Source organism: Miniopterus natalensis, chromosome 19 (genome assembly GCF_054644295.1).
Source record: "Miniopterus natalensis isolate mMinNat1 chromosome 19, mMinNat1.hap1, whole genome shotgun sequence".
Lineage (NCBI taxonomy): Eukaryota > Metazoa > Chordata > Mammalia > Chiroptera > Miniopteridae > Miniopterus > Miniopterus natalensis.
The window spans coordinates 21,715,670-21,837,565 of record NC_142099.1 but is presented as its reverse complement, the minus strand read 5'-3'; the positions used below and the strand labels follow the sequence as shown (position 1 = coordinate 21,837,565).

Here is a 121,896-nt window from a genome sequence, read left to right as displayed (position 1 = left end):
TGGATGCTGACTGCACAGCTGTGTGTGGTGTGTGCAGTGCCATTTGGTGGAAGACAGCAATTGGTTTTCCTGATCTTCCTGCAAATCCCTGTGTAGATGGGTGCGTTGAGGGAGCAGAATGCTGTTGGAAGGAGGCAAGAGAGGACACTGAGAAGTGTCCCTACACCTCTCTCTCTGCTCACAGCAGGGAAAAGTAACAATAGGAAAAAGGGCAGATGAGGAAAGTTGGTTACCTTCATTTAGACAACCTGAGGACGTGAGCATGAATGACAGACCTGGGTCTTGGCGAGTGGGAGGGAGGTAGAGGTGGGTGAGACACCTGATCAATAAATGGTTGTCCAAGGGTCATGCTAGAAGCCAGTATGAGGCTGGGAGGGGTAGTGGACACAGGGAAGAACCGGCTGGGTTCGACAGACGAGGTAACTTTCCTGCTTTGGGGAGGGGAAAGGACATTTTAGGCAGAGAGACGAGTTAAAGGAAAGACATGGAGGTTTCATAACAACACTAGAAATGTTGGATTTTCTCCCATTTGAATTGCAAATTGGACTTTCAAGCTTTTCTTTGGACGTCTGCTAAATATTTATTTCCCTTTCTTAAGCATGCATTTAGAATTTCATTTATTCATGAAGAGCAGATCTCGTCCTTCTAGGACACTCAGTACAAATATAAGACCCTCTAGTTGATGGCTCCTGAACCAATGGGGCCTCTGAGGTACATCACTAACTAGAAAGTTTATCTTCTCACGCCAACTATTAATACTCACTTCATTTGAACCTGCTTAGTGCAAATGGGCAAAATCACCTACCACTGACAATTTCTCCTTTGTTCCCGTAAGCTATGGGCTACAGAGATTTGATGTTTCCTTCGGCTGGGTCTTTCCTCGCCTTAGGAAGGTGCCACCTGCTTTTCTACCTCATGGCTCTCCTTGGTCCTAGGGGTCTTACTCCACTTTGAGTTTAATGGGATGGAGTTGGGGAATCCAGATTCATTGGTTATGATGCTTGTTTAAGGAGTAAGCCCCTGTAATCACATTATGCTGGTACCAACTTCTGAGCTACTGCTGAAACAAAAGGAATAGGAGCAAGCATTTGAAACCCCCTCACCACTGGGACAGTCACTGGAAAGGATGTATTTGCATTTGAGTCAGACCCTACAAATGGACTAAGACAGGGTGTGTAAGAAAGCTAGTGACTGGTGCCCTCTAAAGCTCTCTGAGGAAGCCGACAGGGAAGCGCTCAGGTTTTTCTTTACAGATTACACAGCTACAGTGTGTAAGAGTGGAAGGCGGCACGTCACTCACAAGGATGCAGGGCTATCAACAGCACTGAGGAGTGAACCGAGGAGTGAACCGCCGTAGTTCCAACACTGCTCACCCGGCCTCAGGCTGCCCCAGCTGGCTTAGCGCCCCCGATGGGCGGGGGTACAACCAGCTACTTCGGGCCTGCTGGTCCAGCACATTACTTACTCGCCTTTTCTCTTTATTCCAGTATATGTTTGAGTGTTTCTCATCATCTGAAGAAACTATCTTTAGCTAAAGACGTGTGTATTTAAAAGGTGAAACAGCTCAGCCAGGCGTGGCTCAGCGGGGGAGCGTCAACCTAGGGTCCAGGAGATCTCGGTTCGATTCCCGGTCAGGGCACATGCCCGGGTTGTGGGTTTGATCTCCAGTCGGGGGTGTGCAGGAGGCAGTTGATCAATGACTCTCATCATTGACATTTTTCTCTCTCTCCCTCTCCCTTCCTCTCTCTGAAACCAATAAAGATATATTTAAAAAATAAATAAATGGCAAAACAACTTTTTACATACAGCTGCTAATTTAGGAGGCCCAAATTATTCTAAAATACTCCTCAGTAGTCATTCATCAAGTTTTGATACACACCAGGGGGTAAACCATAGCCGGCAGGCCCATGGCCTGTGTTTGTAAACAGTTTTATTGGGACACAGCATCATTCATTTGTTCACATGCTGTCCACGGTTGCTTTTCTCCTACAATAGCGGAGTGGTTGTAACAGATACTGTCTGACCTGCAAAGCTTGACAACCTCTGGGCTATACCAAAAGATCCCAATCTGAGAAGGCTAAAAAAAAAAAAAAAATTTACACACACACACACACACACACACACACACACACACACACACAAACTGTTCTCAGGAAAATAAGCAACCTAAAGAACATGTCCCCCAGTACTCAAGCCACACCAAATATGAAGGGTTACAAATATTCAGATTTTATTATAAATAAAATACTGGTTTTTTTAAACATACAAAATGCCAAGTGTTGCATTTTATTCACCACCCTGGAGAGCAAGACTGTAGAAATGAAGGCAAATGAAGACTGTAAAGTGAAGGCACATGTAAAAGGGCCACAGTTGGAACTAAAAACAAAATCCCAGGGACCAGCTGTCCATGCCCCTGATACCCAGCATTCCGCAGCAGCCACCCTGTCAGTTGTATTATGTAAAATACAGGTAACTGGAACTATACAATAAAATAATGGCTATATTGCAGGAGTGTAATCAAGGTATTGTCTTATAAAGAACCTTTATTTTAAAAATAAAATTCTGTTTAAAAATATACCACACAAATGGAGGAGAAAAGGGAAAAAAAAAAAAAAAAAAAGCCAACAAAATCGAAAAATTTCACTGTGGCCTAAGATGTACTAGACCCAGAGGCTAGATGGAAAGCTACCCTGGCAGTCCATCTCAGGCTTTTTCCTGCGACCTTGACCACAGCTTCTGGTAGGAAATGGCCACTCTGCAAGAGGAACTAGCTAGGAAACACTGATGTGACAACTTGGCAAGAAACAGCCATGCGTCCTGGGATAGCAGAGGAGACCTGAGAGAAGCAAGAGTGAAGGCTTAGGGGTATGCCAAGCGAAGGCATATGGAGTCAGCTGTATGCGCAAGGGGAGATGGGAAGGCGCAGAGCTGAGCTACACGGCTCTCCTGCTCTATCCCTGCTGCTGTGCACTCTCCCTGACGCTGGGTGCTCTCAGGAATCATGCAATCTCTTATCAGACTGACCGATCCGGCTCCAACCACTGCAACGGGCAGTTCTAGCTCATTCCTGGCTACAGCCACATTGATGCTGAAGGTATCGTTCTGCAGAGTTTCCTCGCCCCACCATACCCTGGCAGCCTGGCGTCCCTGCTCTGGAGCAGGCGTTAAGAGCACCACCGTGCTGCGGCCCAGGGTCACCAGGGCTGCAATGGAACCGGCGGCGGGGCACCTCTTGACACTGGCTGTGTGTGGAGGAAAGCGGGCTGATGTTAATGTTAGGGAATGGGCGTGCTGCAAACACAAGGCGAAGAGCAAAGGGCCGGGGAACAGGTACAATCCGAAGAACTGCAGATGGCAGGGGAGGAGGTAATCAGACACGGTGTGCCGGGGCGGGGAAAAGTGGAGTGAGGGAGTGGACACAGTGCCATTCTAGAAAGAGGACCGGGTATATTTACATAAACTCCTTACTCTATGATCATGATAAACAAAAAAACATTCACACAAAAATATAAATTTGAAATAATTAATAGCACCAGTGTGTCAGATAATAGTTTCTTTCCCCCGCTACGCAAAGTACAAAGTTGCATAGTGTTAAAGGCTATATATGAGTCTCAAAGGCAGGTTGGTAGGAAGAAGGGGTCGTGTGGCAGGGAACTGTCACATGGTGATCTTAAAAGAAAACCACAGAGCTGAAGATCAAAAGTTGAGAAGCCCACTAGGAAACTCCACGGAAGGGTCTTCCCTCGACACTCAGAGGGAAGGGTCAGAGTGGGTTTGAATCACAACGTGCAGGAACCAGATGGTGCTGGCAGCTGTGTCAACTATTGAGTGCAAGTATTTGCCACCTGGATTCGGCAAACCACGTGTTTTGAGAGATTCTAGAAGATGGGAACGTCAGAAGAAAATTGAGGCGATGGGTCAAATGCTTTGTCTCTTCCCAATGGGAAAAAAAATGGACATATGGGATCCTGACAATAAAAATGGACCTAAGTTTTATCCCTTTGCTAGAAAAGACGAGGGCTTGTTTTTCTTTTGTTTTATCTGTCAAGATCTTAGGGACCAACTGTTCTCTGCCAGATAACACTAGTTCCCATACTAACATACTAACAAAGCTCTAGGAATTAGATTTGGGAAAAAAACAACTTTAGTGGTTATCATATCCCTATTTCTTCTGCATAAATTCCATTTGTAGGAATATCAAAAGATGTCTAGTGGCGAGCCCATCCAGATTTAAGTTATCAGCTGCCCAAAGATCTGAAGAAAGTTTATCTTCCTAGTCAATTATGAACATAGGAGATGTTCGGCCTACTTTCTGCAGTCTCACATTCTCCTGGAGACTGTCATAAATAATTGCATCCTTACCCGTGGATGGCTCAGTGTCCTATACTCAGAGTAGCTAAAACAACTGGTGATGGCTCTTGACATTCTAAAGGACCAATACCTTTGGCACAGGATGTTTAGTTACTTTTGCTTAAGAGGAGGAGGGGCAGGAGATGTAGATGCATTTTCTTTAGCTATAGACCGGATATACTGGCCATCACAACGCTACTATGAGCAGCCAAACTTTTCCTTCATAGAAACAAGAGTACTGAGACTGAGGAGGTTCTGCTGGCACCAGAGAGAGAGGGAGGGCTACTTGCTCAGCCTCGGCATACAATGGTTCCCACGGAGAGCATATGCCACTGTAGGAGGCCACGTCCTTGCCCAGCTCAGAAGGGAAAGTGGGTAAGGGAGCGCCGTAAGTGGAAGAGAGACTTTATTAGATAAAACCCTTTGTTCCCGATTCACGATGTTTAATTTGCTTCTCTTTAAAACTTTGTGACTTTTCTTGGTTCAAAAGGACAGTGGTGGAGAGCAGCAGAGAAGTGGGGGTCTGAAAATGTCATCTTTGTGTTAAGGCACCTATGGCCTCACAGCGGCTCCCCGGCGGGAGTACTGCCTTCCAGCCCTAAAAGAAGGCACTAGGGCTTTTCGATGGACGGGGTGTTGAAGCAGCCAGTTGGTAAGGTCTTCCTGATGTCCTCCAGGTTGCGGATGTCCTTCATGATCTCCTCGATATCTCGGTTATAGTCCATGATGGCGGCCTCCTGCTTCCTGGCTTCATTCTCCAGGCTGGACACTTTCCTGTCCAGATCGCTGACTTTCATTTCTTCTTTGGCTTTGTTCAGGGTGCCTTCGATCTCATTGAGCTTGTTCAAGTCCACTGTTTCCAGCTGCCCTGTAGAGTCAGAGAGGACACAGAAGAGAACAGGTACATTCTGTAAGGACTGTAACTTCTCCACAAGTACCCACTAGCCCCTTTACAAAGCCCCGCAGCTGCCACCATGAAAGGCGACCTGTGAACGTGATTTGTTCCTGTCGTACAAGGGCATCAGCAATGCCAGCCAAGCACCGACACTGACCTAACCTGGCAGGAATGGGGAGAACATATAATGAATACTGGGCTGGATGTTTTTTTCCTGAGAAAATGGTTTCAAAGTACACAGCTACCATGTTCTAGACCTTAAACCTCACTTGTGGTTTTGAAGGTCATCTGGTGACATTTAATACCTTTTTCATGTTTACATATGTAATCTGTGTGCCATTTTAGTGCGATCTAATGTACACAAATGTACACAAAAACCTTTGAGCTACAAGCCTAAGCCCTTAGCACAGAGATTCCAGGGAAGCCGGGCTGGTTCTGGGAGTCATGTGCTGCTCTCAGGAGTCAGACACTATGAGGAGCCCTCCCCTGGAAAACGGCCAGGGCTGAAATGCTGAAATCAAAGCTTCACTTTAAAATTAGCAAGAAAAAGAGGTTCTTCCACAAGGAACCGCTTCTGCAACAATGAAAGCAGACATCCGTAGAAATCAGCACTTTATGCCTGCTGTACTTGATTCATTTCTCACAAGGCCATTTGACATCAGCAATTCTCAGATGTTTAGTAATTTGCCCAAGTTTGCACAGCTTCTGGGCAACAAAGCAAAGATTCCAACCCAAGGCCGACGAACTTTAAAATCCAGCTCTTTCTTCCACAAAAATCTACCTCTTTAAGCTTACTTTCATTTTCAAACCCATCTGCTAGCACACAACTTATTTTTCTTGACATTTGAGACAGATAAAAAGTATACGCCCCCCCCCCCCCCCCCAATCCCACAAAAACACTGACCAAACTTTAAAGGCCAGGACATGAATGGCATGCCTTGGGCAGAGCTGTGCTACTAGAGCACCTCACTTTACGATGAAGCTGATGACAAAGGAGATCCGACGTATAGCAAAGCCTGCTCTCTATCAAATTGGATTAAAAGAGGGATCCAATGTGCTTATATTGCCTTGAAAATCAAGCCTTTTCTTGCTTTTGGCATAAGTGTCACCTTGTCAGATTATCCTTCGATTGGCAAATGAAGAGAATTCCAGGCAGTGATGTCATGACCAGCTGAAAGTGTCCTTTTATCTTATCACTGAAATCCTTTAAAGACACTGCCAGCAGGATAAGCTAAGGATAATCACTGTTCAATTGTATCATAAACCTCAACCTTAAATGAGCCATCCCTGCTGGCAGCAGGTCTCCAAACTTCTGTGAGTCCTCCAACCAAGGTCAGACTCAGGACTGAGGTCAGATTCCATGCAAGGACCTCGTAAGTATTTATTGAATGAACACAACCTAAAGTCAGATTCAGTTCATACAATATTCACATCATAATATAATATCTGTTTTCGAATCAACTACATCAGATCCCAAGAACACTACAAAAAATTCAGTGGTTGCCTAAAATGACACTATGGCTACTCACCCAGCTGCTCCAAGAGGTCATTAATAAGTTTGAGGAGGCTGGAGGCGGAGTTCTTGGCCTTTCTGGCATTGAGCTCGGCTTCCTGAGCAGCCTGAGAGGCCTGTGGGGGAAAAGCATAAATGATACAAATAGTCCTGGCTGTATGTTTTCATCTTCTTGAAGTATTTCTTCCCCAGTGAGCCAACAAATCTAATTTTCAGATGCTTTCCCCTTTCCCAACTCATAAAACCACACTCTCTCACTGTAGGATTTTTTTGAGGGTGGGGTGTGATACCTTCATGTTGAGGATGTTGCTATTTTTAATTCATGTCACAGTCATGAATAGGAGCGCAGTATGCCTACATAATGGTATAGTTGTATTTCAAAGAGCAACATCATCTCCTTTTCTCACTCTCTCACTCAGGAATACCTGGAGGTGTACTCATAATAAAATCCATCAAGCAGAAACGAGTTATTTTTAAAGAATGAACATAAAAGCTACATTTTTAGACCCAAAACAGGACACTCTGAGGGACTTGGTTATTAGAAACGTCCTATTCTCAGAAAATGTTCATAATCAAGTGACGTTCTTCTATAATTGTCTCCCTGACCTGCAAATACACACACACACGCACACACACACAGGACCAAAACAATTTACATTTTAAAAATCAACCAAAGGTAAATATATTTGGGAAAATTCCAGGGAACCTGAATAAATACACTTGTGCATGAGTCACAGGACATGGCCAGGGAAGAGGAAGTGTCCAAATATCAGAACAGATGCTCTCAGAAATAAATCTCTCAGGATCCAAAGAGTGGCTTTGAGTTCCCTGCCACAAAATTGTTTTTTCTAGTTTTGGGATCAAGACAAAGAAAATTTTTGGATATAACCAGTGTCAAAATTTTAAAAAGTAAAAGAAAGCAAGGGATAAGAACCTTCACGAATCAATGATTAATCTCTGTTCAAACCACAGCCAGCCATTCCTCCTGAGCGTTCAGAGGCTGTTCTGTGCACATAAGGGCTGAGCTGAGGCTGCTGAGAGCAATACTGCTGCACTGACCCTGCTGCCCCTCTTTCAGGAACCCTGCATAATTTTGGTTAAAAAAATAAAAAACATGTTACGGACTCAAACAATACTGGCCCAGTGCTGGCCTTGCAGGACTGATAAAAATATATAGATGGGATAGTGTATGTGATGGTGATCTGTGCTCCTTAGAAGTTATTTACCAAAAGGAACAAAAAATGGATCTTCTTTCCGCCCTCTGAATTGAGTCCATACCCTTTTTTGAAGCTTATAAAGAATACAGCCTTGCCCTAGCTGGTTTGGCTCCATGGTTACAGCGTCGGCCCGCGGACTGAAGGGTCCTGGGTTCGTTTTGGGCCAAGGGCATGGACCTCAGTTGCAGACCTGATTTCCGGCCTCAGTCAGGGCGCATGCAGGAGTTAACCCTCTCTCCCTCTCTCTCCCTCTCTCTCCTGCTCTTCCCTGCCCCTTCCACTCTGAAAAGCAATGGAAAAAATATCCTTGGGTGAAGATTAAAAAAAAAATACAGCCTTCTCCTTCTTCCAACAGGCTCTAAACTAATGTTCCTACAATCAGATTACAGATGAAATCCAGAGACCCTCAACACACATGAGAGAGACCTATTTTTGCTATATGGGAATTTCCACTTGAGCCACACCTTGCTACGGAAAATGAGGACAACTCAAAATAAAAAACTAAGAAAAGCATAATAAAATAGGGTGTTTGCACAGGGATGCTTCCTGTTATCATTTCCTTAAGGTATTCTTTACCTAGATAAACTGGCTAGTATTTCTCCTTTCCATCCCAAGGTGGAAATGGCCCACAGTGAAGAGCCCATTTTTTAGCAGGAGTGCACGAAGGGTCCCTTCCTCTCACTGAAAGTGCACATTAAACAAATTCATGTCTATCATTTCTGTGATTGTAATCAGGTGGAATCGGGAAGGAGTATTTCCACTGTGACTTCATTAAAGTCTTTCAAAAGCAAAATACAGCATAAACAGAAAAATGGACCTGAGTTCTTGGTTGGGCTCTGCATTCACAAGTCAACTTTGTTACAAACAGTCACACAAAAGGCAAAAAATCATTGACTGGGATGTAAGTTTGGTGTTTTGCCAGGTTCAAAAATGTCCTTTTATACAAGAAACTGGTCTTTGCCTGTAGGGAGCAAGTGGCTGGGAGAACAAGAGTAGGAAGGAAATGAACTTTTCATTGCATCCTTCTTTGTTCCTTTTTGATTTTAAACCCTCTATGAATTACCCATTCAAAAATATAAGCACATATACTTTGAAATATCCTAAAACCTCAGATGTGCAAAAGAATGTTTCGATTTTAACTGAGAGCAGATTTGGGACAGGACAGTTGTGCAATGACCTGGCAGAAAAAGCTGAATTCTTTGTCTTCTATGTAAGTTACTAACCCAATTATTGGCTAGAAAACACAATGAAAAACGGAAGTCCATACGAAAGAGACCCTTTTTTATGAAATGCCCCTCACTTTCTGCCCATGAGCAAGTATGTCAGCGTCGCTTACCATCCCCGCCATCATCATATCCTGGTCGGCATCATCTTGTTTTCTCTTCAGCTCCTTTTCCGCTTCCTGCAGTTGTTTCAACATATTGTTCACCTCGTTGTCCAGGTCTGTCACTTCTGCAAAAGTCCGTTCAGCTTCTGCCTTGGTGCTGGTAGCATTCTAGGCACAAAATAAATGGTTTTTAAAAAAAATAGCTTTCCCACTCCTTCACCTGTCAAATGGCTCAAAAATACAATCCAGAAAGAACACAGCAGGAATTTACACTGTATATTGACTTATGATATCATTTATTCTTGTCTCCTCTTAATTAATCCTTAAAACTTCAGGTTCTATCACTACTGTTTTTAGCTGAGGTCAGTTTAGTATAGAGCTGTTTAATGCTGAACATTTAAATGGGGTGCACTTTCCACCACATCGTATCGATTAGATTCTTTCACTTGGATAAATTTTAAACTCAAAGCTGGCCTTGTTCTACTTGGCAGTTCATCATAATGTACGAAAAGGCAGCAATCCTGAAACAGGAGTATTTTATACAATACAGTTAAGCTGAAACTGACTATTCTAAAGAGACTAAAAAAATGTGTGTGATTCTCCAATATGTAATTTTAGAATCAGCACCAATCCTCCTTTCAATAAAACAAATAGATTGACCTGTAGGTAGGAAAAAAGTCAGCCTAAAGAAATCTTTCTTTACAGTGAGTAGAAGACTCCAGTAACAGCAGCTACAGAAATTCTAAATAGATGGGGCTTATATACGGCAACATACTTGAATGAGCAGCTTCAAAGGTGTACTGACTTGGCACTCTATATAAGATTGAAAAAAAAGGTCAACTGTCCAGGTCAAAGAACTGTGCTTATTTAGGAAGTCTAATTTTTTTGTAGGAGGGGACTCTATGGGTCCCCAAAGCCACCTATATACCTACTCACAACTCAGACCCTGCCACTGAGACAAGTAGACATTTTAGAGTCAAAGACCCTTTCAATGGTTCTCCCTCCTCAATCAGTGTGGTTACCTACTCTGATGCCTAGTAAAAAAATAAACGACAAGGTTAGTTTAAGATCATTTTACTGGAGTGGAAGGAAAAATTTACGAGGGCTCTTGGGGGTATGGAAAGAAAAGAAAAATGACCAGAGAAACGCACAAGCAAAGACTTTGTTCGAGAAGAGGCAAGTGCACACCTTCTGGATGGCGCTGGCGATCCTCTCCGCCTCGTGGGCCTTGCTCTTAGCCTCGGTTGCGTCCGCGGCTGCGTTGCCCAGGGCCAGCTGTGCCTCCCTCGTCTTTTCATTGGCTTCAATTATGGTCTGGTTGATGGCAGGGATCCTCCTTAGTGCCTCCTCTGCAGCAGTCTTGTTATCATTCACTCGCTTATCAAAGTCTAAAATAAGTTCAAAGAATGCATGTGAACTAAACTTTCAACAAGCCAAAGGGAAGCTTTCCGGGAGCTGCGACTGAATTTTATGTTATGAACAATGAAAGTCAGGGGAGGAAAATGAAAGCAGCGTGGATCGAGATCTCAGAACAAAGCCCACAGCTCTACATGGGAGAGTCACAGGAATGAACATCTGTTTCTGACTGAGGGTCTTGGAACGGATCCCTCACAGATGGGGGGGGAGGTGACTGTATTATGTTTCATACTGTGCATGATCAGAGATTCTCATGGTAAAAATTAAGAAAGAAAAAGGATCTCGCCCTTGTGGAGGAAGCATACAAACTGACCCTGCTATTTGACCCTTTCATACCTTTCAGGTTGTTGAGAATGTCGTTGGCTTCTTGTAAGGTATTTCGCCCCCTTTTAGCAGCTTCCTCTGCAAGAGCCTTGGCAGCATCAGCTCGGGCTAGGAGTTGGTCGGCGGTCTGCAAACACATGGCTGATCAGAGGCCAAACTGGCCACAGTGAACACCCTGTCTCCTAACAGCTCAGGCACCTCCAGGCAGCCGCCCTGAGACTTGCCAGCACCCAGCCGGCTGGGCCTGGGCATCCCGCATAAATAAGGCCCTCCTCTGGAAACTTCATGGTTTGTGCCTCTGCAACTGTGGTGACATTACACACGCAGCTTACACTTGGACGGTTCTAAATTTTGCCCCAAGGAATGAAGCGATCCACAAATCAAACCGACCTGCTGTTCGACCTTGCCGCTCTCCAGAAGTTTCTTCACTTCGAATTCCTTCTCTCTCATGTCATCTCTGAGGTCCTCATAATCTTTTAACTTCTGATCAATCAGACGGTCGAGATCCTCAGCTTCCTTCTTTATCTTATTTGCCTCCTTCTGTGAAAAGCAAGTAAGATCATGCCATTTTAGATCAAACAAACCGATGAAAAGGTAGGCGGAGTAACGCTATAATACTTAATACTCAATAGGTATTTTTAACAGAAGACATGGACCTTTTTTTAAAAACTGAAGTATACTTTCCACATGGTGAAATGTATAGCGCTTAGTTCGATGAATCTAGACAAATATATTTACCTGTAACCAACACCCCAATGAAAATGCAGAATAATTCCACCCCAGGAAATTCCCTTGTATCTCTTTCCAGTCAGTTTCCACACCCGCCTTTCCAATAATACAGCTGCTACTGGTCTGGTTTTTATCATCATCGTTGAGTTTGCCTACTGTCAAATTTCACATATGTGGAATCATACAGTATGTACATGTCTGAAGAGACCTAAACCTTTACGGTAAAGATCAAGTCAATGCCTCTGGTGTAAGAAGTGTAATGCAATGAATTTCAACTTTAATGTAAAAATTACATATATATATAATTTATCCAGAGTGTGGTATGAGGACTCATGATTAGAGTACAGATGAAATAAAATAATACTACCAATTCCAAAATATTTTACCTGGCCCAGAGCATCCTGATATATTTATTTTTGTTTTTTCATTTAAACCATTCTCTTTTATATCTCTCTCGTTCTCAACCGGGCAATGCCTGGGGGTGATGGTCTAGGCGTACTCTGCTTTAATTAATCCAAATATATTATAATCTGGATTTATATTAAAGATTTAGGAGTGACTACTCATATCACTAAAGTAGTCTTTGCTATTTAATGTGTATAATCACAGGATTCTTTACCTCAATCAGTTCTATTATAAAATAGAACTAAAACAGAACTCCACTTTACCAGTGAGTCCGTGGGCCGACAGTGAAGGTAGGTACCAGTGACAGGTGTAGGACAGTCAGAATAGCTCTTACCCCGACTCTGTGTGTGTTTGGGGGTGACGGTGGGGGCTGTGGGTGGGTGACAGCAGTGACAACCAAAGCCCCATGCATACAGGCTGTCAATCCCGTACCTCCAGGGCTTCTGAGTCCACGGGCGACAGCTGGGACACGCTGGCATAGATCTCCACAGCTTTCTCACCAGCCCTTTTGGCCTCCTCATGCACTCGTGCAGCTTGCCTCTCCAGATCCTGCGAGATGTTCTTTGCTTGTTCATACCTAAGGAACAAGAGAGGCGGCTTCATGAAAAATTCAGTTGCTTTTCGCACCTTTGTATTAACCAGATTCATTTTGGTTTAAAACCAAGGAAGGTAGAAGTAAGACAAAATTTCAGTACTTTATTTTATTGTGTTTAAACAGATATAGGGCTTTCCGTATGTAAAAGGAACTGTAGAGGTTTTGTAAGTTATTAAGTATGTCTATTCTTGGAAATAAAAAATAACCATGGGGAAAAAAAATCACTATGATAGTATTTCCAAAACCTCAAAGAAAATGCCACCTGAAAATGCTATTGTTTAATACCAACATAGGTGAAATTTATATTTCATCTCATCAATCCTTTTCATAACATACAGTTTACCTTATACTTTCTCACATCAGACATTTTTAAAATATTTGTAACTTAAGTGTATTTTCTGTTATAATGCTTTCCTTTTCTGTTTTCATTTATGCAAAATTTTAAGTATCATGGCTAGTCTTGTTACCATTTTCTGCAGTTACAGTAATTGGATCAAATCAAATCTCCACGGCCCTACATTCCCTCCTCTCATCACGGCACCATTTGAAAAGCATGATAGACAAAAGAAATCTTACTGAACGCATGCCCTGAATCCGCCGGCATCTGCTCTTTCATCAAACTGGTGTTACTTACAAGAACAACTGAATGCCTATAAGCCACTTTTAAATTTCACTCACTTTCTATTAAGCTCTTCAATCTCAAATGCTGTTTGGTTTTCTCCTGCCAGTGTCTTCAAAAGTAGATTATACGCCTCAGTTGATGTGTCATTGGCTGTCTTTGCCACTCGGACAATGTCATCAGCTTCTTGTTTATGGCTGTATAACATATAAGAAAAAAATAAACCATGAAACAGAACCATCTAATGGGGAAAGAAGTAGAACTTAGGTAATGCTTACCTTATTACCTATACTAGTTATATATACATCTACAAATATTGGAAAATCTTATAAATTTGAAATTTTGCAACCATTTCAGTGGGTACAAATAGCATTCGATAATCTGGGGACATGATATTTTCCAAGAAAATGAACGGCAGAAAATTTATAGGGGCAAATGTTTATATTTCTTCAAAAACTTACTTATAATTAGTTAGGAGCGATTTACATATAAAACCATGTATGCTAGCAAGAACTCATGTATCTCTCATAAACACAAATCCCACACTTAATCTGTGTAATCATTACTCTGGTTCAGTTGCTACACAGTCATGAAAGAGCTTTGACTACTCAGATTTCTCCCATGCAACCCAGTTACTGGCCAGGAAGCAACTCGACATGAAATGGCAAGGAGCCCACCAACAGGCTCTCCAGCCGAATACTGCATTTCAGCTGGGCAACCGCTAAGGTTTTTCCTTTACCTCGGAAATTTCATATTACACTGTCACACTGTAATAGGTAGCCATTCTTTTGGGTATGATAAATTTTCCTTCAAATTCACGAAGTACACTGGAATTTAACAGATATCCCAGACCTAATTTTCTTGGGAGCTTTCCATAATGTTTTCAGCTGTCTTCTTTCCATCAGAAAATCCATCTATGAAACCATGAATGTGCTATGAACTAAATGACACAGCTCACACATTCACATTCACAAATAACAAAGAGAGCACTTGTTTAAGCAAGATGCCAGTGTAAGTGCTCTGGACACTGAGGCTAAAATTCCACCACCAGCTTACTTAAGCACCCATGAGGTCAACAGCTGTTCTGCAACACATTCAACGAACGTTCACTGAGTGCTTACTATATGCCACACGTTGTTTTAGGCTCTGGGGTTTTAGCAGTGAGTAAGACACAAAAACATCTGCCTTCACAGAGCATCCATTCCAGCAATTTAATTAAAAAAATTTTTAAATTTGATGCCCTCTATCATTTAAAGTCCTCTTAAGAAATTACATTACATTTAATTTTTTAAAAATTAAGAATGAAATGGTGTATTTTCTTTGGCTGACTTCCAAATGTTTTCAAATTAGCAAATGTTTTCTACTGAAACTTGAAAATATAACATTTAAAAAATTTTTTTTAAATAACTAAATTCTACTGAACTTCTTAGTTATCTATTAACTTTCAGGTTTTGAAATCAAATTTCTAAAAATATTATGGTTTTTTTTCAGATGTGCAAATATAATTTCACTTCAAGCCGTCATACTCTAATATTCAAAGCAAATACTCTAATTTCAAGCTAAAGGGAAGAAAAGAGTACACGCAGCTGATAACATTTCAGAAAAGAGAGTACAGCTTGCAAGAGTGGGTTATGTGGAAAGTGTTTGAGGCGCAAGATGGAAGAGCATGCCCACACCACTAGGGAAGCCATAGCTTCACCATTAAATAGGGATCTGGAGGTTACCGTTCAGCAAGCTTTCGGGCCTCTTCTGCCAAAAGAGTCATGTTGTTCGGGTCCCCCGTGGACTCTGGCTGAGTGATTGACTGAAGAGGAAACAAACAAAGCACAAATTTTAAAGGACTGAGTTATTTAATTTTAATAAAGCAAGTGTCAAAACTAAATTTTTATTAGTGTCATTTAGGAAAAGGAACACCTCTTCTTAATTTCAGAGATCTTTAACAGCAGCATCTTGATTGTAGTTTATTGCTTCTATTTTCAGGAAAAGATAAAATCTAAAATTGCCTAGTGCTATAGAAAGAACAAAGCTAGAGAAAGGAGCCAGAGGTCCTTTGGTTTTTATCCAGTTCCTGATAACTGTTTCATGACTCCTATGAGCAACGGGGCTTTCTTACTCCATGTTTAGAGACAAATGAAAAAACACAAGGAATCAATTTAACTGAAGGAGCAAGCACTCCCCGGATTGTAACAGACCTGCTACAAATTACCGAGGGACACCCCCACCCCCACCGCCACCTCAGGGCATCGCACTCACTCACCACGTTGGCAACGGCCACCTTTGCTTTCTCAAGCTCCCTGGATGCGATTTCTATCAACTGCTCTGTGCTTTCCACTCGGGCACGTGCTTGCTCAGCCAAGTTTCCAGTCTCTTCAATGGTGTTCCGGATATTCTGTAAACGGCTGATTTGGCTAGATAAGGAGTTATTCACTCTCTGGAGGCGATCCATCAAATTTTGGTCCACATCTGCAATGCATTATAGAAGAAGGTGTGTGAATTATCTGAAGTGGGGCAACACATCGCCTCACATGGGATCGGAGGCACTCCTGATCCTTACTCTTCTAGACGTAGCATCTTTCCAGTAAGTTTCCCCTAAGCCCATCAGCAGAGCCGTCAATCATTACTGTGCTGCTACATTCATCACAGTGTCTGTCTGTCCCACTAGACTATGAGCTCCTCTTTGTCACTCATCACTCTATCCCAGATCTTAATGTATGTTTAAGACTTAAAATGCTACAATCAAGAGAAAAAACAAACACCTAAGATGGACTTAAGCTACTCACCTCTCATTTTATTCTTTAATTTTAAAAAATTTACCCCATAGAATGAATTCTGGATTCTCATTAAAATTAAACTGGCCAAAAGAAGATGCATCCAATTATTTCCTTCTCTACATCAATAATTTTATAAAGTCAAAATTCTAGACATTAAGAGATACTGACAACAAGAAATGAGCAATCTGTTTCGTTTTTGTTGACCTGTATTCTAACTCCAAGAGGATACAAATTCATACACTCCATAGGGAAGTCCAGCACTGTGGTCCCGAGTGGACTAATGTTAATGCACAATTACTGTGTCTGTGAACACAGTATCTCAGAGATGGAGCACCCCAAGCAGAAGCAACCTCAGCCAGATGGTGAGCACCTTGATAGAAGGAGCGGTGTCTTATTTATCTTTTCATTATTATTTTTAAGCAAAATGCCTGGCATATTATAGACATTCAATAACTGTACAAAAAGACTTGCCCAAATTTAGGAAAAAGCTTAATTCAGAGGAAGAAATAAAGAAATCTAATGTGATTTAAAAAGCAAATTATTTAAAAGAACATCTTTTACTTCTGAAGTTTCTAAAACTGTTTCTTGTAAAGTCAATAAAGTATTTTAAAATAGAGTGTTTTTTAAATCTAAGTCAACCCCTTTTCTGCCTGTCACCAGTCTCATCAGGTAATGTACAGAGGACTGGTCTACCAAACTGCAAATGATACTAAAGATGTACATAATATGTAAAATATATATTTGTATATATACTAGCACATGTGCTTGCTAATTAAACAGAAAATTTCATAAGAAGGCACTAATTTCTAATCTTTACTCTCATAAATAGTAAGTGTATATATTCAGTAGCTGTTCAGTCAGTACTTGAAGATCACAACTTTTCCTTATGAGTCCTTTTTCTAAGGAAATAAAGCAGTGCTTAAAATAAACTTATTTACTAGGATGATAGAAAATCACTGTTAAAATTTCCTACTTAAAATAATGCACACATTTAATGATTTTTGAAAAACTATTTGGAACACTTTGTTAAAAAAAAAAAAAATGCCAAGTATAAAACAGAATTTTAACATCTAATCCTTTTTGGTGTGTTGGGAGAATTTTTTGTTTACTGTATTTTAAACCATTAAGTTGACAGGTTCTTGTATTTTTACATGCTGTTTAAAAAATAATTCAGTCTACAGATAGTTTAAAAATTGAGGCAGAATTTTATAAAACCATACTAATTCACTTTGACTTAGGAGCCACCTCTAAAGACTGGCTTGCGTCATGGAAGTTACCCACTGTTGGATCCTGCGTACCTTTGACATCCTGAGCCTCACGAAGGAGGTCCATCACCTCTCTCTCTGCTTCCTTCAGTCGATCCTCAAAGGCTTGATCTGTCACCACCTCACCCTCAGTGCCAAGGTTTGCCATGAGGGTCTCTAATTCCTGAAGTTTCAATCGGTGCTCAGCAACCTAAATATAATGAAGGGAGATGAAGAAAAGATAGGACATATAGGCATTCCTGAAGAACTGAGCTGTACTTCCTGCAGGAATACTACTCATGCTGTAACATGCAGGTCCAGGCACTCCATGCATGCCCATTCTATTGACTTCATTTTTACTTGTATTTTTAAATTTTATTTTTTAATTACAGTTTACATTTAATATTATTTTACATATATTAGTTTCAGTGTACGGCACAGTGGTTAGACAATCATATAGTTTAGAAAGCGTTCCCCCTGGTATTTCCAGGACCCACTTGGCACCACCCATGGCTATTACAATATCATCAACACTATTCCCTGTGCTGTACTTCGTTCCTTTGACTTTAAACACTACACCTGCTGATGATTCTCCAGTTCTGACCTCTCCCTTGCATTTCAGGTACCTCCCTGATATTTACACTTGGCTCCTCTGATAGGTATCTCAACTTAACATCCAAAATTATACTCTTGATTTTTTTCCTCTTAAATCTGTTCTCCGAATCACCTCAATAAATAATGCCTCCAGCTACCTTAAGCAAAAAATCCAACATCCATCCTGATTCTTCTCTTTCCCTATGTTTGCCCCCTCTACTGCCCTACCCCACAAACATATTCCTCCAGTCCAATCTAGGCTCCCCTTTGCCCCACGCCTAGCCACCATTCTTCACAGAGTGTCAGAGTGTTCTTCTTAAAAGATGAGTTGGATTTTCTAGCTTAAAACTCTTCAGTGCATTCCCACTGGATTGGGAATAGAACCTAAATTCCTTACTATGGTCAACATGTGTGACGTTTCCACCTACCTCTCCAGTCTTATCACAAACTGCTCCCTCCTTGTTCAGCAGGCTCCAGATACCTCCCAGCTTGGAGGCCTCTGTGCCCACCTTCGCTCTGCCTGGAACAGCCTACCCACCCTCTGCCTGCTCCTATCGTCCTTCAGATCTCACCTCAAGTGAATTTCCTTAAAGCAGCCTTGGATAAAGCAGTTCCCCCCAGTTATTTTCTGTTTCTATTCTTTCTAGCACTTATCTCAGTTAGGACTTCTTTATTTAATGTTTATTACTTATCTCCCAACTGGATCATGAGTCTTTGAGAACAAGGACTGTGTCTACCTTGTCCACCACTTTTGCTCTAGAGCTCAGTGCACAGGGAGTGGCCATTCAATGCCTGCGCTATGAATGAATGAATGAATGAATGAGTGTGTGCACTGTTGACAGCTACCTTATCCTTTACCAGCCGGTAACATGCTGGACATTCCTGGCAGCCAGGCCAAGACCGATTGTAGAAATAGTTCTCTTCACACTGGTCACAGCGATTTCCCACGAAGCCTTCTCTGCATTCACAGCGACCGTCGTCTTTGCACTGGAGTGAGAGAGACCCCTCAGGGTGACAGTCACAGGCTGCAGAATAAAGGCAAAAGGGGACATAATAAGGAAAAGAAAGAAGAGTGCATGTTCTTTTACCTCAGACTCCCAATAAGCTGACCGTACCATCATTATAAGTAGAAGTTTTCTTTTTTCGAACAGGCTGATTTAGGAGAATTTAAATGGTTAAGTCTGCTTAGCTGAGAACACAGAAATTTTTCTAGTTTATGTTGTATTATCTTATAGACTGTTTATCCACTTTGATCTCTGAACTGAGTCAATGACGTATGCTACATTCCACAGGAGAAATGAAGGAATTCAGAAAGCAAAAACCCAAACTGTTCTGAGGCCGAATTCCAGGCAAGTGTTTATGCCAAGGAGCAGCAGCTGTTTACGTGTAACTGCACCAAAAGCGCCCCAAGGGTGGGAAGCAACTGCAGCCAGTAAGTCAACAAACATTCTGAGCAGACTCCCTCACTGTCCCATCATCTGCACTAAGAATGTGATCAATAAAAAGTTTTACTAAGTACAGTGGGAATGCTCGGTAATCAAAGGGAGACTTTTCTTTGAAAAACTGGAAGACTGGCAGAAGGAGGAATCAGAAACAATATAAAAGAAGACATAAAGAAGGTGGTTACAAAGAAACCAGGGAAGCTCTCAGTCCCCAGAGTTTAAGGGGATAATTCTCATGGAATAAAGCATCGACAATGACCTACGGGAGGCCCTGGCTGTGAGCCGTCGGCGAGACTGGGGCTGCCAGAGTCCTTTCTGGACTTGTGGTTCTAACTGGAATGAGGGGAGATTAGAGCTCTATGCCATCCACACCCCTTACGTTTGCAGCCTTTGGGTCCAAAGCCGAAGTGGTTAACCTCACAGCGCTCGCAGTGCTGACCGGTGATGCCAGGCTGGCACTCACACTGGCCAGTGCGGATGTCACACTGTCCGTTGGTGGAACCCAAAGCATGGCAGTCACATCTGAAATGAACACAGGGCATTTCTCAAGTAGGAAAAACAGACTTGAAGCAAACTTCACTTTTTTCCCTTTTCAGCACAGGACTGATGTTAATTTATAACAAAAAAAACAGAATGTTAAGGGCCAATGAGCCCCTGAGGTTCAATAACTTTTAGGGGTTCTATTTGGAACCTCTTTTTCTAGGCAAACACACCAACACTGTAATTCCACCACTAAACCCACTGCCTGTGGCTCTCCAACCTGGCGCCACATACCACCAACCAGGAGCTTTGAAAACAAGAATTTCCGAATTGCCACTCTGGAAGGTCTGATGTTAAGCATCTCAGAAAGGACCTTGAAATTTATGTATTTTTTAAAAAATGTTGCTCAGGTGCAGGTGACACTGACGCAGCTGGGACCACTGCATTCCACTCTTTTCTCCCATTCACTTAATTACAGCTCTACAGTACTGCCTCCAAGGGAGCCTTGCCCATATCAGGCACTCAAACAACTCCTGAACGAAGTCAAGCCAGCAACAACTCATAAAAGTTCATCTTACAATAAAAAAAGTAAAGGTTATTTCTACCAAAGGCACCTGACACCTCACCTCTCGCAGCCTTGCCCACTGTGCAGGTTGTAGAATCCGGGGTCACAAGCTCCACAGTCCCGGCCGGTGACATGAGGCAGACATTCACACTGGCCGGTCACAGGGCTGCAGCCGCTCTGCTGCCGCGAGGACCCGTAGGGGTTGCAATCGCAGGCTAAGGCAGGAAGACAGATACAGCAAAACAGGCAACTCACCCAAGAGAAACACGAAAATATAAACTATACAAATAGGTTCTAGACTTGTGCTGTCCAGTGCAGTAGCCACGGGTCACCTGTGGCTATCAAGCACTTGAAATGTAGCTGCTCTTAACTGAGATGTGCTGGAAATGTGAAATACACACTGGATTCTGAATACTTGGTGTGGGGAAACAATATACATGCATATCAATAATGTATTATTACTGGTGACTTGTTGAAATGTTAATATGTTAGATATGTTAGGTTAAATAAACTATATTAATAAAATTTCACCTGTTTCTCTTTATTTGAATGTCTCTACTAGAAAAATTTAAATTACATAAGTGATTCGCACATATTTCTATTGAGTGGTGCTGCTTTGGAACAAATAATTGTAAATATTTAAAGAGAACGACCGCATAGTGAGTTCTCAGAATATGTACAAGTGGGACAGCATCTGGCCTGGCCGGTGGCTGATCACCTTTGCATTTATCTGCCGGATTGGGAGCCAGCGGATTTCCAAAAAATCCATCTTTGCACCGGTCGCAGTAGAAGCCAGCGGTGTTATAGATGCACTTCAGGCATTCTCCCGTCAGGCGATTGCAATTGCCAACTGCGTTGGGATCGATGTTGTCATTGCACTGGCACAGCCGGCAAAGCCTCACAGGCCCATGTTTCCCCTGAGGATCTCCAAAGTAGCCATCGTCACAGAGCTCACATCTTTTACCTGGGTAAGAGATAACCAGATGTTACCAAAAAAAGGACTGAGATATTTCCAGTGCTACTGGTTTCAAAGCCTGCTTACAAATTACCACTGGTTACAAAGTCTAGTGTAACCGTCTGTTGGGAAGTGACACGGTGCGGTGGACGTGGCACCAGCCTAGGAGAGCAGACAGAGCTGGGCTGCAGTCCTGGCATTGTGCCGAACCAGTGGAGCGACCTTGGGTGCATCTCCATTTCCTCATTAGAAAGTAGCACCTGGCTTGCCTACTTCACCTCAAACGTTCTGAGGATTACCTGAAATCACACACGGAAGGTGCTTTGTAAATGAGCTGGGCTCAGGGTTTATTAACCTTTCCATTCCCAAGGGATGGCACATTCATATGTTTGTTCTTGTTGATGGCATTAAGAAAGATGAAAGGTCACTCTTGATACCACAAATCTCTTATACAACAGAGTAGAATCATTCTCTTAAAAAATAAAAGGTGTTCGCTAATCCTTGTTAGAGCAGCATCAACTAGTACAGAATCTGAGCATTTCAGAAGGTAACTTGGAGATCGTCACCTGCCACCCACTTCTATCATAGCTAAGGGAACAGTGAGAGTTTAAATAACTTGCCCACAACCAAACAGCTGATCAAATGAGAGGGACAGAGCCAGAATTCAGGGCTTCTCCCGCATACAAAACTCATGACTCTGTGAAGCAGGGACAGATGACAGTAGTATGGACCAGGGTGGTGACGGCGGAAGAAGTGAAAAGTGGTCGATTTGAGACAGAGCCAGTAACAGCTGCTGGCTGATGGCTTTGGGAAATGAAAGAAGAATCGAGGATATGCCTACGAATTTAGCTTGAGCAACTAGGTGGATGGTAGTATTTTTACTGAGATGAACAGATTGGCGAGGGAACAGGGTTGGAATAGGAAAAAGAAGAAATCAAAGATTTAGCTTGGATTTGCTTAAATCTGAGGCTCCTTTAGAGACCTGAATCAAGGTAACAGCAGGAAAGAATTGGCAGATTCAGATCAGCAAGACTTGAAGAGAGTTTAGTAAAGATACCATGTATGGAATTACGGGCAGAGTGTAGGGAAACCACAGGAGAGTAGTACCTGGACAGTAACCATGGGGTTGACGGGCTCCATAACCTGGGCCTCAGGGGGTGGGTGCAGGGAGCAATTATCAGAACCTAAAAGTGTCTAAATTTACTAGAAAGAGCTGTTTGGAGAAAGCCACCTGCCAGGAGCTGAGAACTTTGATTAAGATCACCAAACCATGAGGATCCTACAGAGAGCGAGCCTTGGAATAAATACTTTGCATTCACCAGGGAGGCTGCTATTCTAGGTGGTGCATGCAGTTCTTGTCAGGGTGGAGACAGATGAAGAATGGAGGAGTAGGGATAACCAGAAGGCTTCCAGCCCAGCACCCAAATGGAGATGGCAAGGAGGCAGCCGGTGCTCAGGATAGCGAGGTCAGCGCTGAAGATTCAGATGTCGCCACTATAGCACAGAGAGGCTCTGAAGCCTAAAGATGGGTCTGCTCACCTAAGGGGAGACTGAAAAGTTGACATGAAAGCCCGAAGTGGAGAATCAAATGATCAAAGGAGACCCAAGAGAAGAGAAGTAGGAGGGAACCAAGGAGAGGGAAGGGTCGAAAAAGGCAAGAGGAGGAAATGTTTGGAGCAAAGTGAGCAGTCAGCAGCGTCCAGTGTTGCTGAGACGGGGTCAGCTGAGGACTAGACACTGACTGCTGCAGGTGGCTAATCAAGACCACTGACAAGGCCAAAGGAAATGTGGCTGGGCTGGGGCAGGAGAGGGAGAAACAGGATGCTGAGGGGAGAGGAAGCTGGGGGCCTTCTGGTCTCTGCTGTAAATAGTTACCAGGCCCTCAGCGAGATCCATGTTCAGATTAGCATGAAGACAGCAGTTCAGTTCTGCTTTTTCATTAGATAACTTAGCTATTCTAGATAGGATCCACATTTAAAATGTCTTGAAACCTGTTCTGAATAAAACTTAATTTAAAAAATCTGGTGAAAAACCTAAAACAGAGCTACATGGTGGCCCAAGGAAAGCTCTCGCTCCAAAACACCCTCTGGTAGCTACAGCTCATCGACCCTTTTGTCTGAGAGTCTATGATGGAGGTTCAAGTTCTGACTGTACTATTTATATGGTGTTGGGCAGGTTATATGCCTTTTTAGCCTTGGTATTCCTTATCATCCTTCCTGGCAATGGGAGAGGTGTTCTAATATCTTTAGCATGCTGTGTAATCCCTCTATCTGAACTAACCACCCCGTATGAAAGTTATCTCTGCTTCTTCCATACTTCTCGCCCCTGAAGAGTAGGGGCCATCCTTAATCATTTTTATATTCCCAATGCCATGTACTCAAAAATTGGTTGAAAAAGACTGTTATTAGTAATTTACCTCAAAAGATTGTTTTAAAGATTAAGTGTGAATGCGAACCACATTTTAGGATCTCAATGATTATCAAGAGTTATTTTTATTTTTCAGTAGTCTTCTAATGAAGAGCATCTTACTTGTATCTGCAATCTCTGCTCATTTATTCAATAAATATTTGCATTCATTCAACAAATACAAATGCTGAATACTATTCTGGGTGTCAGGGGTACAAAAGTGAATAAAACAGATGAAAGTCCCTGCTCTCATGGGGCTTAAACTGGGGGGGAGAGAAGGAGAGGGGAAGACAGGCAATAAACAAAGGAATAAACATAGAAATCTCGAATAGTTAGAGAGCAATGAAAGCAAAGCAAAGCACGATGCAGGATTGACGAGTGCGGATGTTTTACAGGGGCTATGTTGTTTTTCAGAGACAGCTACACCCGGATTAACATCCGCAGGAACCGCTATAGATCATTCCCTTCCAGCCAGGTGATAACTAATGAAACAAATCTATTTTGCAAGCTTTGTGTGAGAAACACCTGATCAGTGACCAACATGTTTATAACATTTCCCAAGATCTCTTATTTTATGCTTCATCTCTTCATTAGAGCATCCCAAACAGTCTCAATCCACCATTGGTAATGTTTAGTATAGACGTGAGAGTGGGCCCACTATGCTTAACTGTTTTGTCTTTGCAACTGCCAGCTACCCAATGAAACAACAAGATGAGTAACAGGATCTACCATCAAACATTATATTAAGTACATCCAGGAACAGATACTATAAATGGGATACTTACTAGATGCTATGACAGCAAAGTAAAGGGCACTAAGAGCCTGGGGTGGGAGGGCAGGGAGGGTCCATTGGAAAGCCTTCCTGGGAAAGTGATGTTCGACCCCATCCCACGAGGAGACAGGAGGTGGCCAAGGAAAGGGAGGTCTGCGTGAGAGTGAGTGGCGTAAGCACTCTGAAGGAGAGCATGTGGCAGGTCGAAGAGTCTGGCACATCTGAGTGATGACAAGAAGCCCAGCAGGACAGGGCCGAGTGATGGGGAATGAAGCTGAAGAAGTCTGTCTGCGTGAGGCTCTGTTAGGCCACAGGAAGGAGTCAAAAATATAAAATTCTACACTAGTTTCCACTCCTTATTTTCTCAACTATCTTAAGCAAATGACCGCACCTCTGTGTTGCATGCCCTTGCGCTCGGGGAGGGGTCAGTGGAACAGGAAGAAAGATGAGGTGTTTGGCTGTTTCCCAATGATTAAAGAATGTTTTGATGAAACACAAGAGATACAGATCATTAGCTCAGTGTTTTGGTTTCTCACTTGTTTTCATGCTCTGTAGCAATATCTTTGGAACAAAAGGCTTGTAATGGAGTCAAAGGCTGTATCAGAAGCCTGGCCAGAAGCTCTCCATTACGTGGAGGCTGAAGTCAATGCTAGAAGAAAAACGGTCACCAGTGAGCCTTGCTCTCCTCGGTCAGCCAGCCTGGGCAGGCAGTTCCTTGAGTAGCTAGGAAAGATCTAGTTTTATGTTTTTATAAAAAAGAAAGAAACTCAGAGAATGGGAACACTGGCCAATCCAAAATTATTAAAAAATGAACACATTTTCCCAACTAAATGGAATGGGCTCTGATATACTGAAAGAAGAGTTTAGAGAAAGAATGTAGAAAAAAATTAATTACCACTTTATATCAAGAAGCCCAGGATAACAGCCCCACAAACTAAAAACCAAGTTTTGGTTCTCATCTTATGAGGGGGAGTATACTGTAGTGGTCATCATTTTGGGGAGCCAGAATGCCTGGGTTGAAAGTCTAGCTCCTCCAATGACAAGCTGCAGGCTTGGTCATGAAACCTAGTGTCTCCGTGTCTCAGTTTTCTTAGCTGGAACATGGAGATGGTAGCAGAACCTACCTCACAGGCTCGTGAGGCTTAATGAGGCAGGAAAGGAGCCAGTCATAAATATATTAGCTAGTATTAGTATTTGATATGCATTTAGTAAATCTATAATAAATCTGTTTCCTCTAAAATGCTGCCTACTAGGAAAATTGTAATGATTACGCCAAACTAAAAAAAAAAAAAAAAAATCCAGACAGTCCCAAAGCCCTTTTCTCATGGTGTTTCTAAAGGATGGACACTGCAAGCAGGTAGAAAGAGCAGGCTCACCAGTGGTGCCCGTAGGGCAGTTGGTGCACACCACCTCCTGCGTCATAGGGACAACAGCACAACTTGAGCCCCCCGGACATGGGCAGGGCTGGCAATCAGAGGAAGTGCCCGAGGATGAATCTCCATAGAACCCGTCACTGCACTTCTCACAGTGGGGGCCAGCTGTATTGTCTCTGCAGTCGCAAACACCTATTTGGAGGGCGGGTGTGAGAAAACAGGCAAGTAAGACAATGAGCATTCATTTCCTACCCATCTGCTGAAGAGACCTTAGGTCTAGCAGTCCCCAAAGATCATCTGCTCACCTGTCTCAGGGTCACAGGTCTCACTGTGTCCATTGCAGGTACAAAGCACACATGGACTGTATGGCCCAAGACTCGGAGTTTCTCTTCTGTACCCTGAGAGGCACATCTCACAAAACTGCCCTCCGTATCCCACAGGACAGGTGCAGGTCTCCACCCAAGTTGCAGGGACCCCAGGCCCAGGTCGAGCACTAGCCAGGGTGACATCATCCAAATATCCAGCACCTGCGTGGAGTGTGGGAAAGAGAATCACTGAACTAGCTTCTGTTTTCCGAAAGCTCATGAAAAGTCAATAACATTAAAGGGTAACCAGACCCAAAATTCCAGAGATAAGCAACCATTAGTTTTATTAATTTATTGGAGAAGATAAGTAGAAAATAGCATTTAGAACAATCATGTGGTAGCTGGTGCTGTGTCTGGAATAACAGTATAGCAATCGTGTATTTTAAACACAGACACACACACCCGAGATTGGTGGATTTTATAGTTCTCCCAATCACCAATAAAGAAAATGAAAGGCATTGGACCATAATCTTGGACAAGAAGAGAGAAGAGCAAGACTATGCAGGACAAGAAGAGTTTAGGTCTGGAATCATTAAGCAGTGTTTTTGTTCTTTTGTGACAAAAGTGGGCATGCAGGCACTGATTGTAAAGTTCAAGGATAAGAAAGCACCTGTCAACAAGTACCACTCAATTATATACTTTTTACTTTGCACAAAACAGCAAAAATAAGCACACAAGTTCTAATACTCTGGGCTACTTCAACAAGTGTGCAATTACTACAAAGCCATTGTGCCATATATCACAATGCTGTCCCCTTTCCAGAAGAAAATAAAAACAGAGGAAGCCTTACACTGGCTTAGACCAATGATTCATCCAACCCCACAGTGCCTGTCATGGTCTTAGCTGGAACATCCCATGGAAGAGGAAGGTGTTGATTATGTCATACTTCCCTTAATTTCCATCCTACTCCTGGCTCTGGCAGTCTATCTTTCAAGTGTATTTCCCCATGTTATGAAATATCATTGGCTGCTCATATAATTCTTAGAAACTGACAACCTGAGGCTGAAGGATATCTCTTCTATGACTGCCTTGAACTTAGTTAACTTTTAATATGTTTATGGGGTTTTTCCACAATTAGATCATGAGATACTTTTCCATTGGCTAATGTGCTTCCAACTCTAAACATTCTTAAGTCTCCCTTTCTCCCTCTCATCTTGTCCCTACTCCCAAATTATAGTCCATCTCTTTCCTTCCCTTATAGCTAAACTTCTTTAAAAAATAACCTTTATTTTACTTCTTGGCCTTCAAATTATTATCAAAGCACTCACTCTAATTTCAGTTTCAACAATTCTTAAAAAACACACCAAAAACCTCACCAGCGATTCCTTAGTCACCCAATCCAAAATCCAATGGCATTATCTTCTTAAACTTGTTAATTGTTTCCCCTCCTCAAAATTATTTTTCCCTCTTGAGGCTCAGGGCATGGTCCTTAAATAACTATGTTTCCAGAATTGCATGTTCTTTTCTTTTTTCCAAGTTTCCAAATTTAAAAATTATTGCCCATACACTGACAACCAACTCTAGATATCCAGTCCTAGCTTCTTCCTAAGTCCCGCATCCGTATTTCTAACTACTACTTATAAGACGTTTTCATCTGGAGATTCATACAGGCATCTCCAAAATCAACTCATCCAAGAACTTGAAGGCATTATGCTAAGTGAAATAAGTCAGAGAGAGAAAGCAAATATCGCATGATCTCACACATGAAACCTTTAAAAACAGAAAGAGAAAGGAGAAAACAACAAAAACATTTAACTCATCGCTACAGAGAACAAAGACTGGTGATTTACAAAGTTCCAGTTATAAAATAAATAAATAGTGGGGATGTAATGCACAGCATGGCAACTATGGTTAATAACACTGTATTGCATATTTTAAAGTTAATAAGACAGTAAATGATAAAATTTCCCATCACAAGGGAAAAAAATTAAGTAACTGTGTGGTGATAGACATTAAGTATACTTATTGTGTCAATCATTTCACAGTATGTACAAATATAAAATCATTATGTCATGACCTGAAACTAATATAAGGTTGTACGTCAATTATACTTCAATTAAAAAAAAAATCAACACATCCAAGCTGCTGATGCCAGTCTCTCCACTGCCCTGAGTTCTACCTTTCTACAGAAAGGTCTTCATTAAAATAAAAAATTTTATAAGGAAAAAAAAATTGAAAGGCATACTTAAAACAGCTTTGTTTATCTAAAATTATAACAAATGTTCATTCAGTAATTTATAATTTTTCATAATTTAGCCAATGGTTAAAGGCTTGAGAATTACAGAGCAGTAAATAAAAAGAAATAAAGGTTAAGTCATATGAGCGAGTAAAATTATATTTAGAAACTTTAGAAGAATCTATTTATATATAATGTAATCACAATAGGCTTATCCATTACAAAACTACAGTATTTACTAATTTTAGCAAATTTTCTCCAGGTTCTTAAAAGTGATTTAAAAATACATTATTTTTATACATAATTCATGTATAATGAGGTAGTTTATATCACTTCTTTAGGATCAGTGTTACAGTATTAGGACTTTAGAGATACCCTTTTGCATAGTACAGATCTTTCAACCTAATCATCTTGTTAAATAGCTCTCCTGAATTTTATCATAACTTACTTCTCTCACTGTATGTCCCACGGATCTTGATAGAGGTCAAGTTGTTAAGGAGCTTCTGAAATTCAAAAGGGGTAAGAGTAGGCCTCCAAGGATAATCTGTTGCTTCATGGAGTCTGGAGAGAAAGAAGCGGCTCCGTTAACTTCTGTAAGGACAATTCTGAGGTCCGAAAATGCATTTCTTATTCATTTAGGCCACCACCAACACAATGCTCCGACAATATAACCAAGTCAGAGGTCGGTCTGCTCGTCGGACAGTAGAGGTGGCAAGGGTACATACAGGTGAACACAGGGAAGGCTTCCTTTGACAAAGGCCCCCAGACAACCCCTAAGTTTTCCTTCAACCTTCGCCTTGAGGCCTGATAAGCTCAGTTAAAGAAACCACTTCTACAATTCGGGTCAAGTCAGATTTTACAACGAAGAGGGACTTACCTGAAGACATATTTCACAGTGGTCTCACTTGGATAGGAATTGCCCTGTGCGATCAAGGGCACAGACACTCTCAGGCCAGCTCCCTCGAGCACCACGTCTTCGGCAGAGAGGCGAGTGTCTCGCCTGTCCACTCGAAAGGAGAAGGAGAGGTTCTGACCATAACTCATCACCTGCTTGCCCAAGAACTTGGCTGGAATGCAGACACATGGGGCAAGGATGTGAGAATGAGGCCACAGAGGAGCGCATCTCAGCCACACTGCCTTCCAGCCTCACTTACCAGGAGCAATGAAGTACCTAGGAAAGTAGCTGTCTGAGATGACGGCGATGTCTTGCCTCTCACTGGACCACTCCAGGGATGCATCGGAGCCGTCCCTCTGCTCTGCATGCCACCCATCCTCATCTACAAGCACAGGACGAAACACACAAGCGCCATTACATTGTAAATGCCCTGAATTTACCTCCTCTGTGGGCCACAACAACAAACGGAAAGTATAGGGAGAGACAGCAATGAAAGTTTTGGAATAAATGAATCCTACAACAGAACCTATATATGCTATACCCCTCAAGTTATGTTTTGCTTTATTTTATGTAACACGTAACTATGGTAAATTCTAAGCCCATGTGTATGTTTTCATAAAGTACAGCACAGGGAATATAGTCAGTCATATTGTAATAACTATGTATGGTGTCAGAGGGGTATTAGATTTACCGAGGTGGTCACTTTGTAAGTTATATGAATGTCTAACCACTATGCTGTACACCTGAAACTAATATAATATTGCATGTCAACTAGAAAAAAGAACTTAAAAAAAATTACTAAGCACAGAAAAAAATATATAGGATGACAAAAACAAACAAAAAACCCCAAAAAACCAAAAAAGCCAAATTAAAAAAAATCACGTTCATTAAAAAACATGAAGTGTTACCACCATCAAAAAATCCTCTGAGAGTTACTGATTTTTAAAAATACTGTAAGTCTAGTCGCACGTTTCTAGGGGATGGAAGAAAAGTCTAAATTACCGAACTGAAAGGTCGAGGTTATGGGGTAAACACTGTAGCCGACAGCATTTGTGCAGACAGAAGAATGACCGAAGCAGAAGCAGGGTGTGCAGCCCCTGGGATTAGATGGTTCCAGATTGAAAAATCCAGGTTTGCATCTGAAAAAGATTAAGATACAATCAGGCTTTTTTTTTTTTGTACTTGAAATATGGTAACAAAGACAAGACAACACAGCTCGAGACAGAATGAGCTACCTCTCACAGTTGAAGCCTTCGACGTTCTCTTTGCAAACACATCGTCCTGTTTCGACATTACATTCATCAGTGCTGCCAGAGGGATTACACGCACATGGCCTGTTGGGTGGAAAAATGAGTAAAACAATGAGAGAAGAGACGGGAGCAAAGAAATTCCACTCTTAAAGTCAATCTTTTGCTTTGCATGTTAATAATTTTTTAAAAAGCCACCCAATAGAGCCAAATGAATACTAATGTCACTTTTGTATTTGGGTCTGGTTTCAATCGAGGTTACCTGTCACATTTAATATGAAAAACTCTGCTTAACCTCTGTACACACTAATCCTTGGTCATCATTACAGCCATAAGTCTTTTTTTTTGTTTTTTGTTTTTACTATATCTTTATTGATTTCAGAGAGAGGAAGGGAGAGGGAGAGAGAGACAGAAACATCAATGATGAGCGAGTCACTGATCGGCTGCCTCCTGCACACCCCTGACTGGGAATCGAACAGCAATCTCCTGGATCCTAGATTGATGCTCAACCACTGAGCCACGCCCGGCCGGGCTACAGCCAGAAGTCTTGAATCTTGCTGACAATTATTTTGGGGGAAAATGTTTATATTGCTATGGATAAGCCACAAGATCTATTATTATGAATCAGCTACATTCAGGCTCTGCCCCTTGTTTTGGTTTTAAAAGGTCTCACCTGCATCCTGCCTCCGTGAGAGAATGGAATCCAGGCTGGCAACGATCACACTTGTCACCCATCACTCCCGGCTTGCAGCTACAACGGCCATAGCTGTCACACTGCGTGCTGAGGGAACCTAAAATTTATAAAGCTTGTCAACCACCAAGTGTGTCAGCAGCACTAATATGTCAAAGAAAGAAAACTGGTAACTAAGAACAACGACTAAAAACCAATATATAATCTCTGGATGGTTATGGAGAGAAAACATCAAGTTTTAAATCAGAATTCTCTCAGAATCAGACCCCTTTAAGCCATCACATTTTAACTTTCCAGACATCCCCCCTAGTCATCAATGTTGAAAACACTAACAAGTCACTCTGTACCCGGTGGTACAGTGGAGACAAGGCTAGTCACTCCTCTGTGAGAAAGCACAGACGCCTGCAGGTCATGCTTAGAATTTAAGGATATACCAGCACGAACAACAAATACAAATGTCAACCTCTTGAGAGAAGAGAATGCACTAAGAGCCTACCACATCTAGGAACACACACTAACATGAAACAGTTCAGCTCTCTAAGGATTTTAGACTAAACAATATCATTCACAAGGAAGAACTCACAGAGAAGCTAACCTTTTACAGTCAAGTTCAAACGGTCCTTAGGATCTTGCTGCTAATTATTTAAAAAACCATTACTCAGGCCAAGCCCAGTTTGATACGCACCAGAAAATCACCTGAAAGTCCAATGTGGTTAAAGAGAGTAGAGGTGGGAGGACAAGCAGATCCTGAATCACTCACGTTACAGTAATGCCACATTTCCATACTGAACCTGTGCAAACGCCTAAGCTTTATTTTCTGGGGAAACGGAATGCTTATTTTGTGTGTGTCTTTCAACCCGTCAGGCTGAAGCAGACACTGCCTGTCACTCACCAACAGGACTACAGTGGCATGGAGAGCAGGCTTCCGTGTTCCCGAGGCGGAAGAAATTCTCCCGGCACCTCTCACAGTGGGCGCCGTCAGTGTTATCCTGGCAGTTGGTACAGTGGCCACCGTGGCCAGTGGAACGGTATAGTTCAGGGTCAAAGTAGCATTCTTGTGATCGACCATTGCAGTCACAGGCTGTCGGCCAAACACAGGAGTTAAGTGAGATCCATGCTCCTTATGAATAGCGTTTTTACAAAATTCAAAAAAAAACCAACAAAAACCCAAACCATAATTTCCCACATCTCTGTAACAGGTGGTGGTAGAATAAAAATGACCACTAGATGCACTGTTCATTAAGGAAAAGAAAAACTATGTCAGTAAAGGCTTTACAGACCTAGGTTATCAGCTTATTAGGAAATGCTCATCCTTATCAAAAACAACCCCATCATAAAAGTCAAGGAATTCCTGTACTTAGGAAGGAATCGCCAGGTAATTGTTCATATACAAGTAAAAGCCAAGTCCAATCACAGTTTTTCTGAATCTTTATCATTTATCCTAATCCCAACTCTAAGAACAAGCTGCCAGCCTATAGGCAGGCTTCAATTCGCCTTTGAGTTTCAGGCCTCAGGTGATTCAAATACATTAAGATTCTAACATGCAAAGTGCCAGATTACCTGCATGTCCGGACTGGGCTAACCTGAGACACATGGGTTAAAATTAGTGATTCTGCAGATGGAAGCAGAATTAAAGAGAAATCTGGATCTAGTAGATACATCCAATCCACTGGGGAGTCACAGTGCCAACTGGGTCATCTGTGAAGTAATTAACGATATCACCTCCGACAGGGCACAACCATAGTTTAAGAACAAGTACCTGTAGTCACAGAAGTTCTTGCATTTATATTCAGATGGTTTTCTCAGAATTATTGATTCTGCCCAAAATACAGGCAGTACCTTGTGTACTACATAAAGGTTTTTTTAATTTCAGATAGATCAGGAGGTTGTTGTTTTAAAATATTTGAATATACACATTTTCTTTTCTTCCTTTATTTACAATCAATTCTTTTATGTTATCCTTGAAAATTTTTTAGAAACTCTAATCACTGGCACCAAAATTAGAGTTGTGTTAAATAACTTTTATAGCTCCCTTTCCCTTCTTCAGTAGCTGTTTCTTTTCCCTCAAGATCCCCTAGATTATCCCACCTAAACAGTCTGGTGCTCGGAGACCGGGAGCCAGAACAATTCCCGGGTCGCCACTGGTGTAACCCAGTGATTTCCAGCCTTTTTCATCTCATGGCGCACAAAAACTAATTACTAAAATTCTGCAGTACACCAAAAAATATATTTTTTGCCAATCTGAAAAAGAAAATAGGTATAATTTTGATTTACTTACACTGGACAGCTATTGTTGTATTGGCTGCTGTCATTTTTTTATTTGACAACATAAGGGAAAGACTCAGTGCCTATGACTAAATAGATGTTGTATGTTTTAAAAATTCTTGCGGCACACTGGTTGAAAATCTGTTTTATCCCACAGCTCAAGCAGAGGCTGTGGCTCCCTCATCAGCAGCTGGTAAGAGAGAAGGTAGCTGTCATATTCTCTTCCGTAGCTCGAGCACCCGGACAATAATGGACTACTGTCACAACCTCCAAAAACTTTGTTCTTTGAGGGGTGACAGTGCCAAAGGGACCAAAGAGGAAAACAAATTAACTCAGCTCCCCATCAAAGTCATTTTGCTAAAGTACTTAGCTCATCTGCTAGTGGCAAGCTGGCAATCTAGTGTATTTGTTGTTCTCATAATGTTCCTGGGCGGCCTCTAAATATGACTACATCATTAAACAGAACACTTTCTAAACACATGTTGATATTTATTTAGGTGGCACATCTTAGGAATATTTCATTCTTTCTTTTGCCAGCCTTTGTCATGTAGCTTCCAACACTGGATACTACAGAGTTCAGTCAAAGAACTAAAGAGGCTCAAGCAATTGTTTAGGAATGCTGGAGGCGGCTATAAAATCAATCTGCAAATCTGGGATTTGTTGAGGGAAAGAAAAGATGAGTAAGAAAATCTGCTCTGGGCAGCTAATAAAATTAATCATAAGTTAAGATATCAATTCTTTCTCAAGGCTTCTGCCAACAATTCCTCCAAGTTCACAGTGTCTTCTTTCTTATTCAATTTATTCCCAAGAGAGTATGATAAGGAATATTTGTAAGGACATAAGAAAATTACAGCTGCTTTAAAAATTTCCTAAGTCCTTGGCGAGTCACAATTACATGGTTTCATAGTTCCTTTCTCCTGCGATTCCTTTCCCTATCTGTGCGCAATAAACCGAGACGGTGTAAAGGAATAAACAATGTGCTACCTTCTTCAGTCCCTGTTTCCTAGGAGCACTGTCCCAGTATCTACTCTTCCTCCCAGAGCTACCTGCCTCTGCATGAGGGGAGTAAGAAAATTCTCCCCACGGAGCCCTTCCGTGAGATCAAGGAAAAATAATTTGGATAAATAAGCTTTCGAATGGCAGTCTTAGTCTAGAACTCACTGTAACTGACACATTAATCAATAACCTTTGGCTCTTGAGTAAATGAGCATTAGTTGGAAGACTATTTTAAAGAACAAAGAAGAAAACTAGAGAATCCATATGTTAGAACAGGCTACCCTGGCCCAGAACTTGGATCTAAGCAAAGTGCCCAGCCTTGAGGATGCTGCTCCCATTCTGGGGTGTGTGTTCAGGAAGGAAACACACAACCAGCACAGTTTATGTTTACAGCCAATCGCCCTCATCTGTGATGTGCCTTTGATGTTGAATGCAGTTGATTGCCCTACGTTCTCAAATTATGGAAGAAGCACTGCCTTACATTGTTTTCCTTTCAAGGAGGCATAAATGCAAGTCACCCCCCATTCCTTCTTCCACCCCTGGAAGTTTCCAAGATAAGTGAACGGACTGGCGCCAAGGGGCACTCACGCAGGCATTCACTGGCACTCTCGGCAGTCGCCCTCCTCCACGGCCGGTCGTTGAAGAAAGGAAGACACTTTTCACAGTCTACTCCGAAGGTATTATGCTTGCAACTGCACACCAGCCTGTTATGTTCATTCTTCACACACTCGCTTGCGTGACCATTACATTTACACCTGGGGAGAGAAGAGGAAAAATCCAACAGGAAAAAAAAGGTAGCTTTATTTAATAGGGGATGGGGCATTAACCAGACACGAGAAGAAAGTCCCTAACAATATCTGAGGACATCTGTAGCACCACTTCCTGAAGTGTGTGCGTCAGGAGGCAGCCAAGTGCACTGGTTAAGAATAGCATGGATTCTGGAGCCAGGCTGCCTGGGTTCGAGCCCCACCCTGTGAATTACCTGCAAAATAGGGACAATGATGATGTCTATTTCACAGGGTTGCTGGGAGGATCAATAAGTTGCTTTATTCATGTGCCTAGGATTATGTGGGCACAAAACAAGTCAATAATTATGTCAGCAATTATCTGCCATAATGATATTAAAGCTTTTCTGATCTGAAGAGACATTGGATACCTCACCACCAGATGGGTCTCTCCCTGGGGGCCTGCTATTCCAACAGGTTGTTTGGGGTAAGAAACCTTGAAGGACTCCCAGATGCAGGTAAAACCATGAACTACTACGAACTCATGGAAATCCCCATGAATACTAACGTGCGCTCTGGTGCGCTGATGTTTCCCTCACTTGCTTCCTTGAAGATAGCAATCAGTTCCGTAGCTCCAACTACCACTTAAAAATGCACCCAAACACTTCTGAAACATCTACAGCATAAGCAGATGAGTCACAAATTTATGTCTCCAGCTCTCATGTTTCTTCCAAACTCCTTGACTGCTGCACAAATTAGATGTCCTCCATGACTTACAGTCTTACATGTCTACAACCAAACTCATGATCTCCCCTAATTAGCTCATGTTCATTTACTTTGTTAATGGTACCACCATTCTCCTGATCACTAAACCTTACAATCATCTTTGACTATATCCTGATAATTCTTCCTTCAGAATAAAATGCAGCTAAATGTTGCTTTCCATTCTACTGTTACCACCCTAATGTCGGGTATTTGTGAGCTATCACCTAGCTCGCACAGCATCACAACAAGAATAGAGATTCTCTCGAGCATACTCTACTCATACATACATGCCCACAACTAATCTTCCCAATCCTGGTATCACAGCCCTACCGCAAAAAAAACTACATGATTTCTCACTGGTGACAGTTTCCATCAACTTTCACTGAGCATGAATCCATACCAGGAACACTGCATGCAAAAATACTGTTTCTGCTCATAGTTTAATACAGGGGATGTAAGTTCAAGATTCTTTCCTGCTGTGTGGCCTGTAGATAGGTCTCTGGCCACCAATCTAACTCTCTGGTTTACGACTCTACAAATTCATATAAGAGATTTTCCTGAAGTCAAGTAGGTTTATACTCTCCCAGCTCTAAACTTTTGTTCATGACATGTCTATCCCTCCTGTACCTAACCCAGACATCCTCCCCACTCATCCAAATCCTACCTATTCTTCAAGACCCAGCTTAGAGCCCATCTGCTTCTCTAGCCTGACATTTCTAGCTTTCTCTGGCATATGGCATCTTTTTATCTAAAACACGGGACTATACTAGTATTTAATTTTTCACGTATTTTTACATTGCCTGCCCCATTCATTTGTAGGGTCCTAGAAGGTCAAGTTCTTCTCAGTAGGTGCAGGTCAGTCTTACACTTCCTCAGTAGCTTCAGAGTGCCCATTATAGAGCTTTGCACTTAAATTCTCAGTAAGAATTCACGAAGTGTGCTGATCTGACAAGGTTGTAGAAGACCTAACTACTGTGTTTCCACGATAATGAGGTCTAACATTATTCATATAGTTGTAAGCAGTTGCTGCATTCACTTCTAAACCAAAGCTTGAATCCCTGTCAAAGTTTTTAATAGTTTACTTACCTGCCACCTACGGCAAAATCAGAGATTGCATAATAATAGGACTTGAGAACTTTGGGGTCATTAAACACCTCGTCTCCGAAAGTGTTCAGGCGATTGAGAGTCACTCGGATGTCCGTGGCTGTTACCCACTCCTGTGAGAAAACAAAAACAGAAAAAATAGGCAATGGGACTGAAGATAAGAGACACAAATGTGACAAAATTTTCTAAACAGTGAATGTATCATTTAACTCATGTCCTCTTCCAGCATTAACTCGATTGTAATACTCAAAGTTCCTTTAGTTTCCTGATATTTTTCTCTTTCTTGATTCTTCCTTTCTTTGATCTAAGTTGTTACTGTACCACTCCGAATCCCTAGAAGCAGGAATAATACTAGTTTCTTCACAGGCTATTGAGAGAGTTAAATGAAATATACTTCTAAATGCTTGACGTATATGAGATCCTCAATACACATGTCCCTTCTCTCCAGCCTGTATCCGCACCCCAAATCTGCCAGAGATACGAGCACAGAGCTCATGTGACTCCACACTTGTACAAGACATGCTGGCCACTGTCTCCTCCACCCACAGCCAACCCACTGCAACAGATCTAGGAGAGGCTCCAAGTACAAGCAATAAATCATTATACTGGCCTCAGCCAATCAGAGTCAGTCTCTGTACTGACCGTCCCCACAATTTCACTTCTCTGTGAGGCCTTCCCGGGCCACCCTATCTAAAATTGCTACCACCCTCAAACTCCCTATTTCCCTTCGCTATTTTATTTACATTGTCTGTTTCTGCCACCATCACCACCAAACGGTAAGCCCCACACAGGCAGGAATTTTTTGTTTTGTTCACTGCAGTTCCCCTAGCACAGGAGGTGCTCAAATAACATTTGCTGAGCAAATGAATAAATGTGAAGAAACCACAGCTGATTGACTTGGTATATGTACCACGATGGCCGAGGGTTGTAGTTTTCTCCCAGGTTTTATGATATCGAAGCCCTTGTAATAAATATCCTTTCATTGAGTTACTGTTAGTCTGTTTACATTATAACAGGTAGACTGTTATACTAATAATGCCAACATATTGTCCCCACCCTGAGGAGCCCCTTTCCACAGTGATTCTGGGTTTGGGCATGTGATTTGCTTTAGCTGAGAGGACATCAGCAAATGTGACACAAGCTGAGGCTTAATAAGCACGTGTGCACTGGGATATGTCCTCTTGGAGTAATTCCACCATCACGTGAAGAAGCCCAGACTGGCCTCCTTGAGAGTGAAACACCACAGGGAGAGAGAAACCCAGCTCACCTGCCAGCGAGCGAGCCCAGGGCAACACAGACTCAATGAGAAATGACAGGTCATGGTTGTTTAAAACCATTAAGTATGGAGCGGTGCATTACATATAACCACCCAAAGACACCATCTGCACTTCAAGTCCTCTCCCGGGCTGCATCTCGAATCACTGATGGAGACTTAACGAGCGAGTGCAGGGCTGTGGGCGTCTGTGCTTTCCGAAGGCTCCACACGAGACTGGGAGGCACACCCCTGATTAAGAAGCACTGCCAAACACCTGGCAGATAGAACAACACAGCTCGGAAAAGCTAATCTCCACGAAGCCTCCAAGTATAATTAGAAAGGAGAAGACATGATGATTTCACCGCATCCAAACTTGGAACTCCAATAACAACTCCCACACATGGCCACAATGCTAGGAATCTTTCAGTCGTCTGTAATGTCAATAGCTAAACATATCTGTGTTTAATGCTTGTTATATCTTCTGCAGCCTTCACCTTTACCACAGCTCTCCTGAATAAAAGCTTCTCAAGGGCTGAATCTAAGCCTTTTTTTTGTTTTTTTTTCATAGTGGGAACCTTCAAAAGAGCAGACCTTGGCACAAGACTTTCTGGGTTTTGAATGCCAGTTTGGCTACTTAAAGCTGTTTGACTGGAGGCAAGTGATTTTATTCTTTCTGGGCCTCTGATTCCTCATCTGTAAAATGGAGATAATAAAAGCATCTACCTTATAGTTATCATGAGGGTTAACTGAATTAATGTATCTAATATATCTAAAGGCCTTAGAACAATGCTTGTCACATTGGGGCACATTATAGTAAGTGCTGTAACAAATGCTAATTATTATTCTAAATCAATGCATGCTTAGTAATATCCAGATACAGTGAAACCAAGAAGGGTCTCCTTTCTTTGTCAGGAGATCACAGCTTCTGGAGAGTGGCATAGGGAGTGATGAGGAAAGGGCGCACGGCCTCTCTCCTCTTTGTCAGATCAGCTGGAAGTTAAACCCCCTTGGCAACTGGGTCTCAGAGCCAGAGCTCTTACATCCAGAGACACATAATTAATGTCTCTGCATCATGATGCCAACTGACCAAATCTAGTACAGACGCTTATAGCATTTTTTCCACATTAAGTCTCGTGAGTTCCTGTGGAACAAGAGGAGCAAACACCAGAATTCCTATAGCTGGGGAAACGGCTTCAGGACAGGCTGACAAGGCACATAGTTAGCAAAGGTGCCAGAAAACCAGCCACAACATTACATCACTGCTTTTTCCTACTGGCTATACCGCTGCTTCTCCAGGAGAGTAAAACACAGTAATTTGTGTGGGAAGAAACAAAGCTAGCACATGTTTGCCAGGTCAACTTGAAGAGTCTTTGTAGATTGCTCCTCTCCTAGGCATGCAGTCTCCTGCTCTTTCATCTATCAAAGTCAGCTATTCTTCCTGCCATTTACTCTGAACACCTCTTATTGCAAATGCAAGGAAAACTTTTCTAAAGGACCACTGCAAACATATTCATTGCTCGCTATAGTCTCAGAGTTTACCAAAATCAAGATTTATAATCTCCTAGCCAGCGGCATACAGAAATACAATGGAAGGAAAGACCTGGACTCGCAGAGAAATATACTGTCATCTTTTGCCACTGTCCAAAACCATACAACCAAATTAGAGAAAGAGTCTTGAACATCATAAATTCCAGAGAGAAAGAATGAGACACAAAAGCATAAAGCAGCCCCCCAAAATGGGGGATTCCCTACTGAGAAATCACAATAGCTTTTCATGAAACAAACATAGCATTTGCAAACCCACATCCAGTATCTCTCTTCTCAGTCAATTAATACAGGCTGCCCCCATTTAGATGTTAGCTTCAGCCACAAGACAGACGTATCGCCAATTCCGTGTTAACGTGCTGAGTATGGCATGAGGCTCATTGGTCTCTCCATGATCGAACAGCCAGAACAGTAAAAAAAATTCACAGAAATCCAAGCAATACAGAAAGATTCCATATTATGGTGTATGAGGAATACGTACACAGCATTCATGAGGGGAAAAAAAAGAAATCTTTAATTCTTTCTATTGCTAAACAGGGAGAAGTTTCTATAACAATGCCTGAGCACGATACCAGCGGAACCTACACACTGTCACAAACACAAGTGCCACAGGCGATATGGGGTTTTCGCGACTGGCAACGGTACCAGACAAACCCCATCAGAATTCCCTGGCACAATAATGAATGAAGGTGGCATTCTTAACTATCCTGCCTCAGTTGTTCCCTGTTGCTAATAAAATATTGTTTATTTTGTCCAATCAAAGAAAAGGTAAGAAAGGATGCAAGAAAACTGAGTAGATGAATTCAAATACCCTCTTCACAAGGTCAGAAGCAAAGTGCTTCCACTTCCAGTACAAACACTGGAGTTAAAACGGTCCAACTTTTTAAAAGTTTTGTAAAGTTTACATATCCCAGGATACACTTGCAAGTGCATGAGAACATAAGAACAAACATCATCTGGGGAACAGGAACGAAACGGCTTTCCTTTACTTAGTGAGAGTATGCAGGGGAGCCGAAGAAAAGCCAGCTGTCCGTCTTGCTGGAGGACCAGAGGCCCCCGCTACCACCATCTCCCTGCATCCTGTACAGGAAAGAACCAGCTGGCTCAAAGCCTCCCTCCGGACGCCTACCTGCAGCACAGGGCTATTGTCAAAGTTGTAGGCGCTGGGTCTTCCCTCCAGGGTGGAGAAGGCCACGTTGCCCCCCGTGAGCGGGGAGATGTCGCTGAACTCATCGGTGCACAAGGCCTGCTGCTCGTCCCCGCCCGTCCTGATGAAGCCGCGGTTGGCCTTGAAGTAGGTGTTCTCGCAGGAGCCGCTGTAGTACTGGTAGGGCACCCAGGGCCCGTCCTCCCGCGTGCGCTTGTAAATGGCGAAGCTCTCCGGCCGGCTGGTGTGGAACTTGAGGCGCACATAGGTGATGTCGAAAGATTTCCCTGTGGGACAAACACATCGAAGTTCATATGTCCTGTGTGAAGCAACGACAGTCCCTCTATTCCCTGTCCGCTTTGGAAAGAGTATACCAACCACCCTGTGCACACCAGGCTAAGAAGGTTCCAGAACACACAACACATCAGCTGTGTCCGACAGGCCAGTCGACGCCTGCAGCAGAGCCCGTTCTCCCACAGAAATGTACATTATAGCTGGTTCATAAGTTAGCTCATAAAAGCCTATTTATGACACAGGTTGCTGAAATTTCGTTTGCCATGGAAATTGAAGCATATATTAGTACTGTGTTTACACTATTAAAAATTAAATTGAATGAAAAAGTACATTTATTCTTAATGCTGAGGCCTCAGCAAAAACTTAAATGAAAGACAGAAAAAAAGGTTTTTGAAAGTGAGTACTCGCCCAGCTGGGCATGGCTCAGCGGTTGAGCGTTGACCTAGGATCCAGGCGATCAGGGTTCGATTCCTGGTCGGGGCACATGCCCGGGTTGCGGGCTGCAGCCGATCAATGACTCTCTCATCACTGATGTTTCTATCTTTCTCTCTCCCTCTCCCTTCCTCTCTCTGAAATCAATAAAGATATATTTAAAAAAAAAAGAAAGTGAGTACTCTGGGCACTTTCAAAATTTTTACAAACTCATTCCGTATTAACCATAATATGACTTCCTGATGCAAGAAAAATATCATGAGCACTACGATGCTACTAATCTACCAGATTAAGAAAGAGAAACCTGAGGCAGTAAGGACAGTTGTTGAGATATGGGGCAGGGTGTAGAGCAGGCAAGAAGGAAAAAATTCCTCCAGTGGCTGAATAAACAGAAAAAGAGAAAGGTGGTTTAAAGAAGTTGTGTTTGAACATGTTCAAAAGAGAATAGGTGAGAGGCGAGCTCTGGTCAGCGAAGGGCAGCAAAGGGAGGAGTCAGTGGACTGTCATCCCTCCGGAAGAAGGGTCACTGGGTCAGACAGCTCCCTACAGCTGCTGGAGCACATCTGACAGCCAGGGTTGCCTGGCTGCCAGCCAGTGTGCCTTCAGGTGGGCAAAAGAGGCCGTGTGCAACTGTTTTGCATCACCATTCATTTGGAAATTAGTTCTGACACTCTCTTTTCTTTGCTGCTTCTAGGCTAGAGTGACGATCACGGTGTTGAGGGGCGGGGGAATGGGGGACGGCGGGACTAAGAGCAGAAAGTCCATATGAGTTGTGTCCAGGCTCTGTTCTTCAACCCAGTCTATCTATAAAACTGATGTGATGAGCCGTATCTGACTCTATTTCTCAACTGGTCCAGATCTTAAAAGAGAGGTTTAATTAACTGTCCCCTATATACATGAAGGACACACACGTATGACCTTGAACACAAGGGCATGTGGCATGATGGGAAGAACACAGGACTGGGCACTGTGAGACCTGAGTTCAGGCCCTGCCTCCCTCAACAACTGTGACTTCTGCTCCTCTCTGTGAAAATGATAATCCCTGAGCCACCTACTTCCAAGACCTGTTACAAGGTCAAACTAAGATCTTGTATATATTTGATTCCTTGTAAAACTCTATACAAATATAAAGTTTATTATAAAAGGGTAAGAAAATTCCTGAACTAGGATCCTGAGTATGTTCACACATAGGGCCTGATTGTTCCCGGGACTACCTGGTACAGTGCCAAAGGGTATTATACCAGCCTGGACCTTCTACCTAGGACGCAATGCAACATTTTACCTGCACACAGGTTGTAGAAATAGTTTGCAACCCTCCTGTTAAAAGAACGCAAATTTAACTTGTCTCTACTATAAAAAATGTCAAGACATCATTTTTGAGTGAGAGTGAGGTTATAATACAGTATCTAAGACATTCTAGAATGGTAACACCACTCAGTTTACCCAGGAGGAGGTGGCCGGGGATGTTCAAAGGCTTACTCACTAATCTCTAGATTACAGATGGCCCTTACTTTTCCACTCTGTCTACATTTCTGATATCTCAATCTCATTTTTCTTTAGCAACCCAGCCTGCAGGAGACTGGATCAAAGGAGAGAAGGTAAAGTGGATCAGGGTGCTCTTATGTTCTAGACCAACATTTGTACCACAAAGCTATATCCAGAAAAAAATGGGAGTATGTGCTCACTCTCACTGCTGACACATCCTGACAGCAACCTTGCTAGCATTAAACCTGGAAGCAGCCTACCTTGCAGGTGCTGGCCTTCCCTCGTCCAGCCTCCTTTTCAGAAAGGCCTTTCTCATCCTAACCTATGGCCATAGTTGGAAGAAGAAGGGCTGCTGTGGTGATCTGAGAAGGACGCACACCCAGTCCATACCACAAGACAGCCACATGCACTGCCCGCAGAGTTGCAGTCCACTTGGCAGTGGTTACAGACCACTGCACTTCCATGTGAGGTGGGCTATAACAGGGGAAGTACATAATGATTTGAGAACATGGAGGAAAGTCACCTAATCCAGATTTGTGAGGTCAAGAAATGTTTTCCAGAGGACGTGACATCTAAATCCAAGACCTGAGGAATGCAGAGGAACTAGCTAAGCAAACAGGGATCAGTTGTCCAGGCAGATGAGAGAGCATGCATGAAAGCCCAAAGGACAGAGAAATAATCACTGGAGGAATCAGAGTTGAGTGGTATGGCTGGAACTGGAGATGAGCTAACTAGGAGGCAGAATGCACCGGCCAGAAGCCATGCTAAAGAGCAACTTCAACATAAGAGCAATGGCAAGCCATTGAAGGATTTATGTCAGGAAGTGCATGATCTGGTTGGATTTTTTGAAAGATCACTCTGGCCACTGTGCAGAGCCTAGGTTGGAAGGGACAGGATTCAAGGATGGGGAGAATAGTTAAGAAGATGTGGCAGTAATCCCAGGGAGATGACAGTGGCTGAATTAAGAGTAGGGACAGCTGATGGAAAGAAGCAAATGGATCTGAGTGAGCAGCAGATATCAACAGTAACTTGGTCACTGATGGAGCGTGATGGGGAACAGGAGCTACTTCTGAAAGCCTCCTCTACTTTTACCCTGTTGACATTCTGTTTCACTGTCAAGTCTTTTACTCATTCCACAAGACTGGGACACAAGATTGTGACTGAGGCAGTCACATGCAGGAGGCAACCCACATCCCTGCTTTCTATCTGGGTGCAAATGCAAGTGACTATGTAGGTTTTAAGAGATGGAAGTTGAAAGAATTCTAACTGGTGACTTTTTATTTCTGTGCAGTGAAAATCAAGGGTGTCTGCTAAGGGGTTGGGCACAAATCTGGTGGGGAATATTGGGTCAGGACTATTTGAAGAGAATGTAGACACTTCCTAGGAGCCACTGTACAGACTAGCAAAGAGCTGACTAGAGAAAAAGGTGGCTTGCTGATGAGACAGCAGAGGAGGGTAGGAGGTCATGACTTTGTATGGACATCTTTGTGAAGGTGTAATTTTCTACACAGGTCCAATGGAAGGACAATAAGATAAGATTGACTGAAGTTACTTCAAGAAATTTGGAAACTATTCTGAATAATACAGAAGTAAATACAGATAATAAGAGCAGAAGAGTCAAAGCTTAGTTTCTGTGCTATGAAGAATTACCTGCAACCATGAGTAAGGAAAACTAGGAAAGGAAGGAGCTACTTTTTATTCCGTTAAACAGCTACAACTGAGACCTATCATGTGCTCTCTTTCTCACCATACTTACCGACTTTTTTTTTAAAAAATATATCTTTATTGATTTCAGAGAGAGGAAGGGAGAGGGAGAGAGAGATAGAAACATCAATGATGAGAGAGTCATTGATTGAGCCCGCAACCCGGACATGTGCCCTGACCGGGAATCGAACCCCGATCGCCTCGATCCTAGGTGGACACCCAACTGCTGAGCCACACCCGGCCGGGCATCGACTCTTTATCTGTCCATCCTACTCATTTCACAGTGCCTGAAGTACAAAGACCTAGTTCAATGGCAGATGAGCAGGAGACTGACCAGGTCTCCTGATTTCCAGTCCAATGACAGCCACCATACTATCATCCCAGAGACCATCAAAGTAGACAGTCTGACTTGAAGGTGAAGAGGCCAAGCAATCAATTAAGAAAATCAGTAAGTGCACGTCTGCAAAGTGTCCCAGCAACTACACAACTCGGGCATCTTCCACCCCTCACCTCACGTTCATGCCCATGAAGGCTAACCATGGATATACACACCCTCAAGAAAATATTTAGCTTCTGAATGTCCTACTGCCTGTCCCCTCTCCCTACCACATTCCTCCCATAAACAAAAAGCCTCAAGTGCAGATGTTTAGAATGAAGCACACAAAATTAACTAATACTTCCTGCTCTGAATCCTGCAGTTCATGCTGGCGAGGGAATGAGAGAAGGGGAGGGGGCCGCCTGAACAACGAGAATCAGCCTTTGTTCACACGGGGCCAAGCCAAAGAATTCCGCTTAGGCCTCCTACGTGGTGAAGTATTTCTAATCGCTGAGCAGGGGAGAAACCCTTCCTGTCTTAGAACTGGAGTCAAGTACTGACTTCTGGCGAACATAAACGCTTCTCTGTTATGTGCGGCTCGGGAGAATTCCATGAGTTTCTTGGAAAACAGCCTGCTTCACAATGAAGTAATGAACGACAATGGCCACACAGAATTTTGCAAAACTTCAGCATGCCCTTCGGTGGCCTGAATCAGATGAAGAAAAGAAGTCCATTCTGAAGTCTCCGACTGGGAGTCACTGATTCACTATTGTACTTACGGGCGAACTTAGAATCATAAAGTGACTGTTTTTCTTGCAGTCAGGCTTGATCTTCGGAATATAAAAGCTTTAATAAGGTTGTAGCACTTAAGGTCCACTAGCGACGATAGATGTTTAGGCTGCTAAATGGCATCCTCCAAACAGTTAACACAAACAGTAGTCACCAAAAGCAACTATTTGAAAATGTTTCCCATTTTGTGAGTGGTGCAACTGCTGGCTGAAACAAGAGTTCCCAGGAAAACGTGTACAGCTGTGTTCCAGCTGTTATCGCTCCACCTCAGCAGACAGGCTGTCCAAATACGGCCTTGCCAATCAAGATGACCCAGCGCCAAGTTAATGCTGAATGTGGGATCCTCAAGTAGACACAGACGGGTGAGTAGGAAAAGAACGGATGAACACATGCAGAACGTGCGGAAGTGATCTGGGTGTATGGAGTCATTCCTACTGCTGGGAAACTCCGTCCTAACTGCCTGTTAAAAGGCTAAACTAACTCATTTAAAGATGAGTCTAAAACATCTTTGAAATAGGTTGTTTTTAAAAACTTTATATCCTGGTCCTTTCCCTTCAATTTCAGTGCCCCTTTGTATTGGCCTGTCAATCAGCTTGCTGTCAATAGTACCAGGGCACAGTTCCACAGGAAGTACATCTAATTCAGTACAACTTATACTGAGCTAGAAAGGTTACGAGGACAAGTAACCTTTATAGCTTGGTATAAAACAGTCATTTTTAATTGAATTTATTAAAATAAATGCAATGGAATTTACGACTGGAGAAAGTATACTTTCCAATAAATAAAAAAAAGGCTTCAACAGTTCAAATTTCCCGAGTATATGCAGTAAGCACGTCCCATCACATATGTCACTGTCACAACAGAAAGACCTGCTAAGGTGAGTAGTGCTGGAATATGGAGAGTTTCAACTCCAAGCTGCCACCCGAGATGTAACAGAGTAGGTAGATAAAAGAGAAGTAAAGACAACCATCTGAATCTTGCTTAAAGCCAGTAAAATTCTACACCACAGGCTATTTATAAAAATAATGGTATAGCATGACAAAGGAGCTAAGGGAAAAATAAAAATAAAAAATAAAAGTTTTGAAATATACTGGCATGATTTGGGGAAGATAAACTCACAATCTCTTAAGGAAACTAAATGTTTCCATTTAAAGCACCAAATTTAAAGTGTAAGCCAAAGAAGACACTTCATCTCCCAAAACTACCAATTGGTGCTACTGCTGAGGACACGACACTAACCCAGCCCAGCAATCATCCGAACATAAACTCCTGCTTGAGTTGCCCAACTGCACCATCCAAAAAGGCCATATGCTCTTCAGCAAATGGAAGGGTCAACACTGATCTGGGTTAACACGTTAATTAAAAATGGTATCATCAGACAGCTGTCGCGTGAACACAGAGAATCAGAATTCTTCACTGAACACTACAACATCAAACGCTCTTGAAAGTAATTTCAAATAGGAGCATATCACTGTCAGAGGCAACAGATATTTTCCATTATTGAAATATAAATGTATCCTAATATGTGTATCTTTGTCATTTTATTGGAAGCCGTCACCAGAAGAGACAAGATTCCCAAGTGAAATTCCAAGCCAAGAACTGGGCATATGCCCTCTTAACCCAAACTTCCTGCTTACAAGACTCAATACTAGCCCTAATTCAGGCTAGTAGGTCACAAGCATGCCTGAAATCCTTGAGCTGAGCTAGAGGAATGAAGCCAGCATTTACTCCCACTCATCCGCGCTGAGGCAAAAAATCCACCCTGTGGAACAACAGAGTTCTAACTACAGGGAACTGACTGACATGTGGGATTTAATGGAGTCACCTAAAGAAAGCAAAGAAGTTAATTACACTACTAAGGAAATAAGCTATAGAAATAAAGAGGCGTTGAATTTATACGCTGCATAAGTAAAACCCATATTTTTAAAATGTAAAATTGTTTAGCTATGAAAAGGAAAAAGACACCACAATTTTACGGAAGCAATGTCTTCTGTGATGTCCATACACTATTGAGAACTGGCTATACATTGACTTTCACCCATAAGAGAAAAGAATGTAAAAAAACAATGAGAAAATCTGGCTGGGAGAGAGATTCTTATATAAAATGAGAGACTCTAGATGGAACTCTTTGCTAAGTGAAGTTAAGCTGAGGTCCACCATGACGAGCTATTTGGAATACCCCATTCTTCGTTTTGCTAGAATGCCTTTTACTCTCCAGTTTCTTTAATTCCTAATAAACGTGGCCTCTTATTTCCCCAGGTCATATACTTCTTTTGTCCTCAAAAAAAGAAATAACTACAAATATAAAATATCTTAAATACTAAAATGTCTTTCTCGGCTTTCACAATTGCTTAATTTCTTACTGTAGCCACCCATTAGGTCAAGCAAGGTCAACAGCTATAACTGGTCTTGATCATTCCCAGTCCAATTTTTTCCATTCATTCAACAAATATTTATTGAGCAGCTACTATGTCACCGTTCTAGGCACTGGGGCTACGGAAGAGAATCACACAGACAAGGTCCCAACTTTGTAGGGCTTAGGGCACAGCAGGGAGTGGAGGTGGGTAAAGGATAGATAAGAAGCAAAAACAAAAACAAAGATTTTGTGTCAGATGATACATGACGTGGGGAAGAACAAAGTGGGGAACATGGGGGAGGAATACCATTTAATACAGCGTTACCAGGGATGGCCTGAGGTGGACAAGGACATTTGAGGAGAACTCAGGAGAAGGGAAACACATATGGGGGAAGCGCATTCCAGCAAGGACAAAGGCAAATACCATTAGGCAGGAGCATGTTGGCAAGTTCCAGGGCAGGCGACGAGGCCAGTGGGGCTGAAATACGAGTGAACAAGAAGGAATGTATAGCAGATAAGGTCAGAGAGGCTGAGGGGAGGACGGCCTGCCCATCACGTAGGCCTTGCAGGCCACCATAAGACTGGCTTCTACTCTGAATGAGATGAAAACCCACCGGAGGGTTTTGTACAGAGTAACGTGATCTGACTAGTGTTTTAAAAGGATCGCTCTGGCTGCTTTATTGACAAAAGACTACAGAGGAAACTACAGGGACAAGAAGGCTGATCGGGGGTCTTTTGCAATCACCCAGGCAAGAGATAAGGCTAGCTTGGTCCAGGGCAGAAGCGGTGAGCAGTGATCAGAATCCGGCCATGCCTGGAGGGGAAAGTGCACCAGTTTTACTGATGACTGGATGTCAGGTGGAGGCTGTTCCATAAGTAACTAGAAAGAAGCAGTTGCCATCTGCTGAGATAATGAAGAACATGGGAGGACCGGGGGGTGGGGATGGAGTGGAAGGAAATTGGGAATTCTGTTCTGGACATTTTAAATTGGAGACGCTTACGAAACATCTGAGTGGAGATGTCAAGTAGGCAATTAAGTCTGGATTTCAGGGAGAGGTCCAAGCAGGAGAAAGAAATCTAGAAGTCATCAGCAGTCAGACAGAACTAAAAGCCATGGGGTTAGATGAAAACACCTAGGGAATGAACAGAGAAGGGGAGTCGGGAGCTGGGTCTTGGGACATGCCAGCTTTTAGAGATGAGAGAGGTAAGAAGACTCGGCAAAGGAAACGGAGGTGGATCAGACACTGAAGCACAAAGAGAATCACGGGTAGAATCTAGAACCAAGTTAAAAATTTTTTTTTCAATAAGGAAAGAGTGATCAATTGAGTGAAACGCGCCTGAAAGACTGAGAAAGATGAAGACTGCACACTGGCCAGTGGACTGAACAGCCTGGAGGTTACCTGACAACTGGTTTGGTAGAGTGGCAGGGATGAAAGCCAGAAAATGTTTGGGGCAGGGGGGAGACAGAGTTTGGAAACAGTTGATAAAGACAATGTCCTGAGTAATTTTTCTATAAAGAAATGAGACGGTGGATGAAGGGGAAAAGAGAGGGTTCAAGGAAAAATTGCTTTTAAAGGTGGGAAGACAGCATGTGCTATGTTGACAGGGGTGATCCAGTGTAGCACTGAACAGCGAGGACCCTCTCTGGAGGTGTCGATGGATTAGCGTGGGTAAAAGAGACCCACTTTGGTCCATGATGAAATACTTTGAGAGAGAGCCTTCCCAAAGACCTCCTTCAAGAAAAAAGAAACAGTGGAATTAACAAAAATAATGGAATTAACAGGATCGCTTAAGTATCTAACTGAAAATAGTCATCTGGTTCCAAAACAGTTCAAAACCCACACGAGCCCTGGAGGGACCTCCCCAGTAGACCGGCACAGATCTAGGCTTTCCTGCTCCGGTGGTTCCCATAATCTGGCCCATGTAAGGTTCCAGCCTGGCTGGTAGAATCACCTAGAGAGCTTCTGGAAAAAATGCAAACTGTGATGCCTGATCCCCAGAAGTTCTATTTTGGTAAGGTCTGGGTGAGTTCCCCAAATCTGTATTTTAAAGAGCACGTGAGGTGATTTTTGTGCACATTTGAGAAATACTGCCCTACTGCAAACTCTTCTTCATCCTGGTTCTCACCCTTTGAAGACTCAGGTAGGAAGAGGCTTCTGACCTGGTGCTACACTGCTGAACGAACTAAGGCGCTTGTGAGTGGTGACTCTGACTTTCACATGCCAAGTATTTCAAGGTAAAATTAATTGCAAGTGTTAACTGTGCAGGCCTGAGCAGTGAACCAGAATAACAGTTTATCTTCTCTAAGACACATACAGATGGTTAAACTCCACAGGGGCTGCTCACCCCATATACAGATGGTTAAACTCCATGGAGGCTTGGGGTGACTGGGCCAACTGAACCCAAACTCTCCAACATTTCTCTCCATGCGAATTTCCTCAGTCATTCAATTTGTATCCTCAAGGCCCTATATCCCAGGCAAGTGGAAATATATGTTTGATTTTGAGAAAACCCACCTACCGCCAGGGCTTTGCAGTGCTATTCTTTTCATGCAGACAATGGTCAGGATTCCCCAAAAACCAAATTCCCCATCCCTTCTGGTTCCTGTCCTTTCTGCCTCCTCCCAACCATTACTAATACTTAATAAAATGATACAAGACCAACAGCAATTCTCAATGGCAAGGAACAAATCTGGAAGCAAAGAGTTAACTTCTGCTTCAGTGGACTCAAAAAGATAAGAAAACACTTTTTCTCCTTTGTCTAGTAGCCTAGACTTGTTTAATCCCAGTCTCTGTCGGGTAGTGTTGGCATTTTCAGGGAGGGTGTTAACATTCTGCTGGTTAAAGACCAATGTGGAAATATTTACTTTTCAGAGAAGAAATTTCAGGTATGTATTTAAAATATATATATTTAGGCTTTAGGGCAAAGCACCAGACATTCACATTGATATCAGAGAGAAGGGGTGGAAGTGAAGGGTAAGAAATAAGGGCGGGGGGAGATTGAGATTGACTGAAGAATTAGAAGAACACTCCAAAAAATCCAGACTTGATATTCTGGGTTTTAAATTCTCTCCCAACATTCACACACTATCTATACAGAGGATGACCTTTTATTTTTCATGTTAGAAATACTTGGAGGCCCCTGTTCCACCTCCTTCCAGACTTAAGCCTTAGGACACATCGTTAATAGTTTAGAATCTAAGGCTGGCAAACTGTACCTGTGAAATAAGTAATTCTAGGTATCAAATGTATTTGAATTGCTATTAATCTTGTAAAATTTCTGAATGTACTTCCTCCTTCTTTCATGTTTTTTGTGACAATAGAGGACACATTCAGATTTCCTTGGCCCTGCAGAAAGGAGGTAAATGAACAGGCACAAAGATTAGCAGTTAAAAGGTGAGGGGATGGAGATTCAATAATACCCGTTAGCTCTTATATGGCCCACAGAAATGAAGCAGCCAAGCAGAAAGACAAGGAAAACAACACTTGAAAAAAGTCACACCATTTTCCCAGTGGTGCCCCCCAAGTGGAGACTTAATAAGCAGTAACAGCAGTGAAAGGAGGGAGCCCGACTAATCAATTCAGACAGCCATCAGAGCTGGGACATGTTGAAAACCACACACAAAGTGGAAAAGGCAAGCGGATCCCATTCAGATCTCTGGGAGAACCTCCCTCCCTGTCCGCTGGGTGGGAAGGAATTCAGTCCTTCACACAGGTCTCCTTGTGCCTCTGCTCTTCTGAGCAGACAGGCCTTTTACATCATGAAAATGCTTTGCCAACTGTCACTCTGTCCACAAGTGACTGATTGTGAGCAGATACCCCATAAGTATGAATGAATACGGCCCCTTTTGCATTTTTCATTCACCCCCACCGTCTCTGCAGAGGAATGGAAATGTGCACGCTACGCAGTATTTTACAGACACTGGAGTTCGGGTTCTTCGCATCCCTTCCCCTCCGTGGGCTGTGCTTGGATCTGCTAGTGCGTCTCTATTTGGGAGCGATCTTGCACTCTCAGATCCAAGGGTCTGCTTATTTTTCCTAATGACTGGGATTAAACACTGAATTTCCTCTAGTATAGCCTCAGTCTAGAACATTTGATAATCTACTACAATGGAGAACCAAAACTTCCAGCCAGAAGTCAACCAAAATTACTGATGTACTCAATGTTACAAATTAGTCATGCCTAAATATACTTTTTCTGATTAGTCATGTTTAAAGGCGCTTTTTTAGTTAAATCACTTTCCCTTTAACGTACATTATAACTTCAGAAATTTCTTTGTTTTAAATTTCTGTGCAATTAGTAAAGTAGTAAAGAGGGTTTTTATTTTTCAAAAAAAAAAAAAAAAAAGAAAGAAAATAGTAGTTTCAATGTCCCTATTCGGGGAGGAGGAACTTTTTGTGAGCACTCCCGAAGTTGTCTTATAAATTATGTATACACCACATCCAGTGAGGGGACACTGAGGGCAAACAAAAGAACGTGACAAATTATTTGCAGAGCATCCTTCAGGTAGGTCGGTCAGACTCCCAGTACTTCAAAAACAGGAGCCTTTCTTATCTGCTTTTCCTTCCACGGTGAGAGCAAACATTTAGCGGTGATATCAGAAGAAATGTTCTTGAAGTCCATCCTCTGCCGTATTTCAAACAGACAGTGCGGCAGCTCTCATCCGAGGGAGTGTTTCACAGGCCCCACAATGGGACTTGCTCTACCTTTCTATTTACATTCTGGCCGGCAGCCAAAGTCCTTCCTGGCTCTCTTTGATCTGATGCCAAAGACTTGGTATCCAACACCCACCTAGAAGAAATTCCCTTAGGAGCTTCTACGAACCCACCCTACATCACAGCACACCCCAGCCTATGAATCTGTGCAGGTTACCTGGTCCGTGCAAACTCCCGAGGAGTGTTACTGCAAGACTTTCCTAAGTCTGCACAGCTGGGCTTCACTTTCTACCTCCAAGCCAGATCCTAAAACACTCCAACAGAACTTGAAACTCTGCTCCAGGCCTGCCATCTTTTTTATCCATCCACCATTTCTCACCTCTAAGTCACCCTCTAGCCTTCACTCCTTCCAAACCCCACCTGTATTTCCAGGTTTAGTTCAAGTACCATTGTCTCCATGATACTTCCAACTTGTACTAACCTCTGTACTCTTCAGGATGCACCGCAGAATTCAGTACTTGAGTATTTACTCCTTTGTGGAAGTTTCTTTTCCCCTACAAGAGTTTAACTTACTCAAAAGCAAGAGATCTAGCTATACTTTTTGAGTATTCTCTAAAATAGTATTTTTTTAAGCTTTTCTGACCATGATACACAGTAAAAAAGAAACTTGATGTTGTAACCCCAACACACACACACACACACACACACACACACACACACACACACACGAAACTCAAGTTTGAGACAACAATGCAATACCATGATGCAATCTGATATTCTATTCTATTGTCCATTTCATTTGTTAGAAAATGATAGTCACAGCTTGCTACGTTGATTTTATGACATTAGGAAGCTGTAACCCACAATTTGGAAAGCACTACTCTACCGTCTCTTGGGCACTGCTCTTGGCACAAAACAAGTGATCAATAAATATTTGTTTACTGTAGGTTGACTCACCTCCTACACACAACAGGTCAGAATTCTACAATGAAACAATGTTTTCTGGATACTGACATAAAGTTTAAGAGGATACCTTTCAAGACCTTCTTCCAATTATTTTGAAAACAGGGCAATATAAAAAAGAGCCTTTGTATGTGGCAGCCTTTAACAAGATCAAAGGGGGGAGAAATACCTTTTCCAAAAACTAAAAGGCAAAAATTCCATTTATCGAGATGGCATCCCTAAGAGGGCCAGAACTAACCCCTGCCTGAACTAATCCTTCCAAAGAAGTTCTGTTTAGCAGCTCTGGTTCCAGAAGTCCTTCAACCATGAGCATGCATAAGCCTTTCTCTCTGTTGGGTACATGGACTGATGCCCAGGGCTGGGGGTGAGATTTCTACTAAAAAGGAGACATGTGGGCATTTATTGAGAAACTCAATGCCCCAAGTCTCATGTTCATGGCACTTTTTTTCATTTAATTATCAGTACCTGGAATTATCTCACTTATTTTTTTACATGTTTTGTTTATATCCCCAACCCCCCCCCTCCTCCCCCCCCAGAACAAGAGAGTAATGAGGACCAGGACTTGTCTCCTGCTGTCCCATTACTTTAAGGTACATTTTTCTTGGTGCCTTTTAAAGGGGGAGAAGTGTTTGACTTCGAAAATAAGCAGCAACCCTATGTGAGAAAGAGAGTGACTTAGATAAGCCTGGTTGGCTGTTTGGTTCATTCATTCACTGATTCATTCTAGGCTAAAACTTACTACATGCCCCTCAGGTTAGGCACTGAAGATACAAGGATAAACAACACTCAATCCTCATCCTAAAGGAATTCCACATGACCTATGAGGGACGACACAAATCATTTAAAAGCAAAGTGCGAGCAGTGCCATACTAAGGAGTAAGCAGCAACCATGCATCTATCTCTCATCCGTAAAACAGTTTTGACAAAATGAACTTTAAAATCCAATTCCGAGAAGCTTGATTCTACAATCCCATGTGTCAGTGACATTTCTAAGGATGCCTCCCCAATAGATCTGAAATCCTTTCTCTTATACATTCCAGAGAAATGCCAAAATGCCACAGGAACTGACTCCACAAAGACAAATGACACCTGAGACATGAAGTATCGGCTGGTTTCTAACTAACTTCCATTCTGTAAAGATTCAAGTAATTTTCTGAACCCATACAATGCTTTGCCAATATTCTGTGCCCGGTCAGATCCTACATTGCTAGCTGCCAGTGAGCGTATACTGAATGATCCGTAAAGGGTAACAGAAATTCAGGTTCCATTTTTAAGGGTAAAACTTTTCTACTGACTGCGAGCACAAGGTTCTCACACAGCTGCTTCATCTTTGGATGAGAAAAAGATAACTTTTGGTTTCTAAGTGCACAAAAAATGAAGCAGTCGAATCTCCAGGCTCTAAACAAATAATCAAACATATCTGTCCACATCTAGCCACAAGGAACAAATGACACACAATGTTTTACAGTAAGTTCTTCAGGAGCAGGAAAGAATGGGTTTTTCTGCTCTTGCTTCTCTAACCAGAAAAAGTAAATATGTGGAGCCTTCTGAAAATTAGCCCAATCCACAGAACAGTGGAACTAAACTGAACTCCCACTGCCTTGGCTCATGCATTCTTTCACAAGCTCGGAACAAAGACCCCATTGACTTCCGCATGTAGGCGGATTAGAGTTGCAATGCAGCCATGCAGCATGTTACTGCAGCGAATCCACCCTGCGAGGTCCAGGGAGCCTTCCCTAGATTTCTCCGTTTTCCTTCCTTCCCCAGCAATGCAATGGGAAGACCACCATCTATCACCTGAATGTGTCATTTAGCATAAAATAGGCCTGCCTGTGTCTTTTAGAATAGATATGGGCATTACATTTATTAATTTGCCTGCTTATGCTTGGTGCTGTTTCCAACCCTTTTCAGAACTCTCTTAAAAGTTCAGGCTAACTGGGCACACGCTGAGGGTCAAAACACTTCAAGTTCTTAAGTGTCCAGTGAGGACTGAAAGAGGAAAATATTAGTATGAACAATGAAAGCCATATGAGAATGGGGAAAAGGGCTCTGTGGGAGAAAACAAGAGCAAAAGGAAAGCACGAGCGTGAACCAATTTTCATGTTTTCTATAGCTTTAGAATCCATAAAGCACATCATAGGCATTTTCTAGTGGCACCGACTTTTAGAACTGATTTCCAAGAATGAACAGGAATAGAATATGTAAGGATGAGTGTGCTCTTTGCCCTTCTCTGCCCTCCAGAAGTTTGCAGTCTGGTCGAACCCCAATCAAAGGGCAACACAGAGCGGGATGTGCGGTTTCAGCAAAGGCATGAACAGGGCCGATTGATCCCGAATGGATGGTTTTCTAAACCTTTAAAAAGTAGTTATGCACAAATTTTGATTTCTTCTTCTGAATAACTGATAAAGCGGGTGTTTCTGACCCAATGTAAGATACACCTTTAACTGCATTTTGTTTCAGTGCTCCTCCGGCTGTTTTTGTATATGAATTTTAAGAATATTCACACCGAGTATAGTGCCTGGTATTGTCACTCTAATGACAGAATTTTAAAAAGGGAGCATTTCATTGGAAGGAATCCACAGAGAACTTAAATGAAGATATGTATAGATTAGGACAGAGCCTGGTTTTAATACCACATATTCCTGGGGGGGGAAAAAAAAATGATTTCTCCCCTAAATTATCCTTTCAGAAAAGGGAGAACTGCTTTGTTTCCAGTTCTTACAAAGTTTCCCAATCACTTCATTTTAGACCACAAATTACTGTGGGGAAATAAAATTAGCTTGAAATGACCTCAAATAACAGAAGTTTTGGAAGTTTATAGAGAACACAGGATAGAGGGGTTTATTTATTTATTTTTTTAGAGGCAAAGAAATTAACCCACATTTATATAATTATCTCTGAAAGGAATGGCTTTAAAATTAAAAGCGCTGAATATTGTAGTAATAAGCCTTTTTAAGGATACTTTATTAGGCAGGAGAGTAAGTGGCTATATTGTGAAGGTCTCAAATATAAAACAAAGGAAAAAAATGAAAAAATATGTACTAATGCTATATGAATCAGTATACATGGCTTAAGATAACATTTCCATGACAGCAATCTCGTACAAATTTGAAAAGTACTGTATCATAAACAATTTATTCATGAAAACAAATACACATAATATGCTCTGAAAAACTGCTGGTGGCTAAAAAGTGACTTGAACAATCGCTGATGTCAAAGATGTAGGCAAAAAAATTAGAATAAAATGGTTCCATAAGATGTGAGAATGTGGAAAACAATCCTGATTTTTTATTTTATTTAAACACATAAATTAATCAATTAAATATTTTCAGTAAACATCTGATTATTTTGCTTATATCCCTAAAATTTTTACATATCTAAGTTGGCAAAAACCTGTTTTTAAGATCTTCTAAAAAGGAAAATGAGAAATAGCTAAATATTTGCAGTTGTCGTTTACACATACTCAGATGGTAGATTTCATGTTATTACCCAAAAGAAACAGGCTGGGAGCCCCAAGGGGATTCTGTATGAGAACTCTTCCATATTGAACAAAGCGGGGCCCACACCAGCTTCAGTCCCTGAAGACACCAGCACAGGTCAGGTAGCACGTGGGCGGCAGGCCGGCCACTCGTCCAGGTATGAATCTCGCATGTTCCCACACAGTGGCTACAAGTCACCCAGTGGAAGGGTGCCCTGGCTTAAGGCTCTTCCATCCCCTTCCCACTTTATTCCGACTTTAAAAACGAAAATTAACTTTAAAGGCAGATCATCATCAACACCAATAATGAAAGAAGATCCCTATAGAGATCAGTATAGAATGGTAGTATGGAAGGCACCCTTAATGGTAACAAACACAGGAAGGAAAAAAAAATCTTTTCTCTTATGTGTCTTGCACCAATTCAAAAATTATCACCTTTCTTTGCTTCCTCTGGAGTCCTCCCACCTATATAAGTCATTGTGACGGACAAGAATGTTGGAAGACTCGACAGCACAAATAGCCGGAATGTGAGCATTTGAGCATTTCAGTATCTCTGCATGAGCTGTGAGGTCTAAGTCCAGAGAGCCCTTGCTCCACGATGTCACTAACAGGACAAACGATGGTACTGTCCACATCAAGGCTCTAGCTGGGGGAACCTCACCAGGAAACTACCCTGACTCTGAAGAGCACTGTCCAGGTTCACAGTTCTCGCTTCCACTCCCAGCACTAGGATATGGTTGGCACTGATCCTAATAAACCCCAATTTAAGCCATCTTCAGAGGTCCAGGAGCATGCCCCAAATGACACAAATATTTCTATCAATACTAATGCAATGAAAGCATCAGTGCCATCATCACATTAACAACATGACTGCATTTCCAACAACAATTCCAAATGTAAGACGCAGTTTCGGACAACCAGTGGTGATCTGGAAAATGAAGATGTTGGGAAGTCCTTGTCTTTCAAGGCCCTTTCTTAGGTACCAGCACATGCATGAGCACTCATGTCAACACACCGTAGTCAACCCTTTTACCCTGACCTTTCAAACTTCAGTCGTTTCCCAAATGATATCCTCACAAGGAACTCATCAAAATTACACTGAGCATCCCAATCTCTTTAGGATTAAAAAGCATTACTACTCTCATGTTGGTGAGGGTGAAAAATGGTATAGTCACTTTGGAAGATAGTTTGGCAGTTTCTTACACAATTAAACCCATTCTTACCATATGATCCAGTAGTCACACTCCTTGGTATTGAAAACTAAGAGAGGTGAAAACTTATGTCCACACAAAAAACTGCTCATGAATGTTTATAACAGCTTTACTCATAATTGCCAAAACTTGGAAGCAACTAAGATATATCTTTCAACAGGTGAATTAATAAATAAACTGTGGTACATCCAGACAATGGAATATCATTCATCTATAAAAATAAATGAGCTATCAAGCCATGAAAGGACATGGAGGAATCTTAAATGCATGTTACTAAATGAAATAAGCCAATCTGAAAACACTACAGATTGTATGATTCAACTATATGACATTTTAAAAAGAAAAAAAACCATAGTGACTGTAAAAAGATCAGTGGTTGCCAAGAATTTGGAAGGAGTGAAGGGTGACTAAGTGGAGCACAGAGAATTTTTAGAGCAGTAAAACTATTCTTTGTGATAGTGTAATGGTGGTTACATGTCATTAAACCTGTGCAAACCCACAGAAGGTACAACACCAACAGTGATCCGTAATGTAAACTATGTAGAAACTTTGGGGGATATTGATATGCCAGTGTTATTTCACTGACTATAACTAAGGTGCCACTCTGGGACAGGATGTGGACAGTGGGAGAGGCTGTGTGTATGGACAGGGGGAGGGCGTACGTGGGAAATCTCTGTATTTTACTTTCAGCTCAATTTTGCTTCTAACCTAAAACTGCTCTAAAAATAAAGCCTATTAATTTAAAAAGGAGCATTACTAAATTTCATTTAAAAGACTTGTTTTAGAAGCCATATAACTTTGTTATAGCCTCTCAAAGGCAGTTTTCATCCAAAAGTATTAAAGTTATAGAACATTAGCACTGCCAAAAAGTTGTCGTAAGGCCAATTTTTAAGTTCAAATAAGCAAAGACAAAAAATGTGTTAAAAAAAAAAAACCTAAAAAATAAAAATTTGCCAATCTAATAACATAAATAACACTAATAAAATCACACTTACAACCTAAGTTTCTCAATTTAACATAGTATTAAAATCACTAGCATCAAACTATAGTGGTTGAGATTTAACCTACCAGCTACTGAATCTAGAAAAAACAAAAGGGGAGAAATAAAATCTCTGATCTCCAGAAGGTCTGACTTAACCCTCCAACCACTAAGTGTAGTTGGGGGTATTCTCAAGGGTCCTAAGTCCCAAGGCTATAGCCTGAGAAGGGAGGGAACAGGGAAGCCTCAGCTCTCACGGGGAGGGCCAGGGCACGATACTGGGCATGGAGGAAGGTGGGGCTCATCCTCTAGGAACTCTAAGTTTTGCCCACGTATATTTTATCACTATTCAGTGTGGTGCTCTCTGGAAATGGGTAACCAAAGATGAAGGCTACAGCCTAGAAGCTATCTTGATACCTTAAATATCACCTGTAGGAAAAATAGCCAATACAATGAAAAAAATTTTGTTTTTACATTTTCATGGCACTATCATTACTCCCTAATATCCCTTCATTATAAGATGACTACAGTAATAAAAATATTTATGTTTCTACTCAGTAGAACTCCATGGAATCTATTACAAAGGCTGGTAACACTGGCTAGTTACTTCAAGCAAAATCATATGATCTGCAGCTATTCAAACTCAGAAATGTAACATTATCCGCTGATTAGGCGCTTGGGAACTGACCTGTGCTAACCAAACTCAACCAAAGTGACTTATATACCGTAAACAACCACATGATCATTTTTTATGAAAGCTATTTTGGTCAAAACAATAGGAGCAGATATCTGCGCAGGGCATGTCCTTACAGAAGACCAAATTAGAGATCAGAAGGTTGCTTGGTAAGCAGAGAACTGGGGGAAATGGGAGTTGAACATTCTTAGGCAACAGTTCTATGAAGTTATGTTCCCTCTAAAGGCAATCAGACCAGTTGTCTAAAAAATTAGAGCATTCTCTCTCCCAGGGAATGGGACACAGATTAAAATGTTTACTTTTCATTTCTCCTTTTTCAGTATCCCTTATATGTCACTAAAGCTTCTGTTATTACAGTTTCTTACATTAATTACATGTCATCATCTCCTTAATCTCACAATGTTGCCTTTAACTGTATCATAAAAATGAGCTAAAATGACTCCATCTATTAAAGGTTTAGTTTTCTCACCCCGACTCCAGACTTGGGAATTTGAGGATCTTACCTCATTACTGGAGCTTTTAGACTAAAGAGCACTTAAAAACACAATTAACATTCCAATGTGGTATATATTTTCCCACTTAATACCTTACCTCCAGATGCAGAAATTCATAGGATCCATAACTAATGAAAAAAAATGTGATAAAGTTCCTGTTAAGAACAATCTTTCTGAACCAGTGTCTTTCATAATTTTAACCTGTATCTAAAATGTCAAGAAAAATGTCCATGAAAAATACATAAACACATACATGCAAACCAACAAAAAGCAAAGCACAACTTTTAAAGGTGAAGAAAAAAATAACAACAGAGTTGAATAAATCTAAGAGAGAATTGTATGGCCTCAAACAAGTAGCCTGCAAAAGGATGAGAGAGAAAACTGGTCAGAGCTAGTCCACACATGCACAGGTACTGCGAGTGGAGGTGACAGAGAAGGGAGCCAACCCCAGGAAAAGGCATTCCTACACAGTCAGCCAGTGCACAACCGGAGTCTCCGGGCTCAAGGCGACCCAACAGGATTATCTCTGGGATCACTATGTAAAAAGAAAAATGCTATAGAATTATTCTGCCAGGTACTTCAAAGGAATTCCCACTTCCCCCATACCTTCAGCAAGTGTCTCTGCTTTTCAAAAAAAAAAAGAAAGAAAGAAATGGAGGGGCAATTTAGATTTGAGACTGTTTGCATTGTTAGGTCCTTTCTTCTGTTCTCTCTAAATCAGAAAAGAAACAATCCACACTGTTCTCCAAAGTGCCTCTTAATTATACTAGTCACCAAAATGAACTCATGAAAAGCCCTGTCTTGGCTTTTCCGGGCACTTCAAGAGACTACAGTGGAAAAAGTCAGTCACTGGGTAACAACTAAAATCAGCAGGCCCTTTTTTAACTAGCTGGGCATAAGAAGTTAAAATACTTCTCTGTGTTTAAATATTTACAACGGGCATTGAGGAGGAACAGATTGGGGTCTGTAAGAGAAAAGTTTTTTAACTTTTTTGCACATATACAGATGTTGTGAATGCCAAATTTTGTCAAATTGTATATCAAAGCTTTAACAACCAGTGGTCAAACTTAAAACATTAATTAGTGTACACTCACATGATCAGTTGACAACCGAGATGGCAGAACACCAAGAAAAATAGGTGGAGATGGACCTTGGTATAGATGAAGGACAGTCCGGCTCCACTGTCTCATCCCAGAGGTTTGCAATGGTGCTAAAGAGGAGGGTGTGCTGATGCTCGAAGGTGGTACCCAGCCATCACAGAACAAGGGAGCAGAGAATGGAGGTTACTCACCCCTGCCTTCCCACCCCAACTCCCAGCTTGGCTCCACTGTTTCCCTAGTTTGATGGACAAAGATGGCAAAACATGATGAACAAATGAATAGAGTCATTGGGCATAGCAGTGGAATAAAATATAACTAGTGAAGTGATTTTTTTCTTATGTCTCTCATTTTTCATTAAAAATTCCATGACAGCATTTTTTTGTTCCTTTCTACTAAAAAATAAAAATGACAAAGCTCCACTGAACAAGACGCCCTTCTTCCTCACTGAGGAACAAAGGCGAGTGACAGGGAGCTGAAGGCATGAACACGAAGTGTGCCTAAAAAGCCTGGAGAGCGCACAGCCTCTCCAGGGGTGAATGGAGTCTTCATTTCCACTCTTCTTACCGTTGCCGAGGCCTATTTATAGACTCGCTGTTGGAAAGAACTGGCCAAGGAAAGTTCTCTCTTTATAACAGCTATAAGATCTGGTGAAATGACAGAATGAGGTTTTCTGATACATTGCTTATGACAGCTGTAGAAACATTTATAGAAATTGGCCAGACTACACAATGTTCAATCCACTGATTTCATAGGCCCCAGTGTGCCAAGAGATTAAGAAACTGTTACTGTACTATATCTTCCCTTTCCTTTCCACACAGGAGGCAGCTGAGGGCCACAAGGCAAACATTTCAGAATTTGAGGATTTGTTTTAAAGGAAATGTAGTTGTAAGTACTCTCCAAGGATAGGAGAGTTCTCTCTACCAAATGCTTGTAGCTATTCATTCTGATCACTGTAGTACACAAATTACTGCCATACCTGAAATGCGCTGAGTCTAGAAGTTGTAAATTCCCTGTCTCTGGGGAAGGACAGGGGAGGCCAGATCATTGCTACCCACAGTGAGCAAGCAAGATGGTCCACTGGGATATGTGGGGAAAAACTATTAGAAACTCTATTTGTATTTAATTTTGTCTTACCTTCTAAACTTTTCATTTACTATACCTGTACACATTACAACAGTGCACTGAAATAGTATATTATAAATAAATTGATATACATATATTATGGGTGTAAGCCAAGAAATATTTGATTCTAGTGTGCTGGATCAGAAACGTTGAGAGACCCCAGGGCCAGGGAGCTGCTTAGAGCCCATGCTTGTGAAGGGTCTCAAACACTGGGTAGGACTTTGAGATAATCTGAGTGTTCACTTCCTAATTTCAAATTCCTTTCACTCTTGCTCAAATGTATCTGTAGTTTTAATAACCTGTTTTGGAAAAGATTTTCCATGAGACAAGAAAAATATAAGCCGTAAAATTCTTTTAGACTTAAGTGGGATTGAGATTGTTTTTGAATTTTGGAGGAAATAAGTTTTTTAAAAAAACGAAATGAGATAAAGTCCAATCTGCATCCGCAAAGCTAGACAAATGAAAGACGTTTTCATTACTTCTATTCAGCTACCTGATATTTAAGTAAATCTTCCATGCTTGCAGCACTGAATAGAGAATTTCCAAGAGTTTTTCCTTACAGACTCCAATATGATTGTGAATTAAAATATAAAATTAACAAGTCAGAATGTAAAAGGTAACTCTTCCAAATCCTCTAATGGATAAGGCGGAAAAGATGTATGTGCAGCTCTTTTTTAAGTCCTCAGCTTCCTCTTCGTTAACCAAACATGTGACTCGGGCTCAATATTACTGTACGGTCATGTCCATACAGAAAACATCCTCTATTCTCAAGGTCCCTGTGGACTAGAGTCTTTCATAGCCTGACAGTTCCAGCTTTAAACCAGGGCCCTGTGAAGACTGAGGGAATGCTATAGGCCATGCTTATGTGGCTTCATATACGTTTGCCTTTCAAGCATGACCAAAGAGTGAACTACACACTGTGTGGTAAACTTGCATGAATATACTTTTTAGACAACAGCATGTGCTTTCTACCTGCAAATATTCTTGGACTCTGAATACTCAGCCTTTTCTAAGTTGTAGGTTCAAAGAGCTTAAGAGAACTCATTCAGTACAATTAATCACTTTTCTTTATAAAAATGCTATATAAACGATAGAAATTTATGCATTCTCAATGGCAATAGCCTGTATGTCTATAAAAGACACAGGACTAATGTTACTATGCATCTGATTTGAATAATTTCATAATTAACTTAATTAAATTTTCTTTAGAATACTTCCAGAGAGTAGAAAAACAAAGAACACTTCTCAACTCACCTTATAAAACTATTATAATTCTGGTACCAGCTCATATAGGGGCAGGATGAGTAAGAAAAATTATAGGCCACTATCACTTGTAAAAGAGATGTTAAAACACCCAGCAAATTCAATCCAGCAATGTATTTTTTTCAGTTCTAGAATTATGTGGCGGTTTTCCAATCTATGTCACTTTTTTGTTGTTTCCCATGCCCTGAAGAAATCTTCAGACTTGTCCTTTCTTACAACGTGAGATATTTTATAGACTGCGTCTAATAATATCAGTATCTGAAATGTGTGTGTCTGCTTCTCTTGTCTATTACTTGGCTAGTTTTCTTTCGTTATATCCTGTTTTCTTATATGCCTAGTTATCTTTGACTATGTATTAGACATTGTAGTTCAAAATACACATATACACACATATACATATATATGAATAATTTGAGACCTAGTATCTTCCTACAGAAGAAGGTTCAGTTGCTTATGCCAGACTCCTGGGGGCGACACCGAAGTGGCTCAACCATAACCCAAGTTCAAGGCTTGGGTGTCCTTGCTCTAAGTCTTTTCGTGGCATGATATATTTGGTTCCCCTTACCCAGAAGATGAAAGTCTTTTAGGGAACCAGCTGAAAAGTTTGGGAGAGTTATTAGACTGCCTAACTTTAACAGATCCCTAAACTTTGACTCTGTCTCCCTTCCCCTTGTCAGGCTGCTAAAACCTTTGTTTTGTAGCTCTTTCTTTCAGATTGGAAAATGCGCTCAAGGCTTACCTCTGTGGTTACTGCCTTTTCTTTGGTTTATATCCAGAAATTCCTACTTATTCTGTTAGCACTTTGAGATGTTTATTGCCCTTCAGAAAAACTGTGCTAAAGCCAAACAAAGAAAGAAACACACCTAGCTGAGCATTACCAGAGGCAGAAGTAGGTCCTCTCTAGTAACATATAAAAAACTTACTGCATTATGTCCAAATTAGGCTTATTCCAGAGTCTCTGTAAAAGGAATACAGTGTTTGAAAATTAGTGGAAAGAGGGGCTCCCTGGTTTTCAACTCAGGACCTCTGTTGAAGCAGAGATATAAACACAGTTAGCCAGGACCTTTCGAGTCCAAAGAAGTAACAGAGCTGTCTGTGGACCTTGCAAGGACTACTTGCATTAATTGTCCCAAGGCTTCATAGTCTTTAGAGTGTGTTGTAGAAAGATTTTATCTATGCTCAGAAGCTCATCATGGTCACATTATCACAGATGATACCCCAAATAACAGACTTCAGAAAGCCAAACTTTACCTGTGTGCTATTATTTGTTCTTAGCTCCCAATTAAACAGTTCCCTGAATTCTCAAGAGACCGTTTTTTAATCTTTTATAAAGCATAACAATACCCATGTTCACCCAGACATCTGAACCATGAGTAAGGAACAATAAGCTTCTACTCTAAATATAATCATTTTCATTATTCTTGGTAGTTATGTTCTATAAAGTTGCTATAAACACTGAATTAGCAAATACTAAAGCATTACTCCTAGGGGAAATGCAGGATTAAATTCTTGCAAGTCTCTGGTCACATTTTGTCAATCGATCAATACCCCATCTTATGTGTGCTTCTGTTTTAGGACACCTCAGTTAATATATATTACTGACTCATTAATATTGAGTTCATGGCCAACATTACTATGAACTCAGGCCTGAACAAAGATAACCTAACACATGCATTTCCTCCTACATCAAAAAGCCTTCTTACGTAGCAAAATCAACAAACAGCACAAAAATGTGCAAAAGATGGCAGTAAACAGACTGTGGAAAGAACACATTTGCAGTATGGGAGCTGAGACAAGGCGGCAGAGCGTCACCAGCAACTTCAGCTGAGAACGTGCGAATTAGGGTGCTCAAACTTTTCACCGCTCTGCGCGTGTTCCCAAATAACTGAGAAAGTGACGTGAATACGGATATTTGGGTTACAAATAGTGAGCAGGTGATTTTGCAAATACCAAATCTGTGAATAGTGAGGATGGACTGTACATAGTCTACTCATGGATCTCAAGCAGCCACACAGTTGTAGTCTCAGTCTTCCCAGCGTCCAGAAAAAGAAAATTTCCAAATGTGCTATCCCTGTTATTATTTTAAATTACAGCTGTATCTGGATACAGTTTCAACTTTCAAGTGAGAAACCCCACAGGGAATAGCTACAGAACACAATGTAAAGCATGTTCCTCCACCCACATGTAGACAAAACATCTATACACGTACAAGTCCAAGTTCCTCATGATGTCTCTTCCTCCATCAATCACCAGTTCCCTAACCTGACAACATATGTGTATACACACACATCGACTTTCAAATTTAGAGCCTTGAGAGACATTTCCTGGATCAGCCCTTTGTGGAACAATAACAACAACAAACATCAGCTTCCTGACATATAAAATATGATTTCCTAAACAGCGATCTTGAAAAGTACTGTTACTTTGTATAGCGACACAGCAGGTGGCAGGGTGTGATGAGACAGGAAATGAGAACAAATGTCTCCCACACAAACTTGCAGACCACCACAGGGAATGCATCCACATACAGGTCCACATCTTCATGGTCCAACCTGCCACCATCTGTAGGATTTCTCGTCCTTTAGCTCACCCTGCCCACCACTCAGTTACCCTTTCACCTGTCCAACAATTCTTTACATATAATTCTTTACATATTAACAGAAGAAATTGGCCAAGGGTTACATTACAATGAGAAAGACTCCACTAAATGCAAGTACAAAAAAAATTTCTAATTCCTAAATAACAGTAATTCCGAATCTCTTAAAAAAGCATATCTTTTCCTTAAGCCCCAAATTTTTAAAATGTAGTATTACTATCTATAGCAATTGTTAAACCCCTGTCCCCTAACCACCTCCAAAGAATAAGGGTTCCCTAAATACCAACTAGATAGAGCACTGATTTCACTTATAAAAATCTAATAGGAGTTTTTACCTCACTACCCCAGAGATCAAAATACCCAAATAAATACAAATGGTGGTATATGCATGAGATCATGATCCTGACAACAAAGGAAGAACACACAGACATTACCATCACCCACAAAACTGGAAGCACCCCAGGAAGACCTGAGCATCCACAAAGCATCTCAGTCATCTAAACTCTACAGCGGGTTAGAGCGATGCTGAGAGAGCCAGGACCCAACCTAACACAAGAGGCTCAGCTCTGAAGTCCCACAGAAGCACTGGTCCTTGTCCTTTTACTTAAAACCACAGATGCTCTAAGGTAGAAGAAACAGAAGAGTTCCCAATCTAACTGCCTCATCTATAGGTGAGGAAACAGGCCCAGAGAGGAAAAGATTTGCTAACAGAACTACGGAATCATGGATTGAACCTCATGAAAGGGCTATGGAGGGGTGACTTATTAAGCAACAAAATCACCCACGTTTTATAAAATACAAATCTGGTCATTTCATTGCCTTGTTCAGGTCTTCCAATAATTTCTCAAAGCACTCTGGGCTTTAAAAAGTTCCTAAACATGTGGCATAAAGATTTTCATGGTGAGGTCTATGTATCTCTTACCTACTTCTACACACACCGTACAATCCAGCATATTCATTCATCTATCCATACACTCAATCATTCTTTGAGTAATTATTTATGAAGAGTCTCCTGTATGCTGGGCACGGTGCCATCCCAAACTACTTAAAATTACTCAACTGGGTTTCTCTTTTTGGACTCAGTGACTTTGCCCACACTACTCTGTCCACCTGGCACGTCCTCTCTACCTTCCACTTCTTTATTCCCTGGAGTACACACGCAGGGCATGGTAACTGAATTAACTCAATATTTACTATATAAATTTAAAAATGTACAAAGACCAAAAGATTTAGATTAATGTGCCAAGTATAATATACCTGCCAAATAAACTATTTTCGTGTTCTATGAAAACAAGACAGAAATTGTTAATAAAGACCTATCAGGGGATCGAAAAACTCTCGTAGAGCAAGGCTGTAAATTATAAACCTTTGAAAGTGTTAGGAACAATTTCTTGTAGAAAACAATGAAGAGAAATATAACTTCAGTTGCAGGACTGAAATTCCCCAGTACTACACTAAAACCAGGTAATAATGTACCTTTATTCAGAGGAAAAAGAAAGAGGCAGAAAAGCCAGTATTGATTTATATTGTTTCTAGAACTCACTGACATAAAAAATCAGAAACAATGGGGTCGTGATGACAAAAGGTAGAGAAAAAAATGAAATGACATTATTTGTACATATCTACTCTATTCCAGGAACACCATCTCCTACAATATTGAGTGGTAAATGTATGAGTATAGGGTCAAGTATCCTTGGGAAAATTATTTTTTCTAGGCCATTCCTTTCTTAACTGTAAAAATAGAAATACTGGTCCACAATCCCTTTTCCTCAAATCTGAAATTTAAAAATTCCCATAAACCAGTCTTTGTTGTTGTTTTTAAAAGTTAGCAACAGATTCCTTTGGCAGAAAGCTCATTTGTAGCAAAATCTGACCTGAAGGGCATGGGACTATTTTTAGTCTTTATTCCACTAATGAGTGACTTTTTCTGTATTCACTACAGAAATAGTCATTCGTTCAATTATGGGATACTTGGCCAAAAACTCTCAAGGAGGGAGAATATATAACACAAAGTGTCCACATTGCCTTTCTAAAAATTCAAAAATATCATGAATTCTGAAACACATTTTGCCCCAAGAATAACTGACTACACACCAGCAATAATTTAGTATCTGCTTCTCAGAGTGGTTTTGAGGATAATGAACTTATAAAATACCAGCACGGGGCTGCACACAGCAGGTGCTTTGCAGGAGTTAGTGGCTGCGGCTAGCCTTCCGGGACTAACCTGAGAAGTACCGACACCCCTAAAACATTTCTGGTTTTGATTCCTTCGTTTGCATCCCAATAAATGCCCTTACCCCCCTCCCCTTGCTTATGTACAATAAGGGAGGGTTAGCTAGCTATTTCTTACCTTGGACTGTAATGTCCCAGGTGCTACTTCAATTTACATAAAATAATTAGTTGTATTTTAAGTTCAGTTAAGCATCTGAGAGTAGGACAACTGTATCCAGTGTCATTCATACAAAAAGAAACCACAGTATAAAATATGATAAGCTATTAAAACGTAACGTCCTCTTAGGTGATAGGTTGTAGCAAAGGCCCTTTTTTTTAAAAAAAAATAAATTCCATTTTAAAGTAAGGAAACGAGCATTACTCGGTACTTTTAATTTAGCCCGTAAGCCTCTCAGTAGGTCACTAGGAAACAGACCCAAAGCACATCTCCCATCGTGCTATGGGAAGCTCAGGGCAATGGACTCCCATCCACTCATTTTCTGATTCATCAGAAGCAATGGCTGTAGACAGTTAAGCCTCTTTTTCCCATTCATTTGATCACCCACGCGAACCCCCAATAACATATCTTCCCAAAGCCCTCTCTGCTATCATGATACTCACAACACTATTACTATTAAGGTCAACAGTGACAAGCTACAGCACACTCAGCATGGAACCACAGCAACAGAGAAAGGCAATCAGAATTAATCACCCACATGACTTTGAACTCTTACTTGGAAAACAAAATATGTACGGGAGTAAGTTATAAGATGAAATGGACTAAAGACTGAAACATAACTCTCAGCATGAAATTTAATGTATTAAATAAAATAAGAGTATATAACAACACCTTTCTCACTTGTTTTAGGTATTGGGAGTCTGATTTCATTGGATAAAGGGTCCTGTTACTAAGAAAGTTGAAAACTTCTGTATGGAAACGTGCGGGGTCAGCTGTGCATATTCAAAAAGATGGGTCTTCCTTCACCGCCACTTCCCAACTATGCACAATGAACCCACTTAAGTGCTCAAAGCCTTAACTTCCTTAATAAATTATCAATATTTGCTTCACCAGGTGTTGTGAACATTCAATACACCATCTGTGAAGCACTCAGCTCCCAGGCTGGGGCGGAGTAGGCATTCATATTAGCTCTCCTGCCCTTCCTTTAAGGCCTGTGTGTCTTTGCCTCAATGTTAAATGATATTGAGAGAAGTTTATAATTAGATCATTTATTTTTCAGTGTACAAGTTCACAGAACAAAAGTGACCTCTGATTAGAATTACCGTTGACACTTTTCATAATCCATGAAAAAAGAAATATCTTTTTCATAATCCATGAAAAAAGAAATATCTTCCAGAAATATCTCAAAGAAACATAAAACTTAAAAGATACAGACACTTTAAAAAAAAGATTTAGGCACTGTCTTCCAATTGTCACTGTCCGTGAAAACTATGACAAAATGTCAGGAAGCCATGCTATAATAAGGAGACTATAGGAACATCTTGTAAATGACAAAAGAACTGACAAATTATTTCCTAAGCTTCCTTCTGGGCCCACAGTCCAACAGAGATGAGCCTAAACTGAAATAAATAAAAATTTAAAAATGTTTAAAAATCCTGAAGAGTTATTACAGAAAAAACTTCTGTTCCTCTTTGAAAAATCAGAGTCTTATAGAGTTTCAGATTTAGGTGGAGTTTTTAGGCACTAACGCCAAAGACTTAAATAGAAAGGGCTTTACTTTTGAAGGGAAGAGGGAAAGAAAAAAACACCTTGGCAAACCAAAATGTGAGAAATCTAAAAGTGAACTAGTTTGCCAGAGTTCTGAGGTTTGTTGTTTTAAAAGCCTCTCCTCTTGCCTTTCTTGGCCCTCATTAGCTCACATCTGAATTGCTACGTGTCTGACTCACTAAATAATCATTACATTAATGATTATTAATAATTGCATAATAATTTAACTAGTATTCCAGGACCCAAACTTTTCCTCATTCCAAACCATCCTGCCCCCAGACGAATTTTCCCATAACTGTGCTATGTAACCACGTCACTCCTGACAAAAACCCTAAAAGGCTCCCTTCCATAAGGCATCTCAATTCCTCTGCTCCAGGCTAAAGCCTTCCAAATGAAGTGATCACATCTTCTCTTCTACACAAACCCACTCCCCAACACAAATCCTTCTTTCCAATTCAACCGTCTCGCTCTTCCCATCAAAATAACACTGATTTTCCATCCTTGTCTTTGCTCATGTTGTTCTATCAACTTAGGATAACTTCTAATGACAGTAATTTATGTTTCCATTCATTCATTCATTCATTCATTCATTCATTCATTCATTCATTCATTCACAAGCACCTAATGAGTATCTACTATGTGTCTGGCACCAATCTAGTGGTAGGGATACAAAGGTGACTAGAACCTGGTCCTTGACGTCAGGGAATGTAATGATTATTTAGTGAGTCAGACATATCATTAAACGATATGACGTAAACATATCATTAGGACACAGTTTAGTAACTGCTGTAACACTGTGTACAGGGTACTATGGAAACACAATGGACGCAGTGATTCACCATAAAGGAAGGTAGGAGGTGAGGACACCATGGTCCAAGAGACGGAGTTTGAATGAAGTCCTGAAGGGTGACTAATGGGGATGGTGGGACAGGATAAAGGGACAGCTGCTATTTAAGGAAAACAATGGAAAGACACACCATCTTTCAGGAACTGTGAGGGATTCCACATAGCTGAAGTGTGAGAAGTAACCATGGAAAGCACACGCACGTAGGCTTGAACTTCTAGATACATGACGAGAAGCCAAGGTGGATGTTTAAGCAGTGAAATGACCAGATGTGAGGTTTTTAAAGGTTTGCTCTGAAAAGACTGTCCGTTCAACATCAATAGAGGCTTCTTGTGATGGGTCACTGTATGTGCCAACTTGTCTGGGCCAAGGGGTGCTCAGATTCGACTTATTTCGGGGGGTGTCTGTGAGGGTGTTTCCAGGTGGCGTTAGCATTTGAATTGGTGGACTCCGTAGACTGCACTCCCCTAGGTGGGTGGGCATCCTCCAATTCTTTCAGAGCCTGAACAGAAAAAGGCAGAGGAAGAAAGGAAGGATTCACAGCTTTTGCCTCCTGTCTACCTGGTTTGAGCTGAGAGACATCTTCTCCTTCCCTGGGCCTGGGAATGACACCATCATTGGCTCCCCAGGTTCTCAGGCCTCTGGACTTTGACTGGAATCATACCCCAGCTCTCCTGGGTCTCCAGCTTGCAGACAGCAGATCGTGGGATTTCTCAGTCTTGATAACTGAGTGAGCCAATTTCTCATAACAAATCTCTTCATTCGTATATATACTTGCCTCCCTCTGGAGAGCCCTGACTATTGCATCTCCCACTATCACACTGCTCACATTTCTCTCCCTGCATTCTCCTCCCCTCTTAAATACTCACTGTGTCCCACACACAGTGCCAGGCACTTCATACCACCATCTTACTTAATCCTTACAGTATTTCTAAGATAAGGGAACTTAGAGCCAGAAAACTTAAGTTCCTTGTCCAAATATCACATAGCTTGCAATTGGTAGATGCCACTCAAACTGACTCCAGGCTCTGTGGTCTCCATCTACTCTGCCGCACATAGCCCTACCCTGACCTACACTCTCGCCTTCTCCCTGTTCCATATCTAAGTGTCCTCTCTTTACTATTTTGTAGATTGCTGCAGGGCCTGGGTTCTATGCCCACGGCTGCCACACATGAGTTGTTGACTTACACTGGGCAGGTCATTCACCCTACTTTCCTTGGCTAAAATGAAGAATTAGACCAGGTGGCCTCTCAGATCACTTCATGCATGATCTCTTACCACACACTTAGAGTTAACACAAACCACAAATGCTGGTATATAACAGGACAACTGGGCTGATACGGCCTGGGATGCCATGGTCTACCATGATGTAACTTATGAATAGTCCATCCATCAACCTTTATACAGAACATCTCTCAAACCAGGAAGCCAAGCCTGAGTTAACAAAATCATCCACATGAAGCCCCTCTTACCTCCAAACAGGTTTCCTATCCTAATACTGCCTCCTCTAAGCATGGACACTTTGCTTGTGAAGGCTTTAATTAGAGGTCACCTCACTACCAGGTGATTCTAAGAAAAATCACAAGATAAGCAGTAAACTGCTGCGGGGAACACAATGGAAGCAATTACCTACGTTAATTTCCACTAAACTGGCACACCAAACAAAACTGATCCTGTCCTAGTACAGCTATCTTTCAAGAAATCTTTTGAGACTTTATTCCAAGGAAGAAAATATTACGTGTTACAAAACAGAACAATACATAGACATTACCTTACTTGAAGAGCCCCTGGCTGCTGAGATTGGAGCTGATGGGTTTTATCTTTAATAAACATGTAAGTAGCTTTTTGTTACTGGGTTTTTTGTGTGTGTGTTTTTTTCCCCTTCATTAATCACCTTCTTTCACCCTCCAGGGAAACCAAGTAGGTGGGCAAAAATTCCTGGAGGTTTTCTGGGAGGTACTTAGAACACCCACACCCAGAGACATATTTCAAGTCTACATAAACAGTCTTAATTTGGCTAACGAGAAATATTAGTATGAGTAAAGATAAAATATTTACATATTGAGACATAACAAAATGTTACAGGAAAATGGAAAAGATGTATAAGAACTACAAAATTTCAACCTAAACCCTGTTAAGATGTGTTTTCTAACGATTCATTCACACAGCATACTCTCGGATCACCAAATCCATCACCCTTCCCTTCAATGAGTATTTTCTGGGAACAGAAAAACAAGATCACTGACTATTATCTATTATATCTATTAAAATAAATGCAGAGAAGAAACAAGACCAGACTTAAATTTACACCTGCCAAGCAAATTAAAATAACCACAGAGGAATCTTCACCACAAAAAAGCAATGTATTCATTTCAAGAAACAGACAGACATAATGATGTAGAAAACTGTAAAATTCAGTCACCCCCAATATTCCTATGCTACTGGTATAAAATATAACAACTGACCAAAGCTTGCATTCACTCAACCACACAATCAGCAGGCTTGAGATAAAATCTTTAAACTATGTCCTTAAGTACATTTCCAAGAACTGACTAAATTTAGGATATATGAAACACCCAATAGAACGAAGTTTTGGCAAGCTACATCACAGACAAAAAACTAAATGTCCTCCCATGTTAGAATGAGTCTCTTTTTAGAATGGTCAAATATACTCAATGACATAAACTGACGGTTTATATTTACAAAGAGATGAGGTCTGCTAATATTTGCTAATAAACAAGAGCAAATCCTAAAGATGACTTTCAATTATGATGTGGTTACGTTTTAGGTGTTCAAATGCATATAAAAATGCATAATATGCTTATTTAGGACACACAGTATTTACAAAGGAAGAGACACAAATAAAAACTTTAACAGAGACTAAATGAGGGTGACGTATATACATGTTTTCAACTTCCCAACCATACAGGCTTAGGCTACAGTTTGAAAGCTGTTAAATTTTTAAAAAATAAATTTCTACAGGTTTGGGATAGTCTAGAAAGCTTCCAGAAAGACAGGCAACCTAGTCAAACAGGACATTAGCTAGCCTGTATCCTGAAATTTGTTTACCCATCAAAGGTGGCTAAGGAGGGGTAAGGAATGAGAGCAGACTAAATAAAGTCCCTGGAAGCATCCAGAAAGGCATGAAGTGGGCACCACTGTGGCTCTGAAATATAAACACACCTGCCACTACCAAATGCGCTCTTCTGGAGAAGCTGAGAGAACTAGGTGGGCACCAATCTGTGTCTCTCTGCATCTGTCTTCTGGGAATACGACATGTTAGCAAGTTCAAGGCCTTTCGGTCCTGCTCCAGAGGCCTCCTTATTCCCACTGCTTAACAGCCCAGGAGGCTGTGAGCTCTCCAAAGGCACAGATTCTCTCATAAAGCTCACAGTCCTCAAAGCTTTGCACACAGTAGGTGCTTAGTATATGTACACTTATTTAAGCATTATGGTGGGATTTTAACTAAGACAGAATTACTTAAATATTATACTTAGCATCTAAATTAGACAGGTATATAGTCTGTGAGTAGGATGCAGATTTGGAAGAGGCTCTCTGTCCCAGGAGGTAAAGGTCTACGTACATAACCTCTGACTCTTGGTTTTTTAGTTCTTTAAAAAGCTCAAACACTGAAATGGTGCACAGAGTAGTGGAGAGAGCACCAGTCTAGAAGCTGGAAACCTGAGCTTGGGCAATCACTCTGTTCGTTCCCTGGACTCTAGTTTCTTCTTCTGTAAAATGGGTGTGGTCAAGAAATAACTTCTGAGGTCTCTGAGGTGCCTTTAAACAGGCTGTACTAAAGAGTTCAGGGGGGAGGGCGAGATCGATGGGCGGGGGGTAGTGAAGAAGTCCTTAAGAATCAAGGCGGCTCCAATAAGGCTTGCAAGGGGCACCTGCCCACTGGGTAACAAGTGCAGCAGGTTCAGTAAAGGTCAGGTGTTCATACACCGTAAGTTCTGAATTATAGGAGATCTTTATAAAATCCTTATAAAATGTTCTGATCAAATCCATCTCCAATGTTGTCTTTAAAAGCATGAATTTTCTCAGGGAAGTTGATTAGCCTCAGAATCAGACCCTGACCATTCAAGCATTTATTATCCAACTCAGTACTTTTAAAACAATACATTAGTTTGAAATGAAAAATAAAAGTTAGGTCAGTATATACTGAAACATATATATAATAGAATAGAAAACATCCCAGTACAATAGATGAAATAATGGTGAGACGAGTTTTAAGAAACGTGTTTCAGTGATGACTAGGTAGTAATGGAAAATGCATTTCTCTTAATGGGCTACAGTCAGAGATATCCGGGAAAAACTAATCTCACTACTAAAAATGGACAAGGAAATCAAGTTTTTAAGCAAATTTTTCAAGTTTTTACATTTAATGCACTGCAAAACCCTAACAAGCCATCTGACTTGCAGCATTCTTGTACTATAAATTCAAACAAATACATACAGAAATGTCCTTCCCTGAACAGGAGGTAGAATTACAGAGAACTGTAGCCAACACTAGGAAGAAGAGAGGAAGCACCGGGTAAGCCTCTTGTCTCGTTTCCCTGTGTTTGCATGAGGAAGCCCACATGCTCTCAAGACAATAATTCCACACATTTCTAGTCACTAACTTTTAAAGGACTTTCACTTCATTTCTTGGAGTAAGAGAGAACATACAAATATAGAAGAGGTTTCCACTTAATGCAAATAATTTAACGTACACTATTTTGTACCTGCCTCCCATTCAGTAGACACACAAGGATACTGACCAGAAAAGTGCATGTTTTCTCAGACACAAAACCCCAGTGACAGTAACTTGGTCTGAAACTCTGGCTAAGCTTCAGTTCTCACGTAAAAACGCACAGCCTCGGGATAGCTCTGGCTCCTTTCCTACTGGTCTCTAGTTGAAGCCAAGGAGAAGTGCAATTTCTGCTGGGAGGGAGTCCACAGGTTCTTTTTAAGCAGCCATTCCAGGAAGGAAGAAAGGCTAATTCCCCTTGGGGAAGAAAAGCTCAGGCTCTCCCACTCAATACCCCAGAGACTCAATAACTGTTCCACTTCATCTACTGCTGCACAGCAAGCTACTCCAAAGCCCGGTGGTTTACGACAACCACCATTTTTATGTCATGATTTTGAGAGTCAGGAATTTGGGAAGGGCTAGGCTGGGTGGTTCTTGTGCTCCATACAGTGTTGACTGAAGTCACTTGGTAGTATGGGACAGGGGGGCTCATGCATGGTGCCCTGGTGCAGATGGATGGAAGGCTGGACACAGCTGGGAATACCCACCAGAGTGCCTATCCATGTCCTCTCAAGCCTGGTGGTCATAGGATAGTCGGACTTCTACATGACACTCAGGCTCCAGGAGACAAGGTGGAAATTTCACTTCTCTCAAAGGCTAAACCTAGAACTGGCACACCATCCCATCTGCTCTCCATATGGGTCAATGTGGTCACAGGGCGGCCCACAGGCAAAGGGAGGAGTGTCAAAGCATTGGTGGTCATCTTAATCCACTGTAACAACCCAAATCAGAGCTGTATCTTAAGCAGTCATGATTTGCTAATTATTGAATATTGGAAATTTAAAACCTCAGGTGAAGAAAAATTTATTTGACTATGTCCCATTAAAAGGAGAGGAGGAAGGGGAAATAGCCAGAGCAACAGATACACTCTGACTGCTACTCACAGTTTAAGACTGAAACACCTAGTGGCCTTACAAATATTTATGTGTTTCAAATCAACAATTCTATCTAAGAAAACAACCAGAAAGGCATATGGTTAGGTAAACATATCAAAGCACTATTTACAATAATCACAAAGAAGTAATCTACATTTCTAACAAGGGATCAGGTAAATATGTAAGTAGACAAAAATTTCTTCTAAAAGATGATTAAACAATGTAATAAAATCTATGGGGAGAGTAAACAGGTAATGAAACCCTACACTCCAAGGTGATCAATAGCAATTTTGAAATCTGATGGGTAAAGATCAATTAGGAGATAATACTACCCTGACTGGGACGTATATTTCTAGCACATAGGATGCTAAGTACATCAGGCAAGGATATTAAATTTGGAAGACCAATGCACAGAGACATGTGTAAAATGCTATCCACTACAGATCTGATTCACCAAGGGTACTGCCCCAACTCTTCTTGCTATACCTAGTTTGAAAAATAAATACAATTCAGACAGAAGAGAGAAGGTCCAGAATGATTTTTTTTATAATGTGGTAAGGATGGAAGAGTACGGTATTTAGTATGGTATTTGTTTCTTCACCAGGAAACAAAAACAAAAACTCATATAATAAATCAAATCCTGCATTGCAGAAAATAGCTACCGAAACAAACATCAACAATAATGTGTTGACATAACCTTTTTATATAAAGTTGAAAAGCAAGACTTCTTTTATTACAATTAAACTAATTTTTTAAAAGTAAAAAATATTTTAAATTCTTCCGCTACACATTACTCTAATGCTACAAGTACAATCAGACCAGTATTGAGGCCTTTCCATTCCTATACATCTTCTCTACATCCAGGGATGGTGTGCGTGCCTTCCACCATAGAAAACATTACGATTAACACTCACCACTGGGATTCACTGAAAAAGCAGATGTGTGCAACAAAATAGGGAGAGTTATAAGGAAATAGGAACTTTCTCCAACTTTCTACCATAACGGGAAAGTAGACTAAATATATCAGAAAACACTTCTGGAGCATACACTAGTTGCAAAGAACTATGTTACTGTTGGAATACAAAGAAACTTAAGATATAGCCCCTGCCTTCCTTGTCTCCAGTTGGTGAGACCAAGAAGTTAATACAAGGTGGCACTTAGGGAAGTAACTAACACCTGGTATTTTGGGAAGATGCTCTGGCTTCCAAAGACAACAGACTGGGTTGGGGGGCTGGCAGGGAGAACTCAGAGGCAGGACCCGGAAGACTACATGTGAGGGTGAGTTGCTGCAGGATGAGTCTCAAGCCTACCAGACTCCTGCCCCTTTTTAAAATAAATATTTTGTAATGCCTCCACTTTACCATCCTCAAACGAAATCCGTAAATTATGTAATATAAAACATATATAACTTCCAAGTGGGGTGTGTGTGTGTGTGTGTGGCCCTAACTATAATATAAAGCAGAATTAAAAGAAAACATACCCATTTCAATAGGTAAAACCTTGGGGATTACTATAGCAGAAGACATAACAAACCCATCTGACACATCTTACTTACTAAAGTAAGTTTGAATTTTTAAAAATAGGATTGGATGCCATTCTGTACAAGACACGCAGAAAATGAAGGGACAGAGATACAGGTAAACACTGCAACAAAAATCGGTGTCAGGAGTAATCACAGACTAGATTTACCCAGATGTTTTGAGATAAAGAATACTATTGCTCTAACTGAGTAGGTATAACATGTCAGGACAAATTACAGACTGTCAAAGCAGAGAATTATATATCTCTGCCAACTTGATCAGCTTGTTCCCTTATAAAATATTCACTTAATTTTAATTATTTCATTGCTCCATAGGAAAAAACATGTTGGCAGCGTAGCCATGATTACTATTCATGTGTAGAAAAAGCTGTACAGGCAAATTTCAAAATTTCAACTGAATGTTATCAACACTTTGTTTACATTTGATATTTTAGGAAAGAGGCTAAATAAGAGTATACAATACATACACAGAACCCCTCTGACTGAAAACTGCATGTGTCTTGTATGGGTAACCCAAACACCACGAAAGGCACTGTTGGCAGTGAAATGACTTTCCTAATTGGTGAACTCTTGCTAAGCTCAAAAAATACTTATTTACATGGTACTTGTATTCATGAGAAATTATGTACCATAAAATTATGCTATAAAATCTCTGTGTTTATGTATGAAGACAAAGTTATATTCCAGGATCAGATCTTTATATAATTGGGTTTTTTAAATAGCACAAATGTCCCCTGAGAAATCCCAAAGATGGGCAGGATTAGGGCAATTCTTTGCTGTGTGTGACTGCCTCCTCTCCCCACTACCATCTGTCTACTAAATGTCTCTAAAGCAACAGTATCAGACTCCTTTGAGAACCACTTCTGTGGGGTTTATAGATGAATGACACATGCGGCTTATCTATCCCAAGAGCTTAAAAGACTTCATTCACATCTATCACATTTTACATAGTACAAGACAATCTTTCTACCAAGTCACATAGATTCACCATTCTTTGTTCCAAGACTTTAAGCTCAATCCACTTCTCAGATATAAATAAGGTGTCAGAGTATATTAAATTTTAAAGAAAAAGGAAGAAAGAGTTCAAACTCTGCAATCAAGAGTGATTCAATTATGAAGACCAAAATAAAGCCCAGGTCCCTCTACCAGTGCTTCCTGGAGTTGCCCCTGAGACAGTTTGCTTTGTGTTTCAGGGACACAAATGTATTAATCAAGTCTTTAGTGAATTTTATAAATAGCAAAGTTTTCATTTTCCAAATTACCACTTATCATGTCAAACAGTATGGACAGCAACTAATTTGGTAACTAATTTTACCAAAGAAGTGAGTAGTACCTGTGTATTACTAAGTTTAATATTTTAGAGCTATTTTAATCCACTAAAACCTGTGGCCAAAACATTCCTTTAAGTGGCTGAATAGCAAAAAAAAAGTTGGAAACTAAGCTGAAAAAAATTTTGTATTAATACCACATCTCTTTACAAAAAAAGGAAGTGAGGTAGCATACAGAAATAAATATTATGCCACAGAATAAAAAATAGCCTCAACAATTACAAAAGAAATGCAACCTAAAATAAAAACATGTCTCATCTTTCAAATTAGCAAAGCTTTGTGAAATCACAGTACTTACGGGGAGTGTTTAAACAGAAACTTTGTATATTGTTCCAACTGACAAAGAAAGGAGAAAATAAATAAAGGAGTTAAGGCTTGGCAAGAAGAAGCAAAACTGTCATTATTTACAGATGATTGTCTACATATAAAACCCAAGAGAATCTAAAGACAAATAATCAGAATTAATAAGAGAATTAAGCAAGTGGTTATAAGATCAACATACAAAAACCAGTTACAGTCTTCATTGCCAGCAACCAAGATGTAGAAAATATAATTTTAGAAAAAAATTATATAGCAACAAAAGATTAAATGTACCCAGGAATAAATCTAACAGAAAAAGGCCAAGGCTCATGTGGACAGAATTATAAAACATTACTGGAATTCATTAACGAAGGCCTAAAATTATACTATGCTCATGGATCGAGAGACTCGATATTGTCAAGATGCCAATTCAACCCAAATGGATGTAAAGTCCACGTAATCTCAATCAAGATCTAAATAGAGGCTATAGAAGACCTTGACAACCTGATTCTAAAATTTACGCAGAAGAGCAAAGGCCCAAAGGCAGCTAGCATATTATTAAACTAGAAGACTGAAAATACTTATTATGACCCATCAATCCAGTGAGACTCTCAACATGAGCGTCAGGAGATACACGTGAGAATGCTCACAGAACATTATTCACACTAACAACATAAAGTCCATCAGCAGGAGCGCCAATAAATTACCTGCAGTATAATCACTTAATGGAATCCTTCAGGGGGATGCAAATGGATGAACTACAACTACACTTAAGAAATGCACTGAGTGACAAAGGCAGGTTGCAGACAGATGACTACACATAGCAAAGCATCTTTATAAACTCTAAAAACAAGCAATACATGGTCTAGGGATTCTAAAACTGTTTTCTTTTGAAAGCAAGGGACTAAAAACACAAAATCTAGGGTAGTGGATGCCTGGGGTAGTGGAGGCCTGGGGTGGATGCCTCTACTCCTCTACTCCTCTATTTCAAGGGGAAGTTTTCACTTCTCTGATTTCTGTGCCCTGAAACAATCTGTTGCACCAACAATATAATTATCTCTTTTATTTTGTATTTACCTGCAAATACAGAACAGCATGTCACAGTAATCCACATAACTTATTTCAAAAAACACAAAAAACTCCAGAGGTGATTCATTTGTTACTGGTGAGCCCTTGGGAACCACTGGCCTAGGTGACAATAGATTTCCTCCTGGAGAAATAATCTTTGGGTTTGCTGGCAATCAGTATTAAGAATTTATAAGGGAAGTGTGACGTTGTAATAACCTTCAAATGACGTGAAGAAATGTAAACACCTACTTTACAGGACTTTATACTTAGGGAAACAGAAACTTTTCAAGTCTCATTCTGAGAAACTCTGCCATCCTAAAAAAAGAAAGGTATTTAACTTGGCATTGTGGATCCTGGAAAGGAAGAGGTGTTTTCTTTAAAAGAAACAGTTTTATAGTTGGTTTCAGCTATTTTCCTATTCTGAAAAGAAAATGCATCAGAACATGCAGGCAGATCTTATTATTACTGTTCACAATAAGGGCAATGTCTTAAATTCTGAGAAGACAGCTCTGTGGCCTTTCTCCAGAGACTGGTGAACACATCCCTCTCAAGCACTCTTTCAAAGCCACAGTCTGCACATATTTGTTGAATTTAGCCTTATGCTTCCCCATCAGTTTCGAACTGCGTTTTCTGATTCATCAAGACAACCAAAGAATGTACAAATGCCTATAATTTCATGAGTCAAGTACCTAGCTCTAAGTTGCTGACCTAATGGTTTAAAACATACTTTCTGTCCTCAGTGAACTCATATGAGCAAATACACATGAAAAAGACTGCAGGAAAACACAGTATGCTCAAGTGACCAATGAATGGTGCAATATGCACCGTTGTCTTCATTCTTCTAGAATGTTGAAAAGAATTTATGGAGAAGGCAAATTCCTTCAAAAACAAAAACAAAACTGGAACAATAAAGCCCAGAGGACATGTCATATTTTAGGCAAAGGGTAATGGAAAGGACTTGGAGCAAATAGACAAGTTTGACTAAGAAAAAAATAAGAGTAATTCAAGGAGACCACAATCTTTTAGAAAGCAAAAACCAAGCTAAGACAACTCGATAGGCAACAGCAACCATTTATAACCATTTACACACTCGTCCTCAACATGAGTGATTTTTCAAAAAGATTCCTAGAGATGCCCGGCCGGCATGGCTCAGTGGTAAAGCATCGGCCTATGAACCAGGAGGTCATGCATGGTTCGATTCCCGGTCAAGGCACATGCCCAGGTTTTGGGGTCAATCCCCAGTAGGGAGCATGTAGGGGGCAGCTGATCAATGACTCTCATCATTGATGTTCCTCTCTCTCCCTCTCCCTCTCTCTGAAATCAATAAAATCATATTTAGATACTCAGAAACCTAAGCATATACGTTCTTTTTTACAGGCAAAAGGAAAGAAACCATTATTTGTACAGTTGATCCTGGAAAATATATGGAGTTTGTATGATGCTGTCTTTTAAATGCCGTATTTTAAAGGTAAAAAAAAAAAAAAGATTCCTAGAGACAATGATTTACTACTGATTTAAAACTACTCTACAGAAAGAAAAACAAAGCTATGATAAGTAGGTAGATGGGGAGATGCACGAAGTGTGAATAGAGGAAGGATCCAGACATCAATGAAATGACCCGCTTCTGAGAACAAGAAACCAGAATTAACTCCCATTCAGAAAGTATCTCAAATGCAATGGCTTTAGTGCAGCCAGGTTCCTAACAAAACTACGCATAGGCATTGGAGATGAAATTGCATTTTTACAAAAAACAGTCCAACAAAAACAAAAAATGAGGAAAAGAAATACTTTTTCTTAGAATGGGTATTTTTTTTGTTAGAATCCAACCACTACTACTTCTCATTTACGTAGTGCTCTTTTATGTACGTCTAAAGATTCTTACTGTCATTTAATAACCCATCCACTCAAATCCTTAAAATAACCTGTTAAAATTCATCCTTTTGTCCAAATAAAAGTTCCTATTAAATGGGCTCTATTCATTTTTGTCAGATAGTAATCAATTTACCAAATGCCAATTGGGTGCCAAATTTTGAGATTGTCTAGAGTAGTTCTATTATTACCTGTAGAAGTGGTATAACTTATATAATGAAGGGTGACGCAGGCCCACGACCCTTTAACTGTGTACAAACTCGGTTTTCTAATGTCTCCGTTGGCGAACATTTCGGGTTACGAACGCCGTATACCTGATAGGAAATGCTTTGGTTTTCGAACACACCTCGGAAGTCGAACATGCCCCTCGGCTTCCGCTGAGGGCAGGATCCTGAGGCCTAGCCGGGGGTTGTGGATCCCTGTTTTCAAAAGTTTCAGAACTCGAACGGGCTTCCAGGAAGGATCACATTCGAAAACCAAGGTACCACTGTATCTCAATAGCAGAGGATTTTCCTAACATTTGACAGCAAAACATGACTTAAACTAGTGTGAGGTCTTTGCAGCCTTTAATCAGCCTGAAGTGTGAATACATTTTACTGCAGGAATACGAAAGTGTTTGGTTGGGGGGTTCTGCTACTGCTTGTGGCTGTTATGTATACACACCCATTTTACTGAATTTACTATGATTCCATAAGCCAAGTACCTACCTCTAAGTTGTTGACCTAATTAATTTAAACAGAGTTCCTGCACTCTGTGAACTCATATGCAAGGAAAAGGTAAACACACATTAAAAAAGATTCCAGAACAAGACTGGATGTTCAAGTGGCCAATAAGCGGTACAAACAACAGGCACTGTTTTATCACTCCTGGAATTCTCAATCTAAAACACATCTGGATTTCACAACAGCTTTGATTCATCCATCACAACTGAAGGTAAACATGCTCAGGACTGTCAACTAAATCACGATCCTGCCTGGGAGGTGCTCCTTGGAGACGGATCTGATACTGAGCGGTCAGTGTTAAGTAAGCAACACCGATGCAAGGAGGTCTCAGTGCCAGGAGGGGACCCAGGGAATGAAAACTGGACAAGTCTCAGAATAAAACGAATTCTTCAAAAGTAGGGAGCGAAGGCTGCACACTGAGAAGAGCAGGATGAGCGTGCACCTTCTTTTTGGCAGAGCCTCTTCTCCTGAGCACCTAAGGTGTGAGGATCCACAGAGTTTGCTAGTTTTTCTAGATCCATTTCCTAAAACTGTGAGCCACAGAATGGGAGCCTCTAGAAGGCGCTCCAGGAAGACCAAAACCAGGGAGAGGTAGGATTTGTGGCTTTCAGGTCTCGGTCTTAAGCATACACTCCTTGACAGTATCCTCCTATTTGCAACACAGAAGTGCCTATCACTCAACTTCCACCCCACATATAAGGCCGACACCCTAATGGATGGCAGATCATGAAGGAGCTTGGGTCCCAGAACATCTGTGTGGATGGAGCTACGCAGCTGCCCACCTACCTCAGGACCAACCCGTGGAAGGGGAACAAATGTCAATGTTTTTTAAACAACTTTATTATTGGGGCCCTTGGCTAGTGTGGCAAGCCTTTGCCTAAAGATGTTGGTAAGGAAGCTACACCATGCACTCACCATCCCACTCCACCTAGGTTCGACAACCCTGTGTAAAAGGCAAAGGCCATCTTGGGAAAATCTAAACAAAATTGACATTCTCATCCTCAGCATTCTGTGGCTTTAGCCTCATAGAAATAGGAATTCATTCATTCAGCAAACTTCTGAGCAACTATAAAAAAGGTATCATGCTAATATACTAGGGATCTTAAAGCCAACAAAACCCTCCCTGAGTCAGGTCCTCTGTACTGCATACTATTCACCTAAAGGTTAAGCTCTAAGTCTTCTCTGTCCTGTCTCCAGCACTTTGTGGTGCCTTTTACATAACAGGCAGTCAATGAATATTTGTTAGGTGAATCAATAAATTCAACTTGTTCCCAATGAGCTCAGTCTAATGGGGAAACAGAGAAAACAACATAATAGAGCGCCTCTTACATCACAGGCATGCAATACGTTTTTTGCATTGATTTTTAGAAATGAAATGAATACATGAATATCTAACAACATAACGGCAAGTGCTATAGAGGGGCAGGAGGTATCAGAAATCAATAAAATCTTCCTGGAGCCCTGGCCAGTGTGGCTCAGTTGCTTTGGCATCATTCTGTGCATCGAAAGGTTGCCGGTTTGATTCCTGCTCCGGGCACATGCCTGGGTCGTGGGCTTGATCTCCAGTAGGGGGCGTGTGGGAGGCAGCCAATGGATGTTTCACTGTCACATGGATGTTTCTCTCTCTCTCCCTTTCCCTTCCTCTCTCTCTAAAAATCAATTAAAATATTAAAATAAAATCTACCTGGAGATGAAATTTACCATGAGTTTAAGGTAACCAAGTCAACAAGCAAAAGACCAAAAAAAAATAGAGAAATCCAGAAAAGATGTAGTGCCCAAGCTGTGTAAACATGTTTACTATAACAGGAACTGGGGGCAGAGTTCCAGCCATACAATGAACACAACCAGTACTCCTTTGATTTGAATACTATTGCTCCCGTTAATTGAGCTCAAATTGGAATTCTTTTCTTTAGCATTTGTATCACCCAACTTCAGTGATTTTCAACTGGTGTGCCATGGCACACAGGTGTGCTGCAAGAATTTTTAAAACGTGCAATACCTATTTAGTCGGGCACTGACCTCCTCTCTCTTAGATGGTCAAATAAAAAAATGACAACAGCCAACACAACAATAGCCACCCGGCATGAGTGAATCAAAATTATACCTTTTTGTCAGACTGGCAGAAAAATATACTTTTTGGTGTGTCGCAGAATTTTAGTAACTAGTTTGTGTGCCATGAGGTGACAAAGGGTGGAAATCGCTGTCCTGCTTGCTTAATATGAATTGTTTGCTCCCCCTTCTTTTACTTACAGATTTAATTTCCATTTTTAAATCTAAAATCAGGATTTATCTGACTTGTTCTAACAAGTCCTCTATCATATAATCAAAGAACCTCAAAGCTGGTAGGAATCTAAAATTTTTCTGAGAAATCACTTATCTTGATCAGTTATAATCAGATCTCTGCAATCCCACAGGGTTTTTATCTTTCTCTTAGGCACTTGATGTTTGGTCCTAGAGTGTCTATGCTAGCAAACACATTCTTGCTCTCCCACTAAAATGCATGTGCTTTTTTTTAATCTTTAGACTTCAATTTTATTTTAAGAGGCCATGTTCATTTTCTTCTATAATAAACTTAAAAGATATCCATCCACACAGTTGGTCAGATTTATTTATTCTCTAAGCAATTGAAGCATTAAATGATGACAGTTTTTATTCTCAATCTTTAATAACATATTCATTATACTTGAGATTGTTTAGATTTCTCATGGGGGAAAAAAACCCCAAAAACCCAAACATAAATCTTTATACTATCCACCTACCAGTTCTTCAGCACAATTTTAATTAAAAAAAGTTTACTAATCATTAATTGGACAATTTATATGACGTGGGCAGAGAAATATTAAGAGTGATTATAAAGTGGCCAGTCTTGTAAGTCAAGAGCTATGATCTCTGATCCATTCCTCAATCCACTTCAACATCTGATTGATACGATCCTCTAAATCTTCTGGTTTATTCCTAGGCAGCTGATGCACTATTTTCTCCTTGTAGGATGCTAATGCTTCTTTATAAAGAATTTGAAAAATCTCACTCTAGCCAATTTGGCTCAGTGGTTAGAGCGAAGGCCCGCGGACTGAAGGGTCCTGGGTTTGATTCCAGCCAAGGGCATGTACTTCAGTTGCAGGCTCAATCCCTGGCCCTGGTCAGAAAGTGTGGGGGAGGCAACCAATTGATGTGTCTCTCACATCGATGTTTCTCTCTTTCTCTCTCTCCCCCTTCCATACTCTCTGAAAAGCTAAGGAAAAAATATCCTCAGGTGAGGATTAAAAAAAGAAAATGAATTTGAAGAATTTCACACCGAACATTATCTTTTAGTTTCTTCTCATTATAACCTCTTGCTTCAATTTTGTACAGTACACTGTTATCTGTTTTCAGCACAGAACTCTATGAAGCGGCGTTCAGAGAAGAAATCACAGCTGTGGTAATCGACAGTAATTCCACCTTCACTCATTTGGTTTTCTAGCTCAACTACTCTAACTCCACCTAAAACGGGACAATCATACTCTTCATCGCAGCCTTCACATAACTGCCGTTCTCGAGCTCATCACCCATATGAATGTATTTCGGTCCCAATCTTGATGTAAGTTCTTCACCTTGTGTGGTTTTTCCAGGAGTACCCATGAGCAGGATGCTCAGCAGCAGCATGGTCCTCAAGCGACGACTCTGCTAGAATGCACGCTTTTTGTGTAGAACCCACCCCTCCTTTATCTCACGGTCCTCCAGTGCTCCAGGACCAAGGGCCATGCAGACTATCACCTTTCAATCCACCCTGTCAGCCCTCAAAGTCTCTGTGAAGTCCCACCTCTTTGCTTGTTCCTGGGGACAGCCTCACTGTCACCTTCAGTTAAGGTGAGTTGTCGCACCTTCTTTCCTAAGATCCACATGCATCCCCACAGGCAGAGCTGCCACACTGCTTTGTTTGTTTCTACTTCTGTCTCTTTCGTGGATTACGGTGGGATAATCCAAATATTTTTAAGAAATGAAACAAGTTCCAAAGAAACGATCCTGTCTTGAAGCTGCAGAATGTCTATCTCAGGAACCGTCAGCTGTTTTCCTGCAGATGGTTTAGGCCTACAACTACCCATGGCCTCTTTCGTTCCACCTTTGTTTCTCTGACGAGGATACTGTGCTTCCTGGAGACTTCCTGTTTGAATGGCCACGCGCTTGGGTGTTCAAACTCCCATGTGCCCATTACTCACCAGAGGAAGTAAGCGGGCAGCTGAGCACAAAGTGATGTAGGAACAAAACAGCTGTGTGTTAGCAGGAGGAACGAAAGACAGCAGGGATCTCGGCACTGCTGTGAATTTCAAAAACGAGGTCTATTTAGTCAGGCATGGTTAAAAGGCTGCTGAGTCAGAGCGCCAGGGGCCCATTTCATAATTGAAAATCACTAGAGATGTGAATAAGTCTGTTTTTAGTTACTGCCACGGAGTGTCACCCCAACTCCACCCTTCCTGACAGCTCCCTCGTGGGAACAAAGGTGCCTCCTCCATCTGTCACAGAAATGGCAACACCAACTCAAAAGTTTTCACGCAAAAATTCAACACCTATTTTATTTCCCAATCCAAAAAGGAGATCCTCCCTTCCCCAAGGGGCTTTCCTATAAAAACACAGAGATACACACACAGAACACACAAAAAGCAGCACAGAAAACAAGCCTCCATTCTCCAGACATCTGGAAAATATGTTAATTTCCAGAATCAGTCCATCTTTTGATATCCTGGTTTCACCATCCATGCCTTGTACCAGGATACAAAAGCTTTCAACTGGGCATAAATTTAAAACCAAAATCTGAGAATAGCTACAAAACTGAATGACCCTTGCCTGGCGAGCGTGGCTCAGTGGTTGAGCATCAACCTAGGATCCAAGAGATTATGGTTTCAATTCCAGGTCAGGGCACATGTCCAGGTTGTGGGTTCGATCCCCAGCAGGGAGCATGCCGGAGGCAGCCAATCAATGACCCTCTCTCATCAATGGTGTTTCTATGTCTCTCTCCCTCTCCCTCCCTCTCTGAAATCAATAAAAACATATATTTTTTTAAAAAACAGCTGAATGACCCCTAATTCCGCCAGGAGTTGATGTTATTTCTTGGCATGTGGCAAAAGTGCTGAAAATAGCAGTAAAGAAACCAGTCTGAGCCTCTAAAACAATCCCGATCAAGTAAACAAATTTTATTACAGCTGTGTTACAGATGTTCCCACAAACTTTCATCATCTGTAGTGGAGTTCTAAAAATTTAGTCTTCAATAGATTTTCTATTCCATGAACTTATCTAAAATACTATAAATTCGAAACTATATACAAGGCTGCTCTAAAAGTTAATCCTAGACACTCAACCCCAGAGAACATGACCCTTTCCCCATGAAGAGGCAATTGCATGGCCAAAGCAATAAAGTACACAATGTGGTCTCTACCTCCTCCACTCCCCCCATTATCTTCACCCTTAGCCCCTTGTTTCCTTCCACCTCCAAAATGAACACGCAATTTCAATGAAAATTCCAGGGTGCACGTATCTCCCAGATCATGATCTGGCTTTAAAGTAGTAATAATTTAAAAACTCAGTGACACCAAAACAACAGAAGTCATCAGTCCCATCAGAATAGGGTCCATGGCGAGCAGAAACCCCTGGGGGAGGAACAGCAGCACCGGGCTCAGGTGTACAGAGACAAGTATAAACCAGGGCAACTAAGCCCTAACTCCCCAGTCCCTGCCAGTGAACAGATAGTCAAGAAAACCTGTTCAACTCATTGTCCTCAAGCTGTCACTACCCTCTTTTCAAAAACTTGGAAATACAGTTGACCCTTCAACAACGGGGGGGATTAGGGGCACAAACCCTGGCAGCTGAAAATCCGTGTATAACTTTTGACTCCCCCAAAACTTAACTACAGCTGTCCCTCAGTATCCGGGGGGGATTGGTTCCAGGATCCTCACAGCAGAAACCAAAATATTTGCATGCTCAAGTCCCTTCTGTAACATGGCCTAGAGCAATGCATACACTCGGCCCTCAGCACCTGCGGATTCCCATCCCTGGATTTGCAATCATAGATCAAAAATCCTGTTTTTGATCCAAGGTTGGATGAGTCTGAGGATGTAAAACTGCAGATATGGAGGGCAGTTTTGTTATTTGTAAATAATAATAAAAATGTTTTATTGAAAAAAATTGGCATATAAGTGGAGGACCCACGCAGTTCAAACCCATGTTTTTTGAGGGTCTATAGTTAGGATCTTTACATTCTCTTTGAAGAGAGCTGATGGAAAAGTCCTGAGAAAACACTTATGCTTCTATATTTTACCAGCTGAGGCAATTTTAAGCCCAACACTTATCCCTCCAATGTAGCAATGGGTGTCATCCCACCCAACCTCCCCATCAGAAAAGCCACTGAACACGCACATTTAAAAATCATCAGTCACTAGGATGTGATATCACAGAAATACCATCTGTACTAAACAGGGCTATGAAGAAAGCAGAACTTAAAATTTAATCAGCCAACTCGCAATTGTAAAGAAAAGCCTATCCTAAGAATCTTGAGTTACAGAAGTGGAGTGTATAGTGGGGAAGCAGTCCAAAATACAAAATCTAAGTGGGAACTGTGACCCTGTTCTTTAGAGATAAAGTAAAAAAACAAACCAAAATAACCTCACTTTTCTTTTTTTTTTAATATCTTTATTGATTTCAGAGAGAAGAAGGGAGAGGGAGAGAGAGAGATAGAAACATCAATGACAAAAGAGTCACTGATCGGCTGCCTCCTGCACGACCCCGACCGGGGATCGAGCCCACAACCCGGGCATGTGCCCTGACCTGGAATTGAACCGCGATCTCCTGGATCCTAGGTTGATGCTCAACCGCTGAGGCACGCCTGGCTGAGCTCACTTTTTTTTAAGGTATCTAAGAGTCCCCTGATTGAACCTTCGCTCAGTGATGCTGTGGGGGAGACTAAGGAGGTATAGATTAAATGACAGATATGTAGATCAGATAGATCAGATAGAATTAAGAGATTTACAGAGTAACTTATACAGAAACCAAGGTGAAGGGAGTCACGCTGACAACAGTAACAAAGAAATCTCCTAGGACCACAGTAATTATCAATCAATCATTAATAAAAGGTAGACGTATTCAGTTAGTAAACTTGAACAACAAAAAAGCATGCATGTAAGGGTTAGAATTTACTTGGAGCAGAGGGGAAACAACCTGGAGATGGGCCTGGCTGCTTTATCTTCAAGGATGTCAGATAACATAAGCAACCTGACTAAATTCAGCAATTCTCAACAACCAGAGAGGAGTCATGGATAAGGCAGAAAGGAGATAAGGTGGCATTCCCCTGACCACCCTTCAGGAAATGGGGCATGAGGTACACTTTTCCTGTCAGGAGACACTGACAAAACCCAGGACCTCATTCTGAAATTCAATAAATTCCTTAGAGCCCGGCCGGGCGTGGCTCAGCAGTTGGGCGTCAACCTAGGATCCAGGAGACTGGGGTTCAATCCCCCGTCAGGGCACATGCCCGGGTTGTGGGCTCGATCCCCAGTCAGGGGTGTGCAGGAGGCAGCCGATCAATGACTCTCTCATCAATGATGTTTCTATCTCTCTCTCTCCCTCTCCTTTCCTCTCTATGAAATCAATAAAGACATATTTAAAAATAAATAAATAAATTCCTTAGAAAATCCTAGAGGCATTAACAGTTAAATATTTTAGAGCAGTATAAGTACCCCAAACTTAAAATTCTTCCATTGGCAACAAAAAAGTGCAAAGCCCTTTTAAAAAGAAGCAACCCAAAACCAGAGCTCCTCCAGCAGGGCTCTGTCAGGGACATCAAGCAGAGTTCCTTGATTTTAAGTTTATTTCACTCCTCAATTAAAGGTCTTCCTACAGTTCTCTCTCACTTATCAGGCCTGTTCTAACATGGTAGAGTAGCAAGGGCAGAATCTACCCTCAGCAGGTCTGGATTCCAACCTAAACTCAGCCTGTCTGACCTCAGAGAAGTCATGAGTCAGCTTATATTATTATTCCATAGGAGATATAACAGTAGTTCCCAAAATTGTTTTAAAGGATTCAAAGAGGTAACCAGGAGGCCCTCAATGAAAGGTAATTTACTTTCTTTTGCTGCCTAGTTTTCAAGATCCTCATCACCCCAGAACCCATCCTACATGTCTCCTCTACTCCATGAAGAGCAAACAATGCCTTCATCATTATCTGGTTACTATCAGGCCTTTATTCAACCAACTCACCCCTCACCCTTCCTGGAAAGTCCTCCATTAATGTCCACTTGGGTCTTTTCTTCAAGACCCAAGAAGCTTTTCCTGGCTAACTTCAACCCACACTCTTCATTCAAAGGGCTTTGCAGGTACTCCCTCTGCACTTCAGAAAGTTTCCATTGAATTATTTTTGCTGTGCTTATATTGTCCCATTGATTTCCTGTACATGAATGTTGTTATCTCATCTCCTCAAACATATTACAAATTACTTAAGGATATAACGTTTCAACATCTATTGTTAGCCACACATCCCATATTACAATGGGCATAAATGAAGAATTTTCTCACCAGCTGCCTTATTTATGTAAGATCTTCGCATGCTAATTAATCAGAATCCCAATCCATTAAGCTCATCTCATTTTGAGGGAGTAGGTCTTTTCCCTTAGTTGTAAATACTTCATAAAATTTCATAAACTTCTCTAAGAAAGCCACACAATTCAAGCTTTGGACTACATGTCTTCACATTAGCTACAAGTAATTTGTGGGACATTTAGTTCTCACCATAGAAATTAAACAAGTTATATAAAAACCAGACATTGTAACCATGCACACACCACCACCTCACAGAGAGATTCCTAGAGAATTCCCTACCTGCAGCAAAAACCACAAACTTACCATCTTATCACTTCAAACCACAAAGCATCAACCAAAACCATTACCTGCTTAAAAGTGGGTGAGAAGAGAACTGCTCTTCCCACACTCACGTCCTGACTCTGCCTGAAGCTCACCTGGACGCTCTTCTGCAAGCACTCTCCATCAAAAACGCCTGACACTCAACTAAAGCCAGCTGGCTCACTTATCTGTCCATCCACTCAGCAAATATTAGTCAACACCTATTAATGCCAGCAACTGCTGGTAGCAAGTAGAAAGACAGTAAAAGAAATCATCTTAGATGATCAAGCAGCAGATTCTGTGCTCTCCTATTTTAAGCCAAAACCATACCAAAAACAAATGAAATCACCTATATGTTATTTCGCATTATGACTGGTTTCCTAATTTTTTTTATTTTGAGGAATTTGCATACAATGAAGTGCACAGATAGTAAATGCACACTTCCGAATCTGCATCTTTGTATATGCCTACGTAACCTCCACCCACGTCAAGATATAGAACATAAAGTTGGAACTATAAAGGAGGGGGGGAAAGACTGGTCATTCACAGTGTCTCTGGAAACAGTGGCAGGTGCCTCCGTGGTCACTGCCGTGGGCAATCATCCGGGTAGCAGAGACCTTCATGTACACGGTGATTTATCATCATGAAACAAAAGTCACTGAGTCCCCAACTCTATACAAGACCATTTGCATTTTTTATTTCAAGAAATTTTTAAAAATGTGAAGGAGGCTGATTCTGGATTAGTATTTCCAAGAACTTTCAAAACATAAGGAAACAAAGAATTTAAAACTCCAAAGAAGATTTTTTTTTAATCCAAGGAAGATAATATAACAGAAATCCAATGTTGCCCTCACTCGAACAGGAAACAGCCACACAGCTGGACACAAAGAGCAAAAGAAGGAAGCTGAGGGAATAGAACTCAGAACGTTTTAAAGGAAATCATGTAAATCCCCTAATTCATCCCCCAGCCTCGCCACAAGGTTCTCCTCCCACAGAGATCTGAGAGCGCATTGTCTAAGAGACAGATAAGCCTGCTTTATTTTATTTCATGAATATGGAATGCCCAGGGCACCGGGCTGACTGCCCCGTTATTTTAGGCTGGCCCCGGGGAAGAGCCCATGGAAAGAAAAGCAGACATACTTAATTAGTGTCACCACAGTCTGGCTCAATACTCTCAAACCTCAGGGACATTTCTATAAATGAGTTTTCTGGTAGCCCCTTTTAGCAAGCTGTCAATTTAAGCCCAAATGAGCAAACATCTAACGTTATCATTTCACAAGAAAGGAGATGCTTGCAAATCCCAGCAGGTCCCTTTTACAAATAAATCTTAGAGCAAGCAACTAAGGCAAGGTAAGGGAACCAGCACACAGGCATCCTGAAATTTCACACTTGGAAACTGATCATTGAAGATAAGGAGATTAATCCCTCATTTTTAAGCAAGCAATTAATGTTAGTTATACTGTGCTGAACTGAAGATGACTAAGTCTCTGATCCTGTCTTCAAAGACCTCATGGCCTAGAAGTGGAGAAAAAGAGACACAGAGTGGAACCCCTAGTCCCGCCAGGCCAGATTGTCGAACAGAAAGGGGAGAGAGACTGGGGAAGGATCTGAAGGTGGCAGCACCAGCAAGAAGCGTTCCAAAGCAAAGCAGCAGCCCTTTGAGCATTAAAATGACAAACTTGAAGCCTAGAGATCCAGGTCTAGATCCTAAAGTATATCATACTCCACTCCAAGGGGTCTGCACTTTATCCTAAAGGCTTCAGGAACCAGTGCACAATTTTAGCTGGGAAATGATGTCAGATTTGCATTTTGGAACCATCGCTCAATCTAGAGTGTGGCTGCCCAAATACCAGGGGCAAAACTGAGGCAGAAAGACCACCCGTTAGCTAGGAAGCTGTTGCGGTAATCCAGGTGAAATTCAATGGGGAGCTACAGTCAGGCAGAGACAAAGACAAGGATTCAGAGATGCAGTGGCTGGATATAAGAGGTAAGAGTGGAGTCTTGGGCAGATGGTAGTAAGGCTGGGTGGGAAAGATGGGGTGGAGTTCCAGCTGGCCAGAACTGACCCACCTCCCAGCAGTGGATCCTGTCTGCTCGGCAAACAGAGTAATCTTTACTGATGGGAGCCCATCAAGCATGGTTATCTGTCGTGGGAGACTTGGCCAAAAAAGACTGATCAAGAGCCTCATAGTTAAAGATTAGTCTGTTCATTAATAAGATATGGCTTTGAGTTGGGTAAGACGATGATGGGGGATGAACATCCCAAATCAACCATGTCCAACAAGTCTTTAGGTCTGGAGAAAGAGCTGGCCGGCCTGGACATACAAATTTAGAATTGACCAACTTGCAAACAGTAAATGTAGCCTTGAAATTAAGAGTTCACTCAGGGAGAGTGAGCAGCATTAAAAAAGGGATCCAGAAACAAGTTAAAAGGAATAGAGAGGGGCCAGGAGGGAAACCAAGAGAGTCCGGTATGTCTGAGTCCACGTGTACATGAGCCTGTATTTTAAAGCTGCCCTGGAATAAACTAATTATTTTGAGAGATCTGTTAGAGAACCTGAGTTCCAGGGGCCAGTGCTTTAGACTAAGGAGTCAAAACCTACCTCCACTGTGACTTTTGGCAAATCACCACCTCAGGATCCCCATCTTTGCCTGCACTGAGCTGTGAAAATCAAAATCAGTGACATCCTGGCGGCTTTATAAACTGTGAACTATTATGAAGGCACTCCTGATTTATTATTGCAATGGCACTACAACTGAGCACGAAAATTACACCTAACAGAGTACAAACTCCTGAAGGCGGGGCCTTCAATCTACTACACCTTTCTATGGGGTACTGTGCTATGTATTTAGTGGGTATTTAAAAAATGTTTGCAGGCTCTTTGGCAGTAACATGAGAATGTATGCACAGCGGGAAGGAGTGCATAGCAAAAGGCATATCCAACTTCCTAAAAGGATTTAGAAATAGTCAAACCTTAGCCCTGCCACAAAGGTGGCCAATGACAAAATTATTGGAAGGGGCATGGTGCCTTCCAGTTCCAACTTCTGTCCTAATGTGTGCATTGTTTTTCTGAATACTTTAGAAACATGGAGAAAGTATTTACAGAAAAAGCAGTGAACTGCAGAACCGGAAAACAAGGGCTTTGTAAAACTGTGTTCAACAACCCCTGGCCATTAAAGAAGAGCGCCTTCACCTCTCAAGTTGAAACCTGCAAAACGTAAATCAAGCCTTTGTGAGACAAACTAAAATAGTGTCCCCCCGGGGTGCATAAATACCACAGTGAAGTCACCAGAGTGAGCCATTCCCTGACACAGTCAGAGTCTACCTTGGGAAGATTTTCCTGGGGGGAAAATGCTGTTTGTTTCATGCTAAATATACACTCAGAGGCCCAAACAGAATAAAATGCAATATCCTTATATATCAATTATTCTGATTTAGACACACAAAAAGGATATTTAGACAGAGCTAAAAAGGCATCATTTAATCACTATTTGTTCCTAAAGCTTATGAGTAGCTTGGAAACGAATCTGGTCTTGGTGTAAATTTTAGGAGTTCCATAAACTTTGATTGAGTTGGTTTTATAAGCACTCCCTTAAATCTGTTTTTAGAAAGAGAGAAGGCTGCCCCTCCCCAAGATTAAGACCCAGTCTGCCAAGTTTCCATCCAAAATGACTATCAAGTTAATGAAAAGGGCTGTTTAATAAAAGGCAGATCCTCAGCTACAATCTTACTATCAACTACCCTACTGATACTGATAAAACCTATTATGACTTATTATAAAACACAAAAGCCAAACAACCAGCAAATTGAGTAATCCATACAGAAGTGAGATCTGGAAGTTGAAGGCAAAATAAGAAATATTCCTTTTTAGAAAAGGGTACCTCGTTGAGATCTCTCTCCACGACAGGCAGAAAATGCAGTTCTGGTTCCCACAGCAACTTTAACTCATTTTATCTGAGGACACACTGCACCCTGCACCCTGGATCACTGTCTCTGCTGCTTAAGACATGGCTGCTTCCAGAACCAAAGGTGATTTTCCTGGCTTTTGTACAAGTGATGATAATGGTACAATGATGTAATCTGTACTGTCCCCCAAAAAGGTACCAGTTAAAAATGATCATACAATTTTACATATATGAAAAGTTTCTGGAAGGTTACATAAGAAATTGTGCATGGTAGTCTCTGCAGCAACTTAGCAACTGGAGATGCAGGGACTCACTAGTTATTATACCTATTGTTTTAACTCACCATGTCGTGTGTTATTTTTACAATAAAAAAATGACTTACTATCTGTGCCAAAACACGTATGTTTCTTGCAACTACTTAAGTGCAACCTGACTTTGCTTATTTTAAAGTGTACTGTGTTTAAAGTTGAACATTAAAAGGGAGCCTAGAAAAGTGGTTGCCAGAATCAGTTCTTTCTCACTGCTCACTTCACGTTTCACATGCTCTGGAAGGGCAAGGCACAATATGCATCACTTGTTTAAGGGTATGTGAAATTTGAACTGGAGGGGAGATTTAATAGATGCACAAACAGTCATGGTACTTGAATTCATGGGAATAATTAGTTAGCTAGAGCTCATGGAGTAACTGGAGTGAGGGAGTGGATATGCTGAACATCATAAAGCCTTGCGTATTTGCCATAAATTACAGATCATAACATGCATGTATACATATATCCTTGTCATTTAAAAAGGGGGGGGGGGAATGAAAGGGGAGGAGGGTGAGATATTGAGACATCAACCCTACTGCAGACCAATCTCCCTCCTCTTCCCCACCATACACAATTTCCTCTAAGACATCATTTCTGATCCAAGAACAAGTACAATAAGTTCTAGTCAAGTTTTCAGAAACTGTCTATCTGAAAAGTTTAAAGTGAGTGCTTTTAGAGTTAATCACAGTATTCATATGAAAGCTATTTCAAATAACTTTTTTTTATACTTAGGAGTTTTAAACCCATAGCTTATGAACTGCATGCACCAAGAATATTATCAAAAACTGAAAAATCTTACAGCAATAACAAATCCAAACACATAATATTTTTAGAGTAAAAAAAGTCAGAATCCTAAGTAGGTGAACTCTAAAATCTCTTTTTACCTTTTAATCACCAAGACCCAGAGTTAATATATCTACCTCCCAGTAGCAGCAACCTAACTTGACTGATACAGTCTTACCCACCACATCATCTTGGCAACAGAGATGTAATCACTGAGTAATCTACCCACTGCTACAATCACCTCAAATAACCTTATGCTACACAGTACCCACAGCAGAAAACTCAGAGGCCAAGTCTGACAGCCCCACCTTTACCTAAATAAGAAGATTCTTGTTCAGAAATCTCTAGTTGACTCCCAGGCACTTTGAGACATCAAGGCAATGCCTTTGCTTTGAATTTTTTAATATTTGAAAATAGGTAACATAAGATTTCATGGGCATTCAAAATTCAACACAGAAACTTTAACAAGTCACAATTTAAACAAAAATAGCTGGATATAAAAGTAATCTTGGCCAGGTTTAAAAATGTAACACTTAGGAGAAAATAGCTAAAAAGCAGCCCCGTCTGAGACCCTATGTGCCTTGCAGTCTTTACAAAGGCACCTGGTTCCATGATACTGCTAGTTCTACACGTTTCCAATACCTCTAAAAAACTGAGCTCAGCACAGTTTACTTCTTCCATCTCTAAAAAACAGGTGTCTCAGAATTTCACTTTATGAACTTATTTTCAAAAAGTTTCATCTTCCTAATGCCTTGACTACAAGTGAAATGGTATTTATCACTACAAAGGTGCTAACTCTTGCTTTTAAACCACTCCATACACAGTAATTTTACTCCACTTTTCAAAGCACCTTTTGTAAGTCATATTCCTTCTCTAGCATCTTGACACTTCTATAAAGTTAATGTAACAGAGAGCAGTGGAAAGAAAAATACCAAACCATGACCAAAAGAACCACTTGCCTACAAAATGTCCCTTTCAAAGGCCCCCAAATAATGTCAATTGCTTTATAAAATAATCCTTCTTTGACAGAAGAATGGCTTGGTGCTCTGTCTTCTCTGGAAGTTCAACCCTACCAGCTATGGGTGAAAGGAAGGCTTTCAATGCAATGGGGGTTAAAGCTTCTACAAATCAAATGCTGGTTTCTCACACATTTGTTACTCTGTTAAACAACATAACAAATCATTTCCTTTGCTTATATATTTCAATGATGAAGAAAAACTTACCTAAATCAAACATGTTTGGTACTTTAGGATAAACATGCCCACCCTCATCCACCCCCAGCAATGAAGTTTTCTACACATCCCTTTCCTGATTTCCAAAAGGTCACTTATCCATGTTTCTACACTTGCTGTGAATCAAAGCAAAAGGGAAGACAGTAAGCAGAGCTTTTTTACCCAGGGAGAAAACGGCCCAGCAATTACAGTGAGTGCAGACACCTCCTTTCGTTGTCTCTGTATTAGGATTAGCAGTGAAATAGCTTTGTGGCCTTAATTAAGGCTAAGAACTGTAAAGAACAATAACTTTAAAAGCAAATTCCTATTCTAATTACATATAGCATTACGGGCCATAAAGGCATTTGCTCCCCTGAAACTCCCCAATCTCAGACCCCTTCCTCTCTAGCTTTCTCAACAGAGCAAAGAGCAAATCACCCCCAACCCTGGAGGGACGTTTCAATAGGGTAAAAGTGCTTAAGGTGGACGTTCCTGTCTCTTAAGGTGGACGTTCAAGAATGCGTTGTGATGGCCCTGCTAGGAGAGAGAAAAGCATGCGTGGGGATTTCTGATTAATGTTTCAAAAATGAGGGACAAACAGGGCCGAAAGGGTTAATAATCATGGGAGCGAGAATCCGGCTGAGTTAGGAAAAAAACCAGAAAAGCAAAGAGATGCTGGCGGGAAGCATCTTGCCCTCGCGGGACGTTAAGCGCTAGGTCTAGTTTGGGAGTTGGGAGAAGGGAACTCCTGTGTGGCCCACGCGGGGGCAGCAAGGCCCGCGTGCGGCAGCGTGGGCCCCGGCGGCTGGGCCGGGAGGACGGCCCGGCGCCGGGCTGCTGGCGAGCAGCAGCGGGGGACAGGGCTGTCACCGCTTACCCAGGTGCAGCGTGAGGTTGATGGAGTTGGGGTACTGCACCCCGGCCAGCATGGTCTGGCTTTGCCACCAGGTGGTGTCGGCCTGGTTGTTGTAGTCGGTCAGGAAGGCTGCCCCGTGCTGCAGGTGGGGCTGCCCGGCGTCGCACAGGTGACAGGACTTGGTGACTCCGGTCACCCCCGTCTGCACACAGTACTCCTCGGGCGGAGCTCCGCACGTGTTGGTGGCCACCACGGTCACGTTGAAGGCGGCGTTGACGAACTCGGGCATGCAGCGCTGCGGTCGCCCGCCCTCGTCCGTGCACTCGTCCATGGCTGCCCGGGCGCAGCCGGCCGCCGCGGCCAGCACGGCCAGCACCGGCCAGAGCCGCCCCCGGGGCCGCAGCCCCCGCGCGGCCCGCTCGCCGCCCCTCATCCCGCCGCCCGCGCGCTGGGCCACGGCACCGGCCGGGGCGCGTTCCTCTCGCCCGGCGGCGTCCCCGGGAGGCCGCTCCGCGGGCTGAGCTCCGGGGCCCAGGGGCTGGGCTCGCGGGGCGGGCGGTGGCGGCGGCTCTCGCTGGGAACCGGCGGGTGTGCGGCGCTGGCGAGGACCGTGCGGCTCGCCGACCACAGCCCCGCACGCCGCCTCCGCGCAGCCCTCACCCACCCGGGACACCGTCCGCACTCGGAGCCGACCCCAGACTTCCGAGCGCGTCCCCGCGCGCGCGCGCGCCCCCCGGAGGAAGGAGCAGGGGGTGGGGTCGGCAGGGTGGGGTGGGGTCTGGCGCAGAGCGAGCCAAGCCGGCCTCCTCTCGGCGGCGCCCGCGGCCCCCGTCGCTGCTCCGCCGTCCTCCCCGCGCCCTGGACTGCGCGTCCGCCCCGGCGACTCGTGGCGGCGGCGGGGGCGGGGGCACCTCGCGCTCGGCCTCGGGCCCGGGCCCGGGCGCGCGGTCGGCGGGGAGGAGCCTGGAGGGGGGCGAGGGGTGGGGGGCCGCGGGGGAGGGAGGGGCGGCGGGGCGGTGCATGCCGGGAGGGCCGGCGCCCGGCGCGGGCTGGGCACCGGGGTCCCGCGACCCCGCGTCCCCGGAAGACTCCAGGCTGGGGGAGGGGGGGTGGAAGTGGCCTTAAAGGCGCGACGCCGCGTCGGTGAGGTCGCTGGGGTGGGCCTTCCGCCCCGCGTCCACCGGGCGGCCGGAGCGCGGATCTGCGCCCGCCAGGTGTCCGTCCTCGCGTCCAGCGGGCCCGCGCCCGGAGGCGGGCACCGGAGGGACCCGACGGGGGGGCGCAGGCTCGGGGCCCGGCCGGCCTCCCGGGAACGCCCCCTGCTGCGCGGCGTCTGCCCCTACCCTGTCCCGGGAGAGGACCCCGGGTGTCCGGGGGCTTGGCCCGCTCCCCGGAGAATCGAGGGCCTGGTTGCAGCATCAGAATGAATTTTCTGAAGCGACTTCCTGCCTCTAAAGTGTAACCTGCCGTCGAACAGGGGCAAGCAAGGAAGTGAAAAGGCTGGGAATGGAATGACATTTTCCCCTGGGTACGCACCCACTGCGAAATTCTTCCACTGTGTTGTTTATGTTCCCCAGCTTGCCTTTAAAAGCCTCGGAATTATCTGGACCTGACATCCTCCTTTTCGGGCCTGCTGAGTCACGGAATATTTTCGGTGCCAGAATGACTCAGTTCACAGAACCTGAGCCAGAAGATCATGAGTTCTGTCCCAGATCAGAACCAGGGCGCTTACCCGGTGCTGAGACCGAGAGCGAAGACAGCGAAGGCGGGGTGCAGTGCAAGCGGACGCCCAAGGGCGGCGGCTTTAAACCTTCGGAGTCCCCGAGCTTAGTGGGTGCACCTAGTGGGTGCTCATGTGACAGATACAAAAACAAACAAAACACTTTTCAAGACCTTAATAGTAAAGTGGGAATAATAATCACGGCGGGCAGGGAGGGGGGGGGAGCCGCACCCGGTTTGGGACCCAGGAGTCCTTTTAAGAGAGGGAGAGTGGGGACCTAAAGTAATGAAACATGCAATGTTAGGTTACCATGGCTGGAGTCAGTGTCCACTCTAGGAAGTATTTAAGGGGAATGGTCTCGGGGACGGGAGGGGAGGGGACGGGAGGGGACGGGAGGGGAGGGGACGGGAGGGGAGGGGACGGGAGGGGTGGGGACGGGAGGGGTGGGGTACAGGGGACTTGTCAAAATTCCGAGCTTGCTTAGCAAGTACATGGATCACTCACATTGTTCACTTATTTAATGAGATGGGTGGAGACTGTGAGTGGCAGCATGTCTCTAGCTCTTCGCACCTTCTCTTTGGGAGAAGAAATTTGTAGGGCTGTCGGTAGCAATGTTTTCATCCTTTCGAAGCTTGAGTGGAAGCAAAATAAATATATTCACTTATACCCAAAGGGGATGATATTGGTCCTTGACCGTACTCGAAAACAAACAAGGGCATATAAAACAGAGATAAGGATTTGCCTTATAAATCATCAGTATTTTATTAGATATTGGCAAATGGTGGTGTCTTTCTGCCAGCAAAAAGGTAAGGGGACCCCAAAAGCTGCAAAACCGACGCGTTTGTTTGTCGCTGCTCCCTTTTTGAGTACCTTCAAGCAATCGCTCATGCTTACCTACACCATAATTTCATTACCACAACCTCACCTGGTATTTGTAAAGCATGTAACCAGATTTTAAATTAATTTCTGAATTCTGTTGCTTATGGGGATGTGTTATAGTGACAAGGAAATACCTGTTTTGAAAAGAGGTAAAACGTAACCAGCCAGTGTGCTCGATGATTTACACACACACACACACACACTTTGCTCCTTTGTTTCGAGATTCAAACAAAACAAAGGTTAAAACAAATTTTAAGGCAATTTGGGAAATTTGAACCCTAATTAGATATTTGGTGATAACAAAATAAGTATTTTAGGTACCTGGAGATGCTGCCACTGTTGACTAAATAGATTTGGTGTGTTATTTTTTTAAGTGAAAGTGTGCGCGATTTTCCTTTTACATCTGGTTACTGGTTGTTGGGTTTAAAAAAAAAAAAAATTCCAGACCCCTTCAATATCTGTTCTTAACTGCTTGGAAGTCCATCATCTAGTAAACAGATGGGGTGGTTAGAAGGAAAATGTGAAAGTGTGGAAGAAATGGGTTCAGATGCCTCAAAAGATGATCTTATTGCAAAATCACCAGTGCCTCTTTGCAGCCAGAAAGGTAAAATTAAGGAAGGTAGCTGTTTATTGTACAAACAAAAGAGCTCCACATTAAAAACACACACACACACACAAAAACAATCCCACTCAGAGCTCCAGAGAAAGATTTCCCCCCTCAGGAAATAAGTGAACAATTTCAAGGAAGGATGCTGATTTCCCTGGCCTAGGTTGCCTGCCAATCTCTGGGCATCCCACTCCTAACCAGGTGCACACAGTTCATAAGGTGTTAAGCAGCTACCAGAAAACCAAGGAGCTTGGGGAAAGCAGTTCCCCAAGGAAAGAGGTTCTGTTGCCAGGAGGGCAAGTTATAAGGCAGAATAAAAACAACAGATGTCTACTACATCAAGATTGAGATGTGTGATATAATTGGGAAAATAATGTAAAAGGTTGTGTTGGCCTCTTAAGACTACAACTTTGCCCTTATTTTTTATCCTTTTAGAATTACCAATGTGTTTATTTTTCCATTCCTTAGTCTTTCTGACCTCATTTCCCTGTATTCTTCCCAAGCCTAAGCACCACTATTCTATATCCTTTATCTTTTATATATAGAATGCAACCTAAAGATAGCAATTACTAGTAATAATATAATGTTAGCCTATATTTAATTCTGTTTTACACTTTTCAAAATGTAATAACTCGGAAGCAGGGGATATTAACTATGCAGTGTGGAGAAAACTACGACTTAGGGTGAAGTAATCTCTGTAACCTTGCAAGCGGTGAGGTCAAGATGACAGCCTGCCCTTTCTGGCTCCCTGTCCAGTGCTGTTTCCTTTTCTGTTGTTAAAGGTCATTGTAGAGAAGAGGGTACAGGAAGAGTTAGCTCAGACTTCCCAGGCGTTTAGGTTATCAAATGGGAATTTAAAATTAGGTGAAAATTAATGTGATCCTGGATGAGAATTACAATATACGTCTTCAAAGTTCCACTAACTACACATGATTCTCTGTGTTAGGCTTATAGCTCCTGCCTGGGTCCTTGGTACAAGTCCAAGCATAACAAGATGTCTTTTGTGGCCCTGCTCAGGTGGACAAGATTCTTCCAGTATGAGGTAAAGTCCTTCCTTCCTACCCCGCCCCACACACCCAATTTAAGCCCCCTTGATATTGTGATATTGCTGAAAAAGGGAGAAAAAGGAGACGTGTCATAATTCATAAATTTAACTAGGACTTTATTACAAAGACAATAAAAGAAAATATTTCCCCAAATTAAGAGTAAAGCTCAATCCCTCCCTGACCCAAAATGTTCCCATCAAAGGGACAGAGAACCTCACATCTCAAAAACTGTATTATTCTACTAACCAGATGGGAACTGCATCCCACTGTAGAGCACAGAGACAGAAATAATCTTTTACATACAGATGACGTGGTTTTATTGTGGGAACTCAGAATGTCCTTAGGCTTTGACCCTGAATGGTTAAATATTGTTAGAAAGGGTACATGTAACAGCATGGTGACTATAGTTAATAATACTGTGTTGCAAATTCCCATTTGAAAGTTGTTGAGAGTAGATTTTAGAAGTTCTCATCACAAGAAAAAAAATGTTTTCACTATGTATGGTGACAGGTGTTAACCAGACTTACTGTGGTGACTATTTCACAATATATACAAATACCAAATCATTATGTTTTATACCTGAAACTAATGTTATAGGTCAATTATACCTCAATTAAAAAGTTCAACTCTGCCAGGCTGGTGTTGCTCAGTGATTGAGCATCAACCTAGGATCCAGGAGATCGAGGTTTGATTCCCCGTCAGGGCATATGCCTGGGTTTTGGGTTTGATCCCCAGTAGGGGGCATGCAGGAAGCAGCTGATCAATGACTCTCTCATCATTGATGTTTTTCTCTCTCCCTCTCCCTTCCTCTCTCAGAAGTCAATAAAGATATATTTAAAAAGATTCAACTCTAAAAACAAGAAAGGGTAATTCATTCAGAACAAAATGAAAGTTATTTTCCTAACATTTAATTGCCTAACAGATTCATTACCTCATTCAGTTATTTAGATATATATTGCAACAGGTGTGTGTGTGTGTGTGTGTGTGTGTGAGTTTGAGGATGTGCCTGGAAATTGCATTGTTCAAAATTAGAAGTTCATAGCTCTTGAGCAAGACTTTTTAGGAGGCTATTATTATACCTGTTTAAAATTTTTTTCCGGCTGAAATTGTTATGGTCCTGGCACAGAACTCAAGGGCCTCCATCTCCAGTTTATGTATGTATTCGAATAAATGCTAAGTTACTTTATCGTCCCGCCCAAATTCTGCTTATTGTCACGTCCAAATTAAAGCAAGACTTTAAATAGTTTGCCCATAATTCTCCTACACTAAAATGACTTTTTCATTTATCAGATTCCCTTTCCTAGCCCATATTAGTCTTTTGTTTTAATAGACATCTTTTATTGAAGTACAATTTACAAACATGAAAAATGCACAAATTCCAAGGGTATAGTTTGATAGTTCATCACAAAATGCTCACACTTGTGTAAGCACTCCCCAGGTCCAGAAATGGAATATTACCCTAACCCAAGAGACCCATGCTGTCCCCTGACAATCAGTACCCCTTCCTTCTCCTTAAATGTAACATCTGTCCTTCTAACAACCTTGCTAAAGTCACTTATTATTTCCAATGATTTGGAAATTCTTTTTGATTTTCCATCTACAAAAGCAGGTTATCTGTGCATAGTGACAGCTTGGTTAATTTCCTTTTTAATAGCTTTTAGCTCTTTTTCTTCTTAACCTGCTCTGATTAGGACATCTAATATAATATTGAATAGAAGTGATGATAGTAGACATCTTTATCTTGTTCCTGATCTCAGAGGAAAACATTTCAACATTTCACCATTAAATATAATGTTTGTTGTACATTTTGTATATTTACCTTTTATTGGATTAAGGAATTCATTTATATGGGGGTTGGGCAAAAGTAGGTTTACAGTTGTGAGTCTGCGAAACATATATTCTTGTGTTATCATTTATTCTTGTATTCCATTTTTTTATATGAGCTGTAAACCTACTTTTGCCAATGCCTGTAGTCCTAGTTTGATAAGAGGTTTTTAAAATTATGAATGAATGTTGGAACTGGTCATGATTTTTATGCATCTACGGAAATGTTTATATAACTTTTCTACTATACATACCATATGTTATTATTTTGCTCATGTGCTGAATTACATTGATTAAGTTTTAAATGCTAACCCAACCTTGCATTCCTGGAATAAAGCCAATTTGATCCCGCTATTTTCTTTTTATCTATCACTGAATTTAGTTCCTAGTATTATATTTAGGATTTTTTTCATCTATGTAAATGAGAGAAATTGCCCCCTTATATTCATTAAAAAAAACCCTGTCTGGATTTAGTATCAAGATTAAGCTGGCTTTACGGATCAAGTTGGGAAGTACCTCTCTTTTTCTATTCTCTGGAATAGTTTTGTGTTATATCATCTCTAAGTATTTGAACTAATTCACCAGTGAAGACATCTGGGCCTGTTTTTCTTTGGGGGGGGGTATAGGGGAAGAAGAAAGGAGGATAAGACTTTTTAATAGTAGATTCAATTTTAAAAATAAATATAGAACTATTTAAATTTTCTAATTCTTCTACAGTCAGTTTTAGTAACTTGTGTTTTTCAAGAAATCTTTCTATTTCATCTAAATTTCAAATTTATTGGCACAGAATCACTTAAAATGAATTCTTATTCTCTTTTTAATGACGGCAGGAACTCTATTCATTGCTGAAATCAGTATTTTCTCTCTTTTTTTTACTTATTAGATTTTATCAATTAAACTAATTGTTACAAATTGCCAGCTTTTGGCTTTGTAATTTTTCTCTATTATTTGTTTGCTATGTTATTCATTTCTGTTTTTTTATTATTTTCTTCTTTCAACTTTGAGTTTGATATCCTATAACTTATTGAAGTGAAATATTAGATGATGAATTTCAGCCATTTTCCCCTAAAATATGTGTTTAAGGGTATAAATTACCCTCTAAAGGCCACCGTAGTCACATCCCATGAGTTTTGATGTGCCATGTCATTATTATTATTCAATTCAAAATATATTTTAATTTCGGTTGCAATTTCTACTTTGGCCTATAGGTTTATTTACAAGTGTGTTGCTTAATTTCTAGCATTGGGGGATTTTTTAGTTGTCTTTGTTATTATACAGTATTGTTATTTAAAATCCAATAACCGGAACCTTAGGAAATGTACTGTTGATTATTGTGATTGTCTTGCTTGGATCCTGGAGTCTGCTTTTGGGAGGTGAGAAAAAGGACTCTGTGGTTTGAGCAAATTAGAAAGGGAGGCTGGCACCAGAAGCTCTCTGACCCAGGACCTTGAGGGTGAAGTGCAGAAATGGCAATGGCCTTTCAATAGCAAGGGACAGTCATCAGAACCGACCTCTTGAGACTGAATGACAGCCCCTGGGTTCTTGGACTTAACCATGACATGGGGTCGGACCCAAAAAAGAAAAGATATTCTCATAATATGCAGGATAGATGTCTGGAGTCATCTTACTACTAAAAATATGTGACCTTAAGTTATTCTTCAAGCTTGTGAAACAGGATATAACATTTTTCGTTTGATATCATATTTCATTTGATATTTAAGAGACATGAATATAATGTAGTCTCCCTAATGTGGTTATAATATCCATTGTTAACATTTACTCGGCACTTACTATGTGCCAGGCATTCCGTTACTTCAGTTAGTCCTCATATCTGTCATTATCCCCATTTTCAGATGAAGGAATGATGGCACTGTGACATTAAGTAACTTGTCCAAGGTCATTCAGCTGCTGGTGGAGCCTGGATTTAAACTCAGGATGTCCGACACTAGAGCTAATACTCCTAGCCACTACGCATAATAACAAGTGTTTATTTGGAATTTGCTGGGTAACAATAACACTTTAAGTGATCAACTCATACAATCTTTGTAATAACTCTGTGAGGTAGGTATTTTAACCATCATCCTGTTTTATAGATGAGCACATGGAGGCACAGGGAGGCTCAGTAATTTACCCAAGATCACACAGATAGTAAGTGGAAGAGCTGAGGTTCAAACATGGGCAATTTAGCTGCAGAGTCTTTGTCTTCACCATTATATAGCAATGCCTCCCACTATATAACTATATTGACTTATCGAAGACATGGCTAGTGTCAAAACCATCAGTTCACATGTTTATATGATCAAATTAACATCCATGGGGTTTGATAATTATGTTGGCAGTGATGAGACACTTATTTCTGAATAAATGTTTTGCTCATAAATAAGGTCTTCATAAAGCTCTTTCTAATTTTTATAATTTAAAAACATAATTAATAGCCATCATGGAAATAATTTGCAAACAGTAAAGTTTAGGATAAATATCACTGCACAGAAATATGGATTATATTTTTAGTTTGAGTTCTATGACAAATAGAAATGACTTATAGATAAGATCAGCTGAAGGAAAGAAAGCTTTAATTTGCCTTAAGTTATGCACACAGGTTCTTTTTTCCATGGCTGCAACCTGAATTATTAAAGTTTAAAAGTTAAACTTTATGTTAAGCCACTCGAGGACTTCATAAATACACTGTACTGACAAGGCTTATGTGGTGTTAGTTCCACATGAAGGGGAGAAGAGTCCATTTTTTTCATACAAGCCCAAAAGCACGGTCAGTCACCTAATAACCCACAAAGCTTAATGACAGCAAAGCCGAACAGTCCTCTCACCACACATCATAGTTTTTAAATGGTCCAGTAAATTATATGGTAATTGAAGTCCTCGACTTGCTTATAAGTGTTAGAATGCCACAATTTTAGGAACAGAGCTTTAAATCCTCTACCCAGTCATATTTGACTGAAGTCGTAATTGGTTTCTACTAACCTTTCACCTTTGACCTTTGGTGTGTGTTCACTATACCCGTTTGTTAACCACACAGGATATGCTTTTCCAAAGCAAGAATTAACAGTGACTCAAGCTGATTTTATGAAAAAGTCATCCCAGAAAGTAATTTGACATGAGAATAGTCATTGAGTACAAGAACGCCATTTTTTTTCAAAGAGCCGGATGGTCTTTTGGATGTCCAGTTTACAGGCACGTCAGAACTTTTTAAGCATAAGGCACCCTTGTTTTGTTTTTAATAGCATCTGAACATTTGCGCTAATGGAAGCATTGATCACTTATTCTGGAATGAGTTGTGGAAAGGACAGTCTGAATACAAGGGACCTCTGTGACATCACTGCATTTTTAGCAAAGAAAATACTTGAAGCTATAAAGCAGGGATACAATATAATCACTCCACAAGGCAAATAAATAAGAATATTCCATCTAGCTAGCTTCTGAAGCAGAAAAAGAAAATAACCACTTCCTAAGAATTCTTCTCAGGAAAGCAAATTGCTAAAATTTGGGGAAGAAAAACCAACAAAATGTAAAAGGAAAAAAGAAAAAAGAAACGCACTATGGAAATAAGCACCATGGCAACTCCCAAGAGCCAGAAGTGCTTTAAGAAAACAACAACAAAAAACTTTAAATTATTGTTACTGACTGAATGTTTGTGTCCCACCCCACAAATCTATGTTTTGAGGCCTTGAATCCCAATGTGATTGTACTTGGAGAATGGACTTTTGTGAGATAATTAGGGTAGGATGAGGTCATGATGGTGGGGCTCTGGTCTGATGGGATTAGTGCCCTTATGAGATACCAAAGAATAAGCATATTCCATCTCTCTCTCTCTCTCTCTCTCTCTGCCATGTGGGGACACAGCAAGAAGGTGGTTGTCTGCAAAGACAGGAAGAGAGCTCTCACCAAATTGGCAAATACCTTGATCTTGGATTGTCAAACCTCCAAAACTGTGAAAAAATAAATTTCTTTTGTTTAAGCCACCCAGTCTTTAACATTTGTGAAGGCAATCTGAGATACTAAAAACTGTTTGTCACAGTCTAATATTCACTGATCTCTAACATATACCAATAAAAGTAACTCCTTAGTTACTTAGTAAAGCTCACATAGTCACAAGATGCCAAAATCTTGTCTGCTTGTAGCTCTAAGGTATGTTCCAGCTTTTATGATTTTAGATATTTAAAATTTAATTTCAGTAGTTTTAAGAATGAATTTTCTTCACTTAACATGTGTAATATCCTAACATTTTCATGGAAGTAAGGTGTAAGAACTAAGAATTACAGTGCTTTCCCCTCATTTTGTGCATAGGATTGTCATTTTAAGTGACAGGAGACCCTTGCATTATTCTGAAGTACTCAAGTATTTCTTATTCTGGAACTTCTGTCTTAAGACAGCTCATTATGAAAACATCATATAAATGTCAGTTGAGTGCATGAAAAAAATCATTGCCATCAGCCTGTCCTCCTGATCAGTCTTATCCCCTCATCTGAGATGTATAATTACACAGAGCACTGGAGCTACAAAACAACCAGGGAAAGAGTCCCTCTTACCGCAGGCAGAGTCCAGGTAATGGTCAGTGACACACTGAGAATGAATTCACATGTGTACCTGCTTTCATTCATGTCAGATGTGTCTTTTATAGTACTGACCACCTGAAATTAAAAACCCAGGGTTTTTATTTTTGTTTTGTTTTGTTTTAAATATTGATACTAATGAGAGATGGAAGGGAGGTTGTAAGGAAAAAAGATAAATTAGATATTAACACTAACTAATTTCTAGTGAATAAATGCAGTTTATCTTAGGAATTGAAAGTTTTCAATAAATTTGAAAGGACCTTTGGAAACTTAATTTTCTTCTCCATTTATTGATTTTAAGGTGTCTTATACTTAACATGGGACCATTAAACAACTGATGGAGTTGGAAAGAATGCATCTTGGAATGGGGCCTACCAAAGCTAAGACAATAAACACCAGATACCTTGTATCTCTGACCCAAGCCTTATATGGCAGCTCCAAAGTTCAGTTCCACCCTGAGGCAAAGCGAGGAGTCCATTCCAATGATCTGTCTGCTGAGCATTTGTCATATCCACCTTTCACTCTTATAGGCTAACTCTTCCCATGCTTCAATCACTACTACTTATTAAGTGATCCTCTTATGCAGAACACAATGCTAGGGACCTGGAGGGTGAGGGTAGGCAAGAGTTTCAAAACAGAGCTCAGGTTTTGATTCTAAGTTTGTTTATAATCCAGTCAAGAGGAGGGAGTACATAAATGTACAAATTATTCAAGTACATTTACAAAATAACACAAACTTTTAAATGTTATGTAGCTCAAATACATAGTGAATAAGAATTAATATGCAAAGAGCCTCCTTCCCCAATAAAAGAGTGAATAAATGAGCCACAGATTAGAATTTTAAAGGTCACAAGGGCTGTAGGCTGGCCTAAGAAGAGAAGGTACTAGAAGTTAAAATATGGACTGATAAAACACTTCAGAATGTATTGAAATTCATATTTGCTTGCATGTACATCAGTAGTTGGCTTTTTATCTATCTAAGGAACACCTATTGTGCATCTACTATTTTCCAAGTAAATTCATTCATCATTCATTCATTCAACACATATTTTTTAGTGCCTGTTGTGTGTCAGAAGCTAGAAATGTACCAGTGAACAGGCAAAGCAGAACACACTTTCAAGGTGAACACACTTGAAATCCAAGGGGAGGAGCCATATTGTAGTTTGAAAGAAATATATATATATAACCAAAATTTATTTCTCATATATATTTGGTCTTCATCCACAGTCCCTGGCTCATAGTTCCCAAAACCCTTGGAATTTCCTAAATGTTGAGAGTAATAAAGGTATCTTTTATTATGTGAATGAAGTGACTTTTAGAAAGCATCTAAGGATAGGGACTGGCTGACAGTGGAACCAAACATGTGGTTAGAGGGTTGGAACATTTAGTCCCTCCATCCCTACCTCTGGAGAGGGGAGAGGGGCTGGAGATAAAGTTCAGTCACCAGTGGTCAACAATTTAATCAATCATACCTATGTAATGCAGCCTCTAAAGGATGGGGTTAGGAGAGCTTCTGGGTTGCTGAATACAGGGAGGTGCTAGGAGAGTGGTGTGCTTGAGGAGGGCATGGAAGTGTGAGCTGCTCTAGCAAATTAAACCTGAGGAGGGGGTATTGGGAACCTCTAATTTATAGCCAGTTGGTCAGAAGTACAGGAAACGCCTTGGGTTTGTGACTGGTGTCTGAAGTCCAATGAGGAGTTGTAGGAACTTCCAGTCTGTAACTGGTTGATCAGAAGCACAGGTAACTGGCCTTGCTACTGGCATCTGAAATAGGGGACAGTCTTTTAGGACTGAGCCTAGCTATGGAATCTGATGCTATCTCTGGGTAGACAGTCTCAGAATTGAGTTAAATTCTTGGACACCAGCAGGGTACCCAAGAATTGTTTGCTGGTGTGGGGAACCACTATTATGTTGGAAATTGTGTCTCAGAACACCCAAAAGAGGAGGGCAAAAATTAAAAAACTAATTACAAAAAAGTAAAATGGCATATGATATAAGAAATACGTATACAGATGTGACTGGAAGTTATTGACAGGAATATTTAAAAATAACCAAGTTACTTAAGCCTAGAAGTAATATGATTGCATTTGCAAATTTTAAAACATAATTCTCTTATTGCAGATGAAAAATGAATTGCAAAGGAGCAATGGAAGAGGGCCATTTAGAAAGCTGGTACCTACCATCCCAAGAGATAGATAATAATGGATGAGATAGAGAAACATGGCAAACTGAAGACATACTTGGAGGTAGAATAAGTACCTTCTGGGTATTTCTTGACTAAACAAGATTAAGAAGACAATAAGAAAAATACTTCCAGATTCTGGATTGAGTGACTGGGTTAATGATGATGTCATTTCTGGAGATAGGAAACACTGGAAGCTGAACAGGTTTGGGGGTAAAGTTTGAAGATGCCGAGTTCAGTTTCCAACAAGGTTGGTGTGGGTTATAACACTCTGTTAGATGAAAAATAAAGCATAGCGTCTGGCCCGAGGGTTCACAGTATAGGAGAAAACTAACGAACACATTCTCATAATTCAGCATAATAAAAGGCTAAATAGAGATATGCAGCATGTTGAATTAGCCGGGATAGGTGAAGTTACAATGTGGTAAAGCATAAACACCAAACAAAGCTCAGTGACTTAGAAAACAGAAGGTTATTTCATGCTTATATGAATTTTAATGCAGGTTCAAGGGCTTTCCAGAGCACCTCCCTCTGAGTGGTATGTCTAGGCCATTTCTACCTTGTGGTTCTGCCATCTTGTCACAAGACCTCCATAGTTGCCAACAGCAGAAGAAAGTCTTGGAAGGTCATGCACTAACTCTTAAGTGTTTTGGACCAGAAGTGGCACATCTCACTCCCACTCACAGTTCTTTGACCAGAAGAAATCACCTGGCCTTATCTTATTAGTAGGGAGTTGGGAAATGTGGGCATCAGAAGACTATTCAGTGAGGAGCAAGAGTTTCTGCCATAGACATGAAACGAGAGTGATTAATTACATGGGAGAGTCAGGAAGCCGTTCAGAGGGTGGCCACGTTTATGCCGGGATCTGAAGGAAGTCTAGGAGTTGGCCTCGAGATGAATACAGAGGAAGGATTCTGCAGCCTGAGGGAACATCATGTGCTAGGACATAAACATGAAGGAACTCCAGATGCTGAAGATGTCTGGGAAACAGCAAGAAGAAACTCATAATAAAATAGAGGGTTTCAGGGGAGTAGAAGAAAAGAAGGTGCTTATAAAAGTTGGGGAGCCCATAAATATTCTAAAGAGGTTGTATTCTGATCTGTAGGCCAGGGAGAGCCACTGGTTTTTAGACAAATAAATAACATTATCAGCTTGATGAGGAAAAATGACTAGAAAGAAGAGAGAATGGAGGTAGGAAAAACACCTAGGAGATGGTCATACAGTCCATGAGAGAGGTGAAGAGGCTCAACCTTGGAGGACGCAATGGAGATATATCCACTTCGAAGATAAAATGGGAGGGACTTGGAAAACCATGGGCGTGTGAGGGTGAGGGAGGAGGAGCTGTGGAGAATTAATTTGAGGTTTCTAGCTTGGTCCCTACAATAGATGGTGAAGCCATGAACAGATTGTAGGGAAAACAGTCACTGAAAAAGATTTAAGAGTAAAACTGTTTCTACAAGTAGAAATTCAAGACTCCGGAATCATCCCTTGTCAGAATTTGTTCACCAAGAACTAATCTATACACACGTTGTAATAATATTTTGCTTTAAAAAAAAAGTCCTCATCTGCGGAAACACTGAAGGAGTAGATTTTGTGATTAGCTAAAACCACCCCTCTCTTCTGAATCTTAGTCCAGTTTCTGCTGCCTCCTGAATCCGATGTGCTTGGGGCATGGAAGCACCTGGAGCACTGCACTTCCTCATTCAAGCCAAAACAAGTCCACTCATCTGTGGCTTATGTCATATCCGCCCTCTAGATCTCCTGGGAGGATATAGCCTTTACTTCTAAAATAATGTGCAGAAAACAAAAATACCATGGAAAGAAGTTTCTGGACATGATCTCTCTAATTGCTTTTCAAAATAACTTACTCAAAGTTAACATAAGTTAGCGTTTGTGTTTAAATATTGCCTGGTTTTGATGAAATATCTTTGTTATGATTGTTTTTGTATTCTTATGTGCATTCATTTAACTTTAGAGGAATCATTTTTTGGTAATAAGAAAAGAAACTCTTAGATTCTGTTGTTTTCTCTACTGACTGACTTAATAACTGTGGTAAGCCACTTGACCTTTTGACAATTAAGCCCTTGACTATGAAACAGGATAATAATATTTAACCCTCCTACGAGAATATTATTGGGATTTATTCAATCAAAGGCTTTGAAACACTGTTGTGCCCTTGGCTGAAATGTATTTATAAATACTAAGTATGAATAATTACTATTTATTTTTATTATAATCATTTATTCAGTCCTTATATTTAGCGACTCTCTGCTATAGGTTAGGTGTCAAAGATAAAAAGGTAAATAATATATGGCTCCTACCTCAAGAAATTTTTCATTTTACTAGGGAAAATAAATAAGAAGATCAATAAGTCAACATAAAGAAGTATGATTTCATGAATGGTCAAGCGAATCACTAGAGTAAAATAAAAGTGAAAGAGAAAAAAAACAACAGAAAAGTTACCTGAGATAGCTATTCGAAAAAATGTCAAGAATCTTGGTTTACTCTTTTTTCAACTAATAACAAGTTACAATAATTTTTAAAGCTTCCACTTGATGGTAAGTTGTTTGAAGCAAGTCATATTTTTCAGCTTAGTATCTTATTTATCACAAGGAAGTGGTTAAGAGAGTTGCCCCTGGATGTGGACCACCTGTATTAAATTACTGATGTGTGACGCTGAGCAAGCTTCTAAGCCCCTTAATGCCTCAGTTTCTTCATCTGTTAAATGGGAGCATTAATAGCACCATCTCATAGAGTGACTGAGAACTAAACAAGTTGTACATGCAAAGGACTTAAAAGCGATTGGTACTCATTAAGCATTCAGTAGGTGCTAGCTATTATTATTATTATTATTAGTCACACCTCTTAGCACAGTGTTTTGCATATAGTAAATACATGTCTTTGAATTAAATTAGCAGACACTTTGGCATAATCCAGAATCAGATAAGAATATCCATTCAATTGTCACTGTTATTGACAAAGACAAATACAAAATCTGTAAAGATTTCACCACATAGAGAAATAAGGAATACATGAATAATTACTAAGAGATAAAAACTAAGTGTGGGCCATGAAAAAGTTTTGCAGAACAAGAGAAAGGGAATAGTATCTTTTACATGTCATGGGAGCAGGAATAAAGCCAGTTAAAGTCCTGACAACTACCTAATGCCTAGCATGTAGTCCATTCTCCATAAATATTTGTTTTCAATAGGGGGAGGGAGTGGGTAAAACATAATTCTGAAGAATCATCTAGAGCATTATTCAGAAAAAATTTCCATTTTTGGACCTCTTCCATAAAATGTAAGAAGACACATTCTCTACGTGTACGAAACAGTATCAGAAAATCACAATGAGAAAAGCATGGGACGTTGGAAGGCCAAGCGCCGGGGATGAAACACTTAAATTACCACCTGTGATGACCTTGAAGGAAGTGCTGTTGAAGGCAAGGCCTTAGCAGATGTCATATCTGCCACAGCACATCTTCAGTGGGAGGTAGGGGTGCTACCCAGGAGTTAAATCTGTCAGGCTGGACTGTGAGGCGGCTGGCTGCTTCTAAGTGCTCATTTATATTGTTCAGACTGCTAATATACATTGTTCAATATGTGTGGTAATGAATTCTAAGGATGTTAGATCAGGAGGCAGGAACATAACTTTAGACTGGGCTGAATTTATCATTTGGCGTGTATCCATGAGAGATTCTGGATCCAATAAGCTAAGCCAAGCAGCTGAGAATAGTTCTGTTAGCTTTAACAGTGTTTCTATTCTGAGTTAAGTTGAGATAACAGAAATTCCTTGGTATTAGATAAAACAGTGATTCTCAACCCTGTTAGACCTAATGCCCCCCGTTTATGATAATTTTTGGTAATTCTCAAATTAAATTCATAGTTAATATAACCTACTTATATATTATTTTTTAATTAACATAATATTCTAACTGTAACATAAAGAACTAAAAGGAAAGTATTATTATTTCAATGTGTGAATGCTTAGGCACAACTCTGCTAGAAGACACAGCCAAGCAATCATGTCTGGAGCTCTATGTGGGGTCCCCTTGACTACAACAGCCCCAAACGCAGCCTGAGACAGACGCGTTGCTTTGATGATGGAAGTTCGCAGGCAGTACTGCACTCACCGGCGTGATCTTTTCAAAATGATGAAACAAGTATTGGTAAGTTGTGAACAAAACAATATAGAAATTAATTTCATGATCAAATTGCAAGAGAGGCCGGGACAGGTAGTCTTTACTCTAGGTAGCCATGTGATCAATTAAAACGAAAAAACTCTACTGTGCCCGTCAATGCTCAGTGCTGCAGAAGCCGGCTCCGAGACCGCGAGATGGCACTTTCTCAGGGGTCCAACACCGACCACTTTCCACTGCGGGGAGGTGGTGTTACAGGATGTGTTCACTTTGTAATAATTTATCTATGCGTCTGTGTACAATGCAATGAAAAGCTATTAGTAAAATACATCCAGGTGAAAATACACTGAAAATGTTCACTAAAATAATGGTAAAGGTTGTTTTAGGGCATTGAAATTGTGGGTGATGTTTTAGGATTCATTCTTCCAAATTTTCTATACTATGGTTAGCAGTTTAAAATATACGAGCTTGCCATAAAACTCTTTCTATCATTTAAAAATTATGCTTACAAATGTGATTTACTCTTTCAAACAGAGATCATATCTGAGATATCTGTGAGATGATTTTTAAAAGAACCACTCATGGAAGTTGTAAATTCTATTAATTTAGAAATCTTTCAGAAACAGGTTATCTCTGTTTCTCGTAGTCACGGTTTGGTATATGCTTCATTATAGCAAGCTGTACTTAAGCATTTTAGGTAAAAACTAAGTAACTTATTCAGGTGAGTTACTCAGAAAATGTTCACCCTCTACAAGAGCTATCCCAGTACCTGATCAGTACGTGAGTGAAAATCAAATCTGGCATAAACACATTAGTTACAAAGGGACAATTTCCTGTCTTGTCTAGTATGAATTATCTGATTTTTTTTTTTTTTTTTGGTTGTAACACAAATGTTCAATTTGTTCCAGAACAAATCCTACCTTGTAAAAAAAGTACGTTGTTAGATCTCCTCCAAAGACCGAACATGACAATGAGCCATTATAGATGATTTAAAGTGTAGCATTTGTGGCCTTTTTTCCCCCTTCTCAATCTAATTCCTTTCTCTTCTAATAATGTGTCTTGAATTCACTTTAAAAAAACAAAGCCTGCTTTTATGTGCCCAACTACCTAACAAGATATGGTTTGATGCTATAGTAACTGAAACTAAGAAACATAGGTGAAAGGACAAACAGATCAATGAAACAGAAGAGAAAAACCAAAAACAGATTAATGAGTATTTGGGAATTTGGTATGTGATGGAAAAAGCTGTTTAAAGTTATGGTGAAATGATTAACTATTCAATGATCTTGGGACAGCTGAATAATTCATATTTTTTAAAAAGCTTTTAGGTCTCTACTTCAAATCTTACCCAAAAATGAGTTCCAGATGGACTGATGATTTAAATATGAAAAGTGAAACCTTAAAACTTTTAGAAGAAAATATAGGAAAAATCTTTATGACCTTAGAAGGAGAAAGTTTTCTTAAACAACACATAAAAACCATGAATCATAAAGGAAAATATGAATAGGTTTGACTACTTAAAAATTAAAATATCTTTATGACAAAAGGTAGCATAAACAAAGTTAAAACTCAGTGACAGCTTCAGAGAAGATACGTACAACATATATTACCAATAATGTCTTAGTATTCAGAATATCTGAAAGCAAACCACCCAATAAAAAGTTAGGCAAAATACATAAACAGCCAAATCACACACAAAAAAGAAAGAAAAGAAACAAAATGGTCAGTAATAAAGATGATTAACCTCACTGTTAATTACAGAAATGCAAAATTAAAGTGATAAAACCAACATTCTCCAAGCTGGATGGGCCAAGGAAGCTTTCACTTAATTCCCTATTTTTGGTATACCCACCCTCCGACCACTGGCCTGTGTTCCCAAGTCCAAAATTCTGTTGTTTTTTTCCTCCTATCTTTTATGCTTGTGGATTTCTGACTTTAAAGTTCATGTATATATGTATATACTTTTCTATCACTCTGTTTATGAGGAGGCAGTTATAAAAATGCATTCAATCAGCTATTTTAACTAAATGTTTCTTTTCTTTAAAGCCATTTAGCTCTTTTTTAAATTTATTTTATCTCCAAACCAAACTCATTTTAAATGTAATGGTAATTTTAAATATAACCATAATACCTTTATCACATAGAAAGTATTTAATAATTTCTTAATATCCTGAGTGTCTAATCTGTATTCAAATTTCCAGTTGTCTCATACATTTCTTAGAAATTTTTAATGGTTGAAATCAGAATGCAGGTAAGGTGCACATATTGAGGCTGGCTGAAATATCTTTTAAATCTTTGAATCAATAGGTCCCCAGCCCCATTTCTCATTTTTTTCTTTGATGGTTTACAGTTGTTCCTACTGTTGTTGGGGGAAAAAACCCAAGTTGTTTGTCTTTTAGCATTTTTCCATGGTGTGGATTTTGCAGATGGCATCCATGTGGCATAGTTTAAGATGTTTCTCTGTCCCCTGCATTTCCTGCACATTGGTGGTTGGGTCTAGAGGCTTGATCAGATTCAGGCTTAGTTCCTTTCAGTTAGACATCAGTTGGATTGTGCTCTTCTATCAGGAGATACATAATGTCTGAATCTCTCTCTTTCTGTAATTTCTGTGAGCAATCTATTAACTTATTGCAAAATGGTTATATTTTCCCATTTTTACTTCATTTACCATTTAGATAACCAATAGTAATAGTTTATATAAGAAAAGTAGGGTAAGTATAATCCATTGCAGTTTTTATCCTCACTGATGCTCAAACGTTCCCATCTTTGCCATTGGGATCCTCTTCAGGTTGGCTTCTGAGTTCTCTCGACACAACCCTAGCAGTCCTAAACCTTCCTTGCAGTCTCCGACAAGATTTTCAAGCTTCCTCCTGTGTATTGTCTGTCCCATACCCGAAATCAGTCCTTTTCCCAAAGAATCCTGGTTCTTTTCAGTAGGATATGGTACTTAGAAACCAGACTCTGACAGCTAGCAGTGCTCATTGCTACTGAGTTGCTTAATGCATTTAGGCCCATTCAGTGGACAGAGCTAGGTAGCTATTTTTAATGAAATACTTCATACAGACCAAAATGTACATATAACACATATACAGTTTAATCTTTGAGCATTCTCATATGTTCCAGGTAACAACCCTTCTAAACTTTGTGTTTACTGTCCCCTTGTTTATGTATCCTTAAACAATGTATTGTTTGGGTCTTCATTTTTTAAACTTTCTGTAAATGGAATCAGACTGCAGGTGTTCTTCTGTGACTTTTTTCCCCCCGTCAACAAGTTCGTGAGATTTACCCGTGTTGAAACAGTCACTTTCATTACTCTATATGATTCCATTCTATGAATATACCACAATTTATTTATCTATTTTCCTAAGGATGCAAATTTGGGGTGTTTTCGGTTATATACTCCAGTGAACAAAACAGTTACTGTCACCTTGTATATGAGTTCTTGGTGGACTTGTGCAAGAGTTCTTGTTTCCAATAGCCGAGGTGTAGAATGCCTGGGCTATAGTGTCTAATCTAGTTTTTGACCCTTCAACTACACTGAAAACCCTTGTCAAGGTTACTAAAGGCCTCCATGGTGCCAGATGGGTAACTTTCTATTCTCATGATGCTTGTTCCTCAACACAGCTTTTCCTGTCCCTGAAACACTCTGCCCCATGGGTCTCAGGACACCAAGCTCTGCTGACATGGCCTGCATTCCAGTGATAGCACTTTCTTGATCTATTTTGCCAGCTCCTCTTAATGCCCTCGATCCCACCTCTCATCACCACACTTCCTTGGAAGTCCTTCCTGAGCCCTTTCTTTTTTCCTCTCTATCCATACTTTCTCTAAGTAAACTCATCCATTACGCTGACTTTAAATACCACTTATTTATTTTAGACCCCAATTTTATTGATCCTCAGCTGTCTTCTCTGAACCTCAGGTTTATAATTAACTGCTTCAGTCACTCAGAGTTATCTCCAACTTATTGTGTTTAAAGTGGAATTTTTATCTTCTTCCTCCTTATATCCTATTCTACTCCAGTTGTCTTTATTCTAATAAATAGCTCTACCATTCTCTCAGTTACTAAAACCAGAAGCTTGGGACTGGCTCTGGATGCCCCATTTCCTTCATCCCCACCCATCCAAACCATCACTATGTCCTGTTGATCCTACTTTTAAAATATATCCTGAATCTGAACATATCTCTTCACCAGGATTGCCACCACCCTAGCCTAAGCTACTACAGTTTTTCACCTGGGCTTCTACAATAATACCCTAACTGAGCCTCCCACTTCCACTTTGTAACCAATTCCATTTATAAATCAAGCTCCCCCTTCCTTAAAGACTTTCAGCAACTTTTTAAACTCTTTATCCTGGTCTACAAGGACCTTTATCTGTGTTCTTGCAAAAATCCATTAGTTGGTCAGGAAATCAATTCAGTGGGCAATGATCAGCATTTTAAAATGAAATGATGGAACAGAACAGAAAATAACATAGGCACTAACACATAATAAGTGTAGGTTTGCTCTGTGTAGACATTTTGTTAATAGCGCTGAGTGAGATATAAAATAAATTTCACACTGTGAGTTATGGTCAAACATTTTGAGAAAAGCTTCCCTCCAGAACCTGTACCCACCTATCTCTCCAACCTCATT

General features: G+C 41.1%; 1 protein-coding gene and 1 pseudogene across 1 annotated transcript; both read right to left on the bottom strand.

The window, feature by feature from the left end:
* Positions 1-2,206: 2,206 nt before the first annotated feature.
* On the bottom strand, positions 2,207-100,732 carry LAMC1 (laminin subunit gamma 1). Its single transcript, XM_016224622.2, has 28 exons — positions 100,321-100,732; positions 41,151-41,455; positions 37,204-37,334; positions 35,216-35,382; positions 32,259-32,447; positions 31,349-31,466; positions 30,664-30,762; positions 30,431-30,567; positions 29,688-29,810; positions 29,411-29,600; positions 28,982-29,094; positions 26,298-26,519; positions 25,996-26,184; positions 21,205-21,450; positions 20,548-20,701; positions 19,821-19,963; positions 18,846-19,024; positions 17,460-17,616; positions 15,648-15,853; positions 15,115-15,194; positions 13,450-13,587; positions 12,609-12,753; positions 11,433-11,582; positions 11,055-11,169; positions 10,491-10,690; positions 9,312-9,470; positions 6,775-6,874; positions 2,207-5,218 (listed from the first exon to the last, which is right to left on the bottom strand). Exons 1-28 carry the CDS (start codon positions 100,730-100,732, stop codon positions 4,962-4,964), a joined length of 4,824 nt encoding a protein of 1,607 aa, XP_016080108.2. The 3' UTR covers positions 2,207-4,961.
* On the bottom strand, positions 86,055-88,021 carry LOC107546272 (adenylate kinase isoenzyme 6-like; annotated as a pseudogene).
* Positions 100,733-121,896: the final 21,164 nt, after the last annotated feature.

What these genes read in the sequence shown, in the direction of transcription:
- LAMC1 (XM_016224622.2), bottom strand. Translation starts at nt 100,732, where the DNA reads ATGAGGGGCGGCGAGCGGGCCGCGCGGGGGCTGCGGCCCCGGGGGCGG. An exon ending in GAAGGCTTCAACTGTGAGAG is followed by an intron (nt 30,568 to 30,663) that starts GTAGCTCATTCT and finishes AATCTTTTTCAG; the next exon opens with ATGCAAACCTGGATTTTTCA. An exon ending in TGAGGCTCAGGATGTCAAAG is followed by an intron (nt 15,854 to 17,459) that starts GTACGCAGGATC and finishes AATGCATTGCAG; the next exon opens with ATGTGGACCAAAATTTGATG.